The sequence below is a fragment of the Rosa rugosa genome, chromosome 5 (genome assembly GCF_958449725.1).
Source record: "Rosa rugosa chromosome 5, drRosRugo1.1, whole genome shotgun sequence".
NCBI lineage: Eukaryota > Viridiplantae > Streptophyta > Magnoliopsida > Rosales > Rosaceae > Rosa > Rosa rugosa.
The window spans coordinates 8903958-9030552 of record NC_084824.1 but is presented as its reverse complement, the minus strand read 5'-3'; the positions used below and the strand labels follow the sequence as shown (position 1 = coordinate 9030552).

Genomic DNA, 126595 nt, shown 5'->3' with positions numbered 1-126595 from the left:
GTTTGAGGTGCGAGACCGGAATTTGATTTTGTGCCTGAATGTTAGAGATGAGCGTCCATTGTTTTGGGCTGTCTCTGAGTATTATAACTGTTTTAGAATCCGGTTTTGGAGAATTGAAATTAGTAATAATGATGGTTCTAACCTTGAATTGAGTTTTGGAGAATGTGTTACTTGATACGATCGGCTCTGTGAGCGGCATGAGGAATATTACTGGAATTCGATGGAGATTCTTTGTGAATCTCATTGTTGGAAATCATTTATAGAGAATCCACATTGGAATGTATCTCAACTGGACACCTTATGTCGGCATCATTACGCATCACTCTCCGGTAGACAACAGAGAAAATTGAAGAGATGTCCTGGGTTGTTATGTCTAGAGGCGGTGTTTTCAAGTGGCTATGGTCACTGATGTTGGTAAGTGGGAAGAGATAACAGTAAATGAGAATTTTAAATAGAATGAAATTTTTAAAAAATTGTCGATTTGGGTCGTTGACCTAACCAGGGTGTATGAGCATAGTTTTGCTCGGAATAAAAGAAATTGACTTTAGATACCACAACTTATTGTTTTGTCTACCTGAGTCTTGGATGGTATCGAGTAGGGAGATGAACATGAGTGGGTTTTTATAGTTATGTGTTTGAAGTTCTAGAAATTGGTAGAATGCTTAAGGTTTGATAATAGAGTTACTGTTTTGGTCGGTAAATAATTGGGAGAGTTGGAATCAACTCTTCGTATGTGATATTATGCAAATGGGTGTCCTTGGTTATCCGCTTTTGAGTGAAACAGTTACACATAAGTTGGGGGAATAGCGGTAATGACCTTGTTGGGTGTCCATAGAAGTTCGAACGGAATTACTATGTGATACGGAATCTGATTCGAGTTTTGAATCACGGAGCCTTGAAGGTTGAATTGTGATAGGCTCTTGGTGGAAGTTTTGCTTGTCAGATGGGTTGTGATATGATATTAGTGGTTGGTGGAAATATTTTAAGTCAAGGCTTGACCAGGACTCTTGTTATTTTGGGTGGAAGGTATTGTAGCCTGTTTTTAAGTGACGTACTTCGGTAATGATTACTTTGAGGAAATTGGATCATTATTGTGGTGGGACCACGTTCGGATCCGGATATTGCTTGGTGTGATACAAAATGTTGGACGGGTGTCCTTTGATTTATTTTTAAGGATTGTCCAGGAAAGACCTTGTGAATTGTGTTAGCTACCTCGGGGAATTAGTTATTGCTTGAATTGAATACATGTAATGGACTTCTTTAGAGAAATTGAGCGAGTTTTACCACCATGGTGACCCTTAATTGGAAATGTATAGGAAGTTGTTGGTACGAGTGAATCCGGTCACCACTTGTCTGACGGTAAGATGACTTGAACAGGAAGTAGGAGTTGAGTTGGTATAAATTGATTGAACTTATGTTCTAGCAAGGTTTCAACAGATATTTAAGTACTAATTGTTGAGCTACTATGGTTAAGTTATGTTATTGGATTAAATCTTAGTGAGAAGATTTGGAAGAGTTTTTGGTACAATTTTGGTTAGCACAGGAAAGTTATAGGGATCCTTGTTGTAGCTGAAATCTTATAAGTTAAGTGTCGATCGAGGAGCGGATTTGTGGCTATTTTATCCTCTTTTCGATATGGATAATAGACGTTTATTAGTATTGGCCTTAAGTTAAATAAGAAGAGTTGGCTATATTCTAGTATTTACAAGTTCAACGTTGTTTGACATGACTGATTCCTAGTGATTCTTGTAACATCAGATAGTGAACTTTTTCGATATCTTATTTTTCTTGTCTTAGGAGGTAGACTGTTTCCGTGGTACGCAAAGTGTTATTTGTTTAATTAATTGACTTTGAGCTTTTCTATTTGGGCTCTTATTCGACTGTCTTTCCAGGTTGTTTTGAGTAAAAGAGTAGTTGCAAATTTTTGCTTAGCAGTGGCTAAGAGTTTTCGGTAATGCTTGAGGGCATATCTATATTTTTTTTTTTAAGGACTGTTGAGCCAACGGGGGATGCTGTGAATTTTGTTGGGATTGCTGTCACTGGCCAGATTCCAGCTGGAGGATTTGGTACATACGGGATTTGGAACATATCCTTGTTGTCGTACTTGTAGTAGAATTGTCATGAAGTGACGTCGGACAGTTGGTTGGAGATGTTCTGCATGGGGCTAGTGAAGCAGTATAAGAGCGAGTTTTCCTAGCTAACTAAGGAAGCTATTTTATTTGAGTTTGATCAGAGTTTTAGTCAAGTATTGTTTTCAGTGGTGAGAATTACATTGGCATATGAATTAGAATTATCGTTGTGGCATTAGAGGCCAGGGAGAACAACATAGATTCAACTAGATTTTAGACCTATGACTATTAAAGAAGTGTAGCCTCAGCTGAGAACAGCTTTAGTGTGATGCATCTCCTCTTGGATTTGAGTCTTTGGGCTGGAATAGAGTGAGTAGTTACGGATCTTTCTCTGCACCAGGTTTCGAAAGACGTTGTACATGTTGTGAGTAGTTTTGATTGGAGACGTTGGTAATAAGTAGATTCATTGGAACGCATTTGATTTAGAAGAGTTTTCCACCACATTATATTTATACGAAGTTTCCAAGGGACAACGCAAGATAGCTAGGTTGAGATGCTAGTGTGGCCAGCAGGGTGGCTATTAAATGAGTTTTTCTTGTGACTGGGAATGTCATTTCAAGGCGTGATCGATGTTCCAGTCAGTTATTTGAGTAGAGCAGAGGAAGTGTAGTGACCCTCTTAACTTACATGATTAAGAACTTATAGGTTTGTTCGGAGCTACCCCTTGTTATACTTGACAATTGTGGAACCTTTATGTGAATGATATTTGATTAACAATCTGTGCACAAACAGACAAAAAGAAAGTGTTGTTTTGTGGTAACTAAGGAAATTACTTGTTTTGGACTTGTTGGGTAACAGTAACCATCTTGTGGTGTGTTAGTAGCGGTTGGGTTACCCCATGAATGCACGCACGGAGACAAAATGTTTTAAGTATGGATTATTATATATATATTATCGCAATGTTGTTGGTGAACAGGGTGGATCTTCATCGTGCGACTTATATGAAAAGGTTATGGATACTTCTATTCCAACCGAATGACTTGTGATGTCAATACCTTGTGCTATCTAAGCTATAAACATGTTGTGATGTGCTTGGGTAGTTGGGATTGTCAAAATGGTGATGTCTGAGCTAACCATTGAAATGAATTTTTTCTTTTACACCGGAATTCATGTGCTTGCAAGTTTATGGTGCAACATGGTTCAACAAGTCAAGTGATTTGACTTTGGACGTTGATAATTTTGGATTATAGGCATGTCTTCATTGCTTTTGTAGTGGGGATCATAAGAGTTTCTGTGGTTGTTGATTTGAGGTTGCGAAAATTGCGCTCAACAAAATACGCAGCTTGCAAGATGAAAAAAAAGGGGGTTCCGCTAGCGGTGTGTCATGTAGCGGAAGACAGCCCTCTTGCATAATGACAAGGGAGAAGTTCCGCTGGCGGAGACTTCGTCACTTGGAAGGTGACAAGGGAGAAGTTACGCTGGCGGGGTTTCGCTCAGCGGAGACTTCGTCACTTGGAGGGTGACAAGGGGGAAGCTCCGCTGGCGGGGTTTCGCTCAGCGGAGACTTCGTCACTTGGAAGGTGACAAGGGAGAAGTTCCGCTGGCGGGGTTTCGCTCAGCGGAGACTTCGTCACTTGGAGGGTGACAAGGGGGAAGCTCCGCTGGCGGGGTTTCGCTCAGCGGAGACTTCGTCACTTGGAAGGTGACAAGGGAGAAGTTCCGCTGGCGGGGTTTCGCTCAGCGGAGACTTCGTCACTTGGAGGGTGACAAGGGGGAAGTTCCGCTGGCGGGGTTTCGCTCAGCAGAGACTTCGTCGCTTGGAAGGTGACAATGGAGAAGTTCCGCTGGCGGGGTTTCGCTCAGCGGAGACTTCTGACGGTTGGTGATCTCCCCCCCAGTGGTTACTTCCACTAGACGCTTCATCTGATGGTGGTTGACACGTGGCCGACTCCCATAGGGTTAGCGTCCGGAAGCGTGTCTCCTAAGCCTGGCCGTCTTCTCGCCATTAATGCGAGTAATTATGGATTTTGTAACCGAGGCGTGTACGGCCGGGCCGCGATGTCGTTTTTCAGTGGACGGTTTAGGATTCTTTGATGTTGACATAAAAGGGGGGGAACTCAGCGAGATTTGACACTTTGCCAAAGCTTCAAACTTTACTGTCGTCTTCAAGCCTTGTTCGTCCGAGACTGAAGAAGGAGGCTGCTGGGATTGGAGTTATCGTATCCAGGAAGACGAAGACTTCCCTCATCGAAGATTACTGCTTGTCATCACACCGGAGTTTTCGCCTTTGAGGTTGGTATCGTGATTCGCTTCCCTGTTTTATTGGTTCTGTTGATTTCTGGGTTTTGTTGATTCTATGTTTGGGGTGTTATCTGTTCTTCTCTGGTGTGCTTTGAGGGTGTGAAGTGAGATTTGGGGGTGGGTTATGGTGTTTGGCAGAGGGTTTGTGTTTAGGGATTTGCTAGATGGTCGAATCTGGGTTGAATGTGGTTGTTCTTGTTTTGGCTTTTTCTGGGTAATTGTTCTTGATGTTCTTGGCTATAACTGAGATAGGCAGAGGCTAGATCTTGTTTGAGCTAACTGATTTGGGTTTTAGGGTTTGGGATGGCTAACGTCGTAGAGATTTCGAGCAGTGAGGGTTCCGGGTCTGACGTGTCGTTTAGCGTGGCGGATAGAATGTTTATTGACTCGTTGCGTCCGTCTGCCCATGCAGGAACCTCACTGCCAGAACCGCTAGAGATTGAGCCGCTACAAACCATACCCTGGGAAGTAGCTATGGGTCGTGCCTCGCGTCCCGAGAGTTCTAGGGCAGGGGAGGCTGCCGCTGCCAGAAATAGGCGTGATGAGCGGTTAGCCAGTAATAGTGCTGCCAGCGGTTCCGCTGACGGGGGAGATGTGGTGGGGGAGGATACCGAGTCAGCGTGGGTCTTTACCGACGGCACCTACGTTGACGAGGCAGGAGGGCGGATGACTGTTGCTGCCGTCAACCGGTTGAAGCGGACGTACCGGTTACCAGGTTCGGTGAAGTTGCGTCCGCCGACGGTGGATGAGAAGGCATCGATTCTTCCAGAGGGGTTTGCCGCCGTACACGAGGCGATATTCCGCCAAGGAGTAACGCTCCCGCTGGTGCCAAATCTTCAAATCCTGGTGTGCGAGTTTGGCCTTGCCTTTGGGCAAATTTGTCCCAACATGTGGCGGTTAATGTTGGCGCTGAACTCACTATGGCGGCTGTCCGGTTGTGAGGGGCCGACCGTGGCGGAAGGGTTGCACTTCTACGAGCTGGTGTACGTGAAACGCCAAGGTTGCAGAGGGCAGGTGAATTTGAGCCGCCGCCAAGGGGCGCCCAAGCTGATCGAGAACCTGAGGGATTCCATGTCCTACTGGCGGGGGACCTTCTGTGTTGCCACGGAGGGGTGGGAATATCAGGCTGGGTCCAACGAGGGGGGGCCGACGTTTAGGATTAAGTCGGAGTTTCAGCCTATCCGAGGTTGTTTGTCGATCTCCGCTGAACTTATCCGGCGGTTTTCCTTATGTATAGCCTTGGTATTCCACTAACGATTATTGTTTTTGCTTGTGCAGCGGGCTTGCGCTATAACCTGACTCGGGAAGAAGAGTGCCGCGTGGCACGCATCAGAGGCTGTTGGCGGAATCGCAACCTGCTGGACTTTCGCCTTCTTACCGGTTGGGAGTTGTTGGTGGATCAACGACTGACCCGTGCCATTGGTAAGAAATCTCCGCCACATTATTTATACCTTCGATCAGGCTGTCTCAGGCTAACTGGGTTGCTTCTTTTTTTTTTAGAAACTCCGCCAGGTAACACGCGGAGACGCGACGCTTTTGACAAAGCCATGGACCGCGAGATCAACAACTTCCTGGAGTCCATGTACGCCTCCGGGCTGGCGGCTCAGCAAACGAATGTGAATCCGGAAACACTGGCACTGAGCCCGTCCGAGGTTCCGGTGGTGCTGCCTATGCCGCATCACTCCCACCTTGGTGATGACGGCCTGCCTGTCGTTCAGGCGAGGGCCAACGTGGACGGCGGGAAAAAGGGGTCCGCTAGCGCTGCGCCGCAGAAAGAGAGAGAACCTGCCAATCGGCGTGGGCCGCAGAGGGAGAGAGTGGTGCAGCCGGTGGGTACCGTCACTGCCACCGGGGTGGAGCAGCCGTCGAGGGGGTTGAGGCCTGCTGCTGGAAACACAAGGGTGCTTCATCGGAGGCGCCGGCAAAATGACTCCGCCGGTGAGCAAGAGGGGGACAATGTGGAGACCATCGGGGTCCGCCAGCAGAAGAGGGCTCGACAAGCTCCGCTCAAGGCGCCAGTGGTTGCTGAGACAGAAGTGCCCGCGAATGACCTAGACTCATTTGCTGCATATGCAGAGTTCACGACTGATGGTGAGCGGGAATTTCTGTATCACCTCTGCGAGCGGCTGGGGTTTGGCGGCCTAGCGGGGATTTCTCGCCCAACAGCCATTGACCAGTCGCCCTTCAGTTCGGTATTCGGTCACCTGTCAGTTGGGCTGCACGAGATGTTCCTGGCGGCGTCGAAGCAGCCCCGGGTTGAGCGAGAGCTCAGGGAGGAGGTGGAGGGTCTACAAAGAGAGCTGGCGGAGGCCAGGGACAGGCTGGCGGAGGTGGAACGGCGTTTGGCAAAGGCGGACTGTGACGCCGCAGACGCCCGCGGCAAGCTGGAGGTGGCTGTCCAGCGGGACCTGGAGCGGAATGATCAAGTCTCCAAGCTGGAGCAAGACATGTCCCTGCTGCAGCAACGGGTGGCCGCTAAGGATAAGAAGGTGGATATCATGTAGCGGGAGTCCGCCTCCAGGCTTGCCGAGGTGAAGAAGCTGGAGGGTGAGGTCGCCATTCTGAGAGCCGAAGGGAGCCGCGCTGCGGCCGCCGCCGTCGAGGCATTCAAACAGTCGGCGGAGTATAAAAAGGCAATGACTGAGTCGGCGAAGGCTGGGGCCATAGCCAATGTGGAGATGCTGAGACAGAAGGGTGCTATCGACTGGGTGAAGGCGTCCCAGCCCAACGTGCCGGTAGCTCAGGAAGCCCCGCCAACACAGAATGCCCCGCCGGCGAAGGGTGTTGCCTCCGGGCTGGCTGAAGGTGCTCGCTCGGGAAGTGGAGAGAGGAGAATGCGGAAACCACTCGGGCGCCAGATCCTTGGCCAATCGCACAATGCGATAAGGCTACTTTTGGCCTACACTCGGTGACGACGCCCGGCGGATGGTTCCCAGCGGACTCCTCCTACCCAGTCGGAGGTGTCCCGTGCTGGTTTTTTGGCGGCTCATACTCGGGCGGACGGGACAATAGAAACCCCAAGTCCCACTGCCCGAGGGTCTGACCAAACAAGCCGCGCACACCCGCCGCCGCATGCCGAAGGTGAAGATGCGGAGGCCAACCAATAAGAAATGTGGAGCGCCTTTTTGTAGCTGCTGAGGCCTAAAGTTTTTTTTTTTTTTTTTTTTTGTGAACACTTTTGGGTGGGGAGTCTCAGCCCTTTATATGGAATGAAATTTTGAAATTTGGTGTTTGTCATGATATGCTTGTGCCGCTAGGGTTTTTCACTTAGAGTTTTCTTTTGCTAATCAATGAAACATTAAAGGAATTAAGATTGGTCCAAGTGCACAGTGTAGCGGACGTGGTCCGCTGACGATTGTTGGCGTTGCCAGTTGCCCTTGTGCTAGACTTGGTAGCAATGGTCTGAATAATTCCTCGTTTCATTGATAGCTGACTGATCAGCGTTTACAAAAGAGGGGTAGTACCCGTTGGGTAGCTTCCCTTAGCTAAATATTGAACAAAAATTTAGCTAAGTCAAGATGCTCGCGGGTAGCGGCGTGACTATTTGTAGTAATACCGAAGGTGTTCGGTATTCCAAGGGTGGGTCGTTGTGACGCCATCCTTGTCCATTAAGTAGAAGGTGCCTGGGCTGACGACTTCCACGATTTTGTATGGACCTTCCCAAGTTGGGCGGAGTTTTGTTGGCGGTGGAATTACTTCCTTCATTACCCAGTCCCCCAGTTGGAGGTTCCGGGTTTTGACCCTGGTGTTGTAGAAGCGTGATATCCGCTGTTTGTTTTGCAGATTGTGCAAATGGGCCTTGTGTCGTCTTTCCTCTAGGAGGTCCTTGTCGAGGTTGACGCCGTCGCTGTTGGTCTCGGGGCAGTAGCCTTCGACCCTGGCGGTAGGTTGAGTTACCTCAATAGGCAGGACAGCCTCGGTTCCGAACATCATACAAAAGGGCGTTTCACCAGTGGCGGAAGTTGGAGTTGTCCTGATGGCCCATAGCACTTCTGGAAGCTTCTCCGCCCACAAACCCTTGGCAGTGTCGAGTTTCTTTTTTAGCAGCTTCTTGATTATCTTGTTTACTGCTTCGACCTGGCCGTTGGTTTGGGGGTGAGCAACAGATGCAAAACTCATCTTGGTGCCTAGATTGGCGGTGAAAGAGATGAGTTCCTTGTTGTTGAAATGTGTGCCGTTGTCCGTAATGATTGTATGTGGGACACCATAGCGGCAGTAGATGTTCTTCCAGAGGAAGTGAATTACCTTGGCGGTAGTTATTGCCGTCAGTGGCTCTGCCTCTATCCACTTGCTGTTGTAGTCGATAGCAACAATGATGTACTTGAACTGGCCCTTGGCGGTTTGAAATTTTCCCATCAAGTCGAGGCCCCACGTAGAGTGAACCCATGGGCCGATGATGATTGACAGCGGTTCTGCTGGTGCATGTGGGAGATCAGCATACTGTTGGCACTTGTGGCAAGATCTCGATATCTACCGGGCGTCGTCACCGAGTGTAGGCCAAAAGTAGCCTTGTCGCATTGTGCGATTGGCCAAGGATCTGGCGCCCGAGTGGTTTCCGCATTCTCCGCCGTGAATTTTTGCCAGGACGACCTTTCCCTCCTCTGGGGTTAAGCAGCGGAGGTTGGGGTGAGTGAACCCCTGGCGGTAAAGCTTGCCATTCTGAATGTTGTAGCGGGTTGCTCTCCGCTGAAGCTATCGTGCCTTGACCTTGTCCTCTGGCAATGTCCCGTTGCGCTTGTATTCGATAATCTCGTTCATCCAGCTGGGATTGACCTCAATGTTGAAGATCTCCGCCAAGGTTTTTGTGATACTCGGCCTGTCAAGACATTCCACCCTTGTGTCCGCTGGACTCTGATGTGGTTGGGCGGTAGCCAGTCTCGCCAGTGAATCAGCCTTGGCGTTCTTTTCCCTGGGGATTTATGTGATGGTGTGAAATTTGAATTTTTTGAGCAGTGTCTTGACGTACCCCAAATATGCCGCTAACTGTTGGTCCTTGGCTTGGAAGCTGTCGTTGACCTGGTTAACGACTAATTGAGAGTCGCTGAAGATGTTGACGCTGTCAGCACCTGAGTCAATGGCGAGGAGTAGGCCGGCGATGAGTGCCTCATATTCCGCCATGTTGTTTGAAGCCTTGAAGTTGAATTTCAACGCGTACTCAGCGTTCAGCCCCCCTGGTCCTGTTAAGATGACCCCGGCGCCGCTGGCCTTGGCACTAGCGGTGCCGTCCACATGTAAGTTCCAATCTGACGGTTGGGGGGCCGGTTCTTCAACGGTCACCACTTCCGTTCCGGGTTCCGCCTCCCTGCCCGGTTCGAGTTGACACTCGGTGAGCTCAGCAATGAAGACCGCCACCGCCTGGCCTTTCATGGCGGTTCTTGGCTTATACTCAATGTCGAACTCGCTGAGCTCAATGGCCCACTTGCTGAGACGCCCTGAGTGTTCAAGGTTCTGCATTACCTGTTTTAGCGGTTGATTAGTTAATACATGGATTGTGTGGGCCTGGAAATACTGGCGGAGGCGCGTGGCGGCAATGATGAGTGCGAGAGCGAGTTGCTCTAAGGGAGGGTATCTTGTTTCTGCCCCGTTCATGCCCCTGCCGGCGTAGAACATTGGGAGTTCCTCCTGGCCCTCACGCCAGACAATGGCGCAGCTTACCGCTGATGATGATACTGCTAGGTATATGTACAGTGTTTCTCCTTGCACAGGAATGGAAAGGAGTGGGACTGCCGCCAGGTATTCTTTCAAGCCCTGGAACGCCGCCTGACACTCTGGGTTCCAGTTGATGACTTTCTTGTGAGTCGTTTTGAGGACTTTGAAAAATGGGGCACACCTATCAATAAGTCTGGAGATGAATCGAGAAAGGGCGGTTAGCTTGCCTTGGAGGCACTGGACGTGTACCTTATACTCAGGGTCCGCCAGGTCGAGGATGGCTTGTACCTTGTCCGGGTTAGCTTCGATGCCTCGTTCGCTGACGATATAACCTAGAAACTTGCTGGCAGTGATGCCAAAGAAACACTTTTCTGGGTTGAGGCGCATACCATAGGCCAGGAGAATGGTTATTATGATCTTGAGGTTCGCCACATGTCCGCTGGCCTTTATGCTCTTGACCAACATGTCGTCCACGTAGACCTCGATTATTTTTCCGAGATGCTCCGCGAACATGGCGTTCATCAGTCGTTGATAAGTTGCGTCGGCGTTCTTCAGACCGAAAGGCATGACATTGTAGCAGTATAGGCCCTTGTCGGTGGTGAAAATGGTGCACTCCTGGTCGCCGGGATGCATCTTGATCTGATTATAGCCGGAGAAAGCGTCCATCATGCTAAAGAGCTCATGTCCGGCGGTTGCATCAACCAGTTGATCGATGCGGGGTAGCGGGAAACTATCCTTTGGGCATGCCTTGTTGAGATTTTTGAAGTCGACACACATCCGCTACCTGCCGCTGGGCTTCTTGACCATAACCAGGTTGGAAATCCACTGGGGATAGATGACCTGGCGGATGAATCCAATGCCCTGGAGCTTGGCAACCTCCTCTCCTATTGCCCGGTATTTTTCCTCATCAAAAGCCCTCCGCTTCTGCTTGATGGGATAGAAGGACGGTTTGATGGTCAGCTTGTGTGTGATGATTTCTGGGGAGATACCTGGCATGTCCGCGTATGACCATGCAAAGACAGCGGCATTGTCACGTAGGAATTGAGTGAGTTCCGCCTCTACCTCTGGGTCCAATTGGGCGCCTATGCTGACCGTCCGCTCAGGGTGCTCGTCCGAGATGCAGATAACTTTCAACGACGTTTCTGGGTTGACTGGCTCCTTCTTTACATATTTCTTCTCCTCATCCCTAGGGTCCTCGAAGATATTTGGTGGCGGTGCCTGGTTTCCCACCGTCAGGATCTCATGGCGGCGTGTTGACCGTGCTATAGTCGTTGAATAGCATTCTCGTGCCAACTGCTGGCTTCCCCTGACACAGCCGTGCCGTTGGGTGTGGGGAACTTCATGAGAAGCATGTATCCGGCGATGATGCATTTGAGTTTGTTGAGTGCCGACCGTCCTATGATGGCGTTGTACGAGCTGAAACAATCGACGACAATGAACTCTGTATGTATCTCCGCCATGCATGGACTAGTGCCAATAGTCAACCGTATGTAGTCAGACCCCAGCGGTTGTGTGACGTCGCCGGAGAAACTGAGTAGTGGCTCATGATCCTGGAGTAATTTGTTGTTCCGCTTGAGGTGGTTGTAGCAACCGCTGAAGATGACGTTGACAACGGACCCGCTATCCACCAGGATTCTCCCTACTGAAAATCTGCCAAGAATGGCGTCGACCAAGAATGGGTCGTCATGGGGTTGATGCACTCCGCGCTCCTCCTCCTCTGAGAAGGTAATAGGTTCCCAACCTGACCTTGGGAGTTTGGCGGACCTCTCGTAGCGGATGTTGCAGACTTCTTTTGGGTGATTAGCGCGTGCATAGCGCTTCCTTGCCCTGTGAGACATGCTAGTGATTGGAGCACCGCCGTCGATGGTGTTGATGCGGCCCAAGGTCTCAATGTTGGCGATCACAGGTGGCGGTTGGCGCACCTTGAATTGCTCCATCTTGCCGTCACGGTAAAAGGTCTCAATGGCCGTTTTTAGAGCGTTGCAGCTGTTGGTATTGTGACCGCTGTCCTTGTGGTACTTGCACCACTTGCCGGTGTTTCTAGGTTTTCCCGTTTTTGGGTACCTTCCTGGGGGTGGCGGTGGGATTTGATCCTTGCACTGATTGTATATTTCCTCATACGAGGCTGTGAGGACTGTGAACACTGCATACCGCTGAGAAGATTCCGTTTGTTTGTTGCGGTTATCCCCATGGGATGGGCGGTTGCCCTTGTTGTAGTGTTGGTCCTTCTGCCGCTTGTTCTGGTGGTGGCCCTGTTGCCATTCCCTCTTCTTGTCAGTTGGCGGCACAGCAAGGGTCTTTTTAGCGGTCTCCTGATGACTGGAGGAGGGTTGTGTTGTCTTTGTTGGTGTTGCTGGTGGCAGCGGGGTTTCTCCATATGTGATGAATTCCGCCTGGGCGTGAATGACCGCCTCACTCATGACGTGGTCATATGCCGCATTAGGGTGATTATAGTTGAGGTGATAGAGGAACGGTCCCTTGAGGAGTCCCTGCTTGAAGCCCGCCGATGCCATTGATTTGTCTAGATCGCGGCACTGAGATGCTGCCGCCCGCCACCTTGTGACGAATGCCTTCAGTGACTCGTCTGCCCCTTGCTTGACACTGAATAGCTGACTTGTGTTGTGATGTCCGGCGGACAGTAAGATGAACCGAGAGAGGAAGGCGTGTGATAGTGCATGGAATGAGTCAATGGATCCCGGCGGACACTCAAAGAACCAATTCATCGCCTCACCGTCCAACGTTTCGCTGAACAAGTGGCACAGGTTGGGGTCGTCAAATCCCTTGTTGTTGGTGTCCTTCTTGAAGGTGTCTATGTGGACGAAGGAGTCGGACATGCCGCTATAGTGTGACATCTTTGGAGTTTTTGCGTGCGCCGGTCTGATAGCTTGCAGAATTGCAGCGGTGAAGGGCCCCGGTCTGGACGCGAAAAGCGGACTTTGAGTTGGCGCTGGGGCGCCCGACTCCGCCCAGACTAACCTCTGCTCCAACCGTTGCATCCTTTCCAGTATTTGGGCTGTTGCATTGCCGGCGGATCCTACCTGGATGTTCCGCTGGACCTGTCTGCGCCTTGGCGCAGGCGGATTGCCCTCGGTTCTTGCCCTAGCCTCCGAGTGGTTGGTGCGCGGCATTGATTCCGCCTCTTGCTCTAACATTAGCTGGGGGATGGGCGGTGGTCCCATCCCCAATAGTTCAGGTGGGTCCAGCGGTACCTGCATCTGTATGACTGGTCCCGGTGCCAATGTGCCAGTGTTGGGCCGACTACGCCTGGTGCTGCGTGATTGCTCGCTCTGCGCTGGATTGGCGGTTCTTTCCAGCGTCTTTTTTAGTTCATCAAAACGTGACATCAGCGTAGCCACCTGATTTTGGGCCTCGGCCTTCTCTCTGCGCTCCTCTTCACGCTCTCTGTTTGCCTTGTGAAGGTCTGCCAGTGCCAGCTCGTACATGGCGGCGAGGTCCTGGCCTGGTGGGCGGCTGCTGCTTGGATTTGCCTCACCGCCGGGGTTGGCTGGGGTGTTGAATAGTGCGCGGTTAACGCCTACCGCTGGGTTGGAGGGTTGGGGAATGGCGGATTGGTCCTGCTCTTCAGCGTTTCCCCCGCTACCGCTAGTCATGGTAGTGGTGGGATGACCTTTTGTTCAAGGGTTCCCACAGACGACGCCAATGTTAATGCTCAAAGTCCGGCGGTAGCCGAACCTTCGTTCAACGCGGGTCCGGTGGGCGGACGCTACTCTGTAGATATGATGATCTTCGCTAGCTGTCAAACGAAAGACAGGGCGTCAGAGGGAGACCGCGTTGGGCGGTCTTCACTTCTCCGATGCCTAAGTCAGTCAATGCATATAGACAGCATAACATTAAATGAGTAGTAAATGCGTAATTAATGAGGAGAGAGGAGAGAACCTTTTATAGGTGAGGAGAAGGCTGATCTTCTCCTTGTTTTCGATGTGGGACTGATGTGCTTCAGTTCTCAGCTTCAGGAGCTTCTGATGCCATCTTGACACGGCGTGGCGGCGCGTCGGTGGTGATCTAAGGGTGATCCGAGGTTCAGGCGGTAGCTCGCCTGGCAGTGTATCCGTAAGCTACTCCTTTGGCGGGAATAAGTACCTCTGGCGGTACAATGAGCGTAGCCCATTATAGCTAATTATGCTTGTCAATGTATGCGTATGTACACCTGCTGGAGAAACTTCTTCACCATGAGAAGAGGTGAAATTCAAAGCAACTTATATGTGAAAGCAGCAAAGTCAGAGATAAATGATATAGTGTTCAAGTTTCATACTATAATATGTATAAATAGTTTTTGGGAATATTAAATAAATGAGTTGTTTCTAAGAAAAACAAAGATGGAATGTAGAAATATTTTTTCTTCATATGGTTACTGATATTCAGCAATGTTAATTCACATTATTCAACTCATAAGGGCAGTTTCGTAATTTACTTGTCCATAGAAACAATTTAAAAACAGAGGAATATGACCGCAAGGTATAATACCTTGCACATGGGCCTTGCACACTAGCACATGGGAATTAAAAAAGAACAGGTCTGCTGATGGTAATTTATGGGCTAAAAGTATAGGTAGTGGTAATTTGCTATAATATTAATGATTACGTTGAATTATTATCATTAGTTCTTATTGAGATTCGCCAAGATTTCTTATTTGGTATTTGACATCAATAAATGGCATTACATATCAAATATGGGAGCAACGGTGTTACATGGCAACAAATAAGCATTTACGGGCTAATTGGAAGCACTGAAAGACGATATTTATCTAAAGCTATCTTAAATAGCAAAACAAGGAGGATGTAAAATATGGATATTTTTTGGGTCATTGAGACCGATTTTTTTTTAAAATTCAATTGTAATTTCTTTCCTATACCTTATGTTTATAAGGTCCCTGACCAACACAACACAACTCAATTTCAAATACATCTACAACTTTTCTGCTATCTTTTCTCTCGAGCCTAGTCAATTTTTATCGCTTTCTTTACATTCCGTACTTTATCTTTCCTGCGATTTACTCTTCAGGCCATTTAAATTTCACACAATTTATATTTTTTTATTGATTTTTTGTTGTTTAATTTGCGCACCTTTATTTTTTGCAACCTATATAAAAAAATCAAAATGAGAAGCAACATCGATGAAAACGCCGAAAGGCCTTGCAGCAAAGGCATTTGAACTTAGTGGCCTAGACGGTTCCTTCCTCGGCCCACAATCATTTGAAAAAGTCAGATCAAGCACAAAGTTAATACTCGCTTGACCAATCGGCCGCGAGTTGGCATGTCCGCGCAAGCCAGAAGGACAATTGAACTACAAGTCTCTCAGCCTTTAATTTTAGCCGAGATGATTTTGAGGCAAACAATCTGTTTTTCACTTGTGGCCGTAGTTTTGATCTAGGCCAAGTACCCCAATGCTAATTAGTAAAGAGAAGGGGTAATACGAAAGAAGGCAGGAAGAAGTCTGGTTCAAATTTTTTATTGTTGTATGTAAGCTAGCTTACAAGCAAGCATACTGTATTGGGATAACTTAAGAACAATTCTTAGGTTCACCCCTGGGTGAACAAGCATATTCACCCCTATTATCGATTAACTCACTTTTACTTAATAAATTTATAATCCAACGGTCCATATCTTAAATTAGCATTTAAAGATTATCTCTGTAAAAAATCCATCGAATCGGAAATCGTTTAATTATCTAATTGAATCAAATAAATGGACGGTTCTAACAACACTTACTGCTATTATGATGAACCGTCCATGTATTTCATACAAATGAATAATTAAAAGGTTTTCAATTTGATTGATTTTTTACAGAACTAATCTTTGTATTACATTATACAACTTGAATGGTTGGATTAGAAAATTAAAAAGTTATTATGCGTTAATCATAAGAGAGGGTGAATATGCTGCTTTACCCCAAGGGATGAACCTGAGAATTGTTCAAATGAACTAAAAAGTTATTATGCGTTAATCATAAGAGATGGTGAATATGCTGCTTCACCCCAAGGGGTGAAACTGAGAATTGTTCATAACTTAAAGTCTAATGTGCATTCTTTTGTATATAGAAATGCAATAATGTTGTTTTATATGGTTATTATTGTATAGATTGATGTTTGAATATCAGGAAAACCTTTTTACATTTGGTTTGGTCATTCCTTGTAACGCCCCAATTTGCATCTCACCAAATCGAAGTCATTACAGTCCCGCGACTCTTAGAACTCAAGCTAAGATATTCTTAACTTAAATCCTAAAAGCCGCAAGGCAGAAGAAATAAATTTTTGAATACTTTGATAATCCAATTACTAGATTTTGAATAGCGGAAGCTTTTATTTTAAAAGAGGTGAAACCCTTTTGGAACGCTGAAGATCTTTTGAAACAAGCACCATTCATTTCAAAACCGGAAAGAGCAATACACGAATATTGGTCCGGTTCATAGTCGAAAGTCCAAGATTTCAAAAGAGATACAATTTACGCACAATTCAGAACTCGTCCAATGAGTTATGCAAAACTAGGGAATATCGAGAAACCTGTCACGCGGAACAAACCCCAGCAATGACACACTTTAAGGAATCAAGTGACTAGGCCACGCTCAGCGTTCGTCCAGCTGTCTGGTCTTCGCACACAGTATCTGCATCCACAAACTTTTGTAGGGGTAAGCTTTCGTCCTCGTTGCTCAATAAGACTATCTAGGTTTGAAAACTAACTTAAACATAGGTGCCGGCGAGTAGTGAAAATCATTTATAAGAAAACTTTTCTTTATAAAATCTAACACTAGTGCACCAGGATCCGAAAGACAAACCTAATGGTCGTAGACCAACTACATGACCTGACCTCAAATAAAGTAATAACCAGCTAAGCGTAGCGAGAGCGTCCGTTACCTAGCTACACACACGGATTGGGTCGTCATTACGATCGAAGGCACCGTCCGACCGATGTAGCTAACCCTCCGGAGGTTAAGGGGATCGAACCCAAGGAAGTCAGTGCTACCCTTCGCTCTCAAGCCATCACAACATACTCATTTGCTAGCATAGTTAGGTGCACTAATATATCTTTCAATTTGAAATAAAAACTACTCATACATACACATTAGAAAATAGAAAACCGCTAATTGAGGTAAGTCCAGAATCCCCTACCTGGAATATTGCAGCTTAGACTCCATTCGCTTCCTAGACCAACACCACCACGTCTCACGTTCTGGGTAATTGGAGTCCTAATCTGACAACGACAATATTCGAGTATTAATATAGAACTTTATTTGATATCACTCGACAAATATGATCAAGTCCGTTTGACTAAGTCATTCCGAAAATAGACTTATTTCCTTGTTGGGCGCAATACCTCAATACTCTGGGCATCCAACAATTTCCTTTTCTCAATAACTTGTTGTAAAAAAAACCCTAGGAGAGTTTTTCTCTCAACCTAGTCTTCTACGGCACCCAAGCCTCCTTCCCTAGCCTCTAGCCTCTTGCTATCGCTTCCTCCTCTCCATGGCCTCCATAGATGCCGCCACAGCAAGCTTTACTGCTCCTCTTGCTCTTGCAGCGGGTGGTGGTGCCCCAGATCTGGGAAAGATTGGCGGTGGTCCTGTGTGCAGGTCCTCCCAATCTTTTCTACTTGGCAAACCTTTGATCGAGGATGACAATGATGTGCCTCTTGTCACTCTGAAGAAGAAGACGGGTAGACCGCCAGAAGAAAGAACAAGAGCCAACGTTCCAGTAACTGCAATTGGAGTTTCGGTTTCTAGCCCTAGAGATAAGGGCAAAGGAAAGCATTAGGCTTTCCTGGTCTCTTGCCTACCACTTGAAATTGGGTCTTCTATTGCTTTCTTCTTAGTTTACTCTAGTTGTACACCAATTGAGGTCTCTAGGCGACTAGGTTTGCTTTTCAAAGAGGGGTTAGTAGTGAAGACTTGATTTCTTGTTGTTTAGGCTCAATAAGTGAGCATATGTGTTAACAGTGAAGGTACTTGTCTTTTGCTTGGCGGCTTGTGTCATCTAGATTTTAGGTATGAGACAGCATCTGATGTATGTGCCTTCTGGCCTTTAGTTTAATGAAGCTATCCTTTTATCGAAAAAAAAAAACAATTTCCTTTTCTCAATTCATAAACTTCATATTCTATTATATGAATTCTTGGTAAACATCCAAACCCATAACTCAATATCACAACGTTCCACCATTTGGTGCGCATTAATCCTTTAATGTGCTTAATCAATGTCGAAGCACATGAATCAAATGGCAACCCACCAATATCAACAGTAAGCATACAATTCAGTTTAACTACTATAGTATACTGGAAACCCCAACATATATACCAATTTCACCATCAACCTGTTAATGTTTAAGATTCAGCGGTGGCTAAACCTTGGATAACGCTGGTCCGATGGGCGGACCGCTACTTGTGATGTAATCAATATCTCCGCTACCTGTCAAGTAAGATACAAAGGGCGTCAGAGGGAGACCGCGCTGGGCGGTCTTCTCTTCTCCGATGCCTAAGTTAGTCAATGTATTTTGTCTGAATCTGTTTCTCACTTGTGGTCGTAGTTTTCATCAAGGCCAAGTACCCCAATGCTATGAATAAAGAGAAGGGGTAATACGAAAGAAGATAGGAAGAAGTCTGGTTCAATTTTTTTTTTTTTTTTGTTGTTGTTGCATGTAAGCTAACTTACATACTGTATTGAGATTCATAGCTTATGGTCTTATGTGCATACGTTTGTATATGGAAATGCAGTAACGTTGTTTTATGTGATTATTATTGTATTGATGTATGAATATCAGGAAATGTTTCTACATTTGGCTTGGCGATCTATTCTTGGTATCTATTCTGTTCTGATCGAGAACCTTGAGTAAGCATCCTAACCTCAGTTATGACCTTAAAACTTCATTCTTCTGAGGTTTGTCGCCATGATTACGATTAAATATGGCTCAAGGATAATAGCAGAGGAAAGTTGGCAAATGAATTGTAATAAAGCATAATGGGTACAATATGTACAAGATTTTGATGCCATTTTGCAAAATAATATTCCGTTTGCTTCTCATTTTTCTTTATTCCGTCCTTAGCACCATTGAATGGGTAGTAACGATCTAATGTTTACCAAAAAAAAAAAAAATACATCTTCTGATCAATTTCTCGCTGGAACTAATAAATTATTGCAAACCCTTCAGGACGCCACAGGTGCTTGTCCAAGTGAGTCATCCATGGTAACAAGAGTAGGTATTTGACCATGGTTTACAAAATCAATCTTATTCAAGCGCATACAACACAAGACTTGCTCCGGTAATTCTTCTTGTTTTTGTGCCTGAAATGTTGTTTAAACACACTTAGTTTTGATTGTTCAACTAGTATATGGGTGTCACATTGTGCTAAAATAGTGAATTAATGTACCTGGATTGTTAATCCCAAATTAAATACCCCATTCTTCAATCTGTCTCGGGATGATTCAAGCCCTTTCCTGGAGATGTAGCTGAACGTGTGTATGTCTAGGTCAATCTCAAAGTAATTAGGTCCCCTGAAGAAATTGTGTTGAGGGCGCGAAAGCACTGGTTTATCATTATAAGCACTTAAAAGCTTCTTCTCAGCAGAACTCAGTTGGACCTCGTCTGGATTCACCAATCCAGCCATAATTTTTAGCCTTTCCCTGAAAGGAACCGATGACTCCTTTGTGAACCCCTTAACCATTTCGGTATCATCCTCAACAAATCTCTGTGCCGTTAAACAAAGAATGAAAACAAATATTACACTCTATGCACCACCAAAATCAGAAAATGTGAATACTGAAAGATCAGTGAAGATATTCACAACCTTGATGAATTCTTGAAACTGAGGAGAGATGTCTTTGTCAAAATTTTCACTGACTTTAAAGTATAATACAAGACTCATGCCTTCACCATCACATTCACTAGGGAACATTGTAATAGGATATGTCGGAAACTGCAACAACAATAATTTGTTAGCTTGATAAACAAGTTGGAAAACACTGCACTAGAAAGACTCGTGTCATCGAACATGAGCCTGCAGATAGTTACCTGTATATTAACAATAAGGAGGGAAGGAACTTTGTCATGTGGTTCTACAGAAGGAAGCTCAAGATGCTGAGCAATGTGATCTCTCTTCCTTGGGCAGATAAACAAATCAATACCAATTGGTACATATGAGCTGTAGTTTGGAGCAGGGTACTTTTGTTTGTCTTTGAAATAGTTCTCCCCGCGGAGCTTAAAGACTGAAGGCGAGATTTCAGACCAGGATCCTGGAGTTGGCTTCTCTACTGCTGAACAAGGAATGTGTAGTCCTGCTTTAGGGCGGAATAAGTACTTCTGATCAGAAGCACCTGCACATTTTAAGCAATGTTGTACTTAATGATAAATGAGTGAGTTCGAAATAACAGAAGACCATGCTGACTTGAGTACATACATGAAGTCCTTTCGGGGTTGTCGATGGATTTTCTCCTGTAGGAAAGCATGATAACTGCGGATTGCTTGGGCTGATCAATTTTTGTCATTAAAACTGATTTATGTTTTCTCTACGGAATGCGTGCACCTCCCCCATCGATTTTCAGATAACATAAAACCCTTCATACTCTTGCATCCATTATCTACAATGCATGCTGCACTTTCATACTGGACCAATTGACTATTTGGGATGTTTCCAATTCCATTACCTACTACCATAGGAGGAAACCCATCTGACAAACCCGAAAAAACAAAGAACTATAGCAGTGTCAAGATCACGAGCTAACACTCGCAATTGAACCCACAAAGTATAGGAAAATTGAGATTTGAGTACATCACCTCCATGTACACTAGCAAAGTCAACATCTGAATCAGATTCCATTATACTATGCGACTCAAACCAGGTTTCAGGTCCTTAAGCTTGGCATTTCTCTGTATTAAAGACACAGTAAATGTATAATCATATCCAAACTTTCAATCATTCAAAGTCAATCAATACAGGTGATGAAAGTTAAACAGCAAAAAGTTAGAAAAGACAGAAAACAGAACAATACAGTTGATATTATCGAGTAAACAGATGCAAGTTGTAAATGAAACCAGTGTCATCATCATGAACAAGGACGACATATTTATTTTGCATTAAGTTAATTAATGCATGCAAATGGGAAGAAAAAGCGACCTGGTGCGGGGCAACAACTAGGACTCCGGCAAGAAAAAAAGAGAGGAAAGCTGTCGTTTCTGGTGGGGAACTAGCTAGGCCTCCTCCTCCTCCTCCTTCCCTTGAAACGAACTTAGTGTCTGTGCTCTCTTTGTTTCTGTTGCTTTGTGTTGGTTGAAATTCTGGTGAAGGGTAGTTAATAGTTGTACGATGATCCAAAAGGATGATTAACTAATTAGGACAGTAGGGAAAAAATTTGAGCATCCCAAATACGAAGACAGCAGTTTTGCGTTGAAGTCGGATCCTTTTTTTTTTTTTTTGAATAAACAGAGGAGTAGCCAGAAGCACTTGGCTAAACCTCCATTGATATTCTGCGTTGAAGTCGGATCCTATTTTGGGCAGTGCCTCTGGATTTGTTGGAGCAGCTTATTATACACCCCGCTTCCTACGCTTTTCCTTCCTTTCTTTAAAATTATTCTCGATAGGAAATTAGAACATAGATAATAAAACGGAAACATCAAAACTCTCCCATCTTGCACCGATCACGAGAACTAATTCCATAAGGCATGAAACCCTATAGTAAGAACTTTCACATTGAATATATCGACTTTCCGTGTTTGTTGTTTTATGGATTGTGAGCAAACACTTAAGTCATAAGTTATGCACATCTCAAGTTGACACTCTAATTTTACTTGAGCAACTTAAAACATCCCAATCTGAACCGTTTGTGTTAATAATTAGTAAATCAAGATTATGAATACCCAAAACAATTATCAATTTGGCTGAAAATTTACATAAGTGATGTACTCATAGAAACCTAACAACTGAACGGTGGAGATGTCGATATGTGATTTAAAAGTTGGTCTAAAAATAGTTAGCTTCTTAATACAAAGCTAACTGATTAGCTCTAGAGCGCTCATCTCTAAACATTCTATATGTCACATTCTTGCTTTGAAGCAAATAGCCCATACTGAAGTGGGTGGTTAGATCACACTTTGAAACTCCTTTCCTATTTTGAATTAGAGATGCTCTTTTTTGGAAATGTCATTGAAATTTACAATTGGTTCGTCAGTTGGATAAGAAAGACATTTATTATTCACAATTAGATAATCGGTTCGTCCAATAGATGTGAAAGACATATAATCACAATTAGACAATTGGTTTATTAGTCGGATGTGAAAGACATATTGTTCACAATTGAACAATCAGTTCGTCGGTTGAATTTTAAGAACTTTTTCTAACCAAACCGTCCTATTTTTGATATCCGGTTCGTGTCTCCACTTAATTTAGTTGAGATCAAAGTGCTATTTTCTTTAGTCCCAGGGAAATATGAACAACCCTAGAGTATTCTCATCCAATGGGGCTACATTTTCAAGCAGGATTTGAAAATGAGCTAGGATGGGCTAATTTCTTCTTTTTAGTTGAGATTAACTGCAGGCTGGACTTCAAAAACAAAGTGTATTAACAATGCTTTTGAAAACCAAACAAAAAAGTATCGGTTTTGCACGAAAATCCTGAACTGTTGGAGCCTTCAGTTCTGGATTGTGAGAAGTGAAATGAAAATAGGTGTTTCTGACCTTTAATTTTAGAATGACCAGTTGACCACTCTGTTGTGGGTTACTAATTTGTGAACCAAACGTTAGATTAATTAGTCGTACCATATAATATGTTCCATTCCATTCCTTCAACCTAAACATCCCTACTTCACTTTGCTCACAATAAAGTGCATTACTTGATCAATTCAAAAGCTCTAAACATGAATTATTTGCAGACAATTTGGAGATTTTACAATGATGCAGTTATGGTTAAACTTAAACATGTGTTGGTGAAATCTCATCAGACGGCCTGGTTACAGAGTCGGCTTTTCCTCTTTCACTTCGGCTATTCTCAGCAAACTTCACACTAGCATGGTGATAACCTTTCTCCTTCTCCTTTGTGCTCCATTCAGACATGTAGTAGTCTTCTTCCGTTGCAGCCTTTCCAGATGATGGACCGAAAAACATTCCACCCCATTGTGGGAAGTGTATCAGAGTCATTGGGAGAGTGCAGCATATGATCATAACCCCCATTAGAGTGATCCCTGTTTCTTTTGAGTACTTTGATCCTTTGAAGAATATCAATTGGGTCAGAACTGCACCCACATTTCCACCACCCCCTGTCATACCAGATATGACCCCCAATGACCTGAAAAATGGGGAGAAAAATGTAATTAAGTTGGTTTGCCAGTGAGTTTTGACAATCTTATCACACTAGCTAGAGAACTCAATTAATTGGTCAAAGTTTTCATGGGAGGATGAAACTGGATACCTTCAATATGAAAACTGTGACACTTGCTGTTCATCACTTTAATCTTTATTAAATTGATAAGATATGTCGCATACTTTAATATATAAAATCATCTTGTAATTTTCAAAACTTTGATTCTCTAGAAGACTAATAAGTTTGATCTGTTGCATAATATATTGTACACTTTCAACAGTCAAACTTCCCAGCTGCTGGGATTTACAGACTTCAATGTTTCAATGAAAATGACATTCCACTTTTACTAAGAAAAATCTCAGAGGTTTTCTGCGAGGGTTCATACACATGAATCCAAGCAACCACACTTGGCAATGGTGTGTTAAAAAGTAATCATTTAGTAGAAGAATTACGGAATCAATAAATCCAATTCCAGTTAAATCATAGAGAAGGAAGTGTTTGTAGGAAACATACCTTCTGGAAACAAAGGGAACCACCCCAAATGTAAGGCCACAAGCACCTTGGCAAAACAAGGAGAACAAAATCATGACAGCAATTGAACCACTCAAAGAACCAACCTGCCCCAGAATCACACACAAAACACCCCCAACAGTTTGCACCACAAACAAAGTCCACAGCCTCCCTCTCATCCCAAACCTCTTCGAAACCAAATCCGAAACAATCCCACCTGCAGGCCTAGAAACAATGTTAGCCAATCCGAAAGTCGCCGCAATAATCCCGGCAGTGTGAAGTTTCAGATTGAATCTGTCATAAAAGTACTCGGCTATAATATTATCCACAGTGAGCTCAACTCCAAAGCAATATCCGTAAGTCAATGCCAGAATCCACCCTCTGTAATTTGTAATCCCATGCCAGAACACACTAGTGAATTTGTCTTTCGGTTTGTCACCAGACTTCTCCAACCGGTGGTAGTTGCCGTCCGGCATGTCCTGCCCGAACAGCAAAATCGCAAATGCGGAAAGCATCTGAAACAGAGCAGGGATTTGGAAAGCAATTCTCCAAGCGGTGAATTTGGTTGCACCAATGTCACGGATAAGGCCAAACACAAGTGGCATGATCAGCTGGGTGGCGCCGCCGCCCAAGTTACCCCAACCGCCGGCGACGCCGTTGGCGGTGCCGACCACTTTAGCCGAGAACATGGAGCTCATCCAGAACTGGGTGGAGACGAAAGTGGCCAGAGAGAACCCCACGAAGAACCGCAAGAGGAGAAAAGAAATGGGAGATGAGGCCATGGAGAACAAGAACACAGCCGGTGCGGTTACTAGTATGAGGGAGGCGGAGGCGAGGCGGGGCCCGAACAAGTCGCAGGCGGTTCCCATGGCGATACGGGCGAAGACTGCGCCGGAGACGGAGGCGATTCCGGCATTGCCGATGTCTGTAGAGGTGAGGTTGAGGTTGTCGCGGATTATGGGGATCAGAGGAGGTGCGGCAAAAGTTGACACGAAGCACATAAAGAAGGAGACCCAAGACAAGTGAAATGCTCGCATGTGGGGCTTGGCAAATGAGAAGAGCCAGAACTGTGTGGCCTTGTGGTCTGAGTCCACAGGCAGAGCAAATTTCTGGGGCTGTGAATTGGACTCCATCACTGTAGTGGCTTCAACTTCCATGACAAATAATGAAGCTAAGCAACTAGATATATAGCTAGTTTGGTATACTGAGTAACGCCGGCTGATATATGCGTTACTGAAGATACATACAAAATGAGCTTAGTCGGGTATTTATGTGGTTTGGCGGAGAGTTAAAAATAGTATTCTGGACAAATGGGAATGACCTTGTGTAAGTTCGGAGAGGCAGATTATTACAAGCTTGTGAACTCGACCGCCGAGTCTCAACCTTTCACTGTGGCTGAAGGATGAAGAGAAGTTGACGTTGAAGGTAGTGGTTGTCAGGAAAGTGTGTTTGAATGGAGTTAATTTGATTGTAACGTTTTGGTTTGGTGGTATGAACAAATCACGTACGCCAAATAATTTGGAATTTAACGGAACAAGTTGGAGCTGTGAGCATTGACCTGGAGGCTTGGAGGGGTTGCCTAGACAGGGATGCTTGGAATCAGGCTTGATTGAGTTGATTCCATTGTTGACTAGCTAGGTAAAGGAATTCCGGCGGCCTCTGTCCCTGTCGAGTTGTATATAGCATTGACTTTGGGGCTTTAATTTTTGGGATTTATTTTGCACATGACACACTTGTTCTAGTTTTAACTTAGTCAGCCACCAAGTTTCTTGCTAGCTAGGTAGAATACTAGGATTCCAGCAAGAGGGAGACCCCCTGGCATTAGTGTAATTCGTACTATTATCTTTCTTTAATGAAAGGAAACTCAACTGGGTCAAAATGATCGACGAAGTCATAACATTTGTATGTTCATTAGTTATGAAAAATGCAAGGAGGGGACATAGAGTCAAATTAAAACTTGGATATTGAACCATTCTAAGCTAAGCAATTCATTAGCTAATAAATATTAGTAATAACTATATATATATATATATATAGTAATAACTATAATTCAGAAACAAGCTAAGATATTATTTAATAATTTTAACAAGTTGACATTCAAATATTCTGATAAGAAATAAGGCGTACGGAACTTAGGAATCTGGTAATGCTCTGCAAATTAAAGATATATATCTGCTTATGGTGATTTAGACAAAGAATCATTTTGATATTACTCATATCGAGTCCTATCTTTGGCTTCTCCACATATACACGTCTTCAGGCTCTGCACATGAATAGGCCTGATTCGTTGCAGGAATATCCCAAGTCAACCATTCGGTTTCCTCACCAAAAGATGATCGTCTTGGGAGTTGGGAGCACTAAACATGAATTCGGAAAAGACTGCTGGTGCTGAAACTTACTGTGTTTAAAATACCAAATATCTATAAGGTCTAATAGATCAAATTATCTTCATGACCTTTGGTTTTGGATGATACGAATGTTCCTAATTTCCAAAGTTCATACAGACTAACCCTCGGGGCTCAAAATTGATTTAGGGTGCCATGGTGGAAACCATACCATGTAATCTTAACTTTTGATTGTGAAGTCAGTACGTAGTGAGACGTTTTAAGGGTGGATTTTGTTTTGCAACTTCACCACTAGCACTACCAATACCATAAGCTATCATATCTGGTTTAATTTAGTACTTGCTTTATTGGTGGTAGATAAATGGTCTAATTTTCTGTGGATGGTGATTGAGGAAGAAGGTAACTCCAATTTGGAAACGAGTATCATGCTGCTCTAATTCTATAAAGAAATCGAGTCAGTATCACCATGTAGTGTTTGCAAGTGATTGGTAAGACGTCAATGCGATTGTAAAGGGTTTAGGACAAGCATGCATTAAGAAAACACATTACAACTAAAGAGGACTTGATCGATCAATTATCACATGTCATGATCCAGCAGTAAACAGCACTAAGATTTCTTAAAAAGGACCAACACTTCCAACTTCCATCGAAAGATTGAAGAGACATGCCTCTTTAAATTTTTATTTTCAATTCCACATAATATATTTTGTCACATCAATCTTGCAACACTAATTTTATCTTTTTATATTTTCTTTTAAATTTTAGAGAGTGAATCAATGATATCAATGAATTTAATTAGGTGACGAAAAAAATATTGCGTGTTAATAGCAACTATTAATTATGTATTAATTTAAGGGATATGTTTACAGATTCTTTGACCAATATTTTTCTTCATTTATACTGTACCAAATAAAGAGAACAATGAACCCTAGCCGCTATGGCTTGGGATTCCATTATCGGCGTCCATCTCCGAAGCAAAGCGGATTTCTCCTCTCCGCCACTCGAAGCTGTTTCGCAGCCTTCCAACATGAACCATGGGTGACAAACACCCAAGCGAACCTGCACTCAACGGGCATGTCCTCTAGTCGGGATGGTTTCAAGGAGGATTTTGTGGGAATTGGTTGGAGGATGCGACCAGCAAGAGGGCGTCTCAAGGCCCTGAAAGACTATGACAGACTCAAGGAGGAAGATCAAAATTGGTGTCGCCAATCTTTCGCGTGGAATAGGGTGGACTGGATCTCGGCCTCTGAGGCTTGTAGGCAACGCAGTTCTTTTAGTATTCTTCTGGAGATGAGAGCGATGAAGAGAAGAGCGTCGCTTGTTCGATTTTGGATGGGTGTTGAAAGCGGCGGAGGGGCGCTCATAGTTGAGGTTTTCCGGGCTGTCGGGACTCGACGTACAACGATGATTGATTTCATGCTTCGATCTGCCGGGATGTTGGTGATAGGAGGCGCACACCGATTGAAGGCGGTGAACATGGTGGCCAGCGTTGATGAGGCAGGATGGGTGTCCATATCAGTTGGGAGGCCCAACTCTAATTGGGTGCTCAAACTGACCTTAAAGCCCATATCACTTCAGAGGACCAAACCATTGCTGATGGCCAATTGGGTGTCCTCAGTTTTTGGGAATGTTGCTTGGATCTAGGCTCATTCGTGGACCAGAATCATGGGCTCTTATTCCCTAGGGTTTCGTATTTAGGACCCCGGTGGCTTCTTTCAACAATCTACGTCTATGTTTGACTTTGTTAGCCTGCAGATTATGATGTTTTCTCTTTACATCTTGATAATGAAAGTTTCTGGCGCACCGCAATTGAGCGTATTGGCAAATGAAGTTTTCACACAAAATTATCTCTTTGTAGGGTAATGTTGTAGTTTGTTAGGCTCCTTAATTGTTTTAAGTGAGTTTCAATGTCTTAAGCGAATGGTGCATGATTCCCGTTTTTTTGGAAAATTTGTAAGTGTCGTTCTGGCCTGCAATTATCAATGAAATCTTCATTTACTAAAAAATATATATATATTTTTCTTCATTTAATTAAATTCTTTCCTATAATTTTTCCTTTCCAAATAGCACTAATACATTAAATTAGTTGACAAAAAATAGGCATTTACTTTTCTTTCCAAATATTAATTAATTTCGTCCAAAAAAAAATAGCATTAATAAATTGAATTTAGAAAATATTTCATGTTAGTAGCAACCATTAATTATCATCTACAATTTAAATTATAAGAAAGAAAAAAAACTCAAATCTACGTTTAAACCATGTCCAGTACCATTTGGTCTAGTGACATAGTCTCCCCTTCGTAAGTGGGAGGGTGTGAGTTCGACTCACGAAAGACTAGTTGTAGCATTTGAGTTGTCTATCTGATAAAAAAAAAAAATTAAAAAAAAATCTACGTTTAAACCGTAGCAGTAACCTAACAAACTTGGAATTCATATACATGTGTTATGCAAATCTATTAATCGAGTGTATGTAATACCCAACCTCTATGGCTTTTTCTCTCCTCAAGAAAACCCTAAAGGCCAGACTTTTCTATTATGAGAAATCATCCTCGTCTGGCGGCGCCCAGACGCCTAGGCTGGCCTCTGGCCTCGCGGTCATCATGGGGTCCGCTGCTGGACGAGTATTGATGGTTATTGCTGATTGGGTTCCATCAGATGGGGTGTTGCTCGGGGATTGTTGGATGGTTTTGGCTGGTGACTTGATGCATAAACTCTCGCAAGCTGATTACACGCATTTATATACGTGTAATTATATCTAAAATACTAGATTGCCCCATGTTTATTAGTATGAAATTAATCCATTTTTATTTATTTTGTAGAAAATAAGCGGAGCTGCGGAAATGAGAGAAAATTGTGCGAAATTAGAGTTTCCGACAAAATAACGAAATAGTCAATGCGGGTCAACACCATTAAGAGGGCGGAATCCAATTGCCTCTGATAGTATATGCGGAAGTGCATTGAGAAGAGAGAAGAAAGAAAAGAAAAGAAAGAAGAAGAGAGAAAGAAAAGAAAAGAAAGAAGAAGAGAGAAAGAAAAAGAAAAAGAAAAAAAATAGAAATTTGAATTGTGCTGACGTCATGATGACGTCAGAAATGATGACATCATCAACCTTCATCTTTTACTTACCCCACGTGCTGCCTCTTCTTTTGTTTTTCCATTTGTTTTCTTTTTCTTTTTCCTCTCTTTCTCTCAATTTTGGACACATGTCCCTTATCTCTCTTCTTTTCTCTCACGACCACACACCCATGAATCATATTCCAATTATCTCATTCTCTCTCATATCCCATCAAACCCTATTCTCTGTTACCTCAACCCCAATTCAACTGAAACACACATCCCCAGACCCATTTTTCTCATCTTTTCTTCTCCTCACCGAAAACCACACCACCACACCCACTTAAAAGTAGACTTCATCAATTCCACAAATTGCAAAGGGAAAGCTCAAGCATCAAGAGTTTCATTGAATCAAATTTGGGTAAAAGTAGGGAGCTATAAATCAAAACTAGTCATAATTGCTCTATAGCAATTTGTGGCTTGTTCTTGTTATTATTTACTTCTCTTCACTTTTTCCTCTTTAAATTATGTATATTGATGTTAGTTTAATGATGGGTAGTGAGTAGATTTATTGTTGGGAGCTAGGGTTGTGTACCCTAGTCCAAATCTTGTGTAAAAAAATGCTTATTTTAAGGGCTAAATACTGGTTACTACCCTGTGGTTTAGGTCCAAAATCAATTCAGTCCCTGGACTTCTAATTTCATCAAAAACACCCCTGCACTTTCAATTTTGATCTAATAGGTCCAATTCGTTAATATTTTGTTATGGGTTCAAGTTATAGTTGAATTATTTGTTGAAAAACTATTTATTTTTAATAGTAGGACTCACTCTTAAATTGACTAGAGGTGGCCTGCAGACACCACATCATAAAACATAGGCCATATATGAGCCACATTAACAAGTTAAATAACTCAATTGTCGGAAAACTAACAAATTGGACCTATTAGATCAAAATTGAAAGTGCAGGGGTGTTTTTGATGAAATTAGAAGTTCAGGGACTGAATTGATTTTGGACCCAAACTATAAGGTAGTAATCTGTATTTAGCCCTTATTTTAATGTAATGATGCAATTTTCATATAATAGATGCTTATTTTTATTTTTGTTGTGTTAAAATACATGTCTAGGAGCCTAGTCAACTCAATGGTGTGTATTTTGAGCATGTCTAGTACGGAGTTAGAGGCTTGACCCCCTCTAATTCATAAGCTATAAACCTTCAATTTCGTATAAACTAAGGTCCAACACCTAATCCCCGAGATACGATAAACTAAGGTCCAAATATTTCCCTTGACAATATAATTGGTAGTAGGATACTCAAAGCACACAAGAAAAATATAAAGTAAAATAAAAACTATAAACAATCAAGGCACCAAGCCTTAGCAATGCTCGGCTTAGATCACACCAAGCCTATTCAAAACCACTAACTTGTAGCCTCAAGATGAGTATACACAAATGAGTCGATGGATTCAATGTTTGAGAGTTGATTTGAACTTAACAAAAAGTAATAAAATGTAAAGCGATTACTAAAAATGCAAAAAAATTAAACTAGAAAAGTGTAAACAATATAATGAGAATGTCGGGTGCTAGGGAGGTTCTTTCACCAAAATCTTATGTGTCGGAGGTTAATCTAATGTAGATGCAAATTTCCTAATGAGGCGGTAGTAGTATCCAAGGCGGTTCAAGGCTCAAGGACCGAAATTCCCTTTCATGGTATTCTTACTCCGGTTCAAGGGTCGTAGGAACTCACTTGGCATGAATTAGAGCCGGTTCAATGGTCTCTAATTCACATCAAGAGGCCTAAAGATCGAGGAATTAGACTACTAAGCGACCCGCCCTCGTAATCACGCAATGGGTGTAAATCATCATGCTTATAACCCCTCGAATACGAAATTGAGGGTTTCTAACTTAAGAATTTGAGGGGGTTAAGGCTCTAACTCCATCCTAGACATGCTCAAAATACACACCCTAGAGTTGACTAGGCTCCTAGACATGCATTTTAACCCAACAAAAATTGATATAAGCATTCATCATATGAAAATTGTATCATATATTACATTAAAATAAGCATATTTTACACAAGATTTGGACTAGGGCACACAACCCTAGCCCCCAACAACAAAACTATTCACTACTCATCATTAATCTAGCTAGCATTAATATACATAATTTAAAGAAGAAAAAGTAAAAAAGAAGTAGGGAGTAACAAGAACAAACCACAAATTGGTATAGAGTAATTATGGCTAGCCTTGATTTATGGCTTCCTACTTTTACCCAAATTTGATGGTGATGAAGCTCTTAATGCTTGGGCTTCCCCTTTAAAATTTGTGGAATTGATGAAACTTTGTGGTAGAGTAGTGAAGAAAAGGAGAAAGAAAAATAAAATGGAAATATGGTGATAGAGTGGTTGCGACGCTGTAGAAGGGAAGAAAGAATAGCCTTGGGTCTAGGGTCTATTAGGGTATAAATATTAATTGTGGCTGCTGTCGTATAAGAGTGTAAAGGAAAATTCAATTGTGGTTCAGTGTGTTTCGGTGAAGAGAGATTCTTCCGTGTCAGTCGCACCACGTGGCGGTGTGGCCGACCAATCAGGATCCTATTAAGGGGGTATTTTGAGTATTTCACATCTAATAGGTGAAAATTTTCTGATTTTTGATTGATCAGATGTACCACATGTCTGGTATATCTGAAGTACGCAAGAATTTCTCTTCGGTGAAAGAAAGCAAGGAGGAAAAATGGCACATGGTTGTGAGAAAGAATAATGGGAGCTGTCATTTGTATGCATCTAATTGGCTCAAGGCAATTAATGTGCTACATCACGTGAACGGCTGAAAATGAGATTAATTAATTAATCAATGATTGATTAATACACCCCAATTTTTTTCTTTTCCTTCTTCTTTTCTATTTTTTCTTTCTTCCCCACGACACTTTCACGTATGACCTCGTGGGTTGGACTCCACTTTCTCACTTGAGTTGACCATAGTTGACAAATGTTGACTTTTCGTCATTTTGTTAGGAACTCTATTTTGCTTCAATTTCGAGCCAATTTGTCTTGTTTCCACAACACCGCTTATTTCCTACAAATAAATAAAAATGGATTTATTACATGATAATTGGCTTGAAAATTAGTTTAATTCTAGTATTTTATATACAATTACATGCATAGAAATGCATGTAATCAGCTGGGACGGTGCGAAGCGGTGGTCGTGCTAACAAGACCGGCGATCGAGCCCTGATGACAGTTTTCTTGGTTGACGGCGCCACTGGTCTAACTCGATGGTGGTGTGAGGTGCGAGGACTTGGATCAGGGTTGGGTTTCTCCGTTGTGGCGTGGCCCGTGGCGGTTTGGGTCGCAAGCGGTGAGAGATCGTGGCGGCATGCAGCAGACGGAGCTTAGCTTGATTGTTACTTACAACAGGGATGCAGATGGAGCAGGTGGACTGGACCGGACTAGGCTGATGGGCCTTGGGTGGACTTTTCTTTGGTGGCTGCCCTATTTGGGTTTTGAGTTTTGGGCTGGGGTTTTAGCCCTAGTCTATTAATTATGTTTTAGTTAGTCTTTTACAATAATTTCCTTTTAGGAAGTTAATGCACGTTATGTGCACTCTATGTATCTCTAGCGCCTTTGGAATAGTATCAAAGGAGGATCCCCGCTATATCTACGTACATGAAATGTCTAATGAGTGGGTCTATTTTTATGTACCGCTGTGGGTACTACCACTATCTTCTTGTCTATCTGTAGATGACAGCGGAATGGTATGTAACGGCCTATTCTGGCTTTAGATGAATATATTGGCACCTGTCCTATAGGTTTGGGTTTGATTCAAAAAATTAATCGAGTGTATGTGCAAATCTATTGATCGAATTACATAAAAAAATTTCTATTCTTGATTGAAGAAAAATAAATGTTATTTAAATCTAAGCATGAGTACAATGAAAAGAAAAAATAAAACAAAATAAATTTTTCTAAGAAGAAAACCAAAAGGAATTATTTTTTTTTTGTTTGAAAAGTAAAACCAAAATGATTTAGAGCCATTAAATTTTGGAATGATAAGATGACATTTTTCTCAAAAATTACATGACATTATTTGACAAATAATGTGTGTAGGTGACATGACATGACACCTAAGATTGAGGCTACAAATCTTAAGCCTCATTTGAGGCCAACAATCATTTTCCTAATCAAAATTATTTTATACATATTCGATTTTTTGAGAATAAATTGTTTCAAACTATTGAATAGACTTTATTTCTGCTTGAATTATAGCAAAACTTTCATGGTATTTACCTAATTGGACCAAGTTCTGCGTAAGCTCAAACACTAGATGGATTGTTACTTGGGCTTGATCTTAAGCTATATAAAATCACAATTCACAACCCCAGTGAGAGCCCCTTTTTTTTTTTTTTTTTTTTTTTTTTTTCTCTTTTTAGAAGAGGATCAAAGGGTTTCACTCCTGCCCCCATGGTGACTCGAACCCATGACTTCGTACATAGGTAGTGGGTGCTCTAATCACTGAGCTAACACCACTTCGTCAACCCCAGTGAGAGCCCCTAATTACACCACAATTAACCTTTTTTTTTTAATAGGATTTGATATTATTAGAAATCAAAGCCATGAATACATGTCAGAGTCTAATAGAACTTACATAAGAAAATCCAAAAAAAAACTGAATAATCTATCTAAGTCACACCTATCTCATTAAAATCTTACTGGTCGCTCGCTAAACAGCAAGCCAACAAACTAAGTAAGAATAATCTCGCTTTCTAAGGCAAAATCAATCATCTAGTCTAATATGTCAACACTCAATTGTGGTACACATATCAACTAGAAACATCTTAGAGAAGCATATAGAAATCACTCCCACTTGAGAAGGCTTGAAGTTCAGAATGTCTTGAATTTTAGATACCTTAAGCAAGCACCTTCTCTTTCCCCTTAGGGTTAGAGTTAGTACCTGTCTCAGACTCATCGATCAGCAGCCAACAACCTTGGCATCAGGTTGGTCTTCTTGCTCTTCGTCTTGTCAGATTCTCCATCTTTCTTTGCATTCTTCCCTTTTCCTGCTGTCCCATATGCTAGTTTGTTCACACTGCCAATTGAGCGTCCCCTCTTTCTCTTAGGTTGTTCAGTACTATTGGAATGTCCCTCTAGCAATTCCATGCTCACTGCATCCAAATTTTTCTTTCCAATGGCAATACTCAAACGTAGTTTTTTAGGAGAGATTGTTACCTCATCATCTTCTCGAGTCCTACGTATTCCGGTGATTGGATTTTCATTTTGTCTTTACACCACAATTAACTTGGTCGTCGATGAGGTTTTGACTCGCTGACATCAGTTCTGTAAAATCTCCTACTACGTGGGCCGTTTTCGCGGAGCGTTACGTGAGGTGTTTCAAAATCAAAACTTACCAAATCTATGATCCATGTGCCTCAATTACTGCTTAAAACTTTCGCAGTGAAACCAAAATCCAAAGCAAAAAATTGCAATTAATCTACACAAACACAAACGGGTACATGTTACACCTCTTTGTCACTGGTCTTTCTCCTCATGACCACCGCGTTATTCCATGCATCGAGCGCCGAGCTTTGGGCCGGAGCCGACTACAAAACCCTCTGTCGGTCCATCGGGGGAAGAGCCAAAACCCCATACGCGGCGGCGGAGGCCACCGTCAAGCGACTCACTTCCGAGACCAAGAAAGCAAAAGCGTCCGCCGCTAAGCTCCCCAAAAAGGACGCCTGAGTTTGCACGTCTCTGTATACAGACGCCGTTACCGACCTGGAGACGAGCCTGGAAGATCTAAGGAGCCGTGACGTAGGCAGCTTCAACGTCTGTCTCTCGGCCGTTAGGAGCAACTGCGAGACGTGCAAAGACTCGTATGCAGAAACAGACAAGAAGTTTCCTCTTGCCAAGCAGAATAACACACTCGTCACTAGCACTGGTTTGGTTTGTATATTTCAAATCTGATGAACTAAGGGGATCATATAGATTCAGATTGTATGTATCTGCTTTTAATTTAATAAAGAAAGGAAGCTCAGGATTAAATGGTCTTATTTGCATTAAGAAAACAATCTTGCAACATAGTATGAAATCATTATGATGTCTATATTGCACTTCATATTAGGAGTCAATGTACTATGACTTCATATTGTTTTCAAGTTACTGTAACGTACGTGTTGGCTCTTCCTAATTTTTAGTTTCGTGGATTTGATTCATTTATGAAAGGAGGATGAGACACCATTAAACACCTAGTGTTGGGTTTTCCTAATCTTCAGTTTCGATTGTTGATTTGATTCATATATAGTCATTATTTAGTATCAACCAATATAGTCATTATTTAATCTAAAAGGTACAAGCATCAGTCCATTATTTGGAGCTAGGTATTGGTTTAAGCTTCAAGCTATCATTTGGAGCTAGCTTTTGGTTTGAAGCTTTAAGCTTCTTACAGACTTACAGTTGATGCAGTACGTACTAGCTAGTTAAACATGTACTGTTGGTGAAACCTCATCAGAGGTCCTGGTTAAAGAGTCAGACTTTCCCCTTTCGCTTCTGCTGTTCTCAGCGAATTTCACACTTGCACAATGAAAACCTTTCTCCTTCTCCACTGAAGTCCATTCGGACATGTAGTACTCCTCTTCAGTGGCAGTGTTTATAGATGATGGACCACTCAGCATTCCACCCCATTGCGGGAAATGTATTAGAGTCATTGGGAGAGTGCAGCATATGATCATGACCCCCATTAGAGTAATCCCTGTTTCTTTCGAATACTTGGATCCTTTGAAGAAAATAAGTTGGGTCAGAACTGCACCCAAGCTTCCACCACCCCCTGTCATACCAGAGATGACACCTAGTGACCTGAAAATGAGATTAAAATTACAGTCAAGCCTAATCATGCACAAATGGATTTGCACATGTAATCTTAAACCGGAGGACAAAATATCATATCGATCAATGATATGAAAACATACAATAATGATTGATGACATATCAAGTAACAATTGCACACCTATATCAAATACACTACTAAACATTATCAAATACTATATATTTCTATATAAAAAAGTAACAATTCGATAACTAAACATAATCCTATGTACTTAGAGTGAATCAAATATGAAAACTGCATTGATCATCATATTGGGACATCAATATAGCATAAACTAAAGTCATTTTAATGTGTCAAAGTTGAAAACGTACCTTCTGGAAACAAAAGGTACCACTCCATATGTAAGCCCACAAGCACTTTGGCAACACAAGGAGAACAAAACCATGACACCAATAGAAGCCTTCAGAGAACCAACTCTCCCAAGAATCACACAGAACACACCCCCCAAAGTTTGCAGCACCCACAGAGTCCACAGCCTCCCCCTCATCCCAAACCTCCTGGCCATCAAATCTGATAAAACCCCTCCTGTCGGTCTAGAAACAATATTGGCCAACCCGAAAGTCGCCGCTATAATTCCTGCAGTGTGAAGCTTGAGATTGAATCTGTCGTAAAAGTACTCAGCTATGATATTGTCCATAGTGAGCTCAACCCCAAAGCAATAGCCATAAGTCAATGCCAGAATCCACCCTCTGTAATTTTTAACCCCATGCCAGAAAACAGTCGAAAACTTGTCTTTCGGTTTGTCACCGGACTTCTCCAACCGGTGGAAGTTACCGTCCGGCATATCCTGCCCGAACAGCAAAATCGCAAATGCGGAGAGCACCTGAAACACGGCAGGGATTTGGAACGCTATTCGCCAAGCAGTGAACTTGGCAGCACCAACGTTATGTTGAATGAGGCTAAACACAAGTGGCATGATCAGCTGCGTCGCACCACCACCAAAGTTTCCCCAACCGCCGGCAAAGCCATTTGCAGTGCCGACCACCGGAGGCGAAAACATAGAGCTCATCCAGAACATGGTTGGAACAAAGTTGGCCAAAGAGATGCCGACGCAAAAACGCAAGAAGAGAAAAGAAATGGGGGATGAGGCCATTGAGAATAAGAAGACAGCTGGTGCAGTGAGGAGTAGGAGTGAGGCAGAGGCGAGACGCGGTCCGAATAAGTCGGAGAGAGTCCCCATTGCTATTCGGGCAAAGACTGCGCCGGAGACAGAAGCGATTCCGGCGTTGCCGATGTCGGTGGTGGTGAGGTTGAGGTTGTCCCGGATTACGGGGAGTAGAGGTGCTGCGGCAAAAGTGGTGAGGAAGCATGAGAAGTATGAGAACCAAGCTAAGTGAAAGGCTCGCATGTGCGGTTTGGCTATGGAGAAGATTTTGAACTCTGTTGCCTTGTGATCAGAGTCCACAGGCAGAGCAAACTTTGGGGACTCGGACTGGAATTCCATGACAGGATTTTGCTACAAATTAAGGAAAGGTAATTAGTTAGCTATTGGGGTATAGAAGAAGATGGAATTTTGAAGTTATATGGACAAATTATAAGTACGTGAAGAGACTACCTAACACCATATTCTTAATTCATATGTGGTAATCTCTTAGAATGTGACGTAAATTACTATAGTTTAGGAATATGACGAGGATTAATGCATGCAATGACGTTTAAATATTAGAAAACAGAAACTTGTTTGTATTATATACAAATCAACTGCCAGCACCTCTGACTTTCACAATAACACCTGATACAGCATCTCGAAAAAGAAGAGAGTTACCCTCGTATACGGGGGAGGTATCCCTATTTATATATAAAGGACTGGGAGATCACTCGTATATTATCATGTGCTCTCCCCATCACTATTGAGTGGGAAACTCCTCCACTTATAACCTATAAGTTTGTACTTAATTAGTTGGTAAACGCATATGATTTAGTTGCATGTATGTTCATATTTCATTATTAAGGTACTCATGGAAAGGACAGTGGTGAAGACGATAGAGGTCCCTTTTTCATCCCAACCAATGAAAGGTGACTAATTTGTCTGAAGTCAGACCTCACAAACTAGAGAAGGTCTTAGGTAGGGCTGCCACGTGGTGGGGCAGTGAGGCCCTCCAATCACCCCCTAGCAGGGGGGGTGTTTTGGGTATTTTATTTTGTAAATTGAGGACAGTTTTGGAACAAGAATTTTTTTTTTAAGTTTTGATTGGTGGGCCGCACTGCCCTACCACGTGGCAGCCCCTACCCAAGACTTTTTCCACAAACTAACATATATAGAATTCTAAGTGATCACAAATCCACAAAGGAATTACCTAACTGGTTAAACTTTTCCACTTGAGAACTTTTACCAGAGCGCTAATCAGTGGATGTCATGGGATATGCGTGATTTCATGTTCGACTATATATACATGAGTTCAAAGTAAGCTGGACCGAATCATTCAAATTCTTTGTAGTTTGTCTCATCGATCTCTTTATAGATTATTATGATCGAAACTCTTTGTTAGTCAATAATGATTAAATCGTACGCGTTCGGTAATATTTGAACTGACGAAGAACAATTTGTTTGATAAACAGTTAAATAACTATACAATATACGATAAAATTGACACCTTTCAACAAAATAGGGAAAGAAAATTTAGAAGTTTGCCCTTGGCCCCTTGCACGTAGTGTCCTATAAACCAAACTAAAACATTAGGAGATTGCCACTTGGGCTTGCAAAAGATGGGGCTCGTCCTTTGGGCCTGGAGCAAAGGGTCGGGATTACCAACTTGTGTAATATTGAAGGCCTGCTTCCGCTAAATGATAAGGCCGGTGTCGATCAAATCATACTTCATAACTTTCAATTCCCAATTCCCAATTCTTTTGGCAATATAATCAAGAAGGGAAATTCGTCCAAACAGTGTCTGAACTTTTTCAAACTATTAATTTTCGTACTTAAACTTTTAAAAATGTCACAATGGTACCTGAAGTTTTGGCCCCGACCCAATTTCCATACCTAGAAACAGTAAAATCGTCTACTGTGTTAAAATTTGAAGGATATTTTCGTCATTTTACTATTCATCTTCTCTGAAATCGACGAGCCACCACTCGTCTCCATCCTCTTCTTCTCCTCCATTGAAACTATCACCAACACCTCTCTTAGCTATCGACGGCGCGTCCCTATTGATCAACCCACAGCGCCAAATGACTTCCTTCTTCTCCAACTCCCGTCCCTAAATCTAATCCCAGCCCGGGTTCCAGCCCTAGCTCCACCATGCCTTCGCCTCTCCAATCCAAGCCCAATCTCAATCCCAAGAAATTGTTGTACGGCCAAGAGGTCGTCGGCAAGAGGATTAAGGTGTACTGGGCGAGTGATAAGGCCTGGTACAAAGGCTGTGTCAAGTTGTTCAATAAGGAGAGTGGCAAGCACTTACTTCAGTACGATGGTGACGAAGAGACTTTGGATTTGGCCACCAAGAAAATCGAATTGCTTCAACAGACCATCCAGACCTTTAAGCGCTTGTAGCGAGGTCCTTTGCCCACTCCCGAGGCTCTGGTGGCGGAGGAGGACGAGGAAGACAGTAATGATGATGATGATGATGATTCCGGCGATGAGGATTGGGGAAAGAGTGTGGAAAGGAAGGTGGTTGAGCCAGAGGAGGAAGACGAGGTTATGGAATTGGAGGATGAGCATGATGATGAGGAAGTGCCCAAGTTCAAAGGAAGGCGCGGCGGTTCCGGTGGTAAACTGAAGTTGAGCGGTGGAGGGAATTTAGGCGCTGCCTAGGAGCAATCTGAAGTTCTGAACATCTTCTTCTCTGTTCATGACGATAAGATTCCATATTCTGTTACAAAATTTCAATCAAATTGGTAGGAATATTCGCACCCACCTCGCCGGAATCCGACCCACCTCGCAGCCGGTTAATGGGTTCTCTCCAGAACCAGTGAGACAACCACAATGGAGGAAGAAGAGCAGAGCAGCAGTCAAGGCTAAGAACCAGACCAACCCTCCGAAAGCCTCTCGGAAATCTACAACGCCGGCGTGCTGAGTCACCGCTTCGCCATCGTGGTCTCGTAGCTCCGGTAGTTCTTTCCAAAGATTAATGTATTCACAGGGTTGGAAAGGAATCGAGTTGGTGGAGGAAAAACATTGATAGCTAAGAGAGGTGTTGGTGATGGTTTCAGTGGAGGAGAAAAAGAGGATGGAAACGATCGAGTGGTGGCCCGTCGATTTCAGAGAAGATGAATAGTAAAATGACGAAAATATCCTTCAAAATTTAACACCGTAGACGATTTTACTGTTTCCAGGTATGGAAATTGGGTCGGGGCCAAAACTTCAGGTACCATTGTGACATTTTTCAAAGTTTAGGTACGAAAATTAATAGTCTGGAAAAGTTCAGACACTGTTTGGACGATTTTCCCAATCAAGAAACATGTAACATGGTGAATTGGTGGATAAGAGAAGACAAGAAGCAAAAGACGGGAGGAAATCTTCTGTCCCAAATTTTCTGTCTCATTTCCTGTCCCTCCATTAATCAGTTGACACATGTACTTCCATTCTGCCTCACCTGACGAACATCTCATTCTGTTATCTTGTAAATAGATTTCCAGGGTGGTGCTATTCACACACCCATTTTCTTTATTCACACACCCCTTCTATTTTTCTATTACTTTAATACAATTTTTCTTTTACAAATTATCCTAATTACCCTCCCTTGTATTTATGTTTCTTTTTCTTTTTTCTATTTTCTATTTGGCAAGTCAATCATGAATTAAACATCATTATATAATAAATTAATTTTTCTCGTGAATGTCATTGCTGATTAGAAAAAAGAAAAAAAGAAAAAAGAGAGGATAATTTAAGTAGCATTGCAGTAAAGCTTGACAAAAAACCGAAGAATAACCTAGCCCTAAAAACTCTCTCTCTGGAGTTCTATCCTGTCCGGCGGCGAGCCCTTGCGCCGTCGTCGGACGGGCTTTAGTTGACTCTGTGTGGGTCGCGGTAGCAGTTGGTGCAATGGGGGAGGGGGAGATCACAGCAGTTATCAGGCTTGGTTTCACCACTCGACTGCTTCAGCGGCGGACTAGTTCGGTGTCGCGGGATCGGAGGTTTGGCGGTGACATGCTCCTGGTAACGTGTTGTCGTACCGATTGGAGGTTTGCCGGTGGTGGCGTGTTCTTGGAGGCACGGCGTGGTGCCAATCGAATCAATTCATTCTGGGTTGGAACTCGTGGATCCAGCATGGGATTGGGTTTGTTTGCTTGGGGCGGCGCTTACTCATGGCTCGTCGAGAATGGCAGTAGGTTCAAGTCGGCGGTCTGGCGAATGTGGTAGGGTGGCGTAGGGAGTCGTCTAGCGACAGAGGCTGTGGCGGGGTTGCGAGGCTTGGCAGGCTTCCTGTGGTCGTCCTTTTTCCTGGGTCAATGCTCAGGCTTGGTCCCTCTTGTTGGGCCAGGACTGGGCTATATGGTTACTTTTGTTTCAGTTAGGGTTTGGTTTTATTTTTGGTTTTTGTTTTATTGGTATTAAGCCACGACCAAGGCTTGGTTTGTGGTATTAGTTGTCGTTCCAGTTGTGTTAGGTATTAGCTGTTGGGTCGTGTGTACTACAGGATGTGGCAGAGACAATCTTCGCGTCAGCCTTCCAGTGGGTGGTTCCTATCTGGTTTTGGGTCAACGAAAAAGTCTGGTTGTGCCATAGACGAGCATTATTGGCCTTCTAGTAGGTTGTGCCTATCTGGGTTTGGGTCAGAGGCGATGTCGATTTGGAACAGTTGTGGGTTGACGATGTTGACAATATGGTGGTGACGGTGTTGGGTTTATTTTAGTCCCAGGTCTGAATGTTCGGTAATTATTTTGGTCGGGTTTAGGTCACAACGAGTGTTGGCTTGGTCGATCAAAAGCTGATCAGGTGGACTCTGGGTGGCGAGTTAGTGTTGACACAAGTGAGTTGCTCATGCATTTGTTGTCTTTGTCATATAGTTGTAGTGCATGTTTGGAGTCAGGGCCTTTTTTGGCTCCTTAAGTCAGTCATTTTAGAGTTCCAGTGTGAAGTCTAGTGGGCATTTCTGTGTAACAGATGTTGCCTAAAACTCGTTGTAAGTAGTTCATTATTAATGAAGTTCTTATTGATAAAAAAAAAATAGCATTGCAGTACCTTCTTGATCACAATATCTATGTTTCAATGTCGCAAATATATAAGAAATTTTTTTATCCAATGTATCATAATCTGATCCTACATTGATTAGTTCATCTCTAATATCCAATAATAGTACTTGCAAGCTTACAAATAAAGTCCAAATCAAACGAATATCCAAAACTAGCTAGTCAATTAAAGTCAAAATGAAATCAAAGCATCAACAATTTCAAATTTTTCAATCAACTCAAGTCAAAACCATGATTAGCAAGCAAGCTATACCAAAATCAAACTAAGACGAACATAACGCACAAATTTAAAGCTCCTAGTCCACCAAATTGCTGAGAAATTGACTTTTTTAGCAGAGAGCGATGGATTGAATTACACCAAATAAATTTCAGTTAGAATCACTAAACTCATATTTTTCTTCCATGTCTCCATTGTAAAGCAGATGTAAAATCTTCTCCAAAGATGGGTCTAAAGTTGCTTGTTCTGCCATGATTAAACTTCAAAGCATCACATTAGAGAGGTTGACTTAAATACACATTTACGCAAGCGTACGTATCGTTGTCAAGATAGGGAAATATTATGCCCAAGTTTATCGTACCACGGGGATTAGTGGCTAACCCACAATCCTTGGGTGGTCGGAACTAAAGACACTTAGCAAACAAAATAAAAATAAAGTGAATAAAAAAGGCTATTCTAAGGCACCAAGCCTTAGCAATGCTCGGCTTTAGTTTTCACCAAAGCCTAATCAAAACTAAGAACCTAATGGTGGATATGCACAAATGAGTCGAAAATTGTGGGAAGTTTTGAATTGTGAATTAACTAAATTAAACGCAACCGAAAAGTAAACTAAACAACTAATTAACGACCTAGAAAATTGAATTTGGGTTTTCAAATTAATGGGAACATGGGAGTGTTGGATGATTCACACTAACTATCTTGCAAATATCAATGCCAATTTCACAAATGCATGCATTTCCTATATATGTCAAGTCCCGTATCTAGTACCGGTTAAGGCTACTAAACCAATTATCCTTTCGGTGTATCGATTATGCCGGTTAGGGCCACAATCAACTCTCTAATTTGGGCATTACGCCGGTTAAGGCCGCAATATCCAAAATTAGAGGCCTAGAGTGCAAGATAATAGAGACCCAATCAAGCTTAGCTACAATTAAGCTAGCTAATGGTTACCACACTTAAATCCTAGATGCAACAAGACCAATAAGTTGTCAATTTATCAATCCATTCATCACAATTGCCCACAACATAATTTCAAAGGGTGACAAAGCCTAGAAACATGCTTCTAAGGACCAATAAATTCGGATTTAAAGCATACACAATGGAAATTGCATTTATTAAAATTAAAGCATCAATATTTATACTAGATGAGTTAGGGCTTCACAACCCTAACTCCCAAAATTGAACTACTCACTATCCATAGTTAAATACATCATCAATAGCAAATAAAATTATGGAATAGATAAGGAAGAGAGGGGAGAGTTAGTTTGGTCACTCCTAGCTATGGGCTAGTATGAACCAAGCAATTTCTTCACCCAACTACCCAAAATAGAGGTGTGGTGCTCTTGATGATGATTCCCTTGAAGCTTGAGTGAGAAATCCTCCAAATACCCACAAGATTACTAAGAAAAGATGATGGGAACTTGGGAAGGTGATTGAGGGGAGAGGGCAGCAGCCCTCCCCGTTTGGCTCTGCGGCACTGTTCTCTCTAGATGATAGAATGGATGGTTGGAATTTTTATATCTGGGGTCGTGTCTACTGCCTCAGAAAAAGGAATGGGAGAGGAATAGATGGCTGGGATTTTAAGGGACAAAATATGATCAATGGCGTGGAATTAAGGAGAAAAGAAAAAAAATCTCTTCCATTCTGCCACGTGTCAGTGGCTTATTGGAAAAGTCAAAGCAATGATCACGTGCAGCATGCTTCAATTAACCATTGGTTAATTAAGCTGCTGTTCATTAATTAATTGTATAATTATATTATTTTCTCTTCATTTCTTTTCTCTATATCGGCATTGACCACAGTTGACCACGTCGATAATTTCGTCCACTTGTTGAAAATTCTCAATTGCTCCATTTTCGTGTCATTTTCTCTCGATTTCCGCAACTCTCCTTATTTTCTACAAAATAAATAAAAATGGATTAATTACATAATAATTACTTTGGAGATCAGCTTAATTCTAGTGTTTAGAACGTAATTACGCGCATAGAAATGCGTGTAATCAGAGGTAGAATAACTATGCTAGAGAAGTTTTTGATGGAAAAGAAAAGAGAAAATCACAAAGAGTTTTGAAGTTCTCTTTGTCTGCGAAAAACAAGGATTTAGGATTTGGGAATGATTGACTTGCCAAATAGAAAAAACAAAAATTGCAAGAGAGGGTAGTTAGGGTAATTTGTAAAAAAAATTAAATTAAAGTAATAGATAAATAGAGGTAGGGCTGGGCACGGGCCGGGCCGTGTATTAAATTTGAAGGGCCCGAACCCGGCCCGAAATTTTCGGGCCGGACCTAAATTTTGTGTTTTATTTTTTGGGACCGTAACAGGCCCGGACCGTTTTTTTTCGGGCCGGATTTCAAGGTTTTCTGGCCCATTTTACCTATTTTGATGAAGGGAAGAAAAAAAAAATATTCCTCTGTCAATGCAGCAACCAAAGGCTACCTGGAGGTCAAGACGCCTTCATCAATGGCATCGGAGACCCTCTGTCAGTGCTTCAATACCATACCCAATTACCCAAGATCATGACCATGTCAATCAATTATCAATTATGAATCTTTAAAGTATAACACTGGGGCAAAACCACTCAATTACCCAACTGAAGATATATTAACTACAGTGATTCAATTCAAAACCAAGTCTGACTCTTCCTCTGTTATACAACAATGATTCAACTTCATAAAGCAATATGCTTGACAAAGAATGAATAAAAAGGATGAAAACCTAGATACCTTTAGGTCCTAATGTAAGAGAAACAACATCAGCAAGCACGGGACCAGTTAAATTCCATCACCCAAATCCAAAAAACCCAGAAAAAAATCCAAAGCTCTTCCTTTACATTGAGAAAAACAAATGGATCAGGACAGCTCCTCCATCTCTATCGAGATCGATGCCGTCGGCGACATGAACATGGTGCGGCTCAACATGTGCCATGGCTCGCGTGATTGGCACCGCACCGTGAGTAGATTTGAGATTTCTTTTGGTTCTTGGAAAATTGGACTTAGATTGTGAGGTTTCTTGCTAGATTAGGCTTCGGGATTGAGGTTTCTTTAGAACTGAAGCGGAAGAGGAAGAAATAAAAGGAAGAGGAAAAAACTGAAGGAGAAGATGAAAAAGTAGTTGACGCGTGAAGTGAAGGAGGACGCGTGGAGTGAAGGAGATAGAATACGCTGAATACCTAATAATGATATATACGGGCCTGACGGGCTATTTTTTTCTGAAAACACAAGGCCCGGGCCCGGACTGTCCTTTACATACTTCAGGCCCGGACCGAACCGTTTTGTATTAAAAAAAATTAGGGCCCGGACCGTACGGGCCGGGTTGTGACGGGTCGGGCCGGGCTTCCGGGCTTCGGGCTAAAATGCCCAGCCCTAAATAGAGGGGGTGTGTGAATAGAGAAAATGGGTGTGTGAATAGCACCACCCTTCCTTATATTTTAAATAAAATGAAACACAACCCAATTCCATAGCTCTCATATCTCTCATCCAGTGGTCACACCGTCATAGTACAACATGAGCGATCAATCTCTCACTAAGTGGAAAATTAAATTATGGTTTTCGTGAGAGGCTCATAAGTGAATCTCTCTATTGGGCTAATTTGCATATCATACTAGCTTGAAGCCTTGAAATGCATATCCAGATCTTGATACTGAGCATGAACCCATAACTTACTCGGGACCCTAGATCAAAACTATCTTACTCATGAACCCAGATCTTACTCATAAACTTTGATCAAGATGAGCCTACTCATGTACCCGATCACAATAAGATCAAAATGACCAACATGGGCAAAATTCAGAAAAGCAAATTCAATTCCAAAAAGGAAGATTGGAACCTGTGGCTATGGCATGGGTGGCAAAATTGAATTGAAACCAACCAAAATCTCGAAGATAGACCCCAATCGTAGAAAATTAAATCCTAAACAAGATTAGCAATCCAACTTTGACCACATCTAATCCAAACCAAAATCTACTTCTCTGGCGTGCATTCGACCCGGGGAAGGCGGTTCTCAAGTTTGAGAGTTGAGACGCGTTGTAACAGAGTTAAATGACTTGGTAATTTTCATTATTTTTTAATAACATTTTTATTTTTGAAATTATAGGTTAACAGAGTTAACTGAATGTTAGATGAGTTGGACATAAAGTACAGGTGTCAACTGATTAATGGAGGGACAAGAAATTTGGGACAGAAGATTTCCTCCCGCAAAAGACTGTTAGTATGTTTCACACCATGCATTATTGCATGTGCTCTACTTATAGGAGTTAATTAATGACACTTAATAGGCTGGTTTGGCAAGATTTGAACCCTAAAGTCCATCATTATAATTAATGTGAACGTTCTACTACGAATCTTTTTTCGAATGGAAGATACAAGCTGAAAATCAAAATCCACCTATTTGTTAAGCTAAATTTTTCATCATTTTCATTTGAATAATTGCAAAACATACACTTCACTCAAGTCTCTTATAATCTATAAAGTTGTAAAGAGACGATTCAAATGTGTATTAAAGTTAACTCGTTCGAGGTCGTTCATCTAGAATTATTAAAGACATAAGCATAACGAGTATGAGTATGTAAAGTTGCTCAAGCTTATGAATATCTCATATTTCATCACAAGACCATTAAAATTTAAACTTAAGCACGTCTCTTGAGGTAGACTGTTCATAGCGAGACATTAATTGAAGCCTAAACACTGATGCATCATTACATTAGTGTTGACGAATTCCGTGTATAGATAAACCGCTAAGAAATGATGCTGCATTTCTTAACAAAATAAATTAGACAAATTAATCCCATATGCTAGTGTTCTAACTTGCATGGAAAATATAACAATCACTGTAATATTGGCCATTGATTTACAATTATGGTGATCATTGTTTAATTGATAGCCATTGATCATCTTTTGACCGTTGGGTATCAAATTGGTTTCATTTAAACCAATGGTAAGCTGCCACATGCCCCCCCTTGTCTTCTTCTAACAGCCCATTTTCTCCACATTTTGGTCTTCTACTGGGACCACCAATTCTGGATTAGGCCAGCCAAAGGGCTAAACTTAGCCCTCTTACCAACCCGATAGCCCTTCTATGGCCCTTTTCAAATTTGTTATTGGAGATGAAATAAGGGCTACATTTTAGCCTTTGGCCCTTTAGACCTCCTTATTGAAGATGGCCTAAGCACATGAATCATAAGCCTCCCTCCAGCTAAGGAAGTAAACGCCAATAATTTGTAATTTAATATATAAATGGTAGTTTGAGGCGAAGAGATGAAACAGATTAGAGAAAAGGTGATAGATTGAATTTCAGAGAACGTACTACAGTAGAAAACAAAAACTGAGAAGAGAAGGTAGAAGAAGAAGACAGGAATGTGATTGAGATTGAGAAGATGATGAATAAAAACTGGGAAGAGAGGAGATAGAAGCAGAAGAATAGGAACACAAACGCCGTTAGTCCTTGAAAATGCCAGAACTTGAGTCATCAAGAGTCATTTGCTCATGTGGATCATTACAGACCATTGATATTGAATAAACGGCTGAAAACAGAAGGCAAGGATAAACAAGGATGAGAAGTAGCCAAAGAGAGGATCCTCTCCAAAGACTAGTATGTTTCACACCATGCATCGATCATTGCATATGCTCTACTTGTGGGAAACTGGAAAATAATGACACTTCATAATAAGTTAATAGGCTGGTTAGGCAAGATTTGAACCCTAAGGTCTCATTTGGTTGCCGGAAAGGAAATTGGTTCCTTGGTTTTTCTCATGAACATGGGAAAGTAAATTTCCCACTAGTTTCCCTACCAATGTTTGGAAACACCGGGAAAGTAATCGGAAAATGTATTTTACTTTCCTTTCCGATGTTTGGTTTGTGCATGAATAGGAAAGTAGGTAACATCAATTTTCCAATAATATCTATATTATCAAAACATAAACAATCCAAGATTTAAAAGTTTCTTGGATAATTTGGTAATAACAACCATTAAAATAATATTTAGAGTAGGTAATTAACTTGCAATTAATGCAAAAAAAGTATGAAGGAAAATGAATCCCATGGGGTGTGGGAGGATCTATTTTCCCTGTTATTTTCCCTTCATGCAGGAAAGTTGTTCATTTCCTTGGATGTGCCAAACACAGGAAATGATCAACTTTTCTTTCCCAACATTTCCATTCGGTGAACCAAACGAGGCCTAAATTCTATCATTATAACAAAGTGTGGACATTCTACTACTTGGAAGTTCAAACCGTCCTTTGATGGAAGATACAAGCTGAAAATCATAATCCACCTCTCTTTGTTAAGCTAAAGTTTTCAACATTTTCATTTGTATAATTCTAACTCTTCACTTGAGTCTCTTATAAACCATAAGGTTGTATAGAGACAACTTGAGTGTGTGTTGAATTTGACTTATTTGAGGTTGTCTCATCTAAGATCATCAAATACATAAGTCAAGCACAACGAAGATTGAGTTTGTAAGTTTGCTCAGAGACTAACTCATATTTCCTCACAAGACCATTGAAAATTAAGCTTAACCACGGCTCAGTAAACTGTTCATGCTGAGATATTGAAGTTTAAGCACTAATGCATAATTGTATTAAGGTTGACGAACTCCGTGTATAGATAGACCACTAAGAAATGATGCTGCATTGGCCTATAGTCTTTGCATCCATTTAGTACACCACCAGGGACGTAGCTGTGCCTAAGGCTAGCCCAAGGGAGATTTTGGGTCAAAAGTTATCAAGTATAGGTATAACCCAAATAATAATATAAATTTTTTTACTAAGGGGGGTGTATTCAATTAAGAGTCTACAAGATTTGTTTGTATTTTAGAAATCTATAGGTATTCAATTGAGATTTTAAACAGTCCTTTAAAATCTTGATGTATTCAATTAAGATTTAAAATTATCCATTTAAATCTATTGATATTCAAAAGTATACGGATTTTTAAGGATTTCATTAAATGCTGGATTTTGGAGGATTTTATAGTGCTTTTTATACATATCAAAACTCAAAAACAATCCAACCACTTCCCAAAAGATTTTGATGGATTCTTTCTCACTCAAAAAATGAAGAACTTCTTCACCCAAAAAAAATAAAAAAATAAAAAGCAGGTCTCAATAGGTGACACTCATCCATTTTGTCCTAGACCTATTTTCCCACTATCTTCCTCTGCCTCTGCTCTCATCTAATAATTTTTTATTTATTTTTATCACTATAGCTCTAGAAGCCTTAATCCTTCTAGCTAATGAAGCTCACTTTCAATGGTATTATTAAGATGATACATACACACATGATTCTTTTGTAAATTAGATATGAAATAAATTATGTCATTAGTTTACTACTTTATTTTTTGTGTAACATTTTGACTCATTAATTTTCTCTTATTGTTCATATATCATTATACACAACATAAAGAATGGTAGATTGCCATACTTTCTTGTCATTGATATAGCATTATAGTTGGATCCATACATGCATCCATTGCTTAATTAAAGAAGAAGAAGAAGAAGAAAAAAATAATTAACCTACCAAAAACATCATAATGATTTGTAAAATCTAAACAAATACTAGTAAATCAATCCATTAAAATCAATCAGAGTCCATATAGAATTTAAACAATCCGTGGATTAAGTAAATCCATGGATTATAAAAACTCAAACAAAGTCTTTTAAAATCTGAATTGAATACACCCCCCTAAGTCTCGACACTTTGTGTCTCAATCACCGTTAGTGAGAATCAATTACGCAGCCGCCGAGCCACCTCCCTCTGAGGCTCAGTCATGTCAGTCTGACTTCCTCAGTCCTAAACCGCGACTCCCTCTGACTCTCTGAGGCTCAGACGCTCAGACGCTCAGTCCCGCCACCGAGCCACCTCCACCGCTCCACAAATTGAAGTAAAGGGTCAATTAGAACTGCCATTCATTTGGGTTTTAATCGACTCTGTTTGTATATGAATGAATGATCGAGTTTGTCCTTTTTGAGGATTGTTAGTTTGTTACTGAGAAAGTCTATAGATGCGGGTCAGTTATGTGATCTCCGGGCCAAGATGATGATAATGATGTGAGGGTTGAATGCCATTTTTGGTTGCGAGGGTCAATTAGAGTTGCTGTTTATTTAGGTTTTAAACTTTTAATCGATAATGTTTGTATATGATGCATTGATGTTTGTATAATCAAAGTTTGATTTCCTTAGCAGCCATGGCTTCCTCCATGTTTTCATTTGGGTTATAATCAAAGTCTGTTTGTATGATGCATTGAATACATAAATTGTCTGTTTCCATAGCTCCTCTTTGCTGTATATAATCAATTAGAATATCTTGCTTTTGTTGTGCAGAACTGCAGACGATGGTAGTATTGGAAGGGAGCAGTGGAAGTGTGGAACAATTTGGTTGGGGATTTTATCTCTTCAAGTCTTCATCTTGTGAGTTTAATTTGGTCCTAATTAATTTCTCTTGGGTTCCAAACCTCAAAACAAAAAATAAGTTATTCGCAAAATTTTTATATAGCTAAAATTAATCCAACTTAAACTCAATTTCTGGCTATGCCCCTGTACACCACTGCATGCAACCAGTCTATAATTAAGTATCATTTACAAAATTTACTACCCAACAACGATGCATATGACTTTTTAAAATGTCTAATCAATAGAAGCCTTTTCTTTTTTGAATCAACTTCATTCTACATCGTTGAGATTTTATATGCTTAATTTTCATTTCGACAGGGACATGAGGATCGAGGGCATCCCTTAACAAAATGAAGACAAACTAATTCCATATGCTACGTTTTAACTTGTATGGAAAATAGAACAATCAATGTAAGCACATGAATCATAAGCATCCCTCCAGCTAAGGAAGTAAAGGCCAAGCCCCCAAAAAGTGATCGATCTGCTTGCGTGCATGGTTGGGTAATTGTCTTCCCTTCACATGAATCGAGTACGCCATTTTCTATCACTAACCAAACTTTCCTTCATTGATAATTAAAGCTTAGGTTTAGTTTAGTTTAAGCCATTCCTTTCGTTATCCTCGCACTAACATGTTGCGTGTGCATTTTTTTTTCTTTATAAACCTATTGAAAGTGACAGGTTTGTTTTCGATGGTCGACTTCTTATTTCTGGATCTGAAAATTGCAAAAATCCAGGCTGAATGAGAAACAGAGAGAAAAGAGAAAAAGGAATGGTAGATATTGAAGACCGACTTAGTCCTTAGAATAATGGGTTCTAGCTAAGATATTGTATAATATATCTGTCCCGTTATAATAAATATCTTAGAAATCTTGGATCCATCAATGAGTGCAGGGACTGAATCTAAGAGTACGTTGCTGTGCTTAAATTACACTATAATTGAGAAGAGAAATGACAATTCTTGCAACTTGACAATGGGGAGGTAATAATACATTTCGAGAAGAAAGAGGTCTACCTTACTAGAATTGAAGCGGATTAGAGCATTTTATCAATAGTCACAAATAAATTGGACGTTTCAATTATGTAGAAGCTAATTATCAATCAGTATTGAAAAACAAATTATTTTTCATTTTTTAAGTCGATTAAAGTGTGATTTTGAATTATTTTATCCGTAATGTAATCTGTGTATTGAAAATAAAAAGCATGTAAGATTCTTTGAATATAATTTTCATGTTTTTAGATTTGTGCCTTAATTGGAAAGAAAAAAGGCTGAAAAAGTTGGTGGAATTATCAATAACAGATCATTCAATCTCTTCACCAAATTACACTACAAGCTCAAAGTGGTGAACATAGTTGGGATGATCTTCTGTCTCAATGCGAGAGTTGAAGTTGGCTTTTACTAAAAGATGTAACCGGAGTCATTTTCGTTTCGAGAACAAACGAGGAGCTTAGAACAAGTCAATGAAAATATCCGAGGGAAAAATGGAGGCCATTATTGAAAAATTTGTCAAAAACAAAGGGCAACCGAAACACCGCCCTTTTAAAATATCAGTGTAATAACGGGAACCGTACACGTCTGACCTCTGTCCTCTCTCTCTACTTTTCCGGTGAGGTCAGGAGACTCAAGGACGACCCCAGACATCTCTTTCAGAGAGTCAGGTCAAGTGCGAATAATGGGCCGAGTGTCCAGAACTAGACGGACATAAAAACGCCATGTCACTCACGTAGACTCGCTCTCTCTTTCTTCTGCTTTTGCTCTCCTTGATTTCCAGAACTGGTGGGAAACCGCACCAATCACATGAATTCCCGGAGTCTCACTCACTGACCCTCACTCCAAAACCTTCTCCTTTTTCTATTACAAACCTTCTTCCATTTTCTTCTCTCTCTCTCTCTCTCTCTCTCTCTCTCAAAAAGAATCTGATCGCATATTCATTCTATCTTTCTCTCTAAGAATCCACAGCTCGTATCACAGTATTTCCCAGGTACCCTTTCTGCAATTTTCAAATTCCATTGCTTCAAAACTTCCATGCTCTTTTCTTCTTCTTCTCCTCCATCTCAGCTGTTTTAAAGTGTCGTTCTTTGCTCTTTGATTTTCGATTTTACCCAGTTTGTTTCAAAGAAAATGTGCCGAAGAAAGAATCAAAATTTTGATTTCTTTCTGCGAAAAGGAAACGACTTTATTCATTCAGCGTAATAGATGTAATTTGCACATCACTTTTAACTGTTACAATCTTGTTGGCTTTTACTTTGATTTTCAATTTTACCGATTCTCGCAAAAGAGAATGTACCCAACAAGAAAATGAAAGAAATATTTCTTTTAATTCACTCACTCGATTAGAATGATTCTTGATGCTGTTTGTGGTCTGCGGCTTTAACATGGCCTAGCTTGCTTTGATCTTTTTCTTTTTCATGGGGTCTCTTACTGTGTTTCAATCCTATGATCTGTTCAGAACTGTGAAGTGTGTCGAGGAATATGAGCAACTCGGTGAGCCATAATCTTCTCCAGCAGAATCTGCTTCAGAGCAAAATCAATTCTTCAGGCATTCCTGCCAACACATTGTTACAGCCCAAGTGCATACATCCAGTGCCAGCGCAGCCGCGCAAGTCTTCTTCTATATCCAACAAATTTTGTGGCAACAGTTTGCAGAAGCCGAAGCTGGCCATGGGGTCTCGTCGGCCTGTTACATTTGTTCCTTGCGCTGTACTAACCACGGATCCGCAGTCTGATGTAATGTTCCCATAGCTCGAAATGTCTATTCGTATTGTTGGTTTTCAATGCTGATTAAGTCTTTGCTTGTAGCAGCAGCTTGCCGGGAAATACAACCTTGATGAGAACATTGAATTGCAGGTACGTACATGTAGTGTAAGTTCCGAGCCAATTTTACTGCTTGGATAAGGATTTATTGAATTTAACTGACCGAATATATGACACAGGAATCTATGCTAACAGAAGCTGTATCTAAATGAGCAGGTTTATGTTGATGCTTCCTCTCCAGGGTCTGCCACTAGAGTAGATATTCAGGTCTCATATGACGGTGGTTCCTTGGTTCTTCATTGGGGTGGGATAAAAGATAGAAAAGAGTAAGTTAACCTGCATTTACTTCCATCAGTGAATACAACGCTCAAGATTTCTACCTTGAAATCTGATATGTCTCCTTTCCTTTTGGTCATTTTCCATTTAGAAAATGGGTGCTTCCTTCTTGTCGCCCAGATGGAACCAAAGAATATAAGAACAGAGCTCTTAGAACTCCTTTTGCGAAAGTAAGTTTTTAAAACAGCACAAATGTGCCTCACCATGTGTCTCTCATTTGATTCGATTAAAGATTTATTTGTTTATCCATTTTGTCTCTAGTCTGGCTCCAATTCCGTACTTAAAATTGAGATTGATGATCCTGCAATACAAGCTATAGAGTTTCTCATAGTTGATGAAAGTCAGAACAGATGGTAATCTTTTTCATGGCTTTGTTTTTCTTGACTTAGAATCTCTGCTATAAGCAAACAATATGGATTTTATTCTTCTTTATATTTTCTATTGTTACAGGTTTAAGAACAACGGCGGCAACTTTCATGTTAAATTACCTTTGAAAGAGAAGTTGATATCAAATGTTTCAGTTCCTGAAGATTTAGTGCAAATTCAAGCATATCTGAGGTGGGAGCGAAAGGGTAAACAGATGTACACACCAGAACAAGAGAAGGCATGTGAACTATACTCTCATATTTTACAAATTCCAAACTCTCATTGCTACTACAGCTCCAACTGTAATTATATCTTTTACTTCCTGTGGGGAGAAAGAAACACTAGAGAAAGAGAATGCATAATGCATGTGAAAATTAAAAAGTTTGTTTTTATTCTTACTGCATCTCCAAAATTCCTTTTCTTTTTTCGCGTCCTGCGGTGACGAAGAAACCCATTCATCATGGTTACACGAATGATGCCCATAAAAACTGCGTCTCCAACTTTAATTACTTCTTCTTTTTTTAATTTTCTTCATGCTAGACCAACAAAAATCTAGTTATGTATCAGTCCTTCTCATTGAGTTCCAGATGGAACTTTTCCAAAGATAATGCTTGAAGTTTTTCATAAGGGTACAGGGTTCTTCTGTTATAAGATGTCATGCTATCAAAATTCTGGACAATGCAAATCGACTAGTCAAGGAGAAATTTGTTAGGTTGATTTATCGATTTTTATGTTCCTTTTGTTTACTGTGAAAGTGTTAAATGAATGTATTGGTTATATAGGTGGAGTATGAAGCAGCCCGAACTGAGCTACTGGAGGAAGTAGCCAGGGGTGCTTCCATACAAGAGCTCCAAGCAAGGCTGACTAAGAAAACTGATTCTGGTAACAGTCAGGAACCATCTCATGGTAACAAAGAAGTTTCCAAGGCCGCAAAGAAACATGAGAGTAAACAGGTTTTCAGAACTGGAGGAATTAAGCGGAAGCAACGAGACTTAATGAAGATTCTCAACAAACATGCTACTAAACCTGTAGATGAAGCTAAACTTGCACATGAAGAATCAACGAAACCAAAAGCCTTGAAAGCAGTTGAGCTATTTGCCAAGGCAAAAGAAGAACAAGATGGTGCTTCCGTCCTGAACAAAAAAATCTACAGGCTCGGTGATAAGGACCTGCTGGTGAGAGAATTATGTGTTTATTCTTTCTGCTTCTTTTGTTATTTCTGCTACAATATGATCTTGTAGGTATTAAACTAATTTTTAGAATCCTGAAATATTTACAAGGTACTTGTGACAAAGGTTGCTGACAAGATAAAGGTTCATCTGGCGACAGATATCAAAGAGCCAATTAACCTTCATTGGGCTCTATCTGTAAACAAAGCTGGAGAGTGGTTGGTAAATTTTTTAAACCTATTAACTGATCAGGCATACAGGAATGCTAAATATTTGATCAATTATCGTTGCTCTCATTTATACGTTTCTTGGGTACTTCTCTTTCCATGCATTGCTTGTTAATCACACTGCATTAACAAGTCAACTATATTGGCATTTTCAGGAACCACCTCCAAATGTACTGCCCCAGGGTTCAGTTTCTCTAAATGGGGCTGTTGAAACACAATTTGTATCTAGTTCTGTTGATTCTAATTATGAGGTATGCCAAAGGGAAACATGTACTGTTCCATTGGCTTGGAACTTTAAACTGGCTTATATATCCGAGACCCGTAGACAATAGTCTTGATATTCAAAATAATTGTACAGGTTCAATCTTTAGAAATAGAAATGCAAAAGGAAAGTTTCAAAGGAATGCCATTTGTCCTTTGTTCTTCTGGAAACTGGATTAAGAACCAAGGCTCAGATTTCTATGCTGACTTTGGTGTTGCGGTCAAGAAAGTTCAGAAGGTTGCTCCTTTCCTTTGGTCATAATATGTATCTACTGCCTTATTTAGACTCTGGATTCCATTACCTTACAAGTTAATTTCTCCCATTGAAGGATGCTGGTGACGGGAAAGGTACTGCAAAGGATTTATTGGATAAAATAGCAGATCTGGAGAGTGAGGCGCAAAAATCCTTTATGCATCGGTCAGTATTCTGTCAGGAATTAGTTAACAAAACATTTTATTGATTAGCTATTTCTTATTCCACTTGATGCTGTTCTGCTGTATTTGTTCCGAAATTTTTAGGGTTGTAAGCTTAAAATGAATTCTCCTGTTACTATACTAGAGAAGAATAGAGCTTGAAGAATGGTTTGGGTTGCTTTACTTGGGAATTTTAGATGTTTCAGTCATACCAATTAAAGCTCTTTACTACATTTCAAAAAGAGATGAAGATCCTCTGACCCTGTGTATTTTGTGTATAAGAGTCTTTCAACATAAGTTCAATAGAAATTTCATCTGCTTCTCTGTTTAAATCCGTTTGTTCTTTTCTTTTCAGGTTTAACATTGCAGCAGACTTGATAAATCAAGCAAAAGATGCTGGCGAATTAGGTCTTGCAGGTATTCTGGTGTGGATGAGGTTTATGGCTACGAGGCAGCTGATTTGGAATAAAAATTACAATGTCAAACCACGGTAAAATTCTTTTCATTTTGTTGAATTACTTATATTTTTTTGGCTTCTCGACACTGAAATATGTGGATATCCTCTTAAATAGCTCCCATGTAGCATCAATTACAAGTTCCATTCACCGTTTTTGTTTCTCTTTTCTGATTTAGATATCAGCTGAATTTGTTTTCTATGAAAATGTGCCTTTTGCTAAATGTGATGGTGGCCATATTTGATCTTCCTTTAAACCCATCAATAATTCTTACTCTCCTTAAGTGCAGTGAGATTAGTAAAGCACAGGACAGGCTCACAGGCTTGCTCCAGAGTATTTACACAAGTCATCCACAGTATCGAGAGCTTTTACGGATGATATTGTCTACTGTTGGACGTGGAGGAGAAGGGGATGTGGGACAGCGAATTCGAGATGAGATCCTTGTTATTCAGGTGGAGATTATTTATTGATTATATTGGACGTTCTTTAGGTGGTTTTGTATTCGACTCCCCTCATTTATGGGCTATGTTCTTCGTTGCTTGAATAATTTTTTTCCGGTGATAGAGAAACTGTGAGTGTAAGGGCGGAATGATGGAGGAATGGCATCAAAAGTTGCATAATAACACTAGCCCAGATGATGTTGTTATATGTCAGGTATTGGACCCATGAGCTAGTGAATATCTATTCCATGTTTCCAGTATTTAAAGTTTTCTCATTAAAATTTGTCACTGCAGGCGCTAATTGATTACATCAAAAGTGACTTTGATATTGGTGTTTACTGGAAAACTTTGAACAACAATGGAATTACAAAAGAACGTCTTCTAAGCTATGACCGTGCAATCCACAATGAACCAAGTTTCAGGAGAGATCAGAAAGAGCGTCTTCTGCATGATCTGGGGAACTACATGAGAACTTTAAAGGTTGGGATCCCTAAACCCTTTCAGTTTTAAGTATTATGGTTTTCTTTTTTATTTGAATATCCGCATCACATAATTTTGCACATGATTATTGCAACCAGCAGGAAGATTTGTGGTGTTGTGTGTGATATTGTGCTTTCATTCACGCAGTTTTTTCTTATAATATAGATGATGGGTTGTGACAAATGCATGTCATCAGAGGAATTCATGATACATGTTTCCCATTTCTATTATCATGAGAAGGGATAGTATCCAAGTCTATATTCTGATAATGAGGACATTTTTTTACTCCTAGTGCTTCCTGTGTATTATGTGTCTACTTTTTTGCATGACAAGTTTCTACACATCCATGTTTAAATGCAGGCAGTTCACTCAGGTGCGGATCTTGAGTCTGCCATCACAAATTGTTTGGGTTACAGTGCTCAGGTAGTTTCGAAAACTAATTGGAATAGCTCAGCACAATGTGGTTTTAGCATTTGACGGGATTTTCAATTCTCTCCAGGGTCAAGGCTTCATGGTTGGAGTACAAATAAATCCTGTATCTGGCCTGCCCTCTGAAGTTCCAGTAAGATTCTTATCTTCATGTAAAATTCTTATTTGTTCAGTCCAAAAAATTCTTATGATTCTTGAATTGAATGAGATAACTAACAAGAAGTTTCATATTGACATTTTTTTTTTCCAAACAGGGACTGCTGCAATTTGTAATGGAACATGTTGAGGACAAGAATGTGGAAGTCCTTATTGAGGTTTTGCGAAATGTTGATATTGACAATCATTTTTGCTCTTTCTCTTGTGCTCCTAGTCTGATTGTCAATGCTCTTTTAAATTTTCATTCAGGGTTTGCTTGAGGCTCGTCAGGAGCTGTGGCCATTGCTCTCTAAGCCTAATGATCGCCTGAAGGATCTCTTATTTTTGGACATTGCCCTTGATTCTACTGTGAGAACCGCCATTGAGAGGGGATATGAAGAACTGAATAATGCTGGGCCTGAGGTATCTTGTTGTTTAGGCGGTTACTTATATATCTTATGCCTTCCCCGCTTTCTTCTTCACTAACGTTGCTTCAGTTTTGAGTCTCGTTTGAACAGTTCCAATGATATACTCCCAACTCTAGAACATATTATCTTGATCAGCTGATTTATACGTTATGCAGAAAATTATGTACTTCATCTCAATGGTTCTAGAAAACCTGGCATTATCGTCAGATGATAATGAGGATCTCATTTACTGTTTGAAGGTAAGATAGCCACTACATGTATATCCTGGTGCTAATGAAGTTTAAAATGTCTAAGATATTAAACATGGTCAGAGGTCTTCTTTCTTCTTCTTTTTTTCTTTTCTTTTTTTATCTCTCTCTCCCTCTGTGTGTGTGTGTGTGTGTTAGAGATGGAGAACTTGCACAATTATTTGATTTCTTTCATTGTTTATGAAGGGATGGAATCATGCATTAAACATGCTAAAGAGTAATACCGATAACTGGGCATTATATGCAAAATCAATCCTAGACAGAACCCGCCTGGCACTTGCAAACAAGGCAGAGTCGTATCACAGTATTTTACAGCCATCAGCAGAGTACCTTGGATCAAAGCTTGGAGTGGACCAAGGGGCTGTATGTATTATTTAAAGCATTTTGTTCACTTGTGCTTCATGATCTTCTATCTTTCACTTCAAAACCAAAGCATTGTGTTTCACGTTTTGTATGATATAGATTCCTTGTTTCTGTCCTCATGATTATTTCTTGCAGTTGAGCATATTTACTGAAGAAGTTATCCGTGCTGGATCAGCTGCCTCTTTGTCCGCACTCGTTAATCGACTTGATCCAGTTCTTCGGAAGACTGCTAATTTGGGAAGGTTAATTGCGTTGCCATTTCTTAGCCAATCATATCTTATTTGATATCAAATAGTTAGAGACACTGGAATGGCAAATAAAGAGAATCAATAAAATGATGTTTCTAAAGCTTAGAAGTTTGACATCTGCAATGTCAACATCAATCACTTAAATGCTATGAGCCTATGACATGTTTCTAATTTTACTTTGGTTTGCCTGGACAGTTGGCAGGTTATCAGCCCAGTTGAAGTGGTTGGATATGTTGTAGTTGTGGACGAGTTGCTCACTGTCCAGAATAAAGTATACGATAAGCCGACAATTTTGGTGGCAAGAAGTGTAAGAGGTGAGGAAGAAATTCCAGATGGCACAGTTGCTGTGCTAACACCTGATATGCCAGACGTCCTATCTCATGTTTCTGTCCGAGCAAGAAATAGCAAGGTAATTTGTTCAATAATCGTAGTTTTCTTTCCTCTATAACCGACATGTTTGGTGAAATAACCAACCTATTATTTACAGGTTTGTTTTGCGACGTGTTTTGACTCCAATATTCTAGCTGACCTCCAAGCTTGTGAAGGGAAGTTATTGCGTGTAAAGCCAACTCCTGCTGATGTAGTTTATAGGTACCTCCCTCTGTTTGGTGAAATAATCAACCTATTATTTCAAAAATGTTGATATGCTTGATGAGGGTGAGCTGAAAACAATTTATACTTTCTTTGCATAAATAATTGCAGCGAGGTTAATGAGAGTGAGCTAGGAGATGCAAGTTCAACTAATACAAATGGAGACATCCCAGCTCTGACATTAGTGAAGAAACAGTTTACGGGTAGATATGCCATATCATCTGATGAGTTCACAAGTGAAATGGTAAGGCTTGAAATCATACAGCCAGCAAAAAAAAAAAGAGTTTTTAATTTTTTATTCTTTTATTCTTTTCTATTTCACTGTTGATTAGATTTTTGCAAAATATCTTACATATTAATCCTTTAACCTACCTATAAATGAATATCCTTAAACTCAGGCATCTTCTTAATTTCTGACAGTTTTCTGTAACATCTATGGTGATGGCAGGTTGGAGCTAAATCACGTAATATTTCTTATATAAAAGGAAAACTGCCCTCTTGGGTTGGAATTCCTACATCAGTTGCCCTACCATTTGGAGTATTTGAAAAAGTTCTTTCTGAAGATTCAAATAAGGTTGTCACCTCTAAACTTCGATAATCATATTCTGCACATATATTATTCATGCAGCTGTCATTTTCTACTAATACCTTAACCAGAACAGTCTGAAGTTATATTAATTTGTTTGGCTTTGTGTTTTTGGAAGTTAACCTGTCATTTTCTACTAATACCTTAACCTGTCATTTTCTACTAATACCTTAACCTGTCATTTTAACTAGGAGATGCATAGAAATTTAACTTCAGTAGTAATTTAATTGCTCCTTTCTCGAGCTAATGGTCAAATTGACTATGGTAGTCCTCCAAAATTGTAAGAAGACGAATGTACTTGATAATGAATAGAAATATAAAACGAAGTTAAAGCTCAAGGGTTTATAAGGTGGAACTGTTGTACTCTTCAAAAATGTGAGTAGTACGATGACAATGCAGCTATAGGTGCTGAGCTTCACTAGTGTATCTTTGCTGCGTTTCTCAATTGTAAAAGCATTTCTAGACGAATATTACATAAATAACTGCACCAATGTGTTGATATACTGAAAAAGCTGCTTTTTACTAATCAATTGAAAAAATATATAGTTAGGAAATTTGCCAAATGACTAGAAAGAGTACTTCAAATGGCTTTGGTTTTGCGCCCTGCCTTCGTTCTTGTCTATTCTCGCTCTACAGTACAATAAATGGACAACTGAAGATTCCATTTCATCTGCTTTTGTATGCATAATATAGGCATACTCCCTTTTTCCATGGATCTAATTGCCAGTCAAAGCCCATCTTCTGTTTGTCTGTTTGTAATTCATTATTTATCCAGAGCATCATAGTATAGCCTTAGTGTGACTTCATCTGTGTGTGTGTGTGTGTGTGCTTGTTTATTTTATAGGCTGTTGCTGACAAGTTAGAAATTCTAAAGAAAAAGTTAAAAGAAGGAGATTTTGGTTCACTTGGGGAGATTCGAGAGACAGTTTTACAGTTGACAGCACCACCCCCGTTGGTATGTATCTATTTTCTATTTTTTCTATTGAAGGCTTCAATGTCAAAAAAATTATTTTGTAACAGATGATATATTGCAAATGCATGCAATTTTTATTTCAAAGCCTGCAAGCACATGATCTCCTTATGGATATATGTTCCAATCTCTGGACTGTTGTGGTATCCAATTATTCATTTTCCAACATAAATTGTTAGTAAAGCAGGCAAATAATGACTTCTCTGATTTGGGGCTGAATCAAGAACGAAAGTTTTATATATGGGTTGTGCAGAATTCTTTACTTAAACTGAAGTTTTAAGTTCAGTAAAAAGTTTTTATTGAATCATTGTTCTTGTCAGTCATTCCTTTTCTTGATATGATATATAACTGGTACTGGCACCTGTAAGTAAAATAACTCTAGGGGCCTCTAGGCAGAACGAGCAATTTAAGTGAAAGCTTATTTTGAGAGTTACTTTCAGGTGCAAGAGCTGAAGACTAAGATGCAAAGTTCAGGAATGCCTTGGCCTGGCGATGAGGGTGAACAACGATGGGAACAAGCATGGTTGGCTATAAAAAAGGTAACAATGCTTTGCTGCATATGCCCATTTGAACTTGTTCTTAAATCCATTAATGCTAGGAATTTAACTCACTTGATATTAGTATTAGAGCCTTGAATTATGTCTCGAACCAATCTTTTCATATCTATCTGCTTTCTCATTACCAGTGTACTCTATTGAGTTGACTGGTATATTCTCTTTGTTTCTCTATTGATGCTTCAATACAGTATGAATTTTTTTGTTTTTTGTTTCTGTGGGACATGGCTAAAGCTTTCTGAGACCAGGGGCAGCAATTTCCCATGTTTTCACTACACTTTAAGAAAAGTAGATCTCACAAACATCATAACTTGTTATCAGAGCTCAAGCTGCCTATCAACTTAACGCAAATCAAATTGTTTTATCTTAAAGTTTTCTGATATATTGCGGTGTGCTCATCTCTTATAATCCAGGTCTGGGCTTCAAAGTGGAATGAGAGAGCATACTTCAGCACAAGAAAAGTGAAATTAGACCATGATTATCTTTGCATGGCTGTCCTTGTTCAAGAAATAATAAGTGCCGACTATGCATTCGTTATTCACACAACTAACCCATCTTCAGGAGACTCGTCAGAGATATATGCCGAGGTATTCAGCAGTATATATGTAAAGATAGAATGTATTAATATCAGAGACATTGATTTGAGTTGTTTTACCGTGATAGGTTGTCAAAGGTCTTGGAGAAACCTTAGTTGGAGCTTATCCTGGACGTGCCTTAAGTTTTATTAGCAAGAAAAATGCTCTGGACTCTCCTCAGGTAATGCACTACAGTGCCAAAAGTGGCATAAGAGTAACAGACCATGTATGGATTGAATTGCATTGATAACTTCCACATGGATTATATACCCAAGTAGTCTATGAATTTACCTAAATTGGTCATTGGCTTTCACTGACCATGTAATTAGGGAACACCAAGTATCTCCACCATTCTTTGCACTTCCAAATAGATTATCTAATTTACCCGAGTAATTTATCAATCAAAAAATTTTCTATACTGCAGAATAAAACTTTGGTCATTGGCCAGACCATGTAATTAGGCAACACAATATGTGTATAAATCCCTACCATTGTTTGCACTCATGAGTATGTGGATACTTTTCAGGTGTTAGGTTACCCTAGCAAACCGGTTGGCCTCTTTATCAGACGGTCCATAATCTTCCGATCCGATTCCAATGGTGAAGATCTTGAAGGTTATGCTGGTGCAGGCCTTTATGACAGGTGAACTACTATACAAATGATCCAGGCAACATGCTTCTATCAATAAATGAATTCAATACATCGCCATAAACTTCCTTTATATTTTCTATTCACTTGATCTTATGTTGTTTTATGGTAATGATAGTGTGCCTATGGATGCGGAAGAGGAAGTCGTGCTTGACTACTCATCTGACCCACTCGTTACCGATGGGAACTTCCAAAAGACAATTCTGTCCAGCATTGCTCGCGCAGGAAGTGCAATCGAGGAGTTATATGGTTCAGCACAAGACATTGAAGGTGTGATCAGAGATGGGAAACTCTATGTTGTCCAGACAAGACCCCAGATGTGATTTTTCTTTTTGTTATTAGATTCTTTTATAGGATTTTCAGTATAGACACTATCCAATTGAAGAAAAAAAAAAAAGGAAAACAAATAATGAGGACCTGTGAGAGACCTACATGAGCATCCATTTTTATTTATGAGGTGGTTCAGCTTACATGAAGCAATGAGCAATATGTCAATTGATCATACCAAGACTACATGACTCCACAAGGATATATATAATCTTTATTCCTCCTATTACACGCATCTCTCAGCAGTCGGCAGTAAATCCTGAGAGATCCATCCACACTTCATTTAAGCGCCCAGAAACATGATATGAAGCATTGTACTGGGCTATTGTATAAGAACTCTTTTCCTTCAGGATTCCTGGTTTTCCATTCAAGTGCTTATTTAGGCTACTCACAAGAGTTTCAAATTCCTCATTAATGTCATCATCCTTGGCAAACCCTGGAAACTTTCTGGCTGCTATGCAGTGACTTCTCCGCTTATCAAACTGCAAATTCAGTTCAGTGAAAGGCTGTGGTGGTGTTCTTTCATATTTGGCAGGCAGATACAACCTTACGTAGTATTCCGGTCCATGCACAGATGGGACAATGCTTGTTAACACCGGAGCTGTCATGGTAATCTGGGACGAGTTAAGGTTATCACCATGAATGTACTGATACAACCTACGAAAAGAGAAAGTGAGAGAAGAAAACATGGAATCAACCTACGAAAAGCGAAAACAAAAACAGTGTTGGAGAACCTGTGAAAGCCATCTTTAGTGGCTTTTTCGAATGAAGTTGTTTCTCGGACTTGAGCTGACATCCATGAGGATTCTCTGTAGAGTCTGACCTCAAAGTCTGATTCTGAATGCACCACACTGTACTGAGGCGACTCGACAGCTTGACTAGAGAGTTCAACTATACTACCACAGAGGTAGCATATTACTATGATCATGAATAGCCTCTCCATTATTTGATGATTAGTGCTCTGTCCCATGAACGGACCTCTGCCTTTATAAGTAGCCAGCCAAGACAAATCTTATTTTGTGATCAATTTGTACGTAATCCAAGTCAGTGACTTCAGTTCCACCACCATTTTCTTTAATCTATTCCCCACTTACGTACAACAACTTGAACCAAAAATATTCCTTGTACCACTAGTGATGAGAGCCTTACCAATCCCAACATTCAAATTGAAAATCATGAGTGCGCCAAATATGAAAGCAATGCAAGCACGCGTGCACTTGAAATTGAAAACAAACACAACATTCAAATTCTTCTAGAAAGACACCTGTTGACTAGAAGCTTGAAACCAGACTGAGAACTTGGGTAATGAAGGAGACAGTCCAAGTATCCCTAGTCTCTGTGTAGATGGGTTAATGATGAAGAATTGAAGATAAGGAATATCATGCAAGAATCGAAGGTGAGGATTAAGTTCGAAAGAGATAGAAGTACATTTACCTACACACAGCTAACGGTAAATGTCCTCCAATCTTCAGATCAATTAGTGTTGGGTTTCATTGATATGGAAGTAAAGCGGGGGTTTCGATTGTTTTTACCATGATAGCAATGAAAATTTTCTAGAGTACGTGATGTATTGATGTTAAATGTTAAATGTATTGATGTATTGATTTCAAAAAAAAAAAAAATTTGTTACATGATGTTATCTTAACCATTAATATCATCTAAAATTTTAACCGTTAACCTCTTACTTAGGCTCTAATTAACAATTTAAAATATTAAATACAAAATTATTTATTTATTCTTAAAGTAAGAGAGAAAAATAAAAAGCTTAAAATGTTGGTTTATATGCCAACCCTTGGAAACTGAACTCCATAACAATTTAAAAAGAAAAAAAAAATTCTCCAATAAATTAGTCTCTACCCAAAAACTATGGACTATAGCACCTGATTTCGGCAAAAATGACATTCTTATTTTCTCACCAATATTTTCTTACCTTCTAATTGATGTTTAAACATTTCTCAGATTGATAAAACTAAACGAAATCACGAAGTAAATGTTTTTAAGATTTTTCAAAGTCAAAAAATAATAAAATTCAGTTCATTCAAAGTTTCAATGTTCCATCAACTGGAAAACATTCTAAAAATCATGCTCCACAAATGGTGAGCTCATGGTTCAGGAGAATTTCAAGAGAAATAGTGTTAATAAAGTTTAACATGTTTTATTATGTTAATGCATTCCACGGCTGCCCCTATAACACCTCTCGACATGTCAAACTATGCAAAACTACATTTCTATTCAAATTGTCATGTTTCTTAATCTCATCATTGGTAAATCATGATCTTTAAAATATGTTCTAATTGACATAATACCAAATGAATTTTTTTGTTCAAAGAACAAAATTCATAAAACATAAAATTAAATAAAATAAAAAAGAGGTTGCCCCCATAACACCTCTCGACATATGTCAAACTATGCAAAACTACATTTCTATTCAAATTGTCATGTTTCTTAATCTCATCATTGGTAAATCAAAGATATGTTCTAACTGACGGAATACTAAATGAATTTTTTCTGTGTTCAAAGAACAAAATTCATAAAACATAAAATAAAATAAAATAAAAAAGAGTTCGACATATACTCGTTTTGCAGTTTCAGGAATATTCTAAGAGTCATTCTTTACAAATACTAAACTCATGACATATGTGAATTTCAAATGACACATGGAATTCAAAATATGACCCCTAGGCCCTAGCCTTGATACATCCAAATATGTCAAACCATGTTGAAGTTAGTATATTGGCTATTAGCATTTGCTGAGTCTTTGATGTAATTTTGATGTTTATATAAATTGGTTGATTTAAAAAAAAATATATATATATAATTCAATGTACTAAAAAAATTTCAAACACTGTAAATTTACTTCGTCTTGAGTTGAAGAATTTTCATAACTAACCTTGATTTGCACTTATCTTATTGTTTTTACCCAATAATTGTACTTAAACTTGTCGATCAGGATCAAACTTCATGCATGTGCCGGTGAATCGAACATATGATTGATCATCATCCTTGTGTTCTCTCCTTAGCAAGCAATGCGACGAGACTCCTTAGGATTATGCACTTGGTTGGACTGACATAATCATGATGTACGTATTAGAAAGAGCTAGATGTGCCAATGTCCCCATGATGAAGATGATTGCCAAAGCATGCAAATAGTAGTAGGTAGAGAATTAGTTCTCTAACAATTCCCTCCTCCACCTAAGTTAATGAAATTAATCATAGCTTATTTAGCTCTGCAAATGCAATGGCCACTCAATAAATAGCTATGTTTGTTTGTTGTTAACCTTTAAGGATTAACTTGAAGCATTCTTATCTATATTTTTATCTTGGAAAGCTAGCTAGGATGGGTCATGACCATGCATACTTGTTAGACACAATCATTGCTCAACATCACTGTTCCACGCTTTGGTTAGCTTTTAAATCTTCTTCTTTTTCCACTTTCGAAGCCCTTTTAAACTTGTAGCATTCATAATTTAAAAACATGCACACAGACCCACTGGGTTAAGAGTATCATTGTACAGGATTATTCTATTGGATTCATTCAGGAATATATCATCACACTATGTATAGTAGTACATTACACATTCAAAGATGGAGAGATTTGCTTCACTCCACATGAACAGTTGCATAAGAATTAGTGTTGGTTGGTTCTAATTCATCATTCTAAATTCTAAGAACCACCACCATTCTTTCTCATGATCGATTATATTCTATCTTTTCTTTTATGCTGGTATAAGTTCAATTTCACTTTTTAACTGAAATGGTAATTAAGGGGTTAGTTGTTGAGCGCATTCAGAGTATAGATGCAATGCCCAACTTGCGCATTCAGAGTATAGATGCATGTTCTTTGCTTGGTCCTAGGAGGATGGAGGAAGATGTTCGAAAGGTTTACACAGTATGAGAATAGTTCAAGTATTTTGAAGATATTGAATGGTTCAGATGCAAGGCATAATTTACATAAAGTTCCTAGTCAAAATTATAAGGTATTGTAGCTATATATTCGATCCCTGTCCCAGAATTCCATAATTAGCATGCTCTTTTTTTCAAGTGGGATCGGATAATTATGCAAAGGTTCTCACTCTTCTGTTGGAGCACCTTTTAGACTTTGAATTCAACCCCATTCGTTTCAGAATCGAAGATATACATTTGACCAAAACATATAAGCGACTCACATAAAAATAAGTCAAGGAATTACAACTGTGTCATCATGATTATCACAACCTAGCTATATTCTTCATATATTCCTTTGTGAGTTTAGGCTTTGATTACGAGCACACAGCAGCTTAGGGCGGCCTGCTATTTCTGTCCGCAAAATGTGGCAATGAACCTAACCTCTTATTATGTTTCACAATTCCATGCCGCTCATTCTGTTAAAGGTCTTCAATCCAGGAATCGAGACTCGAAAAGCTCACCTTTGGTTGCTTGTGCGGTTCTCAATCGACATTAACAACCTGGTCAATACACAATAGTAGTCATGTTGTCTCTGTCTAATTCCACTTCTAGTGATTCCGAATTTTTCCACATGGTTTTCAGGAAATGAGTCTGGTCAATTCCTATAACCTTTTGGTGATAATACTTCTTTTCTTTGTTTTCTAGATTGAATCCATTATGCAGAAGTTATAGTATCACACTAAAACAATTGGTAATAGTTAGAGAGGCTCGTCATTTAATATAATCTGATGTAAAACTAGTACTGTATAAGTGAAATTCGAGGTCTTAGGTGTGAGTTACATATATAATTTATTCAAATTACACTTCTTGCAATTAAACCTCTTTTATTTGACAATTACCAACATAGAACACAATGTTTGCAGCTCTGATTTATGTTGTAGTACATTTTAGTTGGTTTTACACAAAGCTGAAACTTTGCTGATATATGCAGATTCAAAAAATTTATTCAGACATTCAGTATTTCTATTATCATCGAATTTTAGAGATCGAATTACTCCTTGCTCAAAATGCTGATATTAAATTTGAGATATGTCAACGTACATGTCGTAGCTTACTTTGGAGGTTGAAGGACTATTGCTAGATACAGCACTTGAATCATAACAAAATGCTGCCCCCAAATTTCCTGTTGGCATAACATAGAGATGGAGCTGTTTTGCTACTACTATACTACTGTTGGCATAACATAGAGATGGAGCTGTTTTGCTATCAAGTAGTAGCTGCATGCCACACATAAGGTTGAAAAAAAGATAGACTAAAATTGTAAGTAGACCTGGAAGTGACCCTAGTTATCATGTCATATATATGTTGAACTGGTTCGATTTTCTAGAGTCAATGCAACAAATTATACAGCAGTACTTAGACGTCAAAAAAGGTGAACTTTGGCTCCCATTCTGAGAGATATATGCACACATTGTGGCCCTACCTTGCTGTTGTTTATGTGAAAACCTAAAACGACATTCCTTTTCCTTTTTCCAGATGACTCGAATGCACATATATACCCATAACTATATCATTGCTTCAAGGTGGAGACAACATCATTCTATCACTGTATCAATCTCAGATTAAAAACTGAGTAGGAAAAGAAATGAATTGAGCAGAATATATGGCCTAGCTAAAGTTTAAAAAATACAGGGCGCTTTAAACATGTGTATGACAGAGTACAGTACGTACTACTGCAAAAGCTTTCTGGGATACAGAAATTCTAATGAACTACTTCTATATAGTGAAGGAATATTGATTATGTTGCACTGTACGCATTGCTCGCTTTAGTTTTGTTTATCATCGATCATCTCAGAACTTCAGCTTTCCTTAGTTCTCTGATCGAGGTTAATGAAAAGCGAAACACTGAATTTTATTGCATACATGTATATATGGATGATAACAGCGCATGGTTTCCTCCAACCCTATATTTTCAATTTCGTACCTTAAAACGTTGTTTACTGTTTACGTACAAGCTTAAATCATGCTTAAAGTGTTTGCTTAATTAAATCTACCTCAAAAACATAAATGAGTTCCCATGCAGACATACAAAGCTATGATGAAGTAAAAGTTATTTGAAACATGCATTTACCGAAAAAGGTATAATGAACAAGTATATATATGTTTAATTAGATACATTTCATTAGTTAAACGGATAACCATATAATAAAATGAACAAAGAGGTAACGTACAACTCATACCAAATAATAAGAAACAGTAATTTATATTGATTTAACGCAAACATATAAATGGCAGGCTGATCACTGGAGGACTAGGGTTCTTACTGTTGTCATGTTTTATTTTATTTTTTATTTTTCATGCATCTTCCTCTAAAACCATAATTATTTGTTTCCTGCTGGCCTAATTATGAAGCGGACCTTTTCCTTTTCAAATTCCTCGCCTTTGTTCCCCCTCTAAAGGAGCTCCCCATTACTTTAGCAGCCTTTCCATCAGCTTTAAGTTTGATTAATACAATTTTGCGATAGACTGATGATCACCCAAAATAATGAACCAAATTAGGTTGAACCCGTAGGATAAGCAGCTAGCCTAAATTAATGAGACTTAAACTTAATTGCCAGGCTAGGATTAATTACTGGTTAAATCTCAGCCTCCGCATATACGTAAGGTGATAGCTGCAGGCTAGGTTAGCCGGCCGCTGCATTAATAAATTAGAGTCCACACCTCTTTAAAAAGAAGCACTTGTACTTCAAAACTGCTAGCTATACCTATAAAATTCACATCTCTACCCAAAAGTCCAAAACCTCCGGCCAGGATCGTATGTATAGTAGAGTACTGGCTAAAGGTTTATATACATGGACGCCATTAACTATATAGAGATATCTGCAATCAGTTTTTGGTAGCTTAATCAGCCGGGGGGGGGGGGGGGGGGGGGGGGGTGGGTGGTTTAATAGTTCGACTAATTAAGAATCCCTCATTTCCTTTGTGTGGTAACCGATCGTTCTGTAATGAGAATGATACCTGTGGGCCATTTCCTATTGCTTTAATTTGTATATAATTTCAAATTTACAATATCTGTAGGTATAATATAGAGATGGCCGGCCGGTTAAGTAGGGCTGTAGGAGTGATATAGTATAATGGAATGGCTGGGGGGAATGGCAAGCATCATTACCGGAGCCCTAAAAAGAGCACCCATCATTACCTGTGGACCAATAATTTATCTCACATACAAAAAAATTAGGGTCCTTGACCCAAAGCACCAAAATTGGCAAAAATTAGCTCACTTACCCCAGCAACAGTTTTTTATTCTCACTAACCCAATTATAAATGAAATGACAGCTTTGCCCTTAGCATAATTAAGAAAGCACAACCGAGTCCCTCCATCTGCAGATGCGATCCTCTCTCTCTCTCTTTCTCTTTCGGCCAGAGCACAGCCTTCAGCGTCTCTGGTCTAGATGGCCGGCGGCGAGACAATGACGTCAACAGAGAGTTCGTGCAACCGTGAAGGTGCAGCCGGCGATCGTCGTGAAGACCAGAAGCCACCGCCTGAACCCGAATCGAAACCATTTTCGATTACTTTCTCCGGACTCTGACAGGAATCTCTCCAGATTGCGATCTCGATCTGAGCTAGAGAAGAAGCTCCGGTTCAGCAGTCACCGCGGCGGCGATCGGATAACCGATCATGTCGTCGAAGCTCTTCCTTACTCCAACAAAGATATCCACAGCTTGAGATCAGAGCTTTCTTCGCAGCTAGCGCCGTACGCAGCGGAGGAGAAGATGAGGGCCGAGGTTGTGGCGGAGGAGAGGATGAGGCCGGAGGTCGTGGTCGACGTAGATGAGGTAGGGTGGAGATGATGAGAAGAGGATGAGGCCGGAGGTCGCGGTGGTCGTGGTCGACGTAGATGAGGTAGGGCGGCGCGTGGCCGCAGGTCTGCTCGTAGGTGACGCGCTTGATGACGCCGTCCGGGTTGAGAAGACGGTGAAAATGGGTTGTGGCCTGAGTCGAGCATCTCTGCTGGTGAGATTGGTGATTGGGTGCCCAGAGCTTTTCTCTGGGTGCCCAAGATGAGTTTTTTTTGTTTTTTTTTTTTTGTGGTAAAATGTGGCAGAAGCCCAGAAAGAAAGAAAAAAAGGTTTTATTGAGGGGCAATAGACGACTATTGGAGGGGCAATAGATGTTTTAAATTGATGAAATCTTTTTTTTTTTTTTCGTTAATTAAAGTTTTATTTGTCTAATTTTAAGAAGATTAATTTTCATTCCGACAAACGAAAGTTCTATTGAGGGGCAATACATGGCTGATAGTTGTCTATTGGGGGGCAATACATGGCTGATAGTCGTCTATTGGCCCCCAATAGACGTCGATTAGGGGGCAATAGACGTCGATTGGGGGGCAATAGACGTCTATTGGGGGCAAAAAAACTTTCTGGTGAGATTTTCAGCAAATTCAGGTGGGTGGCATCCGGTGACCGGAATCCGGCCACCGGCGACCGGATTCTGGTGGCCGGTGACGGGCTCCGGCGGAGTTTCCTATAGTTTATCTCTCTTCCATTTTCTCTCTCTCTCTCTAAGTAACAAAGGGGTGAGGGGTGTTTGGCTCCAGTTTTTCTTGAGCTGGTCAACAGTCTCTTTTCTGCGCGGGCGTGCCAGCACCGTTCGGGTGCGGTCGTCGGGGGTGTCCCTTGACCTGACTTCTATCAAGCGATTGTAGACGAGGAGAGCACCAACCTCGTCGTGGGATTCTTTATGCCTCGTGGTGAGGACTTTTGTTGAGCTTCTTCTTGTTAACACAATCGATACTCAATATTGTAGATTGAGCAGAGCGACATCACCGGGAAGTATTGAGAACTTGCTAAAGCGTGACTTTAGCTTGGCTGGGTTGCTAGGGCGTTACCCTTGCTTGACTGGTTCTGTAACCGTTGTGGTCGCGGCACTACCGTCGGCTCCCGAGGAGACTAGGACCGAAGCACTTTGACAGAGGGTTTGGTGGCACTGAAAGTCGGCTTCCGAGAAGACTAGGACTAATAGTGTGATCACCGATAAGAGAAAGAGAAGGAGAGGAGTTGCTCTTAGAGAGGTTTGCTCTAGAGAGAACTTAGATCATCTTAGAGATGTTTTGATGTATGAATGAGTCTTTTGTGGTGTTTTTGGTCGTGGTACTACAATCGGCTCCCAAGGAGACTAGGACCGAAGTACGTTGACAGAGGGTTTGGTGGCACTGAAAGTCGGCTTCTGAGAAGACTAGGACTAGGAGTGTGATCACCTATAAGAGAAAGAAAAGGAGAGGAGTTGCTCTTAGAGAGGTTTGCTCTAGAGAGAACTTAGATCATCTTAGAGATGTTTTGATGTGTGAATGAGTGAATTGTTCTATGTTGTAGCCTCTATTTATAGGCTACCAAGCAACACTATTTGACATTTAAACAAATCATAATGGAGCACTTATGAGTTTATGGAGCACTTATGAGTTTATGGAATTGTTAGGTTCAAGCACTTAAACACTAATGGAATGTTAGGTTTAAGTCATTTTCTGCTCCATTATCCCTCAATTTTTATCTCCACTAAGAATTCAGATTCAACCTTCGATTTCTTCATATGAAATGATCCACCATGAATGTAGATTATTGTGGTAAAATTTCAGAATTTATTTCCATGTGGTTGGGCCAGAAATGCTGCCCTCTTACAGGTCCAGTTTCCAAGTTTTGCTTCTGCAGAAAATTGGACTGTTTGTTTGAAGGTTTTCCACTCCGAACGAGCTTTGGCACTCTTCATAAGAAATGATCAATGGGATGTCTAGAATTAATCTGGAAAGTTTCAACTCATTTGGAGTTCGGATGGTTAGTCCGCCATCCCTCATTTCTTGTCTAGCTCGCTTTCTCCTAGCCGAAGTAGGAAAATGTGGTAAAGTTGATTTTTCATTTCCATGTTTGGTAGGCCTTATTTAGCCTCTTAATAATATATTTTTGAATTTATCGAAAATATATATGTGAGCCACTGATATTGGCTCAATTTCTCCAAGACACGCTTTGTCAAACCAAAATGCTCATTTTGGGTCCAAACATTGCCCCCCAGACCTCGAAGTCAAAGGTCTCTGTCTTGACTGAAGAGGTCTTGAATCAGCACTGCTCTTATAATGTTGTTGCTCCAAAAGCCACTTTTATTGGCTTGACTGAAATTACTTGACTGATTCCATATTAGGCATATTAAATGCCTCTTGTATATGTGCCCAGGCCAAAACCAATGCCCTCTAAGTATATCAGAAAGTTCAAGCCACTGTTTAGGCAAGAACACAACTTTTTCATCCTCCGCGACACACAAATTTGAAACTCTTTTTGTATTTTTCTTTTTTCTATTTTTGTTTTGTTTTTTTTTTTTTTTTTTTTTTTTTTTTAAATGACGAAAATAAAAGTAAAAAACTGAAAATTGACAAGAAATTAAAAAACAAAGAAAGGAGCTAGCAGCACTTTGTTTGGCTAACTTCTAGAAGACCACGGGGGAGGCCATCTATGCTTCACTCCAAGCTCCGATGTATCAAAATTTGTAGGGTAAAAATTCCTCCTGTGAGAGCTTGTAGGAAAAGAACAAAGATACTTAGCGTTGAAGAATTTGGAGGAATTTGGCTCGTGAGAGGGGTAATCTTGCCCCCCAAGTATCCTTGTTGGTTGGCGAAGCATGATCTTCAATTGCAATTTTGGAGACAAGGATGTCCCAAGATCAGCTTTGTCGCCAACTACCATGTCATAGGACATGATGTTTTCAGAATAAGCCACAGATTGGCCATTATATTTAACCACTTGTTGGTAAAAATTCTCATGATCAAGAGCCTCAAAGAACTTGTACTCCTGCATATGATTCTTGGAACCAATAATCAAATTGTAATTATCATCATATTCATCATAGATTGGCTCCATGTTGAGATCATACTTAGAGTCACTAAAGAGTGGTGAATTGATCTCTTCTTCAAAAATAGGCATATCAAGTATTTGTTTGCCTCTGTCCACTTTCCAGGCATCGTATTGAGACGCCTCTATGGGCTGTATAGTATCATAAACAAATTCTTTTTGCAAGAAATTTGGAGCTTGATAATTGTAAACAAGAGTTAACTTGTACCCGTGATACTCAAACTTGCAGTCGCGAAGTAAAAATTGGCCACTAGAATAATTATTCTGGCCATTCTTGCAAGGTGGGTTGCAGATGTATCCTCCATGTATATCAAAGCCACTGCTTGGCCTTGAAACACTGATGAAGAAATTCAAGTTGAATTGATGAATAAAGCCACAGATTGGCTTCTCTAGACCAAAACTTAATTGATAATTAAGTTGGCCATGATTGTGGCCACCTTCATCATGACGTCCAGTAGCATGGCCAAGGCAAAATTGATGATTGTAAGGTGGGCCATGCCTTGATTGATAATTAAGTGGATCATGCTCTTGACCCTTTGCATGGCCATGACGTCCAGTAGCAAGATCATAATTAGATTGATTATGCACCTGCTTTTGGTTATCAAGGGGGTGAACCTGGGCAATATCTTGCCCCCCATGTATCTGATCAGTAGCCACGTATATGGCTGGGTCAGTGGAGAAATCAGGTATTTGTTCAGAGACAATTTTATTGTCAGAAGAACAATTTTGTTGACCATCTTCTCCATGCACAGCCTCTGTGTAAGGCTGTGATTCAACAGAAAAGCATTTAGGTTTATCGCCACCTGTAGGCAATTCAACCTCAGAAACCACCTCTTCGCGAGCAGATTCTTGACTTTTCAATTCTCCTTGCTGTGAACCGACTTGGGTAGCCAAGATGGAACCCTCCTTGCGCAAGGTTGTGAACTCAGATGTTATGTTTGCGGCAGGTTGGGCAGTTTGTTTGTCTCTGCTCGAGAAAAGCTTTTGTGACTGCTCTTTAGCTTTCTGAGCATTCTGATTCATTCGCTGCTCCAACTCGCGAATTCGTTGTTCCCTTTTCGCGATCGAAGCTGCCAGATGCTTCCCATAATTTTCACTATGCACTGTAAGGATGCGAAGCCTCTCATCCAGGCTAGCATCTGGTGGAATGATGAGTGGTTCGAACTCGTCATCAATGTCAATATTGCCAATGGTGGCAACATTGGCCATCTTGTCACTTTAGGAATTTCTTTTGGTAAATATTTTCCCCTGACATCCCAATGATGGCGAACACAAAAAGACTCTAGTGTTATCCAGATTGTCCCACTGGGCGTGCCAAAATGTTTGTTTTGAAGCCCGGTGGTTGAATGTGCTTCAAGAGAAAAGACTCTTCTGATGTTGTCCCACTGGGCGTGCCAAAATGTTTGGCTCCAATTTTGTTGCAGCTGGTCAACAGTCTCTTTTCTTGCGCGAGCGTGCCAGCACCGTTCGGGTGCGGTCGTTGGGGGTGTCCCTTGACCTGACTTCTTTTGAGCGACTGTAGACGAGGAGAGCACCAACCTCGTCGCGGGATTCTTTATGCCTCGTGGTGAGGACTTTGCTGAAGTTTCTTCTTGTTCACAAGTCGATACTCAATATTGCAGCTTGAGCAGAGCGAAATCACCGGGAAGTATTGAGATCTTGCTAAAGCGTGACTTTAGCTTGGCTGGGTTGCTAGGGCGTTACCCTTGCTTGGCTGGTTCTGTAACCGTTGTGGTCGCGGCACTACCGTCGGCTCCCGAGGAGACTAGGACCGAAGCACTTGGACAGAGGGTTTGGTGGCACTGAAAGTCGGCTCCTGAGGAGACTAGGACTAGTAGTGTGATCACCGATAAGAGAAAGAGAAGGAGAGGAGTTGCTCTTAGAGAGGTTGCTCTAGAGAGAACTTAGATCATCTTAGAGATGTTTTGATGTTGTGAATGTGTCTTTTGTGGTGTTTTTGGTCGTGGTACTACAATCGGCTCCCAAGGAGACTAGGACCGAAGTACGTTGACAGAGGGTTTGGTGGCACTAATAGTCGGCTCCAAAGGAGACTAGGACTTAGAGTGTGATCACCGATAAGAGAAGGAGAAAGAGAGGAGTTGCTCTTAGAGAGGTTGCTCTAGAGAGAACTTAGATCATCTTAGAGATGTTTTGATGTATGAATGAGTGAATTGTTCTATGTTGTAGCCTCTATTTATAGGCTACCAAACAACACTATTTGGCATTTAAACAAATCATAATGGAGCACTTATGAGTTTATGGAGCACTTATGAGTTTATGGAATTGTTAGGTTCAAGCACTTAAACACTAATGAAATGTTAGGTTTAAGTCATTTTCTGCTCCCTTATCCCTCAATTTTTATCTCCACTAAGAACTCAGATTCAACCTTCGATTTCTTCATATGAAATGATCCACCATGAATGTAGATTATTGTGGTAAAATTTCAGAATTTATTTCCATGTGGTTGGGCCAGAAATGCTGCTGGACCTCTTACAGGTCCAGTTTCCAAGTTTTGCTTCTGCAGAAAATTGGACCGTTTGTTTGAAGGTTTTCCACTCCGAACGAGCTTTGGCACTCTTCATAAGAAATGATCAATGGGATGTCTAGAATTAATCTGGAAAGTTTCAACTCATTTGGAGTTCGGATGGTTAGTCCGCCATCCCTCATTTCTTGTCTAGCTCGCTTTCTCCTAGCCGAAGTAGGAAAATGTGCTAAAGTTGATTTTTCATTTCCATGTTTGGTAGGCCTTATTTAGCCTCTTAATAATATATTTTTGAACTTATCGAAAATATATATGTGAGCCACTGATATTGGCTTAATTTCTCCAAGACACGCTTTGTCAAACCAAAATGCTCATTTTGGGTCCAAACAATGGGTAAAATGGTATTAAAAAAATTAAAAAAAAAAATCTTAATGGGGTAGTAGGGAAGACTCCCTTAGAGTGTATTGGGTAAGAGGGAATTAAAAAAAACTTAATGGGGTAAGGGGGAAAAAATCCCTAAAAATGGGGTAAATGGACAAAACCCAAAAAAATTAGCCAGTTCTTAATTAATAAAACAACATATTTATCTTACAAACTCGTATGGTCACTCTAATTTAATGACGTCGTTACTAATTAATCTGTGAGTTTGACCAAGATATCAGGCATGGCCTGCATATCGATCTATATCCATTATTAATTTCCACAGCTTAGTTTAATTTATATTTATAATATAAATCAATAAATATTTGGTTGATTGAGGACTAGATTCTGATAATCACAATTTGCTTACGAAGTTTATGATATATATTTTTTTCTCATACTACTATTGCATATTCGATTCGCAGTTATATATACTATGTCTGGGAGTTGAATGTTGATCAGTGGAAGTTGGCTAGTCACTGTTGCTAATTTGTTTCTTATGGCTTTGTCTTTAAGCAATTGTAGTTTTGGATAATAAGCTAGAAAATGAAGAGCTGGAACGTGGGATCCTTCTATTTAGGGTAATAACTAGCAAGAACTTACGTAGTAACACCAACTTCTCTATCATTTGGTTGAGTAGGTCAACTATATCTAATTAATATATTGTCCATCAATTAAAGAATTGAAACTATTTGCTAATTGCTATAGTAATCTATTACTACCTAATTACAAAACCCATTTGTTTAGAATGCAGATGGAAGCTAAGCCAATAGTGACTGGTAAGAGTTCGACCTACATTTCTCTTTAAGGAAGAAGTAGAACGATGGGGCAATATGAGAATTAGATAGTAACTCCTATTCTACAACCGACATTATAAATAGCTATCAATTAATTAGTACTACAACTATTGAATGTAATAGACTCCATCAATGGAACATAGCAATGACCAAATAAACCAAAGAAAGCACCGACAAATAGATAATGTAACATGCTGATGAGCATCGGGTCGTCTCCTATTAAATGATGAACTTCTAAGTAAGAGATGAGGCCATGAGGGTGCCAATGCACTCTTCAAGTCTTCATGAAGGGGGCGGCGCCCATCGTAAGAAATCTCCCGTCAACGGAGACTTACCTGTAATGAGAGAACACTACTAGCAAATGGGTCACTAGTCACTCCCCTAATATTAGACACAGTTTTGTAACAGTATCGTTTGATAGAGTAAATTAATGACATCTTTTGTTACTTTCTGTTTCATTTGTGGGGTTTGAACCACGCGTACGTTCCCAAAATCAAAAGTTCAAAATTGGATGCAAGGAGTAAGAGCACACCAACACGACGATGGAAAAAGAAGGTCGATCCTGAAGTTGAAAAGGAATGACAACGTTCTTTGATTGAAAAAATATGAAAAATGATTGACCTAGATCCACTTCGATAACAAACGCATCCAAGCGGCAATGCATAAAACAAGTGCCGATGAAATCAAAATCCAAAAATCAAGGGTTTGGCTAAACAAAATAAAGATTGAGCCCCTAAACGCAATTAAGTTGAAGCATAATAATAATAATACATAATGAGGTTAACTGCATGGGGTGTGTGCATTCATAATAAGCATGCAGAGTCACTGCAGAAAACCAAGTACGCATGCCGACTGCCACTGCCAGCTCAGCATTCCCAACACAATGTCACCATGACGTACGCCATTCTCCTATCTATTTGGCTCCTTCCTTCTCACAAAACGACGTCGACACCTTCAAAAACCCATGCTAAGCTAGCTAGCTAGCTACTTAGACCATGAAAGTCACATTAATACACCGTCTTAGTAAGTGACGAGATATTCTTTTTTATTTTTTCCCAAACTATCCAATTACATCTATAAATTGATTACATAACGAGTCTATTTTATGAGAGGATATGAAAACTCTTATTTAAGGGCTGACTTGCAATATAATTCAATCATCGAATGTTTCTCTTATGTTCTAAAATTCAAACAAACTCGATCTAATAAAACTCAAGCTAACGAATCTCTAGTTCATAGGATAATTATTTGTCAAAATTACCCTAATCCCTACTATATAAATAATTGTCATCATTTGCATGTAAGCCGGAATGAAGACCTATTTACTGAACAACTACTTGGATAATGAAAAATCAAAGTAAATTAAGAACTTGGGAGGGAGTAATATAGAAACAGAAGTGGCACAAAGAACTTCTAGGGAAATGAGAAAGGGGAACCCCCCAAAGCAAAGGACTTTGGAAAACCAGACTCAAGTCTCTCTCTCTCTCTCTCTCTCTCCTCTCCACAGGAGCAAGAAGTAAAGAATAACAGAAATATATCAGTAGCATTTTCCCCTATAAAATTTACACAAAAGCTAAAGTTTCAGTCCTTGTATTGGAGACTGGAAACACTCCCTCTCTCTAGGGTCTCTCTCTCTCTCATTCTGTCTGTCTCCTTTTTTTTATTTTCTTTCTTCAAAAATTAAAATACTGAAGCATGATTTCATCACTACCCACTATATATAACTACACTCCCACATGGCCAAAACTTTAAGTAAACACAACCTCCTATTTCCCATCTGCTTGCCTCTCTTATTTTAATCAGGTCGTGCTCGGAAGCTCAAGTTCTCAGAACATAAACCCCAAGAAGGCTCTTAGAATAGAATAGAAGGAAAATTTTCTCTTATTCTGGGGCTCAAAATCCTTGAAAATGGTGAGGGAGTGAGTGTTGGGTTTCTTAGAATGGTCGTCATGTGTTGGAAGAGCAATAGATTGTGTTATTCTGATGACAGAAGAAGACACCAACATCAACGTAAACAACAAAGGGATTCAACAGAAGAAACAAGACAAGAAAATTTCACAGCCATGGCTTCTAGCTGGTCTAATGTTTCCTCCCCAATCATTCCTCTTCTTGTTTGCTTCCTTCTTGTTTCTTCTTCAATATGTCCGGTAGTCCACGCCGCCGAAATGGCCAATCAGACTTTCAATCCGGAGCAACAGTTAAAGAAGCTGAAGAACATGAAGGCTCGTCTCAGAAAAATCAACAAGCCTGCCCTCAAGACATTTCAGGCATAATTTTTACCTCCACTTCCTCTGTTCTTGCTCTGTTTTACTCTGTTCTTGAACTGTGCTCCTTGTTTGTTGATGGTGCAGAGTCCAGATGGTGATCTTATAGATTGTGTTCTTTCTCATCAGCAACCTGCTTTTGATCATCCTCGATTAAAAGGACAGAAGCCATTGGTATTTAACCCGGACATTTCTTCAAAATTCTTAATCCCAGCTCAAAAAGTGAAGCAAGATTGAATTTCTCTTTCTACTTTCAATTTGCAGGATCTACCTGAGAGACCAAAAGGTCTTAATCCCACTAGTATGATCCATGAAAATTTTCAACTATGGAGCTTGTCAGGTAATATATGCCCAGATGGTACAATTCCGATTCGAAGAACAAGAGAGCAAGACGTCCTCAGAGCTAGCTCGGTTCGAAGATACGGAAGAAAAACACCCAGGCATGTTCGAAGAGATTCATCCAGCAATGGCCATGAGGTTAGTACTTAGTAGAATGAATGCACAAACATGTAGCAGAGAAAATCCCAGAATTTTTCTGAAGGGTCACAATCATATAATTATTTCAGTCAATTTAGACCCTATTAAAGAAAAGAATGGAAGAGTGTGGGTACAGAAAACTGCTTTACTTATGTTCATTGTTAAGTCATCTTCCTTCTTTTATAACCATGGGAACAAAGTCAGTGATTTTACTGCTTTTTTTGTCCACCACTTTATTTTTGTTTTCTTCTGGTTTGAAACTTTGAAATTGATTTTAATAATAATATAAAAAAACTAACACAAGTAGCATGAATTTCCATACATGTTGCAGACTTTCATGCTTTGATTCTGGGTTTTTATAATTTTGTGATTATTATTTGGTTGCAGCATGCAGTTGGGTATGTGAGTGGAGATCAATACTATGGAGCAAAAGCAAGTATCAATGTCTGGGCACCAAAGGTTGCAAATCAATATGAATTCAGCTTATCTCAAATGTGGGTCATTTCTGGTTCATTTGGCGACGACCTCAACACCATTGAAGCTGGTTGGCAGGTACCGCTGAAGTTAGCTTGTAAAATTTCTCTATTTCATTCTTGTTTAGGGTCATTCGAGTAATTCAAGTCCATGAAAGCTAAACTCTAACACGCAATTTCACGGTTGCGGAGACACACCAAAAAATGCGATTTCACATTTAAAGCAGTAGTAATCAAAGCTCAACCACCTTGCTCTGTTTTTCTGTTGCGTACAGTAGCCATGGAAGCTAATATCATTTAATTTCTGTGCAGGTCAGCCCGGAGCTATATGGGGACAACTATCCTAGATTCTTTACTTACTGGACTGTAAGTAACAGAAAATTGTTCTCACTTTTCCATAGTTAACATTAATTACTAAACCTAACTTAATGTTTGAATTATTCTTAATTTTCAGACAGATGCATATCAAGCAACTGGGTGCTACAATCTGCTGTGTTCAGGTTTTGTTCAGACGAATAGTCGAATCGCCATTGGAGCTGCAATTTCTCCAACCTCTGGTTACAATGGTGGACAGTTTGATATTAGTTTATTGATTTGGAAGGTAAATAACTAGCCCTTAATCTTCATGTTTTCTGTTAAATTTAGACACCAATTAGCTAGGACTCTTGGCCTATGCTTAAATCTGCAACAAGCCAAGACCAAATTTAGCCAGAAATGACAAGAGCAGACAAAACCCAGAAAGGAAAACACATATATGAATGTGTGTTGAAGCATAGATTCTTAGATTTTCACTACACAGGCGTGCAGGAAAGCGTTGGTAAAATTCCAAAATAATGGGCTGTAATTCCCTTGTGCTTTTCTGCTTTGCCAGATTCCCTTCTTTTACTAGAGAAATATACCTCTCCCACTAAAACTTTAATGCTACTTGGAGAAAGTTTCCCATTACCTTCAACAATTAATTCCATTTCTATATAGATAAAATTAAAGATTATGCTGAGACTGTTTATGTTACATAACAGTGATGAGTGACAGAACAGTTTAGTTAAAAGATAACATGTGTTCTATAAATAAAATTTAAATAATCATTATCTTTTAACTAAACTGTTCTGTCACTCAACACTGTTTCTCAACATGAATAATCTCATTATCAATGTTACTAATGAGTAATTATTCTCAAAGATGAGTGAGAGTAAAGAGTACATATTCTAAAGTGTAAAAGCTTATTGTTTTGTAGGATCCAAAGCATGGAAATTGGTGGCTGGAATTTGGGAATGGGGTTCTAGTTGGATACTGGCCATCATTCTTGTTCACTCATCTTCAAGACCACGCAAGCATGGTACAATTTGGTGGAGAAGTTGTAAACTCAAGGCCTTCTGGATCTCACACTGCAACACAAATGGGAAGTGGTCATTTTGCAGGAGAAGGTTTTGGCAAAGCTTCTTACTTTAGAAACTTGCAGGTTGTGGATTGGGACAACAGCCTAATCCCATTATCAAACCTCAAAGTTTTGGCAGATCATCCAAATTGCTATGACATCCAAGGAGGCATTAACAATTTTTGGGGGAATTACTTTTACTATGGTGGTCCTGGAAGAAATGTGAGGTGTCCCTAAGGGAAAAAAGGTATAGAGCTAGGGTTTTATATTTTTTTACATAATATTAAATTTTTCTCTCTTTTTCATTTTCTTTTCTTGGGTGATTTGGGTTTCTATTGGAAATCCATTAGCAATTGAGTTTGGGGTATTCTTGTATTTGTTTTCCTTCCCTTTTTTCTCCCAACTAACAGGTGATCCATTAATCACACCACCCTTAGGGACCCATGTAAATTTGGAGGAAAACAAAAGGTAATAGTGAATATACTATGGCTTGTGATTTTTCAGTTCCCCTCTATATACTTTATTTACCAAGTTTTCAAAGCAAAAATTCTTCATTGTTCTAAAAATTACAAATCATAAGTTGTTGCCATTTAAAAATAACAGTTGCCAAGGAGAAAATGCCTCTAAAACCGAAACCCTAAAAATTATAAATAATTGTGACCCAAAGCTTATCTAGGCTTATATATAATTATATATCATTAAGCTTTCTTGCCTTTGAAGACAGCACTGTTTCACACACAGAAACGTAATAAATAAACCCGAAAGAGTATTCAACTAGTACCCCAAAGATAAATCATAATGACTATCTATATGAATATGATAGCCACAGCTCATACTTTGCGTTACCACATGAACTTGTCGAAATTGCCTCCTCTATGCATAATTTGGGTTATAGTCTTTTTCTTAAAGTTTACTTTAGCTCTTAATTGTCATAATTAAACTTCATGTAGTAGAAAAAAAAGGTGTCGACACTCGACAGTATCATATAGCCCAGATTCGTTTACCATGAAAATCAATGATGTCTTGGAGTCTTTCTTTCCCATACTTCAAACCCGCGTTTTGAATCGTAAACGAAATCTCATTTGTAATTTACAAGATGATTATGCATTTTTCTTTGGTTATAATGTAGAAAAGAGAAGCTGACCTTAAAAGCCAAGTCGGTGGTTAGTGATAGAAACCAGAATTACGGTGGCTAGTCCAATTTAGATTTTTGATGAATAAAAACATATACAAAGAGAAGACGTCGTGGAATATGAATCAAGGACTTGAGAAAATCTCATGATGTCACATGGGATATGGTATTATTTGTATAAACTCACTGTGGAGTATTGACTTTGGAAGTGCATTCCATTATATTCATAGGTCAAAAATCTAATGTTCAATCAATGTTATGACCCAACTGTGCCTCCTGCTCTTCCGCCACATCTTAATGCGATCACTGGATATACAGCTGGTGGCTCTGGAGCTGTCAATTCCAACACTATCGAAAATCACGACTCAAAACTCTTTCGAAACGAAATGGGTGTGAACTGTGAACCCACACGATGGAAAAAAATAGGTTGACAAAGACACAAGTAACTGGTAGCCAGCTCTTTGTAATTTCAAGCTATGCTCACTTCAGAAAAGTTATTTTCCTGTGTGCAATTAACTTGGAGAATACGGAAATGGGGCCTTCATGAATTGAACTGTCAATAGTACGTAAAGGGTTCTTGTAAAAGTGGTATAGATCATTCCTGAAGAGGCTGAAGCTCTTCTGAAACCATCTCAATAAAGTTCCTTCGATCATCTTTTCTAGAAGAGTACTTTCAGCCTCTTCAGTCATCAATTTCTTACAGTAACAGTTGAGCAGGGCATTGCAACTGAGATGGTTTTGAACGACTCAGGAAGATTCTTGAGTAATCTTCAGCAGGAATTCCTCGAAGTTTGGGAACGAGATCGAGATGTACGTATAGCCCGACGACTAACATACAGTCTTGTTCATTCCCCTATTAGCCATAGTTTCAGAGAGCTATAGTAGGAAAGAACTTGGCATCTGTGTCTTGCAGTTCAGATTTAAAACACATAAAACAAAGACAGATAAAAAGTACATTCAAATTAATATGTTACGAGATCAAGCTTCATCCTATCCGTTATCATAACAGCAGGAGAATATATAGAATGGCATTTCGTAAAGAGGCACCAATTAATGGAACTGGATATTGGCTAATGAATAGATTCAAAACGCAGCCATCAAATCGAACAACTAGAAAACAAGCATTAAGAATACCTACCGTTAAATTTACAGTAAAAACTTCTGATCTCTTTATTGAGTTGAGAAGATCATTAGACATGAACGAAGTTTACATTCTACCTAACTCTCCAGAATTGGAACTTGGAAATGTCATTTGGGCCTACTATGTTGTACTAGGCTTCTCATTCCTGTCGTAAAGGTTGGGTTTCTTTTCCCAATAAAATTTAGAAGGGAGATGGGTAAAATATAGTTGGGGCCCCTAGTTTACTTGGAGGTTTAACGTGCCAGGCCCAATATAGCAGCCGTCTCGTGCCGTGTCCAGCGGGCTAGTTTGCTCCCCTCTACGACGAAAGCCTAGTTTATGTCGCAAACTTGCGGATCCGCAAAAGTGGCGAGGCTCTGCTAATCCGCATATTTTTTGTTGCTTTTGTCTTGCGACTTGCCTTCATGTTCTGCTCGTGCCCAGTTTATGTTAATCGTGTCATACTCGACTCATGTACACCCCTACTTTCGTTTCTGATGAAGGCCGGGCAATCAAGCTAATGTATGATTTTGAAGGCATTTTAATCTTTTGCTTTCACATTATTAACACATAATTTTGTAAGGGAAAAAACTTGGGATTGATCTGGATTAGTATGAGTTTGACACCTGTTTATTTCATTTTAAGGTTTTTAGATAATTTTGAAAAATAGGTGTCAAATTTCTAGTGGTGCAAATGAGTGGATAGCTGCGTTGCGTTCGAATTGGTTTCGGACCTCAAGTTGCAACTAGGTAGGAATATTTAACAGTCAAACTTCTTCGTCAAAAACTACCGAAGACCAAAAGATTATAAACCTTGTTGACGAACTCAGTTGAACCAAGGCAAGACCTGAAGAAGAAAAATGAATTACGTCGAGATTAATTAGTTGAACGAAGTTTGCAAGATAAGAAAACTCTGGAATTTAGTTGATTGGTCATGAATTACGTCGTCACACACGAGTGGTGGTAAAACGATTCTCCAGAAGAACTAGAAGCTTCCAATGGATTTGATGGGTTTGATTCTTCTTTCAGATCTGCTCCAGCGCCTCCACGTGGCACAAGCTAGCATGCAACGACGTCGTTTTCCCGGTTCCCGATTCTTCTATATCTGCGTAATCTCTCTCTCTCTCTCTTGCTGTCTTGCACAGAAGTAGCACGATGATTTCCATACAAGATTTGGTGCCGCACACGACATGTGAAGAACGAAGGGTGATTAACAAGTAATTAAGAATGTAAGCGAATCTGAGGGGTTTGGTAGATAATTAATTAAATTAAAAACGGGTTAAGCAGGTTTTGGGTGGCGTATCTAATTTGCGGTCAAATCTTAACCTTTTGCCCCATTTTGTTGATTTTGGACAACAAAAGACAGCGCAAAATGGCTCACCGTCTACCAAACTTTTTCTTAACTTGTAGTGTAATATTCTGTGTGGCTGAGAGAGCACATAGCTGACTGCTTTTTTTTCTTTTCTTTTTTTAGAATTTTTTGGTTTTTAATTATAGATAGTCGCACCTAACAATGAATTGCATGTGCAAATAAACCACTTGCTATGAGTCAGAGAATGATCAATCATCTCCCACCACGTTTTGCCCTTGCGTGTAAGATACAATGATATTGCGTTGATTCTTTATAGAGTCATTTTACCTCCTTTTCTCATTAATTTTTTTTTTTAAAGAAGCTCTATTTAGATACCTCCTAAAATGGTATTTAGATATTAATAATTTTTAAAAAAAAATTAAATTCAACTTTGCCCCTCTAAAAAATGAACAAAATGAAAGATAAAAAAAATTAAATAAAATCTTCACCTTCTCTACTCCCCTCTTCCCCCTCCCTCATTCTCTTACAGCCAGACATGAGGATTATTGGACAACTTTGATTAAGGTAGAATGTTAAAGATTGTAAAATAGAATAAAGGACAAAAAATAAATTTTTTTTTTTTTTTGAATAAATGGGGTTTGAATAAAGGACAAAAAATATAGAGAAGAACAATTGAGAAAATAATGAGCGAAAAGTAATTTCTATTTCTTTTTTTTTTCTTTCTAGTTTGGCGTAATTACTTCACTTCATAGAGTTGATCGTTAATTGTTATCTTGGTCTCTTTTTATTATTATTATTATTATTTTTTTGCTAAAGTGGACTATGTTGCTAGCCTGATTTGGGTTTAGAAAAATTGATTTTGATAATAGTCTTCCTGTGGTATTGTAAATTGCACGATTTATTAAGAAATAGAAGGAGGTTCATAAGAGTATCCAAGCTTACAAGGTAAATGGTGTTAAGTCATGGCTATGAACTGAGTTTTAAGTGATGAAAAAAAAAAAAATATTACTAGTAGATTTGTATAGGAAAAAAATTGTGTGGATACAAAAAAGGGGCAAGAATGGAAGTTTTGTGTAAATTTTAGAATAGGAGGTCCAAATACCAATTTAGGAGGTATGAATAGAGAAAATTTTACAAACAGTACCCGAACTAAGACTCACTCTTAACTTCAGTACCCGATTATACAAAACTATCACTTTGGTACCATAAGTTTGAAGCCCATCCCAAGAATGGTACATACCGTCAATAACGGCGTTAAGTCTCAAGCCACGTGGCAAACCATGAGGGGTATTTTGGTCACTCGATGTGTTAACCCATATTTTTTTTTTATTCATACCAACTTGATTTCTCTCCTTCACTGTTCTCTCTCTCTCTCTCTCTGTGCAACAGGTGAGATATCCTCTCCCCCATAATTGCTCATTGTTTGTGTGATCATACAGAAGGAAGGAGGGAGAGGAAGATTGAATGTTGAATTGGTTAATAGGTATTGGATTAGCTCGAGATGCATCAAATTGCAAACCCAGACTGACTCTGACATCGACCCATTTTCGTTCCGACGAGGAACCGACGATTTCTTCACTCTCTGATTACCGCCGAAGTCACACCGGCACCGTTAGCTTCCTCGTGGCGGCGCGAAGCGGAGCTCGGTCCTCCCTTCTCCGAACTAGCAGCGACGATGGCTGGATGAAGCCCGAAAGCTTCTCGGGTTTTCCGGCATATTTTCCGACACCAGCCACTGTTGCAAGCGAGATCGGTGGCGGTAGCTTCGTCTTGGCAAGGTGAAGAAGCCTATGGTACCTTCTTATCCATCTGTCAAATTGGGAGAGAGAATCGAAGAGGAGAAGATGTTTGGTTTTGCGGCGAATTTCCATGTTTTCCGGCGACGGTTTGGTTTCAACTCACCGTGGTTAGCATAAATTGGAATTTTGGAGTTACTGAACCACCGTGGTTCACTGTTCAAGTTCAAGTAGAGCAAAGCCTCTTCAATCCAAACTGTTACAAATTAATCGGAGGTGAAGAAATTGGAGGAGAGGTGAGTAAGTGAGTAGTGCGGTGTGGAAACACAATAGCAAGAGGTGATTGTGGTGGTGGAGAGGCGGCGAACAAGAGACAAGGAAGAGAAGCAGGCAGCTGAAGACGACAAAGATTAGCGGGAAGATGTGGTGGCAGTAGCGGGCAGCGCAAACTTCCTCATGAATTTGCAGAGCTGTCAAGGGCATCCAGACCCATGATTCTGAAATCCATTCTTCTCTTCCTGGTTAATGGAATGTTTGCTTGATTGGTTTTAAGAGCTCTTGTATGTTCGAGTGCTTTGGAATTTTCCAATCACAAGCTAACAAAACCCAGATGAAGGAGACGAGGAGGAGAATGAGGGATCTACAGAAGAGAAAGTTTGGGTAACGAAATGACCAAAATGCCCCTCTAAATATAGCACGTGGATTGTTAGTTAACGTACCATTATTGGGTCGGGCTTCACACTTGAGGTACCAAAGTGATAGTTTTTCATAGTCGGGTACTGAAGTTAAGAGTGGGCCTTAGTTCGAGTATTGTTTGTATATTTTTCTCAATAAGCTCCTTTTTTTTTATCTATAAGAAAAATTACAAAAAAAAAAAAAAAAAAAACTCTAAGGATAACCAAAAAATATCCAAACTGAACATAATATTACATTAAGGGAAAATGGTCCGTACGATACCTGACCTATTGCTCCATTAATTTCAATACCTCACGTTTTCAAAATTTCAAGACAGTACCTAAGATTCTTACCTCGGCCGAAGACAAGTACCTAGAGCCATCAGCTCCGTTACAAAAGTTGGCAGCTGACAATTTTTGAAGGGTATTTTCGTCCTTTTATATTTTAAAACCTTTTTTGATAAGTCAGATATAAGAAGCAAAAGTCAGGTACCGTACGGACCATTTTTCCTTCCGTTAAATATAAAACTACATTTCTAACGTAATCAATAACTGACAGTGACTCAGTGTCGTTGAGTGAATATATGTGTGTGTTGGTGTGTGTATATATATATATTCATTCCTTAAAAAAAAAAAAAATAAAAAAAAAAAAAAAAAACATAACCAATACTTGAATGACCAAGATTCACAAAAACAAACATCTATTATAAAGTTTGTTTCATTTATAATAGATATTTCTTTAGAGAATTTTGTTCCCACTAACCCAATTTAATAGCCAAATGACGATTTTGGCCTCCAAAAAATTAAGGATTACATCTCGCCACTCCATCTCTCTCGCCGTCTCTCTCTCATCACCGATCTCCTCTCTCTGCAAGGACGCGACGACGATCCCACTCTCTGTGCGCAAGGACGTTGTCGATGACGACGACGAGGATCCGTCTCTCTCTGCAAGGACGACGACGACGACGATCCCTCTCTCTCTCTCTTTGCAAGAACGCTGTCGATGATGACGACGAGGATCTGTCTTTCTCTCTCTCTCTTTGCAAGGACGACGAGGACGAGGATCTTAATTACAAAAGCTCCGAGTCTGATCCCAAGCTGAACATTGAGCTCCTGCGAAACTCGTTTGTGGCGCAATTTTCAATTTCAGAATCAATAGTTTTGAAATCGAGGAATTACGAGTGAAGCAAAAGAGGCAGGGATTTTGTTGATCGTTAATACTGCATTCTAACTTTAGTATAGTTCTTTGTCTTACTTCTGTCAATCTTCTTTCATTCTCCTTTCATCTGGTGTTGCGACGTGTCTGCAATTGGATTTGAAGGATATGAAAAGAGACTCGAGGTATGTTTCTTCGAGCCAGGTGGTCATGATGCAAATAAGGTGCAGAACCAAAAAGAGAAGAAAGTTGAAAGTCTGGCGGTGGAATTGCAAAAGAAAACGATGGCCTTGAAACTCTAATCAAGAGTATAAGACAAAATGGCAATGTGGAGTACAACAATACCAAAAGCTTTGAAATAATTATCAAAAGGTTTGAATTCATGCAAAAATCCTTTGGAGGTGGGTAAAATGGGGGCAGAAGGCCCAGAAGGAAAAAAAAAAAAATTGTTTAAAAGTCTATTGGGGGGCAATAGACGGCTATTGAGGGGCAATAAATGTTTTGAATTGATATAATCTTCTCATTTTTTTTTCCTCAATCAAAGTTTTATTCGACTAATTTTAGGGAGGTTAGTTCTCATTCCGGCGATTGAAAGGTCTATTGGGGGCCAATACATGTTTATTTAGTGGGCAACAAACCTCTCCGGCCCCATATGAGATCTCCGACAACCTATTTAGTGACTTCTGGCGAGGTTTTATAAACCTCTATTGCCCTCTAATAGAGGTCTATTGGGGGGTAATACAGGTTTACTACCCTTGTATTGGGGGGGGGGGGGAGGGGCAATACAGGTTTTCAAAAAAATCCGGTGGGGCGGCGGCCGGTAACCGGAATCCGGAGACCGGTGACGGGCTCCGGCGAAGTCTTCTATGGTTTCTCTCTCTTCTATTTTTTTTTCTTCTCTCTCTCTCTAAGTAACAAAAGGGTGAGGGTAAAATGATATTAAAAAAAAAAAAAAAATCTTAATGGGGTAAGTGGGAAAAAAATCCTTATAAATGCCTAAATGTGGTAAATGGACAAAAACCCATTTATTTAAGGAATTGTCTCAAGTGTTAAGTATCAAAAAGTAGTCTTTAATTTTTAGGGTTGCCAATGAAATCCGGATACCACTTGAGCTAATGATCACATGCAACCATGAGTTGCCATTCACGAAGTTCGATTTGCAATCTGTTTTACCTTTTTTTTTTTTTTTTTTGTGGTAGCTTCAATATCAAGATTATACTAACAACTTTTCGTATCCCAAAGTATACGCCACAAGTGTAGCTACTTTGTTGTCAAAATTTGAGAATCATTTTCACCGATTCTAACATCTTCTTTACTTTTTTTCTCCATCAATTTTTTATCATCTTAATATTATAATTGTAATAACAGCTTGATCATAGCTCAAAATATACTCTACAAATTTGCTATTAAATTTCTAGTGTTTAACGATTAATTATAAATTTCAATTCATGTTTGCTTGTTTTCTTTTCTCCAAATTTATCAAAATCTCAGCCATTGAGCACGCATCTATTAAGTACTTGAATGCCCCTCGAGTCTTACCACCGAAAGGCGTTAGGACCTTGTCCCATCTCTCCCTCATAAATAATGATCAATACTAGCTAGTACTAGCAGACTAGCAGCAGCCACATTTTCCATGTGTCCGGTACTCGTCCATCACCCACCTTCCGGCGAGGGCGCGTGAATGAGAAATTAAAGAAGGCCATTATGAGACCGGTTGTAGTTGGTCCGCCGTAGGTAGCCCAACCTATCTGTCGGCACCACCAGCTTTGGAGCTCACTCTCCCCCCATACTCTTTTAAGTCGAAGCGAATTTTTAATTAATAAAATAATTATTAAGTATTAATTAATTAACTAAATACAACGAATAATAAAAAATAAAAACCTTATCTACAAAAATGAAAATCCGAATCTTTCATAATTTCCAGCTTACCTGTACGTATTCATTGTTTGTTTGTAGCTATTTCGGCGGGTCCCACCCGCGGGGTTGATAATTTCTTTGGAACAAGGAACACGCGGCGCCAATCGGAGCCAACGTTTTTTTGGTTCCTTCCGTTTGGGGGTGTTTTATAGCTTATTCTGGCTTCTTCGTTCTGGTTCGTCTCGTATGAGAGAGAATATAGTTGGGCAACGAGAAAATTGTGGAGAAGAAAAAAAAAAGAAACCCACCCCATTTCCCCTCCTCCCGAGTCTCTATCTTTTCTCCCAAAAACCACCACATTAGTTTCTATCTTTTTCTTCTTTCTTTCTCTGTGTTTCCGTTGGATAACACAAAAACAAAAGAGGCCCGCGGAGTTTCAGAGAGAGAACTTGTTGTCCCCTTCTTTTGTGGAAGAAGGGGGCTTTTTGTTCTTGTTGTGTTATTTAAGTTCAAGGCTCGCCTCATTGGGGCTCCGGCATTAGATGTACGGTAGTGTGAGGAAGATGATCAGATTATGGATAGCCGCACTGCAATTTTCGGAGCTGTTTGTGAGCACCATGGTTCATTTGCTTTATGGCTTTTACATATTCAGCTCCGCCGTCGCCGGTGACCTCTCGCTGGCCTTGAATGAGCTCTTGTGTAAGCCCAACACCGACACGAAAGAGTTGGTGCCCACTGAGACCTCGGCGGCCAATGGGGCTCTGCCTCCTATTGTTTTGGTCCATGGGATTTTCGGCTTTGGCAAAGGGGTATGTTGGTGTTTCGGTGTTTGTGAAAATGGGTTGTGATTGGTTATGCATTTTTTTTTTTTTTTTTTTTGGGGATTGGTTTGTGTAACTGGGTTTTTGATTTGCAGAGGCTGGGAGGTTTGTCGTATTTCGCCGGAGCTGAGAAGAAAGACGAGAGGGTTCTGGTGCCGGATTTGGGATCTCTGACCAGCGTTTACGACAGGTTTGTGCTTGGAGCATTGAAGCCTTTTCGATCTTTTGTTATTATATTTGTTTTAGTGAGATTTATGGGTTTTTGGTGGTTTAGGGCTCGTGAGTTGTTCTACTATTTGAAAGGTGGGCGGGTCGATTATGGTGAAGAACACAGCAAAGCCTGTGGGCATTCCCAGTTTGGCCGTCTGTATGAACAAGGTTGGTTCTGTTTTTCCTCATCTTCAATGTTTTGTTGTTTGATGAAAGAGCAAGAAATGAGATTGTTTTCATAATAAACCTCGTGTCATAGCAAGTCTCAAGTTTTGGTTGTGGTTGAATTGCAGGGCACTACCCTGAATGGGATGAGGATCATCCTATTCACTTTGTGGGCCATTCCGCCGGAGCTCAGGTCGTCCGTGTTCTGCAGCAAATGCTTGCTGATAAGGTGAGTCCAATTTTGCAGAACCAAATTTTTGGAAAGAGTGAAGGAGCTATGAATTGGTTTTGGACTTAAATGTTTCATTCATTTTGTTTTTAGGCTTTCAAGGGGTATGAGAATACTAACGAGAATTGGGTATTGAGCATCACATCATTGTCCGGAGCGTTCAATGGGACTACAAGAACTTACTTGGATGGAATGCAGTGAGTTTTATTTCTTCAGCTTATTCCTTTTCCTGTAGTTTAATTCTTCAACTTTGTTCATCTCAAAGTCTGACCCATGAAATGCTTAAAAGATATAGTTACCGACTTCACAAAAGAACAAAGTAGATAGACACTTCTATGTCACCTCAGATTTACCGTCTTTTTCTAAAGTAACTCATTCTAACAGATGCAAAAGAAAGAGTAGAATCAAAGCAACCAAAAACTGACATAAAAGCTGTAACTTGCTGATCACTCTCAAGCACTTGAGCATCAAATTTTCATTAAAGTGATCTAGTGGATTTCTCAGTTGGGGACTTTGTAGTGTCCTATAAGCAAAACCAATCATATTCTACAAATTGTAGTAAATTTATGTCATTCTCCATATGACTTTTATGTGCTAAAACATTAACTGTGGTTTCCATGTTTCATCAGGCCTGAGGATGGCAAAACCCTGAAGCCCATATGTCTGCTGCAACTATGTCGCATAGGAGTGATTATTTATGACTGGCTAGACATTTCCTGGCTAAAGGAATATTACAACTTTGGGTTTGATCACTATAATATCACATGGAAGAAAGTCGGTGTTTGGGGTCTCATTGATTGCCTCTTGGGAAATTCGGGACCATTCGCTTCTGGGGATTGGATCCTCCCTGACCTTACAATTCAAGGTTCCATAAGACTCAACAGCCATCTACAGTCCTTTCCAAACACATACTACTTCAGCTATGCCACAAAGCGCACTAGGAAGATATGGGGTGTCACACTTCCTTCTAGCATATTCGGAATTCACCCTCTGCTTTTCATCAGAGTGCTGCAGATGAGCCAATGGCGTCATCCTCCTGATGTCTCTCCCCCATATAAGGGTTACAGGTGTGTTTTCAACTGCACGTTATGCTATGGTTTGTTAGGCATCAATGTAAAGTGCAGTGTGTGACTCAATCCTTGTGTACTTGAATGTGCAGAGATGAGGATTGGCAAGAAAATGATGGAGCTCTCAATACCATCTCCATGACTCGCCCTCTTCTTCCAGTTGAACACCCAGGCCGTTTTGTGAAAGATGATTCAGAGTGCCACCCCTTGCAACCAGGCATCTGGTTAGTAATGCTTCTTATTCGAGCATCATTGCCTATCTTCTCATAAATGAAAGTGAAACGATAAATGTGGCTGGGCATATTGAACATGATGAGTTTGCTAAATGCAGGTACTACAAGATTGTGGAAGCTGATCACATATTCTTCATTGTGAATCGGGAGAGAGCAGGAGTTCAATTTGATCTGATATATGACAGCATTTTTGAAAGGTGCAGAAAGCATGTATTTAGAAAAACTCCACCAACATTACCCAACCAAACGCACCATTAGTTCAGCATCCATCACTCTCACTCATATACTAGAATCTAGAATCATAAAGCAAGCACTAGTGAATTGTACCCCTTCTTTCTCTGACTTCATGTAAATGTCCATTTTCTATCATATTTTTTTCCCTTTTAGTCCTCCCTGCCAGGTACATTTTGTCTAGCTTGTAGATGATGTAGTGAGAGATATTAGAGGCCTAGCTTATACATCAGACTTCTTTGATCTTTCCAAAGTTAGATGATGTATTTTAAGGACAGTCATTATCATTTAAACGAACATATCAAATTCCTTCCTTGGTTATGAAATTGAACCTCAACTTTATGATTTTCATCTATAAATCGTTCTTACAGAAGATGGTGCATTATGACTACAATTTCACCATGAATATGCATCGTTTCACAGAAACTTCATATGTTTTATTCGTTCAAGCTAGATTTATGGGGAAAACACAGGTGATGTACGTGGTAAAGAAACGCAGATTCTAGTATACACTATCCTTTTTTTTTATTTTTTTGAAAGGTACACTCTATACAGAAACACAGATTCTACTCGATGTTTTTATATGATTGTCTTGGTTTTAAAACTTTGCATAATCGTAAAAGAAATAATGGTGTCAAGATATTTAAGTTTCGTTGGTTTTGAATTGTTTAGAAATCATAATTAATGGTGAAAAGATTTTGATGAGAAAATAAGAACATGCAATTTTAGCAAAAAAAAAAGGGTCTTTCTAAATGTACCCAGCAAATATCTAAGTATACCCAGTATATTTTTTACACCCAACAAAATCATAGAATTTCTATTTACACCGAACAAGTTTCCAATAATACCCTTATTTTTAATTCAAAACAAAACTCATTACACCCAGCAAAACCTTATTAGAATGAAGAATAATATACCCAACAAATTCTTCGTTCTTCTGAGATTCTAAATTAACACGGATGCATAGCCAGTCCCAAACTCAAGAAGACTTGCTCTGATCATCAGCATTCATCTTCTCATTGTCGGCCAACTGCACTACTATTGTTTGGCCATCAGTTTCCACCTGCTCCTGCTCCTTCCCCTTGCTTAATTTGTCATCATCAGCAGCAGCATCAAATATACCCTGCTACTTGACAAACAATTATTAGTTAACGCATCAGCGACAACATATGAGAATTAAGTATGACTTACGTACCCAATATGCTTTGGACAATTTCAATACCTTCATCTCATGGGGAACGCTCTTCTGGAAAGTTTCAAAGCACAAAAAAAAAAGTCTGATTCTGCATCCCCGGCCATGTATTTCTCTTCAGGGATCTTACTTTCTCCTTTACTTGGTTCAAATCTCCACGGTTGAGGCGATTCTTTATGTATTGCATAAAAGTCATTTATATTCTCTCGCGTCTCCGATCCCTGAAACGAGATCAGATCGCCCAAAATAACAATCTCATTGTTTTTGCTCCATGTTATTCCTGCACAAGACAATTTGGTGGTGGACTTGTTCTCATCAACTACAACAACTACAACTGGAGCTGAGGAAGTCTTGTTTTTCGGGACTTGTTCCTCGTCAACATTTGAGAAGAACGAAGGATTTGTTGTGGACTTGTGGAGTTTATCTTCAATAATAATTTAGGTTTTGCCGGGTTTAATTACAAACAAGGGTATTATTGGAAATAAGCTGGGTGTGAAAAATATGCTGGGTATACTTAGATATTTGCTGGGTACATTTAGAAATATCCAAAAAAAAAAGGTGTTATGGTCCACAGTTCTGGATGTGAAATCTAATATTGGACAATTTTTTTTTTTTTTTTGAGAGACAAAGTCGGGTTGGATCCCATGAGGTTCAAAAAGCATATTTCGGTATGCTTAGCAGCACTTGAAAAAACTAGGGCTGGGCACCCAAAACCGAAAGCCCGATACCGTCCCAAAAAGTGTCGGGACGGGCCGGGATTAAAATCAGAAATTTCCTATTTGGGCCCGTCCCGTCCCGTTCCGATAGAAACGGGCCCGGGATCGGTACCAGCCCAATAAATCCCGCTAGGGCCCGTCCCGTCCCGTTTTAACCTAAAATGCTAACTAATCCCCAATTCTGTTCAGTCTTGATCTCTTCTGAGTCTCTCCTCCACTCACTCTCCAGTTCTTCACTTCTTCTTTTGCTCTCTCAGATCATTCACAGACGAGGCTATCAGCCTCGCCATGTCGCCGCCATCTCCATCGTCGGGTAACCTCAACAAACTCTCTCCTCTTCACGTCAGTCGATCCTCACTATAAAGCACAGACACACACAGCAGCGATAGTCTTAGACGGTTAGACCCTCCTCCTCTCTCTCTCTCTCTCTCTGCTGCTTAACCATGAACCCAACCATAACTTTCCGCTCAGCTCGCCGGCGCCGGACTCGACCCGGACCCATCATCAAGTATTGTTCTTTCTCTCGTTTCGATATAAATTTCATGTCTTTGTTTCGATCTGATTGAGCTGAAAGGGTGGTTGGTGATCTGATCAGCGATCTGATCTGGATCAAGGTGGTGCCTCCGCCTCAGCGATCTGATCCGGCTTCCTATTTGGAAAGGCAGCAATGTAAGTTTCTGTTCTGATTTTTTAATTTTTCGTCTGCAGCCTCGCCTTGAAATTACACCACAGACGATTTTGTGATTCAGTTTTTGGTGTTTTGCAATATGATATTATGTTTATGCATTTTGGGATTTTAGGGACATATTGCTGGGACTGATGAAACGATTGGTGAAGAGGCATGCTTCGAATTTGAAGGTTCTGACTACGACAACTCTTGATGGTGATAAAGTATCACAGTTCTTGATTATAGGAGGAGAAAACCCAGAACTCCATAAGTGTTTTTTGCAACTTCGATTAGATTTTTTTTTTTTTTTTTTTTTTTCTGGACTGTCCCGGATTGGGGCCCGGTCCCGGCCCGATACCGATCGGGTTCGGGCCCGTCGGGATCAATTCTCAAAATGGCCTAAACCGTCCCGGCCCGTACCGAACTTTATTTCCGGAACGGGCTTCGGGATTACCACAATTTCAGCCCGTCTCGGCCCGTGCCCAGCCCTAGAAAAAACACCGTTAGCCTCGCTTGCTTGACATGGGTATCGTTAGTCTCAACAAACATGGACACTGTTTGTCTCGCTTGCATGAGAGTTATTTAGTCTCGCTACATGTATATGGGTGTGGGGACAATTAGGCTCACTATAAATGGGCATTGTTAGCCTTGCTTGCATGGACAATTAGCACTTTTATCCTCGCTTGCATGGGCATAAGCATTCCATTATTTGAAATTCATGATATGTAGTCCCAATTTTTTTTTTTTTTGAGAGAATATCTTCCCATATTTGGGTCATTGGTTACTCGTAACTCGACAATCTGTAGTGATAAAACTCGGCACATTTTTTTTTGTTGGATGGAACACAACCCTGCACATTCAACTGAAGAAGATGTTACTATAGACGGAATTTCTGGGTGGTTTCTATAAAATCATAACAAAACAACACAGCTAAAATCAGTGACGAACTACCAAGTTCTTTTCTAATACGCTAATACTAATTCAGTTTATACAATTAAAGACAGTAACCCAAATAAAGCATAGATCTTCACCTTGATTCTGAAGCAATGGCTGCCGAGTCCAATCTCCAGCAGTGATCTTGAAATCTGACAGCTAAGAATCAATTGAACAGGTCAATGTAAAACATAAAAGAAGCCTATTCTTAAAGATGGCAGATTGGCAGTTGTCCGGTTGAGCTTCTGGTTCTGTCTTCATCTTTATTATGGGCTTAGGTAGGTCGATCTCCTTGTACTTTAGTCGGGCCTATGTTTCGGAGTTTTGGTCTTCTGCTAGGCCTTACACATTGGGCTTTCCGATAGTTTGAATTTTTCTTGGGCCACCATAGACATCATGTTGCCAAGTTTGTGGTGTCTTGGTCGCTTGTTCTCACTTGAAAAGTAATGATTGTCTCATCTTCTAAATGATTGTCCCTTTAAGGCTCAAGAAACACAACCACTTCGATTCTTAAGGTAAAAAAAAAAAAATGAGTGTGTTATCTTAATGTAATTTTTAAGAGACTATGTCTTTGTTATATTTAACTGAATGGATTCAACACCAAAGAAATTTTACATTTCGACAAAAATATGAGCTCTACGACTTCAAAATACTTTTCAGAGCAACATAATAAAAGAGAAAGAACACTAATTGTAAATTCAAAGGTCAAAGGGTTAAGGGTCAACCAATATTTCCTTCTTCTTTTTTTAGGGCATGGTTGGGGTAAATTCTAGATGCTCAAATGAGTCAACCAAGGGATTGAAAGAAAACTTGAAATAGTTTAAAGAATAGTTACACTACTATGAGTCTAGTTCTTCTCACTTTCATGTTGGAGTTGATTATGTTAGAGCACCAACCCTAATTTCGGAGCATCATACAAAAGCTTGGAACCATGCCAATTTCCAAATAAGGAAATTTTCTAAACTTAGTACAAGAATGGACAAAATTATGCTCTAATCCAACATAAGCATCGACCCTCACATTTTTTCAGGGGAACAGAATCATGTCCCATTAATAACGGCGTCACTACATCAAGCTACAGGGTTTCAAGAAACCACTCCTAGTATAAGATCAAGCACAATACAAACTACACAAAGCAGCCAAGAAACTCCTAACCAAAAGACTATAAACCTAAAGGAACTGCAAGAAAAGAAAACTTCCCCAATCTTATGCGGTTATGCCATCCAAGAATGGAACACATTCGACTAGAGAACAAACTGCAAAACAAAAGAAAAAAGATCACAAACCTACACAACCCGAAACAAAGCAACTATAACGAAGCATTAACGCCTAAAGACTCAATGGTGTACGTCTCTGCAAACATCATAGTCAAAGCTGCATCAAGGTCAGTGCAGGCCTGCAGCCCTAGCCCTCTTGAGGTAGGGCATTCAGTTCCTCCAAAGCCGGCTCCCCATCACCCCCCACTGAGGTGGGTGTAGACACAAGCTTGGGCTTGTTCCAACTGTTTGGCTCCAATTTTGCTGCAGCTGGTCAACAGTCTCTTTTCTTGCGCGGGCGTGCCAGCACCGTTCGGGTGCGGTCGTCGGGGGTGTCCCTTGACCTGACTTCTGTTGAGCGATTGTGGACGAGGAGAGCACCAACCTCGTCGTGGGATTCTTTTTGCCTCGTGGTGAGGACTTTTGCTGAGCTTCTTGAAAATCACCAAATCGATACTCGATGTTGTAGATCGAGCAGAGCGAGAACCACCGGGAAGTGAGGAGAACTTGCTAAAGCGTGACTTTAGCTTGGCTGAGTTGCTAGGGCGTTACCCTTGCTTGGCTGGTTCTGTAACCGTTGTGGTCGCGGCACTACCGTCGGCTCCCGAGGAGACTAGGACCGAAGCACGTTGACAGAGGGTTTGGTGGCACTGAAAGTCGGCTTCTGAGAAGACTAGGACTAGGAGTGAGATCACCGGTAAGAGAAAGAGAAGGAGAGGAGTTGCTCTTAGAGAGGTTTGCTCTAGAGAGAACTTAGATCATCTTAGAGATGTTGTTGTTGAATGTGAATGTGTGTCTTAGAATGAGAGGAGAAGGTGTTTATATAGGGAAGAAAAAGAAGAGTGAAATGATGAGTGGAAGAAAAATAATGAAAGTAGATCTAAGTTCACTTGTAAAATATGGAAAAGATAGAGAAAAGATGAAATGAAAGCAAAGCATGAAGGTGCAGCAACATGGAAGTGGTGATGATCTATTAAAGAGATTGTAGAAGAAAAATATATCCAAGGAAAAAGAGAAAAGCATCTAGCTTTCTTCATGTGGGTAGGAAACATGAACATGTGAATATTGAGCTGGTTTTAGGTCAGTTTCTGCCCCTTTATTCCTTCAATTATTTCTCCAACAAGACTTCATTATATGCCTTCGACTTCTTCATATGAAATGTTCCACTATGAGTGTAGATCATCCTGACAAATTTTCAGATTTTTATTCCATGTGGTTGGGCCGAAAATGCTGCTGGACCTCTTACAGGTCCAGTTTTCCAGTTTTGCTTCTGTAGAAAATTGGGCTGATTGTTTGAAGGCCTTCCACTCAAAAAAAGCTCTTGCACTCTTCATAAGAAATGATCCTTGGGCTGTCTAGAATGGATCTGGAAAGTTTCAGCACATTTCGATTTCATTTGGTTAGTCTGCCACCCCTCCTTCCTTGTCTAGCTCGGTTTTTCCTAGCCGAAGTAGGAAAATATGCTAAAGTTGACTTGTCATACTTCCATAGTAGGCTTTATTTAGCCTCTAAATATATATTTCGAGCTTGTTGACAATATATAGCTTAAGCCACTGACATTGGCTCAATTTCTCCAACACATGCCTTGTCAGGCCAAAATGTTCATTTTGGGTCCAAACACCAACGACCTCGAGGTCTACCCTTCTTCTTCAAAATCTTCCCATCAGTTATTGGGACCTCGACTAAGCTATCAAAAAGCTTCAGACGCTTACCATCCTCAAGCCACTTCTCCTCACGAAGTCTTCTCACACCCCAAACCCTCACATTAGTTTTGCGCTAAATAAGTAAATATATTGAATATAAATCTCATCAAATGAACAAGAACACGATCTCTATTAGATACATGATTTTCGATATTTTCAGTACATTGTTCAATGTGATTCAAAGTGCAATGGAATTAATCATGCAAATCAAAGGATTATATATCGAACATGAATCATGCTCAATCACGTTGCAACTATGATCAGTTGGCACATGAATCATCATTTGTGGCACATGGGAACGTACTATATCGATCTAATGTTGATGTAACACAATGTGTCGGAACCAAACATGTTTCTTGAATAAAATTTACGTTCAAATTGATTAATTAGGAGACGTCACCTAAAAGTGTACATAATAAATTTGCTGTATCTTAAAAGACCAACAAAGCTTGACCCAGATGAACGATTTCATATAGCCAGGTCTTACAGATCGATCGATGCGGACTAATTTAAACTTTGGATGACTTGTGTCCAGAAATTATTGTAAGATCGGCCGACCAAATACTTAGGAGTCGATCATTTTATATATATTCCATGGAAGACCGAATATATAAGTCAACTATCCCATGTACTTGAAGAATCAAACCAGAAGATCGGAATGTTAACACAGCTCCGGTTTTACTTGCCGGAGTTCAGTATGAAATTTCTGACATGTGATGTAAACATGTAGACCAACATGTAGCTCGGCTGTACTCGATCGCCACCGTGTTATTATCTACAACTACTGTCATTTTTAGATCTGAAGTTCGAAGTTTTCATCCCGCTCAGTATTTTTTTTTCCCTCAAGGCTTTTTTTTAATAAAAGAGTAAGAAGAAAAGAAGGAACATAGGAGGGGGACCAAACCAAACCTCCCTACTCAAGGCTTAGTTGAGTATTATAATCATTTGGTCATGTAGCAACTTCGTGTTAGCTGATTTAATTGCTTGTACTAAATTTCTCAAATGACTTTCTATGTTTCACACATTTTTCACTAAGAAAATAAGGTAGCCGACACAAAAAAAATTGTTTTTTTAACTCTCTCTCTCTCTCTCTCTCTCTCTCTCTCTCTCTCTCTCTCTCTCTCTCTCTCTCTCTCTCTCTCTCTCTCTCTCTCTCTCTCTCTCTCTCTCTCTCTCGAAAGAAGAGGGCGGCTAGGGTTTCCTTGGGTAAGCTTGGAGAGGCTCTCGTCCGGCGGCTCCCGTGTCGGGCCAGGCTTTTAGCCTTGTCGGTGAGCGGTGAGTGCAGCCGGGCGGGGATTTTTTTGATGGCCGTTTCTCAGCCTGTTGCTGCGGCGGCGTGGCTCGAACCTTGATGAGCTTGCAAGACTTGTGGTGGTCTTGCGTCTTCTGATCACTTAGAGGCTCTGGCGGGAGCAGACTGGTGGTACCGACATTCTGTCCCTGCTTGATCGGCGGTGGCTGGCAGGATAGTGTGGGGTGGGGTTTCGACGGACTCTTTTATATCGAAGTTCTCCAATCTGATATGGGTGCTTCGACACCAAGCGGGAGAAGGTGTTTTGGGGGAGGTGGTGCTTCTTGTCAGCGTGTTGGCGATACTGGAGGAGTGGATGGTGGCCGACAGCTACTCGTGGCGGTGGCTAGAGTCTTGTAACCGTGGTCGAGGCGTGGTGGCTGCTGCAGCTTGGAGTTTGGCTAGGGTTTGAGTGCTTTTGGGTTTAGGCTTTGCTTTGGGCCCAACTTCATTTTTTTGTTATTTCTTTTTGTCTAATAATGCTCCCTCTTTTACGGGTGGGTGCAGTGGGCCTTGGCCTTGTATACCTTGTTTCTCTAGGACGTTACAATGTGCCCAAGGATCAGTACGGATGTACACCATACGGGTCTTAGGCGGATGTATTGATTTTTTTGGTGTTGTAGCTTCTTAGTGTTCAAGGCGTAGTAGTCAAGGCTAGTAGTCATTTTTAATAATGTGCAGTCAGTGGCTCAGTGCACTACTTGAGCAATGTGTAGACACCAAAAATTTAATGAAAATAAATTCATTAAATAATTCGGTCAACACTCAAAATTATGACTGAACAAATTTAGTCGGCATGTGGGTCCCACAAAATGTCCACGTGGCTTGTGAGTCAGCAAAATCACACAGACTCAGAGAATGACACTTGGCGACACATGAAAGGCCCGACGGCAATAAATGAATTTGCTCCGGCTAAATCAATTGATATTAAAGCGGATCAATCAAATTAAATAAATTGATTCCAAGTCAAATCAAGTATTAAATCTCATCTGCTGATTAGATATCAATTTATAATCAAGACGACAATCAGTCATCAAATTAATTTGCTGATTCCTTAAATAGTCGTGATTAAATCAGCTAATTAACGCTGATTGATTTGATTATGTTATTAAGGAAAATGTGATTAAAATCAGCCATTAAATTGATTGGCTAATTCCTTAATGATCGTGATTAAATCAGTTAATTAACGCTGATTAATTTGATTACGTAATTAAGGAAAATACAATTAATTACGTGTCATCAAGGCATTCCAAATTGAGAGAGACGCCGACACTATAAATACCACCTCTCAAATCAAGAGAATGACTTCAGCCAAAATAGAGAAGAAAATACTCTCGGAATCTCTGAAGCCTCCCAAGCACGTGTGAAGAACCCTCAAGCTGCCAAATAGCCGGTTCCTCACCAACCTCAAGTCAAAGCGTTCGTCACGTGTCAACTCTCGTGATCATCATACCACTCAAGATCAAGCGTCAAGCCCTTGAGCGAAATTCATCGTCGGAGATCGAATCAGAGGATTACCAAAGATTGTAACCCGCACTTAAATTAATAAAATTATTATTTTTATACACGTGTCTGCATTCTCTTTGCTTTCAGATTTTCGTGTTTACACAATGATTGTAATATGAGGGGTGTTTGTACCCTTCATGCTTGACCGAGTGAGGTCGTATGATTTTATATCAATAGATCAGTCTTCCGTTCCCCTAAAAAAAAAAATAAGGTAGCCGACACTTTGGCGAATTATGGTAAGGCTTCTTCTAATTAATGTGGTGTGGTGGGACGCTCCTCCGTCTTTTATCTTATCAAATTGACTTATTGGATTTTTCTAATTTTGGTTTCGATAGCTTATTTTTTTGTTTGCTGTATATAGAGGTTTGATTTGATCCCATTCTTAAGTTGTTATTTTTCTTCTTTCTATAAGCCTCCCAGCTTGATTGGGTTCCAAACCCCTTTTCAAAAAATATAGGGAGCTGATAAAAAAAAGAAAAAATTAAGTCGGTCGTATCTAGACGAACTAGGCCTTATTAATATCTGCAAAATCCTCCTATAAAAAGAAACTTTATCACATTAATTATTCATGTATCAAAAAATGGGTCGTTGTTAGATTCATCCCACATTAGTTATTATTAGATACTACCATAAGTCCATAACTTCGTTGAGATTTTCTGCCAATTGTTAGGAGTATAGTTACCAGCTTCCACATATTATTAAAGAATGATTACCATGTAATCATTATGGTAAGATAGCCTTTATTATGGAATAAAAGCAACCAAAATAAATTGGAAATCATGCACCCTGTCAATACTGAGCTGTATATAATAGAGAAGCATGAACGAGGAGAACCATACTGAGAGCCTTGTCAATCCAAAATCAACCTATTCGTGTTCTTAGAGAAAGAGACAAAATGTGTGGCACCACTGATCAGAACCCTAACCCTGCAACCCCTAACAAAACACCGTCAGCTAATGGCAATGGCACAACAAGGTCCAGCGTTTCACCTGACACTGTCCTCAATCTCGAACAGTAAGTTCTTCGATCTTTAGCTTTCATCGTTCACTATCATTTTCTTCCAGAAAGTTGTCATTAGGTTCAGATTCATTGAGCTTTTCTAATGTAATAAATACACACCTCATCGATCTGCTGCCCTTCTGTTGTTAATAGCATAACACTCATGTTGAATGAAATGAGAGCCGATTAGCAGTCAAGGAAAGAATGACTGCTACTCAATTCCAAAAGCTCAATTGGACGGTTCATAATCATTCAACATGTGCGTGGTTCGAACTGGTAGAAAAACGAGTGTAGGATGATGTTTAATGAGGATTTTGATGGCAGGGGTGACCCAACAATGTTCGAACCGTACTGGAAAAAGATGGGGGACAAGGGTACGATGGTGATCTCCGGCAGCCAGTGGATGAGCTATGTCAGCGATTTCACCAACATCTGCTTTTTTATGGAGCCAGAATTTGAGGGTGCGGTTAGAAGACTTCATCGGACGGTTGGGAATGCTGTGGTGGACGGCCGTCACATTGTGGTGGGGACAGGCTCCACGCAGCTCTACCAGGCGGCGCTGTATGCTCTCACTTCTCCTGGTGGGGCTGAGCCGATCAGTGTCGTGTCTGCCGCTCCTTACTACTCGGTGAGCCTCATTGACCCCCTCCTTAACCGTTATTATATAATTAGCTGAGTTCTTGAATTAATATCCTACATCTTTATATACAATTACGTTTAAGTCTAACTGATCAACAAGAGCAAGGGCCGGACCTAATTGAAGGTCTGGGGGAACCTAGAACCCTGATTTTTTTTTTTTTTTTGAAAAGTTTTCTAATTATGTTATATTACGAATACAATATCAATATTTATCAGAATTTATCTCTCTAAATAAATGCACCAACTAATTACAGCTCAAAACTTTTATTGGACTTGGATTTAATCAAATCGAAATTCAATCCTTGGAGGGGTGACATTACGAGAAGACTGTCTGTGGAACATGCAGATGTTTGCATGGAAGAAGGGACAAAGAGGCAAATATGTCTTTTGGGAAACACAATCTTGCTTCGTAACATGCAATAAATTCTAACCTGTTTTTTGTGTCCTTGGCCAATTTGAAAATAAGTAACATGGGCATGTCTGGCTAGTTTGCTTAACAATTAACCAGCTCGCTGTTAGGTCAAGGTCAACCGTAATTAGATTCTCTTAGCAATTGTTTTCTGTTTAATTTTCATGAATAGATTCCCTTATGTTGATTCAAACTAGCTTGCTGACTTTGGTTGCTTCAATTGCAGTCATATCCAGACGAGACAGACTATCTCCGTTCAGGGCTTTACAGATGGGCAGGTGATGCGTATGCCTTTGATAAGAAGGGACATGGAGATTACATAGAGGTGGTGAACACTCCAAACAACCCAGATGGTACTAATCGGAAAGCCGTGGTGAAATACAGACCAGATGATCAAGTTCAAGGGAAGCTTATTCATGACCTTGCCTACTATTGGCCTCAATACACTGCCATTACTGCTCCTCTCGATGAAGACATTATGTACTTCACATTTTCAAAAAGCACGGGACATGCTGGTTCCCGTATTGGGTAAGTTTGATGCCCTTTGGTCAGCTAGATGCTAAACCGTAAAAGTTTAAGCTGTACGTTAAGTGTTAACGAATGTACTAATTATGTGATTGAAAGTGACATCAACTTTGTACTTGCTTTCTTTCAGATGGGCTATCGTGAAGGACAAAGAGATTGCTAAGAAGATGGCTAAATTCGTAGAGCTGAGTACACTTGGTGTGTCCAAGGTTTCTCAGCACCGAGCTGCAAAGTTAATGGGAGTGATTTGTGATGGCTATCAAAATTGCAAGGCCAAAAACTCTGAGCTCTTCTTTGAGCACTGCCAGAACCTCATGGCTCAAAGATGGGAGAGGCTGAGAGAAGTGGTCGAGCGCAGTGAAATTTTCAGTCTGCCCAAGTATGCCAAAGAGTACTGCCTCTTTTCTGGAGAATTCAATGAATCACATCCAGGTAAGGATGGCATATATATGACTTTGTAAGCAATCACAAATTGATCTTCAAGATTCTAATGCATCGTTTGGTTCTCTTTGATCTGTATATGCAGCATTTGCGTGGTTGAAGTGCAAGGAAGACATAGACTTGGAGAAGTTTATAAGAGGATGCATCAAAGTGCAAGGAAGAACAGGGAGGAAGTTTGGGAGTGATCAAAAGTATTTAAGGCTTAGCATGCTGAGCAAGGATGAGGTTTTCGACCAGTTCTTGGAGAGATTGTCAACTATTAAAGCCATTAGTAATGGGTATTAAACCGCAGTATTCTAGCTTCTCAGGAATAATATGAACTGTAGTTCTATTTATAGTTTTATAGCAACCCTGAGAAGGATGATAAGGGTATTTTGTATGGTGATCTTGAGCAAGGATTAGGTTTTTGATCAGTTCTTCGAGAGATTATCGATCAACTGTTATAGAATGGCCATTAATCCACAGTATTCTAGCTTTCAGAAATAATATGAAGCCTACATCTCTAGTTTTGTAGCAACCCTAAAAAGGATGATAAAGTTATTATGTATTGTCATCTCATACAAAGACCTATGTTGAAGGTTCCTTATTTTATTTTATTTTATTTTATTTTTGACTTATGTTGAACATAATTCTATCTCTACATAGGTGATTAATTTAGTTCCTGTGGTTCGTTTATAAACCCTAGAGGGTTAGAGGGTTTACCAACACCCAGAAACTCGTTTAACAAAGTTATTCAAAACAATTATATTATAAAATTTATGAACACCTTCATCCAAAACCAAAACACTGAATTTAGTAAAAATATTTAAATAAAGAATAATTTCGATTGATTAATATAGTCATTACAGGAGAATTTATTTGAGATTATGAAACTTCGGGAAAGAGAAAATGATGTACTATTCATAACTATCAACAAAAAAGTGGATGGAGAATTTCCAATATCTGTGGGCAGAAAAGGTAGACATGCAAGAATTTAACAAAAGGCAGACAAAATCCAAAGTAACATTACTCAGTTCTTAATTCGATACATATCTTCCGGTAACCATCAACTTACAACACTGTTGGACAAACATTTATAATGCATGGACAAAATCAAAGGTCAGGGAATCCATTTTTCTCAACATTTACTGATCCCAGGCAACTGGCTATCCAATAGGGTCTTTTAACTTATCCAGCAGTCTTTGAAACCATTCAATATCATACATGAATCCCGTTGATAAGAAAACATCAAGCATGTGCAACTTTCATATAAGCCTTAATTCATACTCGCCTGCCATGGTTATGTATCTCACCCATGGAAGAGCTTGGTATCCACTCTTTTCAATAATCTTCAGGTAACGAACCTACAAAACCCAGCATTTACATAAATGTAAAACTAATTTTGCTTTGATTGTTCGTATTTCAACATAATCATGAAAGAGTGTTATTAGAAGACTTCTTATTTCTTAATAATAAACAGGCTAGCTCTCGACCATTTAGTATATCAACTTGACATCCTAAATGGAACTCTCTAGTGGTTTCTGTTGCATACGAACTGCCAGTTGAGAATAATTTGAATCTAAAAAATGCTACTCAACAAGAACCAACAACGACCTTAAACTTTATCCATCTTTTCTGCCTAGGAGTCCTTAACAAATATGATGGTCTAAGAGAGATCTAGATGTCCCGTAAGTAGCAAAGCAATCATGTCCATAAAAGAATACCTGTATTCCAGAAACGGTAAAATATGGTATCTCAAACTTCACACGTATAGGAGCTTTTCTTTCAGGAGTTGCTTCTTCAGCTGTTACACTTGGAAGGTGAAACTCTGCTCTCAACATATACTCCTATAACATTTCAATTAAAAGCAGGATTATAAGAAAGCTGAAGTGCGCAGCACAAGAGACAACCTAAAAATCTATTTAGTTTAGCTACAACTCCTGAAGTGTGCACAGATATATAAATTAATCCATACCTTGCCACCAGGAAAAGATCTTATTTTCCACATCAGTGCATCATTTTCAGGTGCATATGTTGCAGATCCTAATGATGTCCGAATATTTGGGTTAGTAGCATCAGTTTGCACAGGTACCTCAATCTCAACATTTGTTGCAGTGCTGTGCAATTAAATTTTCATTAGTACTAATGGAATCTTGGACATTAGGGTTCCCATAGCACAGGGCAATTGACTCGACAAGAGGCATGATTATGCAGCAGTAACTATACCCCAACCCCTCCCATCTCCAGAAAATGCATGAAAAAAATCAATACCTACGCTCCTTGAACTGGCTTCGAGCTTTTACCAGGATCTCGATGCGACTTTTTGAATGCCTTTCAATTTGAGCTTCAACCCAAATTAGAGGTTTGACCTGAAAGAGATACAACGAAATTCATTACAATCAATAAATCCAATAGAAAATTGACAACAAAAAAGAAAGTCCAATAAAAAAGAGAAATCAAGAAAAGTACATTAATAGAGCATGAGGTTACCTGCGTACTCAGTCTATAAGTCATGAGATCAAAAGCTCCATCAGGTGGAACGAAGGATATCGTCCGATCATTTTCAAACCGGGCCAAACGCACACACCTAAGCAAATTTTAAGATTTAGTGTGAGGTTGTAGGAATGTTGGTTGGGTAACCTCTCAAACAGTAATAAGACCAACACCGGCACTCAGATACCAAAGATTAAAGCTACATACTGATGAAATTTGATGTCTTCCAAATCAATGGCCTTTCCCTTTGTTGTTCTGCCTTGTGCCTCCAATAGCACTCTATCATTTAAGCCCAGCTTACACTCGGGCATACCACTGCAGCAGGAAATGAGTATATAGCTATCAGATGAGATGACAAGATTTACTTGACCATGCACTTATAATTAGCAAGGCCTACAAAATTTTTTTTTTTTTTTTTTTTAAAGACACTGCAACAGTAAATACACCCAAGTTATCAGATGTGAACACTAGATACTTCCTTATATTTATCAAGGTCTATAAGATTTATTAGGAAAAAAAAAGAAAGTATTTGGCTTTTGTTCAGGAAAAAAAATAAACAGGTACAGATATTGAGTGCAAGTATGCACCTTGAGACTGGAATTCAGAGAACTATGAAAGAATAGGTGTGTGCATGAACAGTGTTGAACGCATCATAGTGAGTAGATGCTACATGCTAGGAAGTACCAAAATAGCAAAGGATTTCAACATTTACAAATGCAGAAAGGACACACAGATTCAACTAATTACAGCCACACATCATATTGAGAAAATCTGCAGCTATCCAATAAAATGAAGTCCCCTAGAAGACAAGTGAGAAAGGAAGTAACTTCAATTCATGAGTTGAAAATTTTATCAATCTGCCCTGCCCATCAGTGTCAAATTTTCTAGAGATCTTCTATTGAGACCTCCACATTTGCTCTCCTGACATCCAAATACACTTATTATTCTTCAAACCCTAATTTAACTCTCGCAAGAAAAATTGAAAAAAGGAAAAAGAGTCCTGCCAGACCTAAACCCACAGCACTTGCATTCAACACCACTACACCAGTACTCAGATGTACTGGTGTAGTGATGTATGAAAGGGTAACTAACTACAAATTGAGGTTGCCCAGGTTTGTGTATTTTTGAAATGGTTATTGATAATTGTTTAAGGGGTAAATACTGTTTACTCCCTGAACTTTCAGGGGAAAAACAGTTCAGTCCCTCCCTTTTTAATTTCACACGTTTACTCCCTCATCTCTCAATTTTGGACCAATAGGTCCATCCGTTAAGTCTCCGTCTAATTTTGACGTTAAATCAAGGGTAAAAATGTCTTTTCCCTCTCTTTTCTCTCTTTCTCTCTCCATAAACAAATTCCCTTTTTTTTTTTGGGTCTGATTCCACCTTGGTGAGTTCGATGGTGGCGGAGTTGTGCTCTTCCCGAAATCTCCGCCGAAGTTCGACAACTTCAACCTCGAATCCAGCATCTCCTCCCTAATCTGCATCGAGCTCCGCCTCATCGCCTGCTACCCTCCCTCTTCCGCCTCAAAACCTAATCTTTACTAAACAAAATTTTATCATAACAGCCAAAAATAAAAAATCAGACCAAACCCAGACCTAAAAAAAGGGATCAAAATTCTTCAATTCGCTCCAAACCACCAGAATAGAATACAGATGCAAACATCAAATAGGTACTCAAAAATTGTTGTGCTCTCCGTCTTGTAGCATTCAAATTCAAGCTATCCAATGGATGAACAGCAGAGATTGAACTTAGGCCATATTGGAAACAACTTGTATGCATGCTCAAGTTTTTTTTTCCTGATATCAGTAGTCTTGTAGCATGTCAATTATCGATAGAAAACAGAATGACATCATACAAGACGTAATCTAATGGAAGCCCACTAGTTTGGATCAAGAAGAAGCCAACCCATCTCACCTTAAGAAACGAGATGGCCTCCTTCATCGTCAAGGTCACCATTTCCGGTAAGACTGCAAACTCTAGAAGTATGGTCTGGAGTGCGAGGGGATCTCTGCATGAAGCTCCATCTCCACCTTTGACTACTCTGCCTCATCCTTTATGACACCCACCCAAATCAATTTCGAAGCTAAAGAAGAAGAAGAAGAATTAAATCACCAGGGGCTTGGTTTTCTATCCGCGCCGTCGATCTGACCCATTTGTTTGATTCCAATTCCAAATTGGAATTACAGCAAGTCGGTTATAGGGCCGGCGAAGATCTCCCCGCTGACGGAGGCTGTGGTGTTTTGGGCTCCACCCGCCACCACCATGCCCCCAAAATCAAAACCCAAAAAGTGCAAAACCGGAAAACCCAACCCGTCGGAGTTCTCCGAACAAACCCATTGTGCTCCGACGATGTACCGGATTTTGATAAAAGGGTTGGTGGACAATAGCAAGGTGGAGAGGGTGGTGGAGCTGAAAGAGGAGATGGTTGAAGTGTAGGGTTTCGAGCCGGACCCGGTTGTGTATTGATGGTGGGGTGTGTGAGGAATTCGGATTAGGATGGGGTGTTTCAGCTTTACGAGGAGTTGAAGGAGAAGTTGGGAGGGGAGGTGGAGGATGGAGTTGTGGTTTAGGATCCACCCAATCCTATCGGTGGTGGAAGAGGAAGAAGAGAGAGAAAAGCAGAAGGGAAAAAAAAAAAAAAGAGAGAGGAAAAAAATAAATTAATTAAAAAAAAGAATTGAGGGGTATATGAGACATTTTAACGTGGAATGGATAACCACAACAGTGACTTAACCGAGAAATTGGACGAAATGGACCTATTGGTCAAAAATTGAGAGATGAGGGAGTAAACGTGTGAAATTAAAAAGGGAGGGACTGAACTGTTTTTCCCCTTAAAGTTCAGGGAGTAAACAGTATTTACCCCATTGTTTAATTATATGATATAATGACATGATGCTGGGATAACAATTCAACGAAAGTACCGGATGCGGAGGCGTGAGGTCTGCAACTCAAGTACTATGTTTCTCCCTGCACTGCCAACAGAATTGTTGCAGTTGTCGATTACTCGATTTGGAGGTGTTGAGGTCAGTCGCCGAAGAAGAGTTTCATGAAGGTGATGAAACGAAGACCTCCTCCAGTAAAATTTCTTTTCCTTCGATTTGTCATGATTTATTTAATTTTATTTGAGCGTGATAAGGGAATTTAAGGGGTATGAAAATTAAGAGGGAGGTCTATAAGTAGACTTGGAGGTTCCAATAGAATTTTTTTTTTTAATGATGAACCAAGGGGTTTTTTTTTTTGACTCTGGACGACAATGTAACTCCCCACCCCATCCCTGATGTCAGTGAGATTTGAACCTGTGAACAGGTCACGGCTCACCGACATGAACCAAGGGTTTAGTTAGTGGTTTTCACAGCAACAATTATTGAATATTTCAAAGAGCAAAACTTATTAGGATTTAGGATTAAACACTGTCCTCTAAACATGAGTTCCACCCTAGAAATGGATTTGCACACTAGCATACAGCAAACAAACTAGAAAATCTTGAATTAAAATCTCAATCTAAATATTTATGTTTACTAGGCATTCGGTAAGATCATAAATCTACCAATATGTTCAGCTACAGAAACACAAAATAGACTACTAAATACACAGATTAAAGAAACTAAATAAAATAGATATTTTTTTTTGAATAAGGAAATAAAATAGAAATCTTTGCTAGAGGAAACATAACAGTGAAAACACACCTCAAATAAGTTCTCATCTTCAAAGCACCAACAACATCAGACCTAATGATTTGACCATTGCTGTTGACGAGTATATTAACGCTCTCCACTACATCAAGGAAAACCTGCAAGAATCAAGAAAAAGAACAAAGGAAAGTCATCCACTGTCTGTTGCTTCAAAGAAGGATAATTTGTTCTTTTCCCTGTGTAAGTACCTCATTCTTCTTGTAACGTATCCCTTCACTGCGCCAAGACACTGCATTTGTTACGGCCATTGGGGGCCTCTGGTTAACTTCCATCCTGTAAGCATCAGTCTTGATAAACTCACTTAAAATCTTTGCTTCAGTAAACTGAGGGTAACCGAAGTCCATCATTTCATCCAGCAACTCATACTACAACAAACGACACACAGAAACACATCAAACCACAAAACTCCAAGATCGAAACCAACCAAAACGAAACAGCACAAAAAATCTCCTTACCACAACCACAAAATTATCCCTAAGCGATTCCTCTTCTAACTCTTCAAAATAATGCTTGAACACCTGCCAGTCACAAAATCCACAACAACCAATCACCAATTCAAACCGAAAACGAAACCAGGAAACGACGCTCATAAATTACCAATAGATCTTACATCAACAATGCGGTGCAGAAAGAAGAGAATGCTGGCAGCATTGCAGTTCTGCCTAGACGCCGCCATCAGGTACACATTGTTATGCTGTAGAAACATGTAGCTTACGCCATTATCGTGCACAACGGGATCGTGTGACTCTGAATCAACCTGAACCACATAACAATGCCGCCATCAGATCAAACCGAAAATTCGAATCCACAGCTAATAGCAAACAGAACGAACTCAAAACCGAAATTCAATCAATCCACAGGATCAAACTAAAAGAAGCGAAATTTGGAGAATTGGGAAAGTGAAAAAGCTTAGGGGGACCTCTTTCTCGATGAGCTTGGTGAAGAAGCGCTCGGCCTGGACGGCGGAGACGTCGCCACGATAGTCGCGCCAGATGAGAACGCGGCCTTTGATGTCTAGGAGGAACAGCCCCGAGACTGCCCCTGCCATTAGGGTTTCTGGGGGAGAGGCTCTCAGATCGGAAACCACCGGATGCGATCTGCGATTCTGGATTGGTGGGGAAGTCAAAATGAGAGCTCAGGTAGATCTAAAGGCTGGAGCTTTAGGGCCTCACGACGACGTCGTTTCTGGGCATCAACAAAGGTTTAATCTTTTCAACATGGAACCGGAGATTCAATCTATCTCTCAGTCTGAGTTTTTGGGAATGGAGGTGAATATTTGCTTCTTTCAGACGTTAGAGAACAGCGACTGAGCCTGCTACGACGTCGTTTTGCGTTGCTTAATGGGAACAAGAGTTGGCTGTGAACCCCTAATAATAATTACCACCCAAGATTTCTATTTTTAATATTCCCTTATTTATATGTATGAAGAATCATTTTCTTTGTAAATTTGTAATGCTTCAATGGAGGCATGAAGAATGTGCGGTGCATTTACTCCATTAAAATGTTCAATTTTCAATTCGATCTCATGGTTCACGACACAAAGAGTATCTACAATAGACTAAGCAAAGTTAATATTTGACTAATTTTAAAGTAATTGTAGAGAATTAATCGTTTAAATGCTTCTTCTTCTTTTTTTGGATTAAGGAAAAAAGGTTTTGACAATATTAAACGTAAAAATAGTTACTGTTGCAGATGCACAGGTCTCACAAACATATTTTACATTTTGTCGATTTAGCTAATAGAAATGATAATCATTATTGAAAAATAATTTAAAAGTATCGTAACAAATTTTAATAATGAATAAATAAAAAAGAGCCCGAATTAAAGCTTTAAGCACTCGATAAGCTCTTATTCTTATTATTCAATTTTAACATTATAACATTCTTATTATTTTCGATCAAATTAATTAGATCACTACTAGTGTCACAAGCTAGATAAGCTACAACACAACATCCCACCATAAACAAAAAGTGCTGACCAATCTAGCAATTCACTGCAAACTCCAATAAATCTATGTACTATATGTAACCAATTACACTAGTGAAGAAAAGAGCTGCCTGCTTTTGATCATCATCTTCCATCAAACAAGCCACTGAAAACTTGACTGTTACCGCCAAGTGATGCTTCCCACTCAGTAGAGGTTGTCACAATTTGTGAGAGCAGCACAACAATCTCTCTCATCTCTGGCCTTCCCACTGCTTCTTCACTCAAACACCACTCTGATATTTCTGCCATCTGCAACACTCATCAAATTTCACATCTATATCAGAGACTGATAGCTCAAAGGTAATCTATAATACCCTTTTTGATTGAATATTTAGAATTTTATATAAAATTGAAGATAAACCCTGACTGTAAATGAATGTGTATATGAAATCAAAGACCTTGAATATCTCTTCTATAGGATAGTTGCCCTGGAGACTAGGGTCTGTGACAGCCTCCAAAGCTAATTCTGGTTCACCATCTTGGAACACCTTTTTTATCTGGCAATATGAAAGAAATCAAATTCAGATTTACAGATAGTGAGCAACAAAGTACAAAATAGATACTTTGTTTACATTTTTACATCCATGTTCATGTTTAATACTTTAATGTTGTCTGATTTGAAAAAAAAAAAAATGTTAATGGTTTGAGTGATGGGCATTTTTACGTCAGGGGTTAGGGGTTTTGAGGTTTGGAAGTTTGGCATTTGGGGATCAGGGTTTCATTGTTTGAGGATTTAAGATTTGGGGTTTATGTGTTTTTTGGAGTCTGGGACATTGTTCCAGTTTGGTATTTAATGGGTGAACCTTATATTTTCACTTGGATTTATGTTTTGTTGACGATTCAGTTGAAACTTACTACTGTAATCAAAGATTTCATCTTTGCAGGCTCCCGGTTGTCACGGAACAGTGCAAGTTGCCCTGTAATCAGTTCTCCAAGTACCACTCCAAATGCAAATACATCAGTCTTGTGAGTCACCTGGAGCTCCTGCACAGATCTTTCACAATAAACATATAAAGTAAGCTGTATGTACTTAATAACTGCTCTAGTATCATTTGCTAGTAGTATAAAGTTATAAACCAATGACATTAAACGTACTCTGGGGGGAGATAGCCCGGTGTTCCAACGAGTCTTGTGGCTATAATATCTTCTTCATTGGTTCTTCCAACAAGCTTTGCCAAACCAAAATCTGCTACCTAAGGATATGCAAAGTACTAACCATATATTGTAAGAAAGTTGCATAGTAGATGGTTGGAGTAAAGCATATTGTCTACAAAGTAAACTTTGAACCTAGATAACTTAGTCAGGCTGACAATAGCGAAGGACTAGAACATATTAATGAAGTCGTGGACTTGGTACCTTTGCTCTGAGACCCTCATCAAGTAGAATGTTACTTGTCTTTATATCACGGTGCACATATCGAGCTTTTGTGTGGTCATGAATGTATTCAATACCTTTTGCAGTATCCAGTGCAATTTGTGTTCTTGCAGTCCAGGAGAGAGGCTGATGACCTGATTTAACATTCTAGTGTTCTTTAGGAATGCAGTACAGGTACTTAAGGATCTCAGCATTTACTTGAGTTAAGCAATGTATCTGTCTGTGCGCAGTGGTGCGATTTGAATACCTTTAAGCAATGGATCATGAAGATGTTCGCTCAATGATCCATTCTGAATATACTCATAGACCAGGTAGAGGTGGTCCTGGCCACTGGCGTACCCTAAAAGCTCCACCTAAAACACAGATTTTGCAAGTGAATGTATGAAATCCTACCATGTGGCCATTTATAAAGAAATGATTGCTCACCACATTAATGTGATGGATCTTGCATAAGACCTTTAGCTCTGCAAAGAATTCTTTGCACTTATTAGATCTCATCTTCTTTATGGCGACCTCCTGAAAGTTGAAGCAGCTATTATCTTCTGAAAATTAGTGCAAGAAGATACGTACATATATATAGCATAGTTTTGTGGCTTTGTTTGGTGGAAATATAGAAAACTTGTGGGGTTCTGCCATACCTTTTCCCCTAGTACTCCGAAGTATACTTTACCATATCCACCCTCTCCAATGATCTTACTTTCATCAAAATAACCGGTAGCCTCTTCTATCTCCTTGAGAGAAAATACTACCGGTCCGTCTGATTCAAAAACTGTTGCATCTGTAAATCAACAATGTAGATTTACTTCAATGAGCAAGTTTTCCATAATTTTTTACCCAACATGCATAAATTAGTACTTATCAGTGAGTTGGTTGTAGTTTTATCTGACCTTCCATGTATTGCTGATGAAGTAACTGATTATGCAACGAAAAAGATTTATTGGCAGACAAAGTTTTGGATACAACTTTTGGAGCTTCCATATTTTCTTTGGCTGCAGCTTTTCTCCTAAATAGCAGGAGGATGAATGTGCTTAGTGAAAGCAATGTCACAGCTGATAGTATGCCAATAACCAATATTGCCCACTTGTGTCTGCTTCCTGATGAAAAAAACAAGGCACGACCATCAAGCTCCTACAGAAAATTATCTGTGAATTTCAGAAATTCCTGTGTAAATATACATACATGTTATTGATTTTTTCCGTATCTGCTGCTTTTCTATTGTCAGTTTTCAGCTCTGACTATTGATATATAGGATTTAACTAGAGAAATGTTGGGTCTATGTAACCCAATTCTTTCTAGGATTATGATCGCAAACTACACGTTTGCCATTTTAAAACAAATGTAAAAACTTATAAATTATCAGTGGTAGAAGATTGAAAAGATACAAAACGAAAGTTGCTGACCAACAAATTCATGATACACCAGCATGCAACAAATAACATCTCTATATCGGGCTGAATCACAAAGCAAAAGTGAATTTTTCTATCTTTTGAAACTCTGGACGGAGAGACTCGATCTAGACCATTAATTCAGATAAATATGAGTCAATGGATCTCAAATAAAGCTCACCTGGCTTTTTAAGTCCATTCTTTTCCGAGGGCACAAACAACACCCAACCGGGTTCTATGTATGACGGGTTCTCAACCTGATTCTTGTTCATGCTTTCTATGTTTTCTATCTTGGCAGACAGCAGAGTGGCAATATCTGTCAGTGTATCTTTGTCCTGAACTGTGTATGTTACCACAATCTGAGAATCACTATCTACACACCCACAAGGAAGATGAATGGGAAAATCAGCTCCTATTGTAAAGTTGTGCTTTTGTTCTTCTATGACAGATAAAACTTGCCCACTGTAGATATTATTCGAAACGTCATCAAATGTGTCTGACGGTTTCACTTTGTAGATTGTATCATAGAAATATCCAGTAGTGTTGAATATGCTTTTGCAAGAACAAGGTACACTTATGAGATGATCGTCTTTATTGTGATACTTTATAGGATTGACTTGAGATGGATCGACAGAGTAAAAAGAGGCGATTTCTTCTTTCTGAAAACCGCTGTTGATGTGGTATAGTGAGGCATTACACCTCGCGAGTGTTGCAGCAGAGCATTGGAAAGGGACTATGTCAGAAGTTTGGACAGATACAGCAAAGGAAAAGGCCAGAAATACGGTGAGGATCAGACAATGAAGGAGATCAACCGATGCCATGGTTGTGCTGTATGGGACTTCTCTCTATGCAGGAAAGAAAGAACAGAAATGTAAGCGACTTTCAAGCCATACCCTTCTTCTAATTTGTCATTTGCTCCAATGGGCAATGGAGACAATTGATCACAACGTCATTTTCTTTTTTTATTTGTTAACTGCCTAGTTTTCTCATAGGTTTATAATAGAGTTGAATTTATATATGAAGCTCTATACAGGTAAGTTTATGAGACCTTTTGTACGCATCGACGATAATCTAAATGTACAACTTACTGGTCATTGTCATATTTTTGTCCGTGGCTTTATCTGGGGCCTTTCATGGTTTCAGGAATGCCAGATCATTCAATTCATCTGTAGTGTTCGTAACTACTCGTTACTACTTTATGCTTTTGCACACCAGCTGTTCAATGCAATATATATTAAACATTACCAATTTTAAATGTAATTGCAGAAATGAATAAGATCAAGTATGAGCACAAAGTGAGGGTTTCGTTCTTTCGTTATTTACTGCATTACGGCCAATATGGAGTGAAACTTTATATTATGGAGTAGGCATACCTCATGCACAGTTAAGAGAGCTTTGTTTTGACCGTTTGTAGAGCATGGTTGGCTGTTTTGAGCTTGTTTCTTTAGTCCTTTAATTGATGGCCGGCTGTTCTTTGGTCTGGAACCGAATATTTTTATCTCTCTTCTCAATCAGATATCCAAAATTTGTTTTTCTTTCATCACCAATGAGATTCACACCTTCAAGAAATATGCCTTCACAGCTCTGCTGAGGGCTATCACATTCTTCTGTTCTTCTCTATTACTACTTATTCTTTAGGGAGGCATAAAACTTTTGCATATTTTCTCTGCATGAATAGGATGCTCCTCATATTCTTCTGCCAAGAATTGGTTTGTCTTAATTAGAAGTGATTAATGTCATACCGCCGTCTTTTATTAAGGAAAAGAAAGAAGAAAAATTGAAGGTGTCCTCAGATTACACCGAAGAGCTACAGATAACATTAAACAGGAGTTAACATCATGAAATCAGACTGAGAAGTTAGTTTTCGATATATACGTTATGGTTTGTGGTTTCCATGCCGACCAAGAAGCATATTTTAGGAGTTGAGACTAGAAGTCAGAACTCAGAAGTATATAAGACTTTGCGATAAAGCCGGTTAGCACTTGGCCCTATTGCTGTAGCAAGTTAACGACTAAACTAGTGATTGCAATGGAAAGCTACTTATTTGGACTTTAATTGGAGCATACTCCGATATACTAATTCGCAGGTCTTGAAAGCTTTGATTCTACAATGCCTAGTTTTCTAATTGGAGCGAGTGGCATTAATTATCATTGAAAGTTACTGTGTAAAGTACTCTCATTTTATAAACTGTTAATAATACTTGCCTAACGTAAAGGTTTTACTGAGCCCAATTGACCATGGCCGGCCTCTCCAACATTATGAGAAAAATGAATAGAGAGTTCATATGGATAACAATACTGATGGTGAAGTATGTTTGCTGAGTATATGGGAAAGCTAGTAGCCAGGTAGTGTGACATCCTCGGAGGAGAGATCTACTGTACTCAAGTAAGCATGTTAATCCAAAAGTAACTTGGAGCCCATTCTTGGATGAGACTTTCAGTACGTTGTTACAAATGATACCGGAGCTAGCACATTCCTATCTGAGAGTCGAGTGGAGATGAATCGCTAAGTCTCACATAGGAGAAGCTCATCCGGTATTGCCCACTGCTACTGGCCACCTTCACCTTCTCCCACCTCTAACCCTAAACAGAAATGCTACGGCCGTGACAGTGTCTGCAAAGACCTCAATATAGAGCAGTTGGGTAGTGCTTTAACAGCATAACCGCGTACCCTTTCCAAAAGGCCTGTACCAAAGTCCGTATGTTTGTCCATGATTTAGTATTCAAATCTTTTTAATTTTTCTGTAAGAAGCAAACTCATACATATTACAATACCAACTAAATGTTCCACGCTAAGACCCAAGTTTAGGACCTTTGTTCACAAATAAATGTCACAGGGAATTTTTTTCTTTTTTCTTTTTTGAAAGAACTGTATATAAGGGTGATATTATTATTATTATTTTTTTTTTTGGGATTTAAAATAGCAAATACCTTAAGTATGTAGTCATGAATCATGATGGCTGGTGGCCCTTACCTCTCTCTGTGTCCAAAGAAGGCAACTATTGATACATTCCACAAATTAGAATTTCACCGCAGATCTCTAAATTTGAGTTTAAAAATAGAAAAATAGCCTGACAAATTTAGGAAAACCCTTTTTTTTTTTTTTTTTGAATGGCGGAAAATTACCAATCTTTCCGTAACCAAAAACTAGAAAGAAAAAAATTGGCAACCGAATTCTGCAGTTCCATTCTTTACTATAAAAGGTGATGTGCGTATAAAAGAACCCCACTCAATGTCTTAAATTGTGACATTTCAGTTGTCATCAATCAAGATATTGAGTATTGGCTTAGAGATGAGTCGTCGTCTAATTGCCGCAACTATCCTCACATTCACCTTGTTCACCATCGTCATCCTTCCCTCCGAGGCCCAGGAACCAGGCCAGGGACCGGTGAAAGTAGACGGAGGGCACGGCTTGCATGTCGGGTTTTACGCTAAGACTTGCCCGAATGTTGAGGACATTGTAGCTGATGTTGTAAAACGTGTTCAGCAGAATGATCCCAAGCTTCCTCCTGCCCTCATCCGCCTCTTTTTCCATGATTGTTTTGTCAAGGTGAGCATTGCATTTGAAAATGTTGAATGAAAATGTTACTATATGCGTCGGTTAAATTTATAACTTTTCTCCCACAACATATGCATATAAAACCCATTATTATTGAGATATTACGTGGTAATATATATAGTCGTGTTGCGTTAGAAAAATCATTCAAATTAGGAGGGTCATTTGAGACCCGCACTCACTTATGGGTCTAAATGCTGGCCGTGTGTATAACAATTCATGTGTACGTTCAACAGGGTTGTGATGCCTCAATCCTGTTGGACACCACAGCATCTGGCGGCAACCGTGTAGAGAAAACATCAACAGCCAATGGTGAAACACTCAGAGGTCTTGAGGTCATTGATGAGATCAAGGCGGAGCTCGAGAAGCAATGCCCACAATCTGTATCCTGCGCTGACATATTAGCATATGCTGCTCGGGAAGCCGTTGTACTTGCCGGCCTACCACGTCACAATGTCCCCGCCGGTCGCCGTGACAGTAGGACTTCACGTTCTGACGATGCCGATGAAAACCTCCCTACAGCAAGAACGCCTCTGAATGACCTAATACACATTTTCGCCAGGAGAAATTTCACAGTAGAAGAAATGGTTGTCTTGTCCGGTGCTCACTCCATTGGCGAAGCACAATGTACGCAAGTTACAGACAGACTATACACGTTTAGCCCAGTTGTGCCCAGAGACCCTGCCCTAGACCCAGCCTTTGCTAATGAGCTAGCAGGAAAGTGCCCAGCAGAGCAGCCTCCGGGGCAAGCATTACAATTTAAGGTGGACTTTGATACCACAACACCACTTGTCCTCGACAATAATTACTATTTGAACCTGCAGAAAGGGAGAGGCTTGCTTCAATCGGATCAGGTACTGGCTATTGATCCCGGCACCAGACCATTTGTGGACCAAATGGCTGCTAGCAATGAAGCTTGGACTAAACGATTTTTAAAGGCCATGATCAAGATGGGGAGAATAAATGTTCTCACCAAAACTGAAGGAGAGATAAGGACAAACTGTCGGGCTGTAAATCCTGCTCAATAGATCTTGATCGGTTGTTCCTGGGCAAAGCTTGAAGTAACAATTACAGTAATTTTGATTTGCTAAATGATTTTTTGATTGGTTTAATATATATACTAGCATGAGCCCACACATATTGTGAGGGAAGTTAAAAAAAAATGGTATTTCTAAATGTACCCAGCAAATTTCTATGTAGACCCACCATATCAATTTTTGCATGAAAAGACAGTTATATCCTTGTATAAAATGACAGTAATAGTCACGGTCGGTAAATAAAGATAATACCAAAATTAATAACAAAATAAACCATAAAGTCTGAAACTCTTTTTTGTATTTGTACCCAGCAGTTCACTGTGTTCACGTTGTTATGTTGTTTCTTTCAGCAAAACCTTAAACCCAAATTTCACTTTCCTTTATAATTGCTTCAGGGGTTTAATACACATGATATCGACAAAGTTGTGACTGCAATTATGATTTTGGAGGCGTCAAATAAGGTTTGTTCATCTTGTTTATCATAGAACCGGAATAAAAAAAATTTGCTACAGTTTATCGCACTTCGATCGGTCAATAAACACTGAAAATAATTAGAATGACTAAATACTCGTTACTCCTCATACATTTGCATGAAAAACAGTTTAGTCCAAAATTTTAAAATTAAACAGTTTAGTCCTTATTCTATCTAATTCTCACACAACATGTCCTAAAATGACTATTATACCCCTCACTTTTTATTTTTTTATTTTTCTCTCTTTTTATTTTTTATTTCTGCCTCTCTCTCTCTATACACACACACACACACACACACATATATATATATATAGAGAGAGAGAGAGAGATCAGAGAGAGAGAGAAAAATAAAAAGTGAGGGGTATAGTAGTCATTTTAGGACCTGTTTTGTGAGAATTAGAAAGAATAAGGACTAAACTGTTTAATTTTAAAATTTTGGACTAAACTGTTTTCATGCAAAAGTATGAGGAGTAACGAGTTTTTAATCCTAATTAGAATATTCGGTAGTTTACCACCGAATGAAATAGGTACGTTCGGCAGTCAACCATCGAAAATTGCTATACTATTCGGACGACAACCAACGAATTTTACTGCTCTGTTCGGGCCATAAACACCTAATATTGGTAGAATTTCAGCAGACAACCACCGAATGTTACTACTTGTCAAATTCTTTTACTATTTTCAATTCCTTTTATCTAAAACTCACATCGAGTCGGTCCTCTTTAATGAAGCTCCAGACTATTTCCTCAGTTGGGGAACGAACTTGACGTAACGCTCATTGATGCGGAACGTGTCACGCCCCGAATTTTGAATAAAGAAATTCAAATCCGAAACGCAAAAAATCAATAAGCACAAGAAGAATAAACATAAAATTTTCATTTAAATTAAGCAACTAAACAAACTGAGCTCACAATGTCAATACTGACTCATTCTTTAGAGTCATATATTACATTACCGAGAGTTTACAAATTAAACTGAATAAAAATTTAATAAGTAAATGCACCCACCACACTCACTACACAGCGGAAGACTAAACCCAATACACTTCTATGTCCATGCTACAGAAAGTACACCTCAGCCTCGACGACGATTACTCGATATTCTAACCTGCACAATAACCCTACACCATGGAATAGTGCACCCGGTTGAAACAACAAACCCGGTAAGCTTTTGCAAGCTCGTGTGAGTAAACTCAATTAAAATGACTCACGTCACGCATGCTTATAATTTCTCAACTCGTGAGATAAATTAAAGCAACAACATTTAACTCCACAAAACACAACCAAACATACAATCACACTAGGTAAAAATTAGTAATCCCTGCATCGAGAATTAGTTTAGGAGATCACCTAAAATCACACAATTCAAATCATAGTAACTCCTGTATATAGTTCATATAACTTAGTTCAGGAAATTACATTAAAACAATTAATTCAAAAGGCAGTAATCCCTGCATATAACTTAGTTAAGGAGATTACATTAAAACAAATCAGGCAATGCAATTTTATGCATGGTATCCAGAAAACATTATTAAAGCTTATGCTATGAGGCTAATATAACAATCATCTCAGATCTTACATATCTGATTGATGGCTCCAGAAGAGCACACATTATTGTCCCTTTGCATTCTGTGCCTCCAATATTACTAGAGATGTATAATCTCCCTGTCTCATAGATCTCATTGTACAGACATGTGAGGAAATTGTAAATTAGACGTGTGTCGCCTATGGTACACTATATGGTGGATTATTATCAAGCCACTTTCGAAAGGGCACTGGTCAAATTAAATTGTATTGACTAATAAAAACATTGAGATTCATTTCACATGCCTGATGTCTTTTGCTTACAATAAGCAAATTGAAAGCATTATTGTGTTATTTCACAAATTTATTGTAACCTCTTGAGTTTCCATTGAAACTAAATGTTTCTTAATCTGATTATCTTAGAACGTCATGTTCCTCAAGAAGTTGTTACAAAATGAAAAAAATCAAAATCTCAAATTTCTTGGATCTCCAATTATATGAGGGCCTGAAGTCTCTCCCCTCTTTATGACTACACAAATATATACGTGACAGTGAACTTGAGGTTCTCCACGTGATAAAGTTACTCTATTATTATGGATTATAGTTTTCAACTTGAAAATTTCGAGTATAACATTTTGGCCAGCAATTCAAAATGAAGTTGGTCCATTCCAATTATCAGTATTCCACAATTAATATTTACTGAAGCTAAGGTAACACCCATATCAAGAGTTGTAGATCTTGATCTATGGCTCCGAATGAGCTACTATCATGTTACCAAATTTGAAATACTGTTGCATTAATTACCTCCTATATGGTTGGAGAAGACTTTATGCCATCAGATATATACTGTATCAAATTTCTATAGTAAATTGAGGCATATAATGTCATGAACTAGAAGTTCATTGAACCAAATACACTATTGTGGCATAACCCGTTACGTCATCTTTCTTCTGCCATGTTGCATGGAATCACTTACAAGTTTTGATGACTGCTAACCTTACTCACAAGTAAATTGTTTATTTACTGCATATTTGTGAGTTGTCACTTTAATGAGACAATCCTCCTGCCATGAGGGGGAGAAAGATTGTTCCAGAAGAACGATATGAATTGGTGTGAGATATTTATCCACCATCTCATTTTGACTTCCAGAAATATCAAAACTAGTGAATTGATAAAAGAAAGTGACCAAATTATATGCTAAATGCAAAGGCATCTGCTTGGGTTAAAGTCCTTGAGACCGACCATATTAATACAAACAATGTAGACTCCATTTGATTTGTGGGATGCAAGTGTATCCAATTGACATGGTTCTCCTGAAGAGAATGTCATTAAACAATATCATAGCTCCTAAATGGCTACACGCTGTTAGGAAATGGTGTCTTAGTGATACAATAATAAATCAATATGGTTGATGCTCATGAATAAAACATGTTTGACCTAAATCTTGGTTTGAGTTCGCCACCAACCAATGAGCATCTTCACTCCAAAGAAAATGATAGATTTTTGAACGCATCTTTTGAACATGGTCAAAATAAGATAGTCTTCCCGCCGTTAGGGGGAGAAAAGACTATTGTACTTCATTTGAATAACGGCGTGAATTTGTGTGGAATGTATCCACAAGGTCTAAAGTTATAAGCCTCCAAAGAGGGAAGTTCATACAAGCCCTATAACGCTCTGCAAGAGATCATAAGTAAAAAGATCCACATTCTCTACATAATTCATCTATGAGAGATGATTGTCCTAGAAGCGACAATGTATGCCCCAGAAGTGGCATGGGTACCCAATATCAATAGGCTTATTATAGCTAATGAATGCATATAAGAATGTGTGGGATCTATGATTGTTGATCATCGATGATAATTTACATTTGGTAGCTACCAAAAATCTTTAAGGGCTGTATGGATGTATACCACATTTCATTATAAATGTCGACAAAGTATATTACTGGCCAAATTGGAAAGAGGCAATTCCAATGAAATTGAA

The 126595-nt window shown here is 39.9% G+C and overlaps 11 protein-coding genes and 2 long non-coding RNA genes across 17 annotated transcripts; 7 read left to right on the top strand and 6 right to left on the bottom strand.

Moving 5' to 3' along the window:
• Positions 1 to 18966: 18966 nt before the first annotated feature.
• LOC133712372 (uncharacterized) lies at positions 18967 to 21419 on the bottom strand. Of its 3 annotated transcripts, XM_062138479.1 has the most exons (7): positions 21138 to 21419; positions 20798 to 20890; positions 20421 to 20691; positions 20036 to 20337; positions 19812 to 19940; positions 19395 to 19712; positions 18967 to 19308 (listed from the first exon to the last, which is right to left on the bottom strand). In XM_062138479.1, the coding sequence occupies exons 3-7, from the start codon at positions 20506 to 20508 to the stop codon at positions 19171 to 19173; spliced, it is 975 nt and encodes a 324-aa protein (XP_061994463.1). In that variant the 5' UTR covers positions 20509 to 20691; positions 20798 to 20890; positions 21138 to 21419; the 3' UTR covers positions 18967 to 19170. The 3 variants fall into 3 exon arrangements, with proteins under 3 accessions (XP_061994463.1, XP_061994465.1, XP_061994464.1); XM_062138481.1 differs by lacking the exon at positions 20421 to 20691 and having other exon boundaries at positions 21138 to 21417; XM_062138480.1 differs by lacking the exon at positions 21138 to 21419 and having other exon boundaries at positions 20421 to 20716.
• Positions 21420 to 22832: 1413 nt separating this feature from the next.
• Positions 22833 to 25217, bottom strand: LOC133711012 (high affinity nitrate transporter 2.5-like). The gene is made up of 2 exons (XM_062137170.1): positions 23829 to 25217; positions 22833 to 23300 (listed from the first exon to the last, which is right to left on the bottom strand). Exons 1-2 carry the CDS (start codon positions 24980 to 24982, stop codon positions 22928 to 22930), a joined length of 1527 nt encoding a protein of 508 aa, XP_061993154.1. The 5' UTR covers positions 24983 to 25217; the 3' UTR covers positions 22833 to 22927.
• Positions 25218 to 35693: 10476 nt separating this feature from the next.
• On the bottom strand, positions 35694 to 37544 carry LOC133711160 (high affinity nitrate transporter 2.5-like). Its single transcript, XM_062137323.1, has 2 exons — positions 36412 to 37544; positions 35694 to 36069 (listed from the first exon to the last, which is right to left on the bottom strand). Exons 1-2 carry the CDS (start codon positions 37542 to 37544, stop codon positions 35694 to 35696), a joined length of 1509 nt encoding a protein of 502 aa, XP_061993307.1.
• Positions 37545 to 50795: 13251 nt separating this feature from the next.
• Positions 50796 to 51982, top strand: LOC133708781 (uncharacterized). The gene is made up of 3 exons (XR_009846046.1): positions 50796 to 50843; positions 51144 to 51354; positions 51498 to 51982. It is a non-coding gene; the product is annotated as an uncharacterized LOC133708781 (long non-coding RNA).
• Positions 51983 to 52523: 541 nt separating this feature from the next.
• On the top strand, positions 52524 to 64002 carry LOC133710542 (alpha-glucan water dikinase 1, chloroplastic). 3 transcript variants are annotated; one of them, XM_062136643.1, is made up of 33 exons: positions 52524 to 52804; positions 53273 to 53550; positions 53629 to 53670; positions 53794 to 53903; positions 54005 to 54083; positions 54175 to 54266; positions 54364 to 54517; positions 55062 to 55454; positions 55560 to 55670; positions 55831 to 55926; positions 56034 to 56174; positions 56266 to 56354; positions 56706 to 56840; positions 57095 to 57257; positions 57370 to 57459; positions 57540 to 57725; positions 58086 to 58148; positions 58225 to 58287; positions 58409 to 58468; positions 58560 to 58712; positions 58873 to 58956; positions 59152 to 59328; positions 59464 to 59570; positions 59772 to 59985; positions 60064 to 60167; positions 60279 to 60411; positions 60616 to 60741; positions 61598 to 61708; positions 62164 to 62262; positions 62691 to 62864; positions 62941 to 63033; positions 63379 to 63494; positions 63619 to 64002. In XM_062136643.1, the coding sequence occupies exons 2-33, from the start codon at positions 53296 to 53298 to the stop codon at positions 63821 to 63823; spliced, it is 4218 nt and encodes a 1405-aa protein (XP_061992627.1). In that variant the 5' UTR covers positions 52524 to 52804; positions 53273 to 53295; the 3' UTR covers positions 63824 to 64002. The 3 variants fall into 3 exon arrangements, with proteins under 3 accessions (XP_061992627.1, XP_061992625.1, XP_061992626.1); XM_062136641.1 differs by having other exon boundaries at positions 53623 to 53670; XM_062136642.1 differs by having other exon boundaries at positions 52525 to 52804; positions 53626 to 53670.
• LOC133710543 (uncharacterized) lies at positions 63919 to 65371 on the bottom strand. Its single transcript, XM_062136644.1, has 2 exons — positions 64562 to 65371; positions 63919 to 64484 (listed from the first exon to the last, which is right to left on the bottom strand). Exons 1-2 carry the CDS (start codon positions 64795 to 64797, stop codon positions 64067 to 64069), a joined length of 654 nt encoding a protein of 217 aa, XP_061992628.1. The 5' UTR covers positions 64798 to 65371; the 3' UTR covers positions 63919 to 64066.
• A 14526-nt stretch (positions 65372 to 79897) lies between these two features.
• On the top strand, positions 79898 to 83401 carry LOC133709443 (protein neprosin-like). The gene is made up of 7 exons (XM_062135188.1): positions 79898 to 80572; positions 80657 to 80743; positions 80834 to 81046; positions 81434 to 81598; positions 81832 to 81885; positions 81974 to 82120; positions 82754 to 83401. Exons 1-7 carry the CDS (start codon positions 80246 to 80248, stop codon positions 83129 to 83131), a joined length of 1371 nt encoding a protein of 456 aa, XP_061991172.1. The 5' UTR covers positions 79898 to 80245; the 3' UTR covers positions 83132 to 83401.
• An 8765-nt stretch (positions 83402 to 92166) lies between these two features.
• On the top strand, positions 92167 to 95209 carry LOC133710321 (uncharacterized). Its single transcript, XM_062136362.1, has 8 exons — positions 92167 to 92689; positions 92797 to 92891; positions 92976 to 93079; positions 93205 to 93305; positions 93399 to 93502; positions 93935 to 94372; positions 94465 to 94596; positions 94704 to 95209. The coding sequence occupies exons 1-8, from the start codon at positions 92423 to 92425 to the stop codon at positions 94861 to 94863; spliced, it is 1401 nt and encodes a 466-aa protein (XP_061992346.1). The 5' UTR covers positions 92167 to 92422; the 3' UTR covers positions 94864 to 95209.
• Positions 95210 to 104881: 9672 nt separating this feature from the next.
• LOC133712753 (L-tryptophan--pyruvate aminotransferase 1) lies at positions 104882 to 107612 on the top strand. Its single transcript, XM_062138856.1, has 5 exons — positions 104882 to 105114; positions 105424 to 105727; positions 106374 to 106675; positions 106803 to 107104; positions 107199 to 107612. The coding sequence occupies exons 1-5, from the start codon at positions 104996 to 104998 to the stop codon at positions 107396 to 107398; spliced, it is 1227 nt and encodes a 408-aa protein (XP_061994840.1). The 5' UTR covers positions 104882 to 104995; the 3' UTR covers positions 107399 to 107612.
• Positions 107613 to 108085: 473 nt separating this feature from the next.
• LOC133710468 (AP-1 complex subunit mu-2) lies at positions 108086 to 114623 on the bottom strand. The gene is made up of 11 exons (XM_062136538.1): positions 114198 to 114623; positions 113889 to 114035; positions 113734 to 113796; positions 113467 to 113643; positions 113273 to 113376; positions 109793 to 109900; positions 109583 to 109679; positions 109364 to 109461; positions 109068 to 109209; positions 108817 to 108939; positions 108086 to 108456 (listed from the first exon to the last, which is right to left on the bottom strand). Exons 1-11 carry the CDS (start codon positions 114324 to 114326, stop codon positions 108358 to 108360), a joined length of 1287 nt encoding a protein of 428 aa, XP_061992522.1. The 5' UTR covers positions 114327 to 114623; the 3' UTR covers positions 108086 to 108357.
• Positions 114624 to 115112: 489 nt separating this feature from the next.
• LOC133712020 (lysM domain receptor-like kinase 3) lies at positions 115113 to 118981 on the bottom strand. The gene is made up of 10 exons (XM_062138096.1): positions 118205 to 118981; positions 117526 to 117732; positions 117277 to 117416; positions 117065 to 117154; positions 116886 to 116991; positions 116621 to 116772; positions 116360 to 116457; positions 116120 to 116258; positions 115663 to 115761; positions 115113 to 115513 (listed from the first exon to the last, which is right to left on the bottom strand). Exons 1-10 carry the CDS (start codon positions 118842 to 118844, stop codon positions 115349 to 115351), a joined length of 1836 nt encoding a protein of 611 aa, XP_061994080.1. The 5' UTR covers positions 118845 to 118981; the 3' UTR covers positions 115113 to 115348.
• On the top strand, positions 115377 to 116827 carry LOC133712021 (uncharacterized). The gene is made up of 3 exons (XR_009847108.1): positions 115377 to 115564; positions 116149 to 116279; positions 116725 to 116827. It is a non-coding gene; the product is annotated as an uncharacterized LOC133712021 (long non-coding RNA).
• Positions 118982 to 121243: 2262 nt separating the features above from the next.
• On the top strand, positions 121244 to 122754 carry LOC133710435 (peroxidase E5-like). The gene is made up of 2 exons (XM_062136504.1): positions 121244 to 121572; positions 121815 to 122754. Exons 1-2 carry the CDS (start codon positions 121315 to 121317, stop codon positions 122604 to 122606), a joined length of 1050 nt encoding a protein of 349 aa, XP_061992488.1. The 5' UTR covers positions 121244 to 121314; the 3' UTR covers positions 122607 to 122754.
• The last annotated feature ends 3841 nt before the right edge of the window (positions 122755 to 126595 follow it).

Bases quoted from the DNA above. Each gene is read 5' to 3' on its own strand.
- LOC133712372 (XM_062138479.1), bottom strand. From the start codon at position 20,508: ATGACAAAAATTGATCAGCCCAAGCAATCCGCAGTTATCATGCTTTCC. The intron at 19,941-20,035 runs GTAACTATCTGC...TTGTTGTTGCAG, and splicing joins TCCTTATTGTTAATATACAG to TTTCCGACATATCCTATTAC. The intron at 19,309-19,394 runs GTACATTAATTC...ACAACATTTCAG, and splicing joins ATTTGGGATTAACAATCCAG to GCACAAAAACAAGAAGAATT.
- LOC133711012 (XM_062137170.1), bottom strand. From the start codon at position 24,982: ATGGAAGTTGAAGCCACTACAGTGATGGAGTCCAATTCACAGCCCCAG. The intron at 23,301-23,828 runs GTATGTTTCCTA...CCCATTTTTCAG, and splicing joins GTTCCCTTTGTTTCCAGAAG to GTCATTGGGGGTCATATCTG.
- LOC133711160 (XM_062137323.1), bottom strand. From the start codon at position 37,544: ATGGAATTCCAGTCCGAGTCCCCAAAGTTTGCTCTGCCTGTGGACTCT. The intron at 36,070-36,411 runs GTACGTTTTCAA...TCTCATTTTCAG, and splicing joins GTACCTTTTGTTTCCAGAAG to GTCACTAGGTGTCATCTCTG.
- LOC133710542 (XM_062136641.1), top strand. From the start codon at position 53,296: ATGAGCAACTCGGTGAGCCATAATCTTCTCCAGCAGAATCTGCTTCAG. The intron at 55,671-55,830 runs GTAAATTTTTTA...TGGCATTTTCAG, and splicing joins ACAAAGCTGGAGAGTGGTTG to GAACCACCTCCAAATGTACT. The intron at 58,469-58,559 runs GTTTTGCGAAAT...ATTTTCATTCAG, and splicing joins ATGTGGAAGTCCTTATTGAG to GGTTTGCTTGAGGCTCGTCA.
- LOC133710543 (XM_062136644.1), bottom strand. From the start codon at position 64,797: ATGGGACAGAGCACTAATCATCAAATAATGGAGAGGCTATTCATGATC. The intron at 64,485-64,561 runs GTTCTCCAACAC...CTCTTTTCGTAG, and splicing joins ACTAAAGATGGCTTTCACAG to GTTGTATCAGTACATTCATG.
- LOC133709443 (XM_062135188.1), top strand. From the start codon at position 80,246: ATGGTCGTCATGTGTTGGAAGAGCAATAGATTGTGTTATTCTGATGAC. The intron at 81,047-81,433 runs GTTAGTACTTAG...ATTTGGTTGCAG, and splicing joins CATCCAGCAATGGCCATGAG to CATGCAGTTGGGTATGTGAG. The intron at 81,886-81,973 runs GTAAGTAACAGA...CTTAATTTTCAG, and splicing joins GATTCTTTACTTACTGGACT to ACAGATGCATATCAAGCAAC.
- LOC133710321 (XM_062136362.1), top strand. From the start codon at position 92,423: ATGTACGGTAGTGTGAGGAAGATGATCAGATTATGGATAGCCGCACTG. The intron at 92,690-92,796 runs GTATGTTGGTGT...TTTGATTTGCAG, and splicing joins TTTTCGGCTTTGGCAAAGGG to AGGCTGGGAGGTTTGTCGTA. The intron at 93,080-93,204 runs GTTGGTTCTGTT...GTTGAATTGCAG, and splicing joins TGGCCGTCTGTATGAACAAG to GGCACTACCCTGAATGGGAT.
- LOC133712753 (XM_062138856.1), top strand. From the start codon at position 104,996: ATGTGTGGCACCACTGATCAGAACCCTAACCCTGCAACCCCTAACAAA. The intron at 106,676-106,802 runs GTAAGTTTGATG...GCTTTCTTTCAG, and splicing joins CATGCTGGTTCCCGTATTGG to ATGGGCTATCGTGAAGGACA. The intron at 107,105-107,198 runs GTAAGGATGGCA...CTGTATATGCAG, and splicing joins ATTCAATGAATCACATCCAG to CATTTGCGTGGTTGAAGTGC.
- LOC133710468 (XM_062136538.1), bottom strand. From the start codon at position 114,326: ATGGCAGGGGCAGTCTCGGGGCTGTTCCTCCTAGACATCAAAGGCCGC. The intron at 109,210-109,363 runs GTATTGATTTTT...TTAATTGCACAG, and splicing joins AGCCAGTTCAAGGAGCGTAG to CACTGCAACAAATGTTGAGA. The intron at 108,940-109,067 runs GTATGGATTAAT...GAAATGTTATAG, and splicing joins GATCTTTTCCTGGTGGCAAG to GAGTATATGTTGAGAGCAGA.
- LOC133712020 (XM_062138096.1), bottom strand. From the start codon at position 118,844: ATGGCATCGGTTGATCTCCTTCATTGTCTGATCCTCACCGTATTTCTG. The intron at 116,773-116,885 runs GTATTCAAATCG...ATGTTAAATCAG, and splicing joins TCATGATCCATTGCTTAAAG to GTCATCAGCCTCTCTCCTGG. The intron at 115,514-115,662 runs GTCTTTGATTTC...TGAGTGTTGCAG, and splicing joins CTATAGAAGAGATATTCAAG to ATGGCAGAAATATCAGAGTG.
- LOC133710435 (XM_062136504.1), top strand. From the start codon at position 121,315: ATGAGTCGTCGTCTAATTGCCGCAACTATCCTCACATTCACCTTGTTC. The intron at 121,573-121,814 runs GTGAGCATTGCA...TACGTTCAACAG, and splicing joins TCCATGATTGTTTTGTCAAG to GGTTGTGATGCCTCAATCCT.